This window comes from Leiobunum rupestre, chromosome 9 (genome assembly GCF_980474605.1).
Source record: "Leiobunum rupestre chromosome 9, qqLeiRupe1.1.hap1, whole genome shotgun sequence".
In the NCBI taxonomy this organism is placed as follows: domain Eukaryota; kingdom Metazoa; phylum Arthropoda; class Arachnida; order Opiliones; family Sclerosomatidae; genus Leiobunum; species Leiobunum rupestre.
Window position 1 is genome coordinate 35,562,557 of NC_143392.1, and position 143,479 is coordinate 35,706,035.

Genomic DNA, 143,479 nt, shown 5'->3' on the forward strand with positions numbered 1-143,479 from the left:
TGGCGCGCCAAATGGCCCCCGATAATTCCAACTTTGTTATCGAAGCGATTTCTGACGCGACTAGAGACCCAAACTCTTACGTATTGATCGACCTTCAGAAAGATTGTCCGGACGAACATCGGATCAGAACTAATATTTTCCCCGGCGAACAAGTCTCGGTATACATTCCGAAATAATACTTTTCCGAGGGTGGTTAGTTACCACACACACCCGCCGCGAGTCGAATTCATTCGATGTACAATGTCTCGACGAGTCAGGTCGCAAAAACATCTGCTCGAATCGATCGGCAAATTAAAGGGCGTTAAGAGACGTAATATTTTAATTAACGCCAATAAAGAGTTGATCGAAGCAATATCTGATTGCGTGTATAATACTCTTATTGGGAATATACGTCTAACCACGCGGCAAAAACTACGATTAAAAATACACCGTAAAACGTTACGCAAAATTGCCCAGAAAAAATTGGGCTGGCAAACTAAAAAACGAATATTATTAAATCAAAAAGGTGCCGGATTTTTCTCGTTTCTTCTGCCTATTGTGTCGTCGCTCGTGGGAGCCCTAACAGGTTGAACATAAAAAATGTTAAGGTACTCGAAAAAAATGACTTTAGCGCCGATTACGCCACCCCATCAACAACTCAAACCGGATATTGACATGGAAATGGCTGATATTTTAAAAAGCGAAGCGCTCGATGACCGGACCAAGTGGAAGATATACGAAGAGATGCTACTAAAAAAGCACGCTCGAAATAAACCGATTGAAAATAACGATACGCCCAGTTACGAAACATTAGTCAATCTGTTCCCGCTAGGATACAGAGCGAGCGCCCGAGAGATATTTAATCATTTGATTTCGGACAGCGGTCGACTGAGGTGGGACAGCCAAGGGCAGATTTTATTAGACGGTGAAATACAAACGGATTCTGATATTGTTGATTTAGTATATTATCTAATAAGTCCCCACGCGCCGAGACCCCAGAGTTGGTCAAAATTTAATAACCTGGTGGGTAAACTACGGAAAATCACCCCTCAAGCCCTCCCCACCACCACCCCATTACCGTCTACTTCGTTCATAACAGCTTCCGCCCCCCCGGGCCCTCATCTTTCGCTCGCATCCTCCAAACGAAAGAAAACTTTGTCGTCAGCGGTCGGGCCTAATTCTTTCGCGACACCTCGACAGTCACCGAAACTTTGGTCGCCTACTATTAAGAACCGTTTACGTAAAAAAAAAACGCCGAGTGCCAAAATTTTGAAATGGGAGAGTTACCGATAAACGTAACGACTAGACTCGAAAAAATATATTTCGATTCTCGTAATCCAGCTAGCTACGGGGGTGTTGAAAAATTATACGATTCTGTCAAAGAGCTCGGAATATCTAGGGAGAATGTTGAAACGTTTTTGCAAACTCACGACGCCTATACGTTACATAGACCAGTTATTCGAAAATTCCAACGACGAAAGATTCGTGTGGGAAACAGACTAGACCTCTATCAGACTGATTTGGCAGATATGCGCTCTTTAGCGAGCGACAATTCCGGATACACATTTATTCTTACTTGTATAGATTGCTTTTCGAGAGTGGCATTTGCCGTCCCCCTAAAACGTAAGACCGGCGCGGAGGTTGCCCGCGCCCTGAAAATAATTTTTAAAGAGCGGGGCAAGCCCCGCGCTATACAGTTCGACCGTGGGTTGGAGTACGTTAATTCGACTGTTTTAAAACTCCTAAAAGAGGAGGGCATTAGACATTACCATTCCGAAAATAGCGACGTTAAAGCCGCGATGGTAGAGCGTTTTAATAGGACCCTGAAACAGCGCATGTATCGTTTTTTTACTCATAAAAACACGCGACGCTATCTCGACGAGCTGCCCAATTTAATTCATTCGTATAACGCCAGTTATCATACGGCAATTAAAATGGCTCCCTTCGATGTAAACGACAAAAATATTCTTCAAGTTTATCGAAATATTTACAAACCAGGGCAGTCTCAGCCAGCCGCCCTCAAGCCCCGAAAATGCCGTATCAAAGTCGGCGATTACGTAAGGATTACCCGAACTGCCAGACCGTTTTTAAAAGGATACAGCGATCAAAATTGGAGCGCCGAAATATTTAAAGTTGTTTTCAAGAATACTAAAAGACCTCTTCAATTTAAGCTCGTTGATTTGGCTGACGAACCCATCACGGGATATTTTTATTTCAAAGAAATTCAACGAGTTATAAAACCGGAAGAATATACAATTGACAAAGTATTAAAGAAGCGACGCTCAAAGGGTAAAGTCGAATATTTCGTTTCCTGGTTAGGGTATCCGGCTACATTCAATTCTTGGGTTTCTGCTAAAGATGTCCGAAGCCTTTTACCTAACGATACCCAGTAATTCAAATCTCGAGATATTTCCGAATAATACGGTAGCCTGTTTCACGATAAAATTACCCGAACCTATCGAATTAAAGGGGGGGTGGGAAGTTGCGTTGGTGGAAATATTGTATCCCTTTTCGTTTTACAACGTGTTGCCCTATGACAATTACGTCTATTTCCGCGTTAATCCCGCCCAGCATGGGGGACAGTCTGACCCTAAAATGGTCGGGACAATGCGTGAAATCCCTCCGGGGCATTACTTGAGTATAGACCATTTACTTAAAGTAGTAAACGACACAGCGCTATGCACCGCCGCTAATGTGTGTCTTACCCACGATCCGCTGAACGGACACGTTGCGCTGGTTGGAAAAAATATTACCCCCTATGGCGTATTTATGAGTGACGGACTGAGCAACACGCTAGGATTTGAAAGAACTAAAACTATCGCGGGTAGAAGCGAGAACCCGGCTCGCTTAAATTTCCACATTCCGCCCCAAATCTTCGTTTATTCCGATATCGTCGCTGATCAAGTGGTGGGCTCGTCACTCGTCAAATTGTTAAGAATAATAGCGGTTGACGAATCAGCCCGATTTGGTACTCATATCGAGAAAACGTACATTTCGCCGCATTACGTGCCCATTGAGAAGAAATACTTTGATACTATCCAAATAGATCTACGCGATGTTTATGGGAAACCAGCTCCTTTTGAGTTTGGCAATCTAACAGTAAAACTTCATTTGCGTCCAAGATGCCCTTAAGACACGTTCTTGAAAAAAGACGCTGCGTAGCGTGCCCGTACGCTCAATATTATGCCACTCAGGCGGGTGGCGCTATTCCCGACGTATACGTGGGATCGCCGTATCAGCGGGGGCACGGGCAATTCGGAAGCGGGTTTGGGAGTTTCTTCTCAGGCTTGTACAAGCTAGCGAAACCGTTTCTTTTACGGGGGGCGAAATTTTTGGGGGGCCAAGCCCTCTCCACGGGAAAACAAGTTTTGGCTGATGTCTCGACGGGGTCATCCATACGTGAAGCTACCAAACGGAGGCTTACAGAAAAGTACGATGATCTCAAACAACAATACGGGACTGGGAAACGTAAACGCAAAACTAAAACAATTAAGAAAAGACCAAAACGCGGTGGAAAAAAATCTCTAGTAGGCAGGAAACGAGCTAGAAAGGTCGTTGATATTTTCTCCTAAAATCATGGGTCATTGCGAAGCGTTGAAAAGTGAACTTGATATTTTCCAAACCGCGCCTATCCAAACGTCAATTGAGGGAGGAAAATGGACCACCTTCAAACCCATCTCGTCGCTGAGGGGCGATACCATCGAGTTTAATATTCCTGGAAGCGGGCACGAGTACATTGATTTACCGCTTACGTACCTACTTGTTAAAGCTAAAATCGTCGCCGATGACGCGGGCAAAAGTTTATTACCGTCGGATGTTGTAGGGGGGTGTAACAATTTTTTGCACACGCTATTTAATCACGCGGAAGTTTACCTTAACGGAACCTTACTGTCTCCGTCAGCTTGTTCGTACGCTTATCGGGCGTACATTGAAACTTTGTTAAATTTTGACAAGGGTGCCAAAGCGTCCCATTTAACAGGCGCGCTGTGGTACAAGGATACCCCCGGCGAAATGAATTCGGTCACGGCCAACGAGGGTTTTAAACAGCGGAAAGGATTCACGGATCAGTCGAAAGAAATAGATTTAATTGGTCCGCTGTTTCTTGACGCGCTCAATGTCGAAAAATATTTAATTAATGGCGTAGATTTACGTATTAAACTATCGCGAAGTAAAGCGAGTTTTGCGTTAATGGGTACGCCGAAGCCCGGGGTTGACTATAAAATTATCATTACGGACGCGAGCTTGTTGGTACGTCGAATACAAATTGCACCCAAAATACTTATCGCTCACGAAAACGCCTTGTCACGAGCAGCAGCAAAGTACGCTTTTACACGCACCGAAACTAAGATATTCACCATCAACTCGAATATCCGAAACACAGTTATTCCCAACGTATATTTGGGTACCCTCCCGGTTCGCTTGATTGTCGCGCTGGTGGATCACGAAGCCTACAATGGAACCTTGGCAAAAAACCCGTACGCTTTCGAACATCAAGATTTATCGAGTTTAGCTCTTTACGTGGATTCTGACGGTGTGGATTCGAAACCTATTACGCCAAACTACGACGCGGGACAATATATTCAAGCCTATCATACTTTATTCACGGGTAGCGGAATTCATTATAGAAACACCGGGATCGATATTTCCCGGGGAGATTATGCCGGGGGCTACGCTTTTTACGTCTTCGACATTTCAAACGACCATAGCGCGGGTGAGAGTCATTATTGGAACCCCTCCAGACAGGGACAGATGCGTTTGGAGCTTTCGTTCGCTAAACCAGTCCCGCAAACGTTAAGCTGCGTAGTTTTCGCCGAATTTCAAGCCAGCTTTAGCGTAGACAAAGATCGTAACGTTTCTATTGAAAACGTGTAATTATGCGCGGATCCGAGATTTTAAACATTTTGAGACGTACGCGCAATTTTATGGGCGTATTCGCTTCGGATTGTCTACCCGATAAGATTAATAGTTTTCCAGCGTCACTGGTTGTAAATCTGGACCACCACGATGAACCTGGCAGCCATTGGGTCGCGATTTACCTTGATAAATTAAAACGGGCTTGGTATTTTGACTCTTTGGCGCTACGGCCCATTTTGCCAGCCATTAAACTTTTTTTAAAACAAAATTCGAGAAAAATCACGCCCACCAAGCGGCGACTTCAATCGACAACGAGCGTCATTTGCGGACATTATTGCGTGATTTATATACGTCACCGATCAAAACGTAGAAGTCACCAAAGCTTCTTTAAGGGTTTTTCACGAAGAGACGTCAACAATGATATAATGGCCACTAGAAAATTTAACAACCTGTTACGTCATCATAAACGGAGTATAAATGCCCGTCGCGCGACTATACCCCGTTTTATTCTTAACTAAACCCTCAGTATCGTGTCGGTGGTATGGCGAGAATGGCCTTTGTCGACTTTGACTCCCCCCCTCCCCCCACCAGTGAATTGGCTATTCCAACATCACACTCTAAACACCCGACAACCGTGTTCTTTGGAACGAAGTCTACTTTTCGCCGAATGGATTACCCAGAACCGCGCTGAAATAGACAGTCAATTACGATGTCCATTTTAATTTTTTTTGTATCACACTATAATATTTTTTTGACTCGTAAAAGAAAAATAATTTTTGTAATATATCATCTTATAAAATAAATATTTTTTATTATCTTATAAATCCGACTCATTATTTCTCATTGCTCGCGTCATTTTTTAGATTACGTAATTAATAGTTCATTGCGTCCATTCATTCGCCCACGTTGGAAAAATATTATAAACGTATTTTAAAAATATTAAGTGTCAATTTATCAATGTAAAATTTACTTTATACGGTCACCTTTAAAAATAACAATGTATTCAATATAAAAACGTTTATTCACATTTTCTTTACAGCGGTTTTAATATTACGAATTTGATTAGTTTTACAATATTCTTGAAAATAAATCAGAGCAGCCATTTCCTTTTCAGTCGGCATTTTTAATTCGGCTGGCTGGTTAGATGTAGTTGGTTCGGTTGATTCCATTGTGGCACCGCGCTTTTTACATGCCACAATAAGTTCGTTAAGATAATCGATAATTTTATCATCTGACATTTCCTCGGCCTCCGTGTAATGGAGCGATTCACTCGCATCACAATCACACGCCAGATCCGAATCTTCTTTCATTGTATTACACGATAAATGTGTCATTAAATGTTGTTTGAAACCTCTCACGGACCGGTATATTTCCGAGCATATCCCGCATTTCTTGGGTACCCTAAGCGGAGACATCTTCCTCTTTCCCATAGCGGCTGGCTTATGAAAACCACAACGCATCTACGTAATCTTTACGCTTCATGGTGTAGATTACGTCATCTTTAGTGAGTCATTTTTAAATTACGTCATTTTTATAGATTACGTCATTTTGGGGGTTAGACCCAGAAATATTATTCCGTAGCTCAAAGAGAATCGGGATGGCTAGTCACGAGGATCTCCGCACCGTAACCGGTCGGCTAGAAACGTTCAAGCAATGGGACAACGTACACGTGAACAAGGAAGACTTGGCCCACGCAGGACTTTTCGCCGTAGACTCGGACGGCATAGTCGAATGCTACCTCTGCCACGGACAGTTAGGCAGTTGGGAATCCGGCGACGTACCCCAAACGGAACACGACAAATTTTATCCCAACTGTCCGTCACCCGCCGCTTTGGAGGGCCAAGATATCCCGCCATCCGAAAAATACATCTCCGGCGGAACCACAACCACCCCCGAGGGACCCGGCGACAACGTAACTCTTACCATCAAACGCCTCGAGGTAGAACATTTAATGAAAATGCTCGTAAAAACGCTAATTTCAGATGGTTCGTTTCAACCCTTTGAGTGAACTTTGGTATATACCCTACGAAGATCGACGTAATTACCATGATATAATTAAAAATACATTTCCAAAGACGTATTTTCAATGTAAATCGTATTATACAGCCTGTACTCGAAAAATATCTTAATAAAACCTTATAATTTGTATACACTCTGCTCTTTTTTTCCCAAAACACTTTTACCGATAACCGCCCGCTATTTTACGCTACCCTTAGGGGGCCGAAAGTGTTTGTCGGCGAAAACCAACTCGATTGTGCCCGACATTAACTATGACGGGTAGGCTGTTTGCATAACATCGTGTCACCGCCATAGGGGCAGATAACCTATTGACCTAAAATGGGTTAACACCTGGGTTTTATAACATCGTAAATCAACCTCGTAAATCAGCTAACCTTTTGACCTAAAATGGGGTGCCTCCAGCTATTAACTATGACGGGCAGGCTGTTTACATAACATCGTGTCACCACCATAGATAACCTATTGACCTAACATCGTAAATCAACCTCGTAAATCAGCTAACCTATTGACCTGCCGAATATTGCCGCAAATGGGGGCCCTACAGGGGCCTGTTTCACCCTTATTTAACGGCTGTTTGCATCGTGTCCATAGGGGCAGATAACCTATTGACCCAGGGTTAGGTTTTATGAGGGTAACATCGTAAATCAGCTAACCTTTTGACCTAACCTTTTGACCCGCCGGAAATGTACGCAAAATGGGGCCCCTACAGGGGCCCGTTTCACCACCGTTTCCCCCGCCCGCAGGTGCCCCCTTATCGGTATACAAACCCCCTTATCTCTTAGAGCCATAGAGCCCACTGTGGGCAGCCGATATAACCGCTGAAACGTCTTTGCGATCTATTACGGATATTAACAGCTTAGAAAGTGAGACAGATGCATCTAGGAATATGAATTTCCATCCCCATAGAATGCATCAACTCAATATAGTTATTATTTAATTAGCAAATTTAAAACGAAAAATAAGTGTGTAGCATATAATTTCGATACAAAATTGGCAAATAATAACCAAAAAACAAGGGGTTAGTCACTCCGCGAACTCGGTGTACACTGTCGTACCTCTGACTGTACTAATAACAAAATCCTTACCTTTAACAGTACTAAGTACGCGAACTCGGTGTACAGGTCTTCCGAGAATGACTTACCCCTCGCCAAAAAACGGCAAAGAATACTAAGCCTTCACCAAGTTTTAAATCGGTTTCTTAAGCCGGAAAAAAACGATTCAAAGGCTAAAAAATTCACCAATGTTGACATCAAATCGAAGAGTTAATCCACCCTTACAGAATCAGTGGAAGTTGTGACATTAGTTTGTGATATTTCAAAGATTATCAATTCTAATTATCATGTTGAAGTAAGTAAATTTGTATTTAGGAATTTCGGCATTAAAGATAAATAATAATTGTATAGAATATTGAAGCAAATGTTTTAAATAACGCAGTTCTTGACTGAACAAATAAACTTACATCTTTTTTTAAACATATTAGTAACTTAGGTAAATAGGTGCCATCCCAGTCCCACCCTTTCATGTCTAACAACACTTAATATCTAAGCTTTGTAAAACGTACGATATAGCAGACGATATTTTCATTTCATTAGCATACGTTAGATGGCGGTATCGTTACCCAGCGTCCCTCGAGAATCTTCTCTCCTTTTGAGGGGGTGGAATTTTCAACGAGAAAAAAACTTACCCCCCACGCTTTTGTAAGGCATTTGCGTTTCCAGAATTTCAGGCTCTGTAGTAACTTCTCTTAATCTAATAGACCATTCTATGAAATACTACTTATGTGGTTATTTACTTTTGTGTATAGAGAGTCAGACGATTTGGCCCGATTTTTCATGAACCAGGGCGGCTCAAACCTGCCAAACTGGTTGTCTGGATAAATAGTGGATTTTTGATCCAAATCCTACTCATTTAACGGTTATAGTTTTATACAAACCATTATACATAGTTAATTAGATATATCTCATTGATTTTGTAAATAGTTCAGTTATGGACTTACTATATTTTGAAATATACTATCTTCAAATAGTATATTTCAAAATATAGCTAAGGTAGCCTATCTTCAAATATATTTTGAAATATACTATCCTCAACAAAGACTATATAGGCCTATACGCTTTGAAGCGTTAACCTTTGAAATATAGCTACGGTAGCCTACTTGAAGATAGTATTTAAGTAACAAGTTGCCAAGCTTAAAAATATACCTCTCCTCGGAAGAATTGTCCCTAGTGTTATAAATTTCTCGAGATGACCCTTAAAGATATCTCCGCAATTCAGAGTTATTCACTAAAAACGTAATCCCGGTTCAATCCCGCCCGGTATAAAATTTTAATTTTAATTAAAATAATTGAGACGAAACAAGCGAGTTTAATTTATTCAGAATAATATAAATTAAGTAACTACAACAGCGAGTTAGACGTACTAAAACAATGCACAATTGAATTTAACCCTATTTACAGAACAAGTTTATCATTTAAATATAATACGAAGCAAATTTTAATGAAAGAAATATCTACAGAGGGTATTTGTATTTTTCTCGCTTACGACATACTTGCCGCATCTTTAACGCTCATTTTATTTCAACACTCGCCCTTGATGAAGATACCGTAGAATAGCTATATTCGACATCTGGTAGTGGACGACTCGTAGACTTCCTGTTGACGTTGTTACACATGACACATGAAAAAGACCAATACCGTCCAATTTCCAATATCATATAATTACTCGCACACCCAGGAAATCAATGACTGCGTTAGGAATCGTCGATGTCCAAATATCCACACCAATAAAAAATGAATTAACAAGAAGCGAAAAACTTACCATTCACAAAGCACAGAAAGCCCTTTGACAGCTCGTATATCAATAAATGACCGTAGACGGAATAGTTAGGGCTCTTTATAAATAAAACAAACGAACCAAATTGATGAACTGCATTAAACATTTTAATCAGTCGAGAAAACGTTTAAAATAAATTACGAAGTAATGACGACCCAGTAAACAACTCGATATTTTCTTCATAAATGAACTATTACCCTTGAAAATTAATACGCTAAACACACACGCAATAGATAAAAAAAGACTGAAAAAACTAAGTTAATTACAAAAAACTAACTGGTTCTACCCTTTAACCATTTTATCTGCTGACTGCGCTAAAACAAGATTTGACCTTTAAATTTTCATACGTAAAATATTTAGACTTTAACAAAAATTAAAAAACAAAGTTCAATAAACAATATATACAGATATTATATTCACCCGTTTAGTAAAAAAAAACCCGCCTTATCATAATGGTTCCTTTACTTTAATATTTTCCCTAAGGAAGTCAATGGCTCGGCGGTGAACTATCCGCATTGTAAAAATGCGACCTGAGTTCAATTCCTGATCACGACCAAATTTTACATTAAAGTACTAAAATATTTATTTAAATATAAAATTAATATAATTTATAAATATTTAATTAAATATAAGATTAATATAATTTATACGCTATGGTTACGCTTTGCTCCGAAAATGCGAACACGTTCGCAGGACAGACACACAGACAGACAGATGCGGTGATTGTATAACCCCTCCTAGGTTACATAGTACCTCGGAGAGGTAATAAAATGGTATAGGATTAAGTGACGTTAATAACTTTATAACAGCGGAAAGGACTTTTGTCAAGGCTGTTTTCTAAAAACAGCGGTTATATACAAGCATCGGTGGCTCTTTGGTAGAGCACTCACCTGCCATGCAGGAGGGTCCGGGTTCAAAACCCGTCCGATGCGATCGCAATTTGATAATAGGACGTATACCTTGAACATTTGGTGGACACCCTGCCTTATGGACGTTGAGACGTTTATCGTAACCCTCAGCATACGGTCCGTCCGAAAAGTCAATACATAGACGTTGGAGAGTAGATCGCAAACGAAACACAACCAACACAAAAACACAACACGTCACAAGTGCACAATACACATCCCCATTACAATCGCAACATCTCGAAAAAGACTACCAAGTCACAACCTTCGTGACAGTAAGCGTTGACGAACAAAACACCAAAAAACCCCAATTATCCGTTAACGCTCACCATCTCGGCAGTTTGGCCACAATTTAGAATCAAAGAAACTGCGTACGCAGTGATTACGCATTACGCTTTGCCCCGAAACTGCGAAAGCGTTCGCAGGACACACAGACAGACACACACACACAGACACGGTGATTGTATAACCCCTCCTAGGTTACATAGTACCCTCGGAGAGGTAAAAACTTTAATACCAAAAAATAACTTCGCAAGTCCTATTGAAGTAACTCTATGTTGTCTTAGTGAAAACGTTTGACCTTTTTAGCTGGGAATTTATAAAAAGGTCTATTCAGGTCAAATGGTATTCTTTGGCTTTTTCCGTTTAGCTTGAACGGTTTCTTTTTGCATTAAACAGCAATGCTCAATATTAGTCTCTCCATAATGCTCAATATTTTTTTTTATTTAATTTACAAAATTTTTTTGCACGAATTTAGTACATATTGTGGTAGATTTATAGCCATCCACATAAGTATTCTTGTGCGTGGATGGCTATGTTATACAAATTAAACACGTGGCCTCATTTTACAAAAATATATTGATTTATAATTTCAATAAGTAGTTTGGTTTAAAGTATTGACAAGAAATAATTTAAAGGCATAGTCACACAAAAATTGTATTCATATCTTGACTTAAGATCCAATTTTTTACACATTTTTTAAATACGTTAAAATTTGTTATTAGTTTCATTTCATGGTTTAACTTGTTATAGATTTTAGGACCGGTATACATCGCATGTCTCTGTCCGAAACCAGTGAACATAAGTGGTACAGGTATATTACCATCGTTTTGAAACCTAGTATTTAAATATTGTTGAGGTTCGTTATTTTTAGATTTAAAGCTATTTAACAAAATTGTATTTACATAGAGTTGCTGAATTGTAAAAACATTGAATTCATTATATAATAGAGTAGAGGTATATCGATAAGGTTTCCGCAAACAGGTTCGAAGTATTCGATTTTGTAGTACAATTATCGGGTTAAGAACATTATTGTAGGCATTTCCCCATGCCATTATACCATAACATAACAATGATTACACTAAAGCAAAGTATACTACCCTGAGCATCTTGACAGAAAGGAATTTACTCAGTTTATAAATATTATATGAGATGTATCTTATAGTTTTAGTTAGATTGGTAATATGGACATCCCATTTTAAGTGCGAGTCAACGATTAGTCCTAGATACTTAATTGAATGTACTTTATCAATTTTAATACAATTACAGTCTTGACTAAAAGAATTACACGTGTGGATTTTTAAATAATTTTCTTTTGGTTGTTGTTTTTTAGATAGTGTAAATGTTATAAATTTAGTTTTTGTGGAATTTAAGCTCAGAAGGTTTTGATCTAAAAATTGTTTAGCTCTAGCCAAACCAACATTTGCTTCTGCATATACCTCTTCCCATGTATTTGCGTAGTATAGTAAAACAGTATCATCAGCGAATGAAGTTAGCGAATTTGCTACCTCTGATTCACAAAAGTCGTTTATATAAATTAGAAATAGTATCGGTCCAAGGATGGTGCCTTGCGGAATACCATAATTAACAATTTGAGGCTCACTAAAACTATTATTTACACGAACAATTGTTTTTCTGTTTTTTAAAAAACTCTCAAACCAGCTAAGAGCGCAACCCCTAATACCAATTTTTTCCAGTTTAGTTATTAGAATGTTATGAGAAATGGTATCGAAGGCCTTGGCCAGATCCAAAAAAATGTCCCTTATCTAAATTAGTAGTTAGCGCTTCAGTAAAAGTATAAATAGCATCACTGGTAGTCTGTGGTATATTTGTTTTTTTGAAAACCAAATTGATTTTTTGAAAGAATATTATTTTTATCTAGAAAAGCTATTAAACGATATTTTTGACATTTTCCAAATATTTTAGAAATATGAGTTAGAACTGAAATAGGTTTGTAATTATTTAGGTTACATCGCTTTCCAGATTTAAATATTGGGTTAATTATTGCAATTTTACACAAATCAGGGAACGTTCCCTCGGCAATACTAAGGTTTATAATATATTTAAGCGGTTTAGTAATTAGATCTCCAATAACTTTAATTAACTTCACATTTATGTTATCATGACCTGAAGCTGAGTAGTTTTTAAGTTGGCTTATAAAAAGTTTTATTTCCTTTTCGCATACCGGTGATAGATATATAGAGTTTAGATTTCTTTGAAAGTCTGGATTTAAAGTTTGATTTTGCATTGGTAGATTTTCTTCCAGAAGATTGGCTATATTTTTGCCCACATTCGCAAAGTATTTGTTGAAAACGTTTGCACAAAAGACTGGATTTTATATTGCATCGATTTCATCATCATCAGTAGTTATTTTCGTTATTTTGTTTTGTGTAATAGGTTTTGAGATGGCCTCGTTAATTACAGTCCTAATTTTGCGGCTATCATTGTTAGTAGCCTCAATTTTTAATTTAAAATAGTAATTTTTGGCTTTATTGCGGAGTAGCTCGATTGGGGTTTGATGGGAGAGCGGTTTGTTTTTAGTTTTTTTAAATTAAGTCGACCGACTGAAAAATCGCTTAACTAATATTTGAATTTGTTGAGGTTAAGTTAAAGCTACGAATTCAATTTCTATTCGCGAACTGTGAATTATTGTAACCTTACAAGAAAAAGTCATGAGTTTGGGTTTTTTTTAAAGTTTTATTTTTAGCGACTAAATATTTGGCTCCTTTCCTTTGGACGCCAATTGAAAAAATACCCGATGGAGGTCAGAATTCTTCGTTCCTCCGTTGTTACAAGGGGGCGAAAATGTTTCGAAATATACTGGTGCAGTATTGAAAGGAAAGGAAATTTTCCAGTGACGCGCGGGTTTTCTCCGCTCATCACTGTGTCTTTCCTTTTACAATCGAGGTTTTTACAAAGATCGAGAACGAAAATATTTACAAAGGAGTATACAGGAAACGTTTTTCGGAATTAACAGATATATTTTTAAATTTACACAATTTTAAGATTCAAATAGTTTTACACAATTTTATATTTATTTTAGGTTTAATTTTATTTTATTTTAGGTTTAATTTTATTTTATTTTAGGTTTAATTTTATTTTATTTTAGGTTTAATTTTATTTAATTTTATTTTATTTCAATCAAATTCTTAACAGGCTTCTCTAATCAAATCATTTAGTTTGTTACGATAATTAGACAATTGATTTTTTAGTATGTGATTGAATGGTTCCTTTAAGAATCTTCTATGGAGTTTATCCCGTTTTTTAATTGATCCATGGTTTTAATAATTTAATTTTTTTGTTTGAGTATTTACAGTAGTTTTACATTGGTTTATATAAAAGTTTAAGACATCCATAAAATATTCAAAAGAAATATTCACATCCGTTTTTCCATATAAATTTAGCCAATTTTCATTCGCTATCAGTGATTTTAATTTTTCATAATCTATCACAACTCTGTTTACTTGGCGTTCAAAATTCATAGGGGGAATATTTGTATTATTTTCATCTAGTTTAAAACTCAGAATTATCGTGTAATGGTCAGTAATATATGTTTCTAGTATTACAGCTGTGGGTTCAATGTTACAATTTGTTTTTAAAAAGCAGTGATCAATACATGTTTGACTATCTCTTTTTTTTCTTGTATAATTTTTTATAAGCGGCAAAAAACCATGTATAGATAAAATGTCCATATATTCAGATACCCAAAGTTCTGCCGGGTTTGATAAAATGTCTATATTTATGTCGCCAACTAAAACAATATTTTGTATATTATTTTTTTCGAATTCTCCTAGCTTCTCGTTTAGTCCATTTATAAAGTTTATTACATTACTATTTGGCGAACGGTATATACACAATACTCTAAAGATATTATTTTTTAACTGCATATCTAACATAAGACAATTTGAATCACCAATGGTTATCTCATTTGTTATTACATTAATGTATTCTTTAACAAAAACCACTATTCCATCATTTTGATTCGCATAATTATTCGTATGATATTGTACGTAACCATTTATAGAATTATTTGTTGGGTTTGCTGTTTTTAACCAACATTCGGTTAATATTATGAAATCAAAATTTAAATTAATCTCATTCAATAATATACAGGTTTCATCAAAGTTTTTAGATATACTTCGAATATTTATATGAAATATTCTTAAAAAATTATTATTATAGAAATGGTTTCCAATTAATTGACAACATTGTTGCTTTGAGTAAATTTGAGGGTAAAAATCTCGAATATCAAGCTTGGTATGTTGAACACGTCGTGGTTATTCATTTTTTATTTCAATAAAGATAAATAGGTAAAGAAAAAAGTCAAATTATATTAACGTTAGTTTTTTAAGGTGATCTATTTTATAAATTTTTGTGCCATCATCTTTTCGTAATAAAATTTTTCCATTGTTGACCCAGACGTATTTGAAACCTTTATCTTTTGCATAAATTTTAGTTTCGTATAGGATTTTTTTAGTTTGCGGTGGGAGTACTTCGTTAATAAAAAATCTATCTTGTGGAAAGTTCTTATAAAGGTTTCGGCATATCAAATTGTTTCGATTTTTTTTGGCTTCTTCCAAAAAAGTTTCTTTAAGGGCCTGATCTTTAAACTTAACAAATATCGGGCGTGGACGATTTTTTGCTTGCTATGATGAAGCTTGAAAAATATATTTTCGATACAATTTTGCTTAATCATCTATTTTAATAGAAACACCAACTATTTTTATCACGGCTAATATAATTATTTCTAGGTTTTCGTTTGGCGTTTCAATTATACCCGATATTTCTATAGTATCATTGTTTTGAAAATATTCCAAATCCAGCACTTTTGATTCAAGAATACTTTATCCTCAAGAATCTTATTTTTGTCTATCAATACATTTTGTTCCTTCTTAATGTCCAAAATCGCCGAATTTATGTTACTCATTTTGTTACCAAAATCATCTATTTTGCCAGAGCAGTATTGGACGGCATTTTCAAAGTCATACATCTTTGCTTCGATTACATCTAATTTGTCTAGCTTACTTGACATTTTTTGCATCATCTCCATTATTATAGCTGTTGCCGGTTCTAAAGCTGTGTCTGACTTGTTGAACTCGCTTTCTTCGTTGGCTTTATTTTCCACGGTTTTACATTTGTCGCATTTCCATGTTGATCTTCTTGAGCCAAGTTTCCTCAGGTTTACTTCGTTATTGACGCTAGAGCACGTTACGTGGAAAAAACCAGAGCACTCGCCCGTACATTGAAGGATGTCTTTTACATTTGATGGGTTTAATTCGGTCCGACAGAAGCCACAGTGATTATTCATTTTTTCATTAAAAAATATCAAATCTCGGGGAGAAAAAAGTTGCGACCGCTCATGAGGCGGTCTAATATAGTTTGCTATTATTTATAACATATTAACGACCCGATTTAGCGATATCAATTTAATGTCTTTGCCGTTATATATGATAAGCTGTTTTGGTCGTAGCTCGTTTTCACGCGGAAGTTATTATCATTAAGTGAATTTGTTCTCCAACACAGCGTTTCCGAATGTGTCACTTTAATAAATCTAACAACGATTTAATTTCCCTACACTAACTAAATCTCTGCGAAACGAACAAAGGTTTCATTCAGTCGCTTTAATAATGTTGTTAGGAATATTTATTTGTGTTTAATAATTAATATTTTTCGTATATCTTTAGTTTTGGTTAGAATTGTGGGTGTTACAGTGGCGTCGCTAGTGTGTTTTAGGCGGCGCTTGAGCCACCTGCAAAATTTCTGAAGTGCCACCTAAAATTTCCGAAAAGCGCCTCCTAAAATTCCCAATTTTTCCAATTCACTTGTCGAAAAGTTTCTTCGAACTTAAAAATGGGCGTCAAAAATTTAATTTTTCCTAGTCGGCCTCAATGTTTCGACTTTACAAACCTTTTTGGGAGCTCCCCCCCCCTCCCCCATATCACTTACTAGGACGCCCTGACCAGTGCTTATGGCTTAAGCGCCCCCAGTTTTGAAATCCTGGTGACGCCACTGGGGTGTTATGTCCGGTTATGTCTTCGAAAGTATAAAGTTTCTTTAATTTATAGAATTTAATGTTTCAGCTTTTTACAGCCAGATGAAAATTTGGGTTCCTGACGTGGTAATGCCAGCAAAGAGGCGAAAGTCCAAAGTCGAGTAAAATAAAACTGAATTAGATATAATAAAGTAGAATTAGATTAATAAGCATGTCAGGTATTTGGAATTAGGCGCGTTTAGTTGGAAATCAGGCCCTGAACATTGAGTTAAAATTTCAAAGCTCTAGAGCTAACTGTTCTCGACTCTCGAGTTTTTAGGAACATGACATACATACAAATAAATAAAGAAATAAATAAAAGGACAAACTTTAAGACTTATGGTTATAGATTTTTTTTAGACTAACTAAATAATATTATGATGGTAGAAAAGTGGTTTTTACACAAATAATTATTATACATGGACATCTAGGTGTACACAACTGTCTATCGGCAATAGTAATCGTAAAAAATATGTAATTGTTGAATATTTAAGCCTTCTTTACGAGCAATCAGTCTATTTAATATATTTTTTATTAAGATACCCATTATTAATTTTATTTCCATTATAATTTCTACTTATTTTGACTCGACATTGTTTTAAGATAAACCTAATTTTATTAGGAGGTACCCGGTATTTCCCGTGGAAATATGGCTATTTGTTTAACCTAGGAAAAAGCGAGGGTCTTTTGTTAAAATCGCCAGTGTTGAAACTCCGAATTTGGGAACTGAGTCTTTCGATTTAGATCAAAATGTAATATCTAGAATATGGCGGTTATGCCAGATTATTAAATTAATTCCATTTATTAAACTTAATCAGCCGCGTAGTTGGAGAACTCGGTATGGTTTCTTATATAACAAAGAACAGAGCACGAGTGATTAGACCATACATTCTAGATTAAAATAGAACGCTCTGATAAGTGTCTCCACGCATGGCACCGTACCCAATATAACCATCTGGTTAATTACAATATTAACCAATTATACGTTGATTACATAATAATTTACCTATTATTATACGGCCTAGTGTCTATAGAAGAAGGCTTTTAAAAACCATTGCAATAATTTAAGCTTTTTTCGTGTGTATGCCTAAATAATTAAGAAACTTTGTCTTTTGGCTAAGACCAAAGTGTAGTATCTTGTATATAGCGGATATACCTAATTATTAAATTAATTCAATTAATTAAAGTTTTTTTGCCGACCGTAACCGTCGAAAACCACAGTCCGGGTACCATGAGATAGTATACCAAATGTGGTCGACCTAAGTTGAAAACTGTAGATTCCTATAGCTTGATAGCCATATACTTGCCTGATATAGCGCTCTATTTGTATGTTGAAGTAGAGCGTCTTGTGAAGGAGGAAGACTTGGCATTACTTTTCCCATTTTTCCTTTTGTGAAAAGCTCTTGCCTAATATCGTTAGTTTTACTGCAAGATGTAGTTTTGCTGTACAGGAGGCATGTATATTGTTCTATAAGCGCAAACTCTTTACTCTCAATTACAAATGGTGAAAATGGTTGATGCCAAGAATATGAAAATACTTCAGTTGCAGCGGGAAACGCTGTCCAAGCTTTCCAAGCAGATTTCTTTCCCTTTCCAGCAAACTGGGATGATGTGTCGGATCCGGTGAATGCGTGGAAAAATGGCAGACTCCTCGCAACATACAGAATTTATGTGGTAGTATCTGAAGAATTTTCCCTTCCCAAAAGAAAGCCACAAGTCAATATCTGGAAAATCGTGTTTTAAACGGTAGAACTGGCCAACCAGGATGACAAAAACATCAGTATCGACGGAGCTTATCATAATAGTCTTTGAACCGCTCAGAGCAGCGTGTATTATGTGAAGGATCATCCTCGAAATCGCTTGTTCGTGATTCGAGTTGGACATATTGTTATCTGAAGAATTGCATATAACAGTTTCATCATGCGTAATATAAACTGTTTTTCCACTTTCAATTTGTACGCTTTTAACCGATTCTGCTAAAAGCCCGAATAGTTCTTCTTTATTTTTTTAATTTCTCAAAAAAAGAAGTCTCGTGTCATTTGCCACTTTCTTTCTCACGCCTTCGCCTCTTTTTTCTCTTGTTGATTCCTTTAGGCTCTCGTCTCTGTAGGTGTCCAAAACTTTATCAATTCGGCTGCAGCCTAATAGCTCTCGTTGTAGCCAAGGCAAAAATACAGCAAAACAGTAATCCTTAAAAGTAATCGCTTCTCCTGTTGACAGTCCGTGAATGACTGTAGCCCCGTCATATATTTTAGTGTGAAAACAGAGAACGTCCCCTTCCGCGCTTTCGAAGAGTTCCAAAAGCTGTGCTTTGCGTGCAGGTAGTCTAATTTTATCATGTTCGGAAAGAGATGGTGGCCAGGCATGGTTTTCGTGAGAAAAAAATTCAGTTGAGTCTCCTTGGCGTAGTTGACAAGCTACGTAAAGTTGACTAAAAAGAACCGTATCACATTTTAAGTCATTTATCTTTTGCTTAGATTTTGGTTCGAACCTTATTGGAGGTCTTTTGAACAGTGGAAAATTGTTCCGTTTAATTGCGTCGTTTATAGATTTGATACCACAAGTAAGCACGTTGGAAACGAATGATTGGTATTGCTCTTTACCTACATGCTCAATGACACTCATAGCTTTACTTAAAAGGGGATCTGCAATGTCACGAGTCGTTAAGTTTGCTAGTTCTTCATGATCAGTAAAAGGGTTACCAAAAGAGGAGATAGTTTGTATTAGTTTTTTTACGTGTGTCTTGAAGGTTTCTTGAGTGGCGAGACCTTGTTCATGATGTTCTAGATTATTATCTACAACACCGAAGCTCACGGGAAATTATTCTGCTAGTCTAGAGAGCTCGGGACCTGAAATCATCCATCGTTTAAATGCCGATGGATTTTCCGTTTGCCCAACAGCTCCACCTGCTGTCTTAACTTTCTTGTTGTTCTGTTCGTGAGCCTGGTCTAAAGGTATCGACGAAAAGGATCTAGACGTCTTGGCAAAGGACCAATTCTTCATAAATTCGTCTCTTAATGGGCCTGGAATTGATTTCAAGTCTTGAATGTGCACGGGAAGCCAGCGGGCATAATTAGGATGATTTAAAGCAAAAAACCACGGAGTAAGAGTTTCTAAAACTTCGATATAGAGTTGATAGTTTCGCTGCCTGTGATACCGTACTAATACGTAGTAAATAATTTTCAGAATCATATTAAAAAACTGAAACATTGGGCTGCAAGTTAGTTTTTGCTCGTGCCACTGCTTGAAAATAACATTATTATAAACTCCGCCATTTTCTTTTGAGCACGCGTCTCTTTGCAAAAATTGTAAAGCCCCGGCTGTTACTTCATAAAAATGGCGTGCCTTCTTTAGATGAGTTACTTTAATTAAAGATTCTGCGGTTCCTGTGGAAACAATACTTGATTCAGCTAATACTGCAGTCCACCCCGAATCTTCAACTAGATTCCCTAAGGCCCTCCATATTGCCATTTCAATGTGAAGTCCACCAAGTATTACTTGGTAAGTCTTCTCACCAAATGCATCAGGCCATTGCCATTGTATTTGTTTCGCTAATGCAAAAATTGGTTGATCTCCAACAAAAACCGGAATTTGTCCTGGATTGCAATACTCGACAACGCTCTTTACGATTGACAATCCATGTTTTACCATGGCTAGTGTCGCCATTTTTTCAGAAAAGAGAGGCAAAAGCACGCTTATTCCAGCTTGAGTTTGTACCTCCGCGCGTGATGCGTGGTAAGCAGCCCAACATATCTGATTGGCCTTATTCAGTTTATCTTTCGCTATAATAAGAGTGATTTCCGTAATCCACTTCTTTTTAGCTTCCACTGCTTGCTGCAACCGAGCACCGTTGATGGTCACTACTTGCGAATGAACTTTTATATTTTGCTTGGAAAATTGAAGAATTGGGGTAATCAGGAGGTAATTTTCGGGAAGTGACGTTTTCTTTTGATTGTCCACACGGTTAATACAAAGTGACTCTCGCTGTATACCAGGATTTGCTTGCGAACGGAACTAGAATATGCTTATACTAGTTCCGTGAAATGATCCCTCAGCTGTAGATGAGGAAGGGTTGTAATCGATGTTAACGAACGCGCCGACTGTAAACAACTGTTTTTTTAACTGGGGTGGACAGACTAAATTATCGTGCCTGTAACGTTGACAGGCGGCAGCTGTAATCTGATCTTCAACTTGAAGTACACGAGAATAGGAAACACTTATACCAAGGTCACTCATTTGCTTAATAATTTTCTTGTTTCGTGTTAAAGCGTGAATGTTCAGACCAACAAAAAGAGGAAGTGGGGGCTCGTGATACTGGCTGTGTCTTCATGAACTTGCAGATTTTTTCTTAGACTTGAAGTTGTACAAAATTAGCTGGCATATAGTCAAGCAGGCTTGCGTATCCGTCATATATTTCCCTTTCAGGTCAGAGCCAAACAGAAGAGACGAAAGACTTTAAACTGTTGGGAACGCTATGCCGCTGGCAGTCTTCAGAAAATGAGCCGGAAAACTGGGGGACTCCATTTTTTGCACATCGTCTCGAAGCAATTTAGTTGTACTTGTTATGGCCAGGGCTTCGTTTTGGTAATTTCTGAACTGTTCTGCATCTTTTAGAATCGTTTTAAAGCCATCTCCGAACACTAGGATGGTATTTTTACCATCAGAACGCTCATCGCACACATCCGAAAAAATATTCCGTAATTTTGGATTTAAGTCGCCATTTATTAATGCATTTCTCATATCCTAAAATTTTTAGACGCTCTTCGTATAACGTGTGCCATTCTACGAGTTTGAAAACAAATTTCCCCTCAGTTACACAGTTTTCAATATGATATATTAATTCAGAAAGAACATTGGCCTCGGTAGCCTTCTTATCGGACTCGTCTATCCCTAAATTTTTATTTTAAAACGCCCGATATTTGTTTTTGTATGATGTTAGACAACCAAATCTCCTCCACTAATTCGAGCGAGAAGCTCCGAGTCTTCTTGCGCCGTAGCCATTTCTTTTAAATTTTGATCCAATTGCATTGTAGACAAGCGACGCAGGGTTCCCATTGATGATTTACAGAAAATGCAGCTTTCGTCAAGCACTTGTGTGTGAGTTTCTGAGAGATAACGTTTCGATCTTCGGACACTATCGTCACTACCAATATCTTTTCGTTTATTTAAAAGGCGTTCTTTGGTTCTTTCTAGTTTTGAGGTAGTTAATTTTAATTTGCAAGCTTTATGCCACTTAGCGTTTAATTCAGATAGTAGTTCTGGGTTTGCTAAAGCTTCACTCTTACTCCTGGAACGACATATCACACAAATACCAGGATCCATTTACTTGAGATATGTAAAATCTACAATGTTTATTTTTATATTAACTCTAATTAACCTACTTGAATTAAAGTAAAACCACCATTATCCAGATTCGCCACTTTTAAATAGAATCATGAAAGCCTATTGTAAGGGCCGTCAGGTTGTTGAATTTGTGTTTTTTTCCAGTGTAGTTATTGTTCTTTAAATGTGCATTTTTGAAAAATGGAAATATAAACTTTTGCGTTTTATGTCATTTTAAATAAAACATTATTATATTAATCCTTTAAATGTTTCTTTTACTCAATGAATCGCATTTCAATCTTTAATTTAAAAAAGAAAGCATGCAAATCTAGCATATAGAACGCGAGATATGTCGGTTTTTGTGACCGGCCCCGTAAAAATCCAAGATGGCATCGTAATTCAAGATGGCGGACGCTCAGCTCGGGCACCCTATTTTTAAAATAGTATATTTATAGTGTACATTCACTGTACCAAGTTTGGTACTTTAATCATTTCTGTAATGATCCGGCAAAATTTCGGCGCTAAGGAACTTCACTAAAACATATATACAGACACTCATCTTTATACATTAGATTGAAATGCATATTTTTAAAAAGGCAGTTGCAGTAATGTAAAGATATCTTTAAACAACAAGTACCTACAACTTCCCCCTATTGCTAACTGCGTGCTATTTTCATTTCTTTTACAGGCAAGCTATGTTGATTTTATTTATTGATACTAATTTATTGTAATTAGCATCTCAATTTTACAGTAATTTAAAATTATCTTCGTGAACTATGTAAAACATTTTGCATAGCAATTTTACTTAAATTGAAACCAATGATAAATGAATCACTTAAATATACCTTTATTTATTATTGTAAATTTCACTAAGAATAAACGTTACATTTTACTAAGGATAATCATTCAATTTCACTAAGAATAAACGTCAATTTCACTAAGAATAAACTTTAAATTTCACTAAGAATAAACTTTAAATTTCACTAAGAATAAACGGTAAATTTGACTAAGAATAAACGTTCAATTTCAGTAACAATAAACGTTCAATTTCATTGAGAAGAAACGTTCAATTTCACAGAGAAGAAACGTTCAATTTCACAGAGAAGAAACGTTCAATTTCACAGAGAAGAAAAGTTCAATTTCACAGAGAAGAAACGTTCAATACTTCAATTTCACAGAGAAGAAACGTTCAATTTCACAGAGAAAACACTTCTGAATAAAGTCTGTTAGTATACTGTTTAAGCCTATTTTGCTATCTTTCACCTCAGCCTCAATAAAACTACCCTATTTGAAAGCTGAAATTCGAAAAAAACACAAGAATGCGAAGAAGTAAAAATACGAAATTAGAAGTCAAGGAAATACAATTGATTACCCTCTGGGGTCATGGGATCTATTACGCGCTTTATTATTGCACACCATGACCCCCGCAAAAAGAAAGATAAACATTATTCCTAATTTCCTATACGAATAAGAGAAAATATCCAATTAGGAAATGGCGTTAGAAATATTTATTTTATGTCCGAAGATGTTAACCGTTTAAAATCTACGTAGAAGGGCCATATGTTTTCCTAGATTAACGTTTTCTAAATTAACAGGTACATGTAACCGGCTAACGCCTACTCAGTATATCACTGTCAATGCCCTACAAATCTCGGTATTGTAAACCATAAGTAACATAATAACAATAAGTATGACAATTAACGAGATTTGCAACTAAACTGATTTTCATAGTTATTGAGTAATCAAGAGGTTTTCTCAGCACAGAGCCCTCTAGTGTCTAAAATACGCGAGACTTCCGCTAAGCCGAAATATCTGGTTTCCGATAGATAGGCGGAATATTAGGCTAAAATGATAAAAATTAAAAAAGTTTTTCTCGGCGCTACGAGCTCATGTTTTTTTTATCACGCGTGATTCGCACGCGGGCTTCTAAACAAAGCTAAAGCCCCTCGCGACTCCAGAACGTGCTCTCCGATATTAGGCTTACATTTTTATCAAAACGTAGTCATCCAAAACGGTAAGTCGCGAATCCTGGGGGCCTATTCTGTAAATATTCGAAATCCAATTTTCGATCGAAAAATACATTTCGAAGTTCGAGATCTCGACGAATGGTATTCGGTAAAGATTTCGAATAAGCATAAATCAATGCAAATTGTCGAAGTCGATCTCGAAATGGTATAGGGTATCGAGATCGAATTCCCATTCGATTTTTTACAGAATCGCCCCCTTGGGTCACAGCTTGAAGAGAGTATCAGTGCCGAAAAAATGTTCGGTTAGAAAATTAGCATTAAAGCAATAGGAAGTGTCATACTTATTGTTATTATGTTACTAATGGTAAACTAATAAGTTAAAAACTTGCGAAATACTTAATGCACGAGGAAAAACAATACTAATATTAATATAGATACATTTTCACAAAAATAATTAAAATACAAATGATTAAAATAATAGTATATGAGAGCCCGAGTATTTAACATCAACAGATTGAAGTCCCTAGATAATAGATATGGCCCCTTTAGATATGGTGTTAAAATAATATCTATCTGTCTTTAAAGGGGTTCCACAAAGCAGTGTTTGCCTCTAAAATTCCTTTCCCGCTTCAGAGTCTTAGTAGAGCTGATAGACTTTCTGCCCTTAAATGGACCCTGCCATTATATACCCAAATACTAGTTGCTAATCTACCATTATAGACCCTAATACTAGATACTAATCTGCCATTATAGACCGAAATACTAGATGCTAATCAGAGATAAGTGGGTGTGTATACCGATATGAGGTCCCGCGGGCGGGGGAAACGGGGGTGAAACAGGCCCCCGTGGGGGTAAGCATTCCCCCCCTTTCCCCCCTTTCCCCCCCATTTTGCGTACATTTTCGGCGGGGTCAAAAGGTTAGCTGATTTACGAGGTTGGATCAATAGGTTAGATGATTTACGATGTTATACCCCCTGATAAAACCTAGGTGGTAAGCCCCCCCATTTTCGGCAGGTCAATAGGTTAGATGATTTATCTGTCCCTATTCGGCAGGTGGTGTGGAATCAGCTGACATGATATTATGCAAACAGCTATAAACCGTTAAATAGGTCCGTCAAAACCTATTCGTCATAGTGAATGCCCCCCCCCCTAAGGCACCTGTCTTTCGAGTTGGTAATTAATAGTTCAATGGGTTTTCGCCGACAAACACTTTCCGCCTCCAAACACTTTTCCGCCGCCAAACACTTTCCCCCATTATTTTCAAACACTTTCGCTGCCTTAGGGCCCCTAAGGGGTGTAAAAGGGTAGCGTAAAATAGCCACAGCGGGGGTGTCCTCGCTAAAAGTGTTTTGGAAAAAAAAGAGAGCCGAGTGTATACAAATTATAAGGTTTTATTTATATATTTGGGGTGGGTAAGCAATCCCCCCGTTGGTTACACCGACAGCCCCCCATTTTTGAAGATTTTCGGTAGGTCAATAGGGTCAAATGATTTATCGATAGTTGGAGGATCTCACTTTTAGCGTCCCTATTAGGTAGGGGTGGTGGAATCATCTGACATGATGTTATGCAAACAGCCAGTAGCTATAAACCCGAGTAATTAGCCTATTTACCTATAGGTCAATGGGTCCCTCATTATTTCTCAATCACTTGTCAAAACCTATCCGTCTTAGTGATTGTCCCCCTACGGCATCTGTCAAACACTTTTCTCAACGGTTTGAGTGGTGTTATATAATAAATCCAAATAGTTCAATAGGTCGAGGCTTTTGTGTTTTCGCCGACAAACACTTTCCCCGTGTAACATTATTTTCAAACACTTTCACGACGTGGTAAGCCATCCGTCTTACGGAATATCGCCCTAAGGGGGTAAAGGGTAGCTAGTGAATTGCCCCTGACCTCCGCGCGTAAAATAGACACAGCGGGTGTCCCCCCTCGCTAGCTAAAAGTGTCGTTTTGAAAAAAAAAAGAGCCGAGTGTATTTTAAAAACGGTTTATTTTTCTACGACATTCTATGGTTTGTAGAGACCATGGTGAATAAATTGAAAAAGTGGCCCCCAACTTTTTACATCATGTGGGGATTCTTCGCGCTAAAATGGTTATAACAAACGATTGTTCCCGCCAAAAATGTTTTTTAGCGCGTAGAATTTTATGGATGTGTGGGGGCCCCCATAAACTAGGGGGCATAGAACCTCTTAACTATTTCAGTTAAAACTACGAGGGATTCTCATAGGTTTTTCTTTTACAACCAAATGCCCCCGTACGTATGGGGGGGGGCAAAGTGTATATGGAGGTCCTTTTGGTTATAAAAACCCCAGGGACTTGGTCCCTAAGACATCACAACTCTGTTCTTTTTTTGTATCCAACCAAGTCCACTAGAATTCCATCTCCGCTGTTCTCGGATGAGGATGTAGCCATGTAAGTTTTTATCAATTTTTATATTTTTAGCTTGGTGATCTATTCGAAAATTAAATGGTAACCCTGTATGCGTAACAATTTCAATATGCAAGATACTCGAGAATGGTAAAATAGTCTATATTTAAATTTAAAGTGCGAAAACTATATTTGTATAGTCGAAATGTATTTTAACATATTAAAAGCAGAATTCATCTTTCTGACAAGAGTCTTACCCATCATACATACACCATCTAATCTGGAATCTATGTTTAACAATTGGATGAATTCATGTTTACGAAAGGTTCTTTTTAAACGTAACTTAGTACATTAATTGAGTATTTTGAAATATTTGAATATCGGAATTTTTTTGATGTATTAAAAGTAGAGTTAAGATGTTTTTATAGTATTTTCTAAGTATTTGCATATCTGAACTTGCGGTTCAATTTTGGGTATATGGACCACTTACACGCTAATGATATTAAAATGAAGTTTAAAAATATTTCCATTTGAACGAGTCCCTCTTTTTATATCCGCAAAGTACTGAACGATTCTATCTTATGGATTAAAATAGTTCTAACAATCATATCTATTAGTACAATTACAACATTTGAGAAAGACACTTTTCCCATTGTGAAAGTGGAATCCAAAATAAGAATCACTTCAATTTAAAACGCACTTTAAATTTAAATATAGACTATTTTACCATTCTCGAGTAACTCTTTTTTTCTTTAAAAGCTGAAGAAATATTAGAAACGACATCAGTGATCAATTAATTGTTTCCGAGTATGACAGACGATTTTTGATATTAAAGAGTCATTTTTCAAAAGTAAGATTGTTTTCGGTTATTTTTTTAAAGCTACCTTAGAAATAACATTATTTTTATATATAATTATTTAGTTGTAATGTTAATTCTTAATTACTGGTAGCCTTCACTAGAAACTATTATAAGAATTATATATGAATTTATAACCAAGCGTGTATTTACCACTAGTGAATGCAATATCTGTCGAAGAATTGAAGATAGACGGTATCACGTCCATATTAAGAACTGGTGACTACTTCTGTATATATTGTGACGGTTCGGTTTTTCATGTTCCAACTGTCGGGGGACTAGCATGGTACTGTGACGGATACTCAATCTGTTCGAAGTACCGTAAAGCTATTTATTTCCAATCTAAAAGAATTCTAAGTATAAGAATTCCACCAGGTGTATTAAAAGCGTTACCACGCATATATTTGTGTTTAAATTGTGATATGTTAGGGACTAAGAGAGCAGCCAATTTGTCATATTGCGAAGTAACTGGTGGATGTTGTGTATTTCCAAAAAATAAAAAATAATAATAGTATGTGTGTTTTCTATTATTTTTCCACCTATATTTGCCGTATTGAAAGCTATTTTAACGTATTGAACGTAGAGTCAGGGGTTTTTATAGTATTTTACTACCTATATTTACATTTTGGAAAGCTATTTAAACGTATTGAACGTAAAGAGTATTTTGCAATATTTATGGTAATAAAGGGTAATTATTGTAGAAAATAAAAGATATTTTAATTAAAACATTTCGGTTATCTATTCCAAAATTAAATGGTAACCCCGTACGCGTAACAATTTCAATATGAAAGATACTCGAGAATGGTAAAATAGTATATATTTAAATTTAAAATGCGAAAACTATATTTGTAGTGTTCAATTTAAAAGAAAATTACTTCAGCTTTTAAATAAGATTTTTTTTGTATCTACCCTACATCATTTACATATCATTTACACATCATTTTTTTATTCTAATTTAACCCTCACTTTAAAAACTTTGCAAGTCTGAATAGCTGTGTAGAGTACTATTAACAGAGATAAATATTTCTGGGTTCAGTTAATGTGATGATTCGAGTGAAAAATTTGTATATGTTAAAGTTATTGGATTGAAGGAAACTTCAGTGTTTTCAGGGTGATAATTAAGGGAAGTTGCCTTACAATATAGTTGAAAATTATCTTTTTATTTATTTACTTATTTATTTATTTATATAATTGCTCAATAAGCCTCAGGTGGGCTTTTGTTTGAGCATCGCTACAGAAAGACGCAAAACCAAAAAAAATTTAAAAAACAAAAATTAAATAAAGGGAGAGACGAAAACAAATGAGTAAATTTGGAAATATTGGTTAAAAATCAAGTAACGCGAGAGGTATCTTTAAAATGAAAAAAGGCAGAGACATGGCGGCGAAACGTGTGGCGATTGGGGATAGAAACAATCTCTTGGGGAAGGGAATTCCAATCATTAATCACACTACAGGAAAAATGATTTAGACGCTGAGCGGTACGAACTCGGGGCTTGGAGAGTTTGAGTGAGTGACCCCGAGTTTGGGAGGAACTAAGAGAGAAGAAATCGTCAAAATTTAGATTTAAGTTATTATAAAAAAAATCGTGAAGCAAACAGAGATCATTAACACGGTGTCGAAGATGTACCGGGTCGATGCGAAGGTACTGCAAGCGAGAGGCGGCAGGGAGAGACGAAATTTTGTGGGGAAGCTTAGCGAAGGCATTTTGAGCTTTTTGGAGAGCAAGGATATCCGATTGGAGACGAGGGCGCCAGATTGGGGAACAGAAATCCAAGTGGGGGAGAATTAGGGAATTATATAGGGTACGAATTAGCCTAGGAGAGCGGAAGAAAATATTGCGACGGACAACACCAGTAATAGAGCGAATTTTCTTAGAAATTTTATTAGTGTGACTCGAGAATTTCAGAGAAGGATCCATAATAATGCCTAAATCGCGTTCAGAGAGAGTGGTGTTAATTGGGGCATCCCTAATAAAATATGTGTGATTCGGGTTATTCCTTCCTAAGTGTAAGACGGAGCATTTGTCGGTGTTAAAAGATAACCCCTTAGAGTCGGCCCAGAGAACAACAGCGTTAAGGTTAGATTGAAGACACAGACAATCAGGAGAGGATTTTATACAATGAAATAATTTAGTGTCATCCGCAAAGAGCTCAATGAACGCATCACGGACAACATCAGGGAGGGAGTTAATTAAGACGTTAAACAGAAGGGGACCAAGGACAGAACCCTGGGGGACACCACAATGGACATCAGCCCAATCAGAGACTTCACCGTGAATCACAACACGCTGTTTACGAGAAGAAAGGTAATCCGCGAGCCAAGCAAGCGCATCACCACAAACACCGGCGTCTTGAAGGGCGGAAAGAATAGCGGCGTGGGGGAGGGAGTCGAACGCCTTTCTAAAATCCAGAAGAATTACGTCGACGGTGAAGCCCTGATCAAGCCAACTTGACCAACGATTAGAAGCAGACAGGAGGTTAGAGAGACAGGATCGTTTAGGTAGAAAGCCATGCTGCGCATTACTGAAAAATTTTGAGGAAGAGAGGAAGCTAAGCAGCTGTTCAAAAGCCAAGGTTTCAGACAATTTAGGAACCTGGTTTAAAACGCAAATGGGGCGAAAATTAGATGGAAGATCGCGGGGACCCTTTTTGTGAATTGGAGTAACATTTGCCTCCTTCCAAGAAGGAGGCAACGAACAATTCGAGAAGGAGAATGAAATAAGAAGGTAAAGGGGAAAAACAAGGGAAGCGGCACAATTGCGTAATAAGAGTGGATGAATACCGTCGGAGCCCGGAGACTTGTCAATTTTTAGTTTCCCAAGTAGACGACTAATATCAGCTGGCGTACAGGTAAATTTGTCAAAAGTAGAGAGAGGGGCAGCGCAAGAAGGAGACGGGACATAGGGCAGAGGTTGAATAGCAGAGGCAAAATACTGATTAAAAACATTGGCGGCCTCCAAGGAAGAAGTCGTAGAGGAGCCATCAGATTTTTTAATTTCAATTATTTTATGGCGAGTAACGCGAAATCGATTGACGTGAGAATAGAAAGCTTTAGGGTTGACCTTTACGAGACTGGAAAGAGCTGCCTCAGATTTTCTCCTCAAATTACGCGAGTGATTAGTGTGGCCGTTGCGAGCCTTACGATAAGAGGCAACATGTCCAGAGATAATTGACTGGGAAGCGTGTCGTTTTTTAGATTGATTTAGGCGACACCAGGCAATAGATTTAGCTTTTCTGCTTAAGGCAGAGCGGCGGTTAGAGTTATTATTACGCTGCTTCGGCTTACTAAATGGGATAAAGGACGAAATACCGGCAGTTAAGAGGGAACTAAAGGCAACCCAAGAGTCAGCGAGGGAATCACGGGAAAGCGTCAGAGACCAATCAATACGTGAAAGAAAGTCATTAAAAGCATCATAGTTCCCTTTGTAAAATAATAATACCGTGGTCACTAGTACCCAAAGGAGGAAAAAGAGAAGTGTTCGAGTCCAGACCGGGGTCAGAGGAAAAAATTAAATCAAGAGTGTTGTCGCGACACAGTGCACCGCCAGATCTAGTTGGGAAATTAACAAACTGGGAGAGGGAGGAATCAGTTATACAATCAAAAAAGAGTTTCGTTTGGGCACAGGCACCTACACGCGGAATATTATTAAGCCAGTCTATAGAGGGATAATTAAAGTCTCCTAAGAGTAATAAACTATAACGCTTCGCGACACAATGAGAACAAAGAGCAGAGATTAAAGAAATAACATACGCGTGGTTGTGATAATGAGCATAATTCGAACGATATATAACGCAAATATCAATAGTTAGATCGGAGGTTACGACCTGGACTTCGACAGATTCGACACCATAGAGATCAGTGCCCATTGAACAGTCAATAGCAACATCATGAAAGTTAAAAGGCCGAACCAATAGAGACTCTTGGATAAACAGCGCAACACCTCCATGAGGGCGACGAACACCCCCAATAGGGTCTTTAACACGATCGTGGCGAAACAGCGAGAAACCTGGTATGTTTAGTTCAGCGCGAGAAATGTCTTTGTTCCACCAAGTTTCGGTAATAGCGACAAGAGTTATTCCAAATTTTAGGATCAGCGAGTTCAGTTCATCAATTTTATAACCCGATAAACCACCAGCATTACAAAAGAGAGCATTAGAGACTCTAGGGGAAGTATCAGGGGGCAAACCTAAAACAGCGTCGGAGGTCCGATGGTATAAAGTGGACAGTTGGTCCGTTAAACATTTAACGTAGGTGGGTCGAGAAGGACGAAAGGCAACTAGGGGATAGTTCAAAGTTGAGTTGTCTGGAGTTCCGGGAGCAACGAGAGTTGGGGAACATCATGCACTGTATGAAGAGGCACCGTAGTAAGGAAATGATCCTGGCGAGTTCTGGAGTGGTGGTGGCTGAAAACGTTGGAAAGGTGCCGGCTGCAGAGTAGGGAACGTGAAATTCTGGGAGCTAACACGAAGAGGCGACGAAATTCCATGAGAGTGCGGTGGATGATGAGAAAATGACGCCTTTGGGACCGCACCGTTGGCAAGACTGGAAAGCGGGCGCAAGGGAAGCGAGGGTTGGTTCCACTTTACAACATTGAAGTTACGAATAGTCCAGCCCTGCTCGCCGGCGTTGATCTTCGCGTTCAGTTCGTCTTTGGCCTTGATGAAACGTCGACGCTGATTTGGGGTAAAATCAGAGCGGGCAGCGAAGGGATACGAGTTGTCAGCCATGTGCTGCTGGCGGACGAAGGAAAAAACTTTCTCCTTGTGGTGAGGGAGCTCCAATACCACCTTGATGGGGCGTGGCCGAGAAGTAATTGGTGGAATCGTGCGACCAAGTCGGTATAGCCGGACGAAGCTATTAATACCACACTGAGAGAGAAAGCTAGCGACGTCAGCATGATCACCAGCGGAAGAGGATTCCGGGAATCCGAAGAGAAGTACGTTGTGCCAGCGCGAAACGGCTGAGGCAGATTCACTGCAGGCAGTGTCAATGGCGGCAGAAATCGTGGATGAAGACTTGGAAATCATTTCAGCCACTTTGGTCTCGGAGCAAAATGTTGATTCCAGTTTTTTAAAAGAGTCTGAATCCCGTTGAGTTAGAACAGGAGTTAATTTGCTTAAAACATCGTCAGCGATAGACGAGGCTTGTTGGTGAAGTAATGTAGTCAACGCTGCGTGGCGAGAGTCCAATTCATTCCTAACACTTGAGGTTTCGGCAGAGATCAAGACTGATAGGTTATTGATTTCAGTCTTGTTGGAAATTTCAAATGCAGTAAATTTAGATTGGAGATCAACCACCGAGGAGTTACATCGGGAGATTTCATCACTAGTGCCGCGCAAAGTAGTTTCTAGTGCGAGGAGCCTGTTATTAGCAGATTGTTCGGAGTGGCGCAAGGATGCGTTATCCGATTTCAGGAGATCGAATTCTTTCTGGAGCGTAGATTGAGTATGCTCGATGGTACAATACTTACAGGTAAAAGGAGTTGAGTCGTTTATATCCTCGAGCTTGATTTGGTTGAATAGCGGCGTATTCTCGAAGAGTACCCATCGACGACAAGCTTTACAACTAACCCAGTCAATACTACTGTCGATAACATCACGTTTAATGTATGGAGTTTGGAAGCTCTTGGAAGCAGAGTCCGCCTGGACTCTACTGTTTATCTCCTTGTCCTTGTCCTTGACCATGGCGAAGATCACCAAAAGAAGTCTTCCAAAAGATTTTATTTAACTTGTGTATCACTTTTGCAAAGCGAATGGAGTTCCCACCAATTCATAGAAGTATCACAAACAAAATACCCTAACCCTAACTTTAATTAAAGAAATATACTTGTAAATAAATATGCTAGGCCTAACATATATAGATTAGCTAAGCCTAACTCTTAAAAAAAAGAGAAATTCAAAACCAAATTTGAAAAACGGCGCGAGAAAAAAAATCATACGACTGCGCGTGTCAAAACATTTCTATGAAATTTTTTCACTTCCTGACATATTCAATAGGTGAACACAGACTTAATAAGATAATTTTCAACTATATTTAACGGCAACTTCCCTTAAATTTCACGCAATCCAATAACTTTGACTTTTGAAAAATTTTCACTCAGAGTGAGCCACTCTGTAACGTAAAATTAAAAACTCAAGCAATTTTTTTCCCAAATTCATTTTAAACTTATCTTAAAACACGCTTCCCTAAGTCTGACTAGCTCTGTATGTTAATAATAAAATAGCTAAATATTTTTTGGGAGTCAATAATTTTGATTCTGAGTTGGGACGACGGACAGGAAGACTACAACAGCCTAGGAGCCATCGCAAATTATATAAAAGAACAAGGGTTCACGTTTTTTTGTAAAGGTTTAGTAAAGGCCAAAGTTTTATCGGATTTCATAGGAGTTAACGTCAAGAACGTCGAGTATTTAGACTGTCCTAAATTATCTACCATTATTTGTATAAGTGCTCCTAAACATTGTCATTTTCACCGTGACCCTAATAATTGCGCCGTTGTGAAATCTCACAAAATCGCTGTGTGGTACCGAAAAATCGTGTGTAAGAAAATGTAAGTCGTTTTAATATTATTTTTGCTACTTTTTCATCACATTGGTTTTACGTTATTTCTGTTTTCTAAAATTACGTTTCTTAAATATCGTAACGTATTAAAGTTGAATAAAGAGTTTTTCATTTAATTTTAATTTTAGTGTTTTTATAATATCTTTCTGACTATATTTGTATTGTTTAACTTCTGTCATTTTTAAAAATGTAATTGCTTGATTTAAATAAAGCGTGAAAATTATTAGTTTCGAAATGATATTTACAAATCTTATCCAATCTAAAGTCCATCGTTCGGGTATTAGTAAGTATTTCATACAAACTAACTTAATTAAGTATTTTTAGAAGTGAAGAGAAACACATTGTGAAAAACCAAATGAAAAGAGACTTTATACGGTTTTAAAATTCTTAATATATCTATTTAAATAATCCAACGTTTCGGAGGAACTGTTCCTCCTTCTTTCATCCCAGCATGTATCCCCTTTTATCCTGGTTTATCTCCAAAAAATAGCCAAAAATCTTAAATCAGTAGGTCTCGATCCTATTTATCACCCACCGCCCAAATTGTCAGCTTTATTATGCAATAACAAAGAACCAACTGCCCTCCTCGACAAGGCCATCATTTATAAAATCTCCTGTGATTGTGGTGATTATTACATTGGGCAATGCCGTCGCCCATTTCATCAAGGGCTTAAAGAGCACAAAAATATAAACAACCCGTACAATAATTCTCCCCTTAGCGAACACCTTCGTGTTTTTGGGCCATAATGCTAGGTGGGACTCAATAGACCAGAGGTGGGCAAAAATTGTGAGCAAATTCTGAAATGAACGCTCAGACCTTTTTAATTTGAGTGATCAAGTAAGCTAGTGCTCAATACTGACGATGCTATTTTCTCTCTCTTAAACTGAACCAGCTCAGGCTGAGCGCCGTGAAATTCTCCCAGTCACTGATCGTTCACGGTGCGTTGAGCGAAATCGGCTGATCGACACGCTAGCCTGCTCAATTTGAAGCGCCACGTCCTCCAGCGGCGGGATAATTCGTTCACTAGAAAGCGCTGACGGCGGGCTGAGTGAGATCGCCCCGAGAGAAGCGCTAGTTTTTTAACATTGGAATTTCTCAACGCACTGAGCGACGAGATAGTCTTTTTTCCGGAATTCGCTCATAGCGCGGTGAGAAAAAAATATACAAATAATATTTTATTGTAGATTTTTTTATTCAATGCACTTTTTTTTGAAATAATTTATAAGAAATGAAACTTTTTTCTCACAGCGCTCTGAGCGAATTCCGGAAAACAGTCAACCCCGTCGTTCAGTGGGATGATAAATTCCAATGTTAAAAAACTAGCTTTTCTCTCGGCGCGATCTCACTCAGCCCGTCGTCAGCGCTTTCTAGTGAACGAATTATCCCGCCGCTGGAGGACGTGGCGCTTAAAATTGAGCAGGCTAGCTCGTCGATCGGCCGATCTCGCTCACCACGCCGTGAAAAATCACTGACTGAGCGAACTAATCGGCGATCCCCCTGAGCTGGCTCAATTTCTCTTTCTCGCTTAACAAGACCAACCGACCTTCGTATTTGAAGTGCTCACTCGTTTCGAGAGGATTTTCAAAAATGAACGCTCACAATGTTTGCCCACCTCTGCAATAGACATACTAGCTCAACTCAAAATTACATAAAACTCATTTTAATGTACGCGAATCCATCGAAATTTTAAAAAAATGAATCTGCGCAATGTTTAAACCGTGACGATGGTCCCTTTAACTTATACACGTTTTCTCCACTTTTTAAACGTGTTTATGGGGCTCACCCTCTCACACACAACAAACCAATTCCTCCTCTCGCAGAATCCCCCCATTCCGACAATAGTAGCCTCGCGCGCGAACGAAGATATCGAGCCCGTTGCTCATATAACACTTCGACGGGGTCGACTCGCCTTCGAGAAAAAACGCTCGCGGCTAAAGAACAGTAGCCTCCACTATATGTATAAAGCGCATAAATATTTTTTCGTCCCAAAGTTTTACCATTGTACTGTCAGACTTGTAAAAATCCCTGAAGAAGGAGGAACAGTTCCTCCGAAACGTTGGATTTTTTAAATAAATATATTGTTAATTTTAAAAACGGTTAAAGTCTCTTTTCATTAAGTATTTTTAAATATTTGAATATCGGAATTGTATTTTGATGCGTTAAAAGTAGAGTTTAGATGTATAGTCGTTTTAAGAAATACTCGTGATATAGGTTCAAGTGCCCAGTATATTTAAGTACTACAATGATATTAAAATAAAGTTTAAAAATATTTCCATTCTACGTTACTTTAACAACGAATATTCTATGACGTCAAAACACTCAAATCCATGTTTCAAATTCAAATTAACCGCGCAAAACACTTAAATCTATGTTTTCATTTGATTTTTAAATTAACCGCGACGCGCCCCCAGACCGCGTCCCCCCGAGAAATCCGCGCCCCAGACCGCGTCCCCCCAGGGGAAATCAGCGCACGCGCGCCGCCTTGAAGTTACGTTAACTGTGGGAGTTGAAACATCTGTATAGAAACTTCAGATTTTATGTTATTTTAACAATTTTAACAGTTGAAAATGGTAAAGTTTGTTATAAGCTTGTTGAGATAGCTATAGTCGACTGATATGTGTTCAGCATGTCTTATGGGAAACCAAAGTCATTTTAAAATTTGTTTCAGCTTCAATTTTAAATATATATAATTAAACAAAATAAAAGAAAGAAATAAAAAATATAAAAAACATAGTTTGAAATTATGGTCATTGTCGGAATTCGCGAACATATAGGGTCTTCTATCTAAAGCGATACCACCTTTTAGGTCGGGGATGGTTAACTTTTATTCAATAGATAAAGCTCTCAAAATTATTCGTAAAACGTTTTGATCAAGTAATTTATATTTCTGTATTATCCGATTACGCGCACCGCTCAGGTTATGACTTTTTACGCGTTATATCTGTTTGTATTTGGATTTTTTCGCCATTTCTATCTGGGTTGAAAAGGAACGAGTGGGCTCGAAAAGGCTTCCCCAATATTCTTTTTAATAAAAGTTTATTTTAAACCATGAAGTATCTGTCTCTATAGTATATTACTTACTATTTACTAGTTTAAATTAACCATGGTTAAATTTTGCGTTTAGTCATTACTTACTATTATCATTAAACTACGTTAGTCATAACATACTATTAGCGTTTAGCTACTTTAGTCATTACCTATTATTATCTTAAACCTCCACGAGTTATTATCGAAAGGGGAAACCGATGAGCTCGGGGAATAGAAGTATTTGCGTCGACTGTCGCCGTTATGTCCTTTTTGCCCTAGTGGAAACCAACCTTTAAGAGCTTTAACAATTTAACGGTATACGTTTTCGACAATACGACAAGTTCGCATTAACTTGCGATGGACGACGTTACCTTTTTTTGGTATGAACGAATCTTTTCTCTCTCACACAGGAAAAATAAATTCCGTTTTAATACTTTATTGAAACAGGTCTGCTCGTAACTTCAAACAAAACTAACTCGGTTTGGAATTATTCACAAAAACGGGATACTAAAATATTCAGTGGATTAATTAGCGATACAATCTAGCTAATCTGAAGTTTCAAGTAATGAAAGTGCAATATGTGTAATTACAAATGTGTATATGACGGTTAGATTTAATATTTATTTAGTTATTTATTTAAGAGACATACCTACGAAGCCGGAACGACTTACATGTAGGCATCACGATATGTGCTTTAGCTGATTGATTGAATGATTAGCGCGATATTTTGCAGAGATGTTAATGTAACTGCAATGCGTTAACCGACGCCTTGTGAAATACCTTGATTCTATACATTATACAGAGATGCTAATATATTAATGGTAAGTTGCGAAAATCACAGTGCGCGTAAAACTCAGACATTATATAGTGACTAGTAAAACCATATAGCATAGTGAACAAGTTGGCCTGAACACAATATGTTGATATACGAAGCCCTCCCCACCTCGCCGTAACTTCAAGGCAGCGCGCGTGCGCTGATTTCCCCTGGGGGGACGCGGTCTGGGGCGCGGATTTCTCGGGGGGACGCGGTCTGGGGGCGCGTCGCGGTTAATTTAAAAATCAAATGAAAACATAGATTTAAGTGTTTTGCGCGGTTAATTTGAATTTGAAACATGGATTTGAGTGTTTTGACGTCATAGAATATTCGTTGTTAAAGTAACGTAGAATGGAAATCTTTTTAAACTTGAACCTATATCACGAGTATTTCTTAAAACGACTATACATCTAAACTCTACTTTTAACGCATCAAAATACAATTCCGATATTTAAATATTTAAAAATACTTAATGAAAAGAGACTTTAACCGTTTTTAAAATTCACAATATATTTATTTAAAAAATCCAACGTTTCGGAGGAACTGTTCCTCCTTCTTCAGGGATTTTTACAAGTCTGACAGTACAATGGTAAAACTTTGGGACGAAAAAATATTTATGCGCTTTATACATATAGTGGAGGCTACTGTTCTTTAGCCGCGAGCGTTTTTTCTCGAAGGCGAGTCGACCCCGTCGAAGTGTTATATGAGCAACGGGCTCGATATCTTCGTTCGCGCGCGAGGCTACTATTGTCGGAATGGGGGGATGCTGCGAGAGGAGGAATTGGTTTGTTGTGTGTGAGAGGGTGAGGCCCATAAACACGTTTAAAAAGTGGAGAAAACGTGTATAAGTTAAAGGGACCATCGTCACGGTTTAAACATTGCGCAGATTTATTTTTTTAAATTTCGATGGATTCGCGTACATTAAAATGAGTTTTATGTAATTTTGGGTTGAGCTCGTATGTCTATTGAGTCCCACCTAGCATTATGGCCCAAAAACACGAAGGTGTTCGCTAAGGGGAGAATTATTGTACGGGTTGTTTATATTTTTGTGCTCTTTAAGCCCTTGATGAAATGGGCGACGGCATTGCCCAATGTAATAATCACCACAATCACAGGAGATTTTATAAATGATGGCCTTGTCGAGGAGGGCAGTTGGTTCTTTGTTATTACATAATAAAGCTGACAATTTGGGCGGTGGGTGATAAATAGGATCGAGACCTACTGATTTAAGATTTTTGGCTATTTTTTGGAGATAAACCAGGATAAAAGGGGATACATGCTGGGATGAAAGAAGGAGGAACAGTTCCTCCGAAACGTTGGATTTTTTAAATAGATATATTAAGAATTTTAAAACCGTTTAAAGTCTCTTTTCATTTGGTTTTTCACAATGTGTTTCTCTTCACTTCTAAAAATACTTAATTAAGTTAGTTTGTATGAAATACTTACTAATACCCGAAAGATGGACTTTAGATTGGATAAGATTGGTAAATATCATTTCGAAACTAATAATTTTCACGCTTTATTTAAATCAAGCAATTACATTTTTAAAAATGAAAGAAGTTAAACAATACAAATATAGTCAGAAAGATATTATCAAAACACTAAAATTAAAATAAATGAAAAACTCTTTATTCAACTTTAATACGTTACGATATTTAAGAAACGTAATTTTAGAAAACAGAAATAACGTAAAACCAATGTGATGAAAAAGTAGCAAAAATAATATTAAAACGACTTATATTTTCTTACACACGATTTTTCGGTACCACACAGCGATTTTGTGAGATTTCACAACGGCGCAATTATTAGGGTCACGGTGAAAATGACAATGTTTAGGAGCACTTATACAAAGAATGGTAGATAATTTAGGACAGTCTAAATACTCGACGTTCTTGACGTTAACTCCTATGAAATCCGATAAAACTTTGGCCTTTACTAAACCTTTACAAAAAAAACGTGAACCCTTGTTCTTTTATATAATTTGCGATGGCTCCTAGGCTGTTGTAGTCTTCCTGTCCGTCGTCCCAACGGAGATCGCAAATGTTCCAATACAACCAGCTCCACTGCCATTTATCTTCTTCCGTAAGACTGCAATATGGATATGGTGGTTTAAAGGTCCAGACGTTATGCTTCTCCGTTTCCGTATCGTAAATAGCTAACTCTTTAATTATCATTTCTCCATTCACCCGGAAAAAGTTTGCCTCGATAAAACATGTCCTTTTCATTTCTAGAAATAAACTTGTTTAAAAAAACTTAGAATATGCAATTAAGACTTCGCTCTGAAAACACTGAAGCTTCCATCAGTCCAGTAACTTTACCATATGAAAATTTTTCATCAGGTCAATTGAACCCAAAAACATTTTCTACGTTATTAGTACTTTGCACAGCTATTCTGACTTGAACCGGGTTTTTTAATGCTTGTTGAATTGAATGGATAAATTACTTCAGCTTTTATATAAAGGGTATCGGTTGGATAGAAAAAAATCTTATTCAAAAGCTGAAGTATATTTTATTATTTAACACCATCACTTAAAAACCACTTTGCCCAAGTCTGATAAGCTGAGTTGGATAATTTTTCGATTCAATTATTGTAATTCTGGGAAAAAAATTGCATGTAATTAAGTTATCAGGAAGTGAAAAAATTTAATTTAGCAAGCTTTTATTAAATTTTATTTTGAAATTTTGGTATCCCCCTTGTATCATATATTTAAAAGCTCAAGCTTTTTTTTTCAACTTAATTTTAAACTTATCTTAAAACAAGCTTCCCTACATATAACTGAACCAAGAAATATTTAGCTACGTTATTAGTACGCTACGCAACTATTCTGACTTGCCCCCAAGGTTTTTAAAGTGATGGTTAATTAGAATAAAAAAAAATAATAATTTCCGGTTTTATATAACTGATATAGGGTGGATCCAAAAAAAGTAATTTTTTTTAAATTGAACACCATCTCTTCTGAATACCTGTGTTGGGTAATTCTAAGGTGGTTACATATTTTTTTCGATTCAATAATTGTAATTCTGGGGGGAAAAATTGCATGTAATAAAGTTATCGCATTGAAAGAAGCTTCAGTGTTTTCATAGTGAAATGTAAGGAAAGTTATTCTATGTTCACCCTTTGAGAATGGTAGCAGGTGAAAAAATAATTAGCCAGCCTAATACTGTAATATATGCAAAATTTTCACTAAGAAGCACAATTATTAAACCCAAAAAATATTTAGCTATTTTATTATTACCTTACAAAGCTAGTCAGACTTAGTGAAGCTTGTTTTAAGATATGTTTAAAATTAACTTGATAAAAACAATGCTTGAGCTTTTAAATGATACAGTGTGGATACCAAAATTTAAGAAAAGCTTGCTAAATGAAATTTTTCCACTTCCTAACCTATTCAATGGGTGAACACAGACTTAAAAAGATAATTTTCAACTATATTGTCAGGCAACTTCCCTTAATTGTCACCCTGAAAACACTGAAGTTTCCTTCAATCCAATAACTTTAACATATACAAATTTTTCACTCGAATCATCACATTAACTGAACCCAGAAATATTTATCCCTGTTAATAGTACTCTACACAGCTATTCAGACTTGCAAAGTTTATAAGAATAGATCACCAAGCTAAAAATATAAAAATTGATAAAAACTTACATGGCTACATCCTCATCCGAGAACAGCGGAGATGGAATTCTAGTGGACTTGGTTGGATACAAAAAAAAGAACAGAGTTGTGATGTCTTAGGGACCAAGTCCCTGGGGTTTTTATACCCAAAAGGACCTCCATATACACTTTGCCCCCCCCCCCATACGTAGGGGGGCATTTGGTTGTAAAAGAAAAACCTATGAGAATCCCTCGTAGTTTAAACTGAAATAGTTAAGAGGTTCTATGCCCCCTAGTTTATGGGGGCCCCCACACATCCATAAAATTCTACGCGCTAAAAAACATTTTTGGCGGGAACAATCGTTTGTTATAACCATTTTAGCGCGAAGAATCCCCACATGATGTAAAAAGTTGGGGGCCACTTTTTCAATTTATTCACCATGGTCTCTACAAACCATAGAATGTCGTAGAAAAATAAACCGTTTTTAAAATACACTCGGCTCTTTTTTTTCCAAAACGACACTTTTAGCTAGCGAGGGGGGACACCCGCTGTGTCTATTTTACGCGCGTAGGTCAGGGGCAATTCACTAGCTACCCTTTACCCCCTTAGGGCGATATTCCGTAAGACGGATAGCTTTGCACGTCGTGAAAGTGTTTGAAAATAATGTTACACGGGGAAAGTGTTTGTCGGCGAAAACACAAAAGCTTCGACCTATTGAACTATTTGGATTTATTATATAACACCACTCGCCCCGTTGAGAAAAGTGTTTGACAGATGCCGTAGGGGGACAATCACTAAGACGGATAGGTTTTGACAAGTGATTGAGAAATAATGAGGGAACCATTGACCTATAGGTAAATAGGCTAATTACTCGGGTTTATAGCTACTGGCTGTTTGCATAACATCATGTCAGATGATTCCACCACCCCTACCTAATAGGAACGCTAAAAGGGAGATCCTCCAACTATCGATAAATCATTTGACCCTATTGACCTACCGAAAATCTTCAAAAATGGGGGGCTGTCGGTGTAACCAAAGGGGGACTGCTTACCCCCGTTTCACCCGCCCGCGGGATCTCATATCGGTATACACACCCACTTATCTCTTTAATCTTCATAATTTTGGTTTTTTCATAGAAAAATGGAACTAAGGAGGAATAATAACATTTACTTTTTTTTCACGTATACTAGTAATACCACTAGCCTGATATTTAAAAGGTTAACATTTACTTTTTTCATGTATACTAGTAATTTTTCATAATTATATCCACTATCCTGATATTTAAAAAGTTAAGTTAAGATAATTTCAACTGTAAACTAAAACTATGCAACTCATTTTCATATTCCACAACCAGGCTTGGAAATAAACGGTGGTCACTGGTTCAAAGACCAGTTTATTAACTGCTCTGACCAGTTTTTATATTCAAAAGCTAGGGGTTCACTGGCCCAGTGTACAGTTTATTAATTGAAAATTATCTACCGTATTATTAACCAACTGGTCTACGTAACCACTTAAATAATTCAAGAGTTGGGAGTCACTGGCCAAAAAGACCAGTTTAGAAATAAACCTTATTTCCAAGCCTGTCCACAACCCCTTTGTTTTGAAACGAATTTCCTTCAAGAATGACATTTTATTGCGCCAACTAGTCGACAGTAAATTTGTAGATAATGAACTATTTGAACCACCCCTTGGTAGAATTTTTAGTTGTATTTCAGATATTTTATGTCCCAAAATTTATACTAAAAAGTTAGAGTTAGAGAAATGAGGAGTTGGTGTTATGAGCTGCTAAGAACTCTCTGATACAACTGTTTGCAGACGATATCAAACTTGGTAATCGTATCCGTTCTAGGGCCGACTGTCTGTCAGGATCTGCAAAACGATCTCTGCTGTGGGCCAAGGAAAATTGCCTGAGCTTTAACGCAGGCAAATCCACTATCTTGCACCAAACAGCCTTTTTCAAGGCTAGCTAACTATTAGTAGATATATATTTTGAAAGTATTTCTCGAATTATAAGTAGTTTAGTCTTTTCTGTTCTAATATTTTAGCAAGAGCGGACTTCTACCTCCTCGAGGTTTAAAGAAGCCCTAATGCGCTTGTTTAAAATATAAACACTTAGCTAAATGACTAGTTGATAGTTTAATTTTATTTCAAATTATTTCAACAGCCTTTTAAAGGCTAATTAACTATTAATAGTTAATTTTTCCAAAAAGCATTTTTCAGGGCTAGCTAACTATTAGTAGATATATATTTTCCAAACCGCCTTTGTCAAGGCAAATTACTATTATTAGTTATTTTTCTAATATCTTAGAAACGTAGTCTTATTATTTACTAAGATAAATATTCCTCGAGAATTAGAAGGATTTTAGAGATACATTTTAGATAATTATATCCGGTAAATTTAACTATTTAAGTATTGACAAATTAAAAAAAATTGTAGAAATGAGTGGGAGAAAATTTCCGTCCGGAAGCCAAAGTCGCAAAAAGCGAAAAGCCAGTCAAGAATTTTTAAATTCTCAAAAAGGGGCTCTAAATAAGTACTTCAAAACATCAATTCCAGTCTTAGAACAAACTCAATTAAATGCAATTGCGAACAAACTTGACTTACCAACCACTACTGAATCTTTAAAAAATAAACTTTCCCACAACGAAAACAAATCGCTAGAATCCGAAACAAAACAAAATAGTACTGACAATAAAATAAGCTTATTGAAGGACGCTATAGGGGTTCATGTTGAAAGTAATCTTTCAACTAATAAATGGAACGATGTTATAAATAAACATTCTATGTTGCAAACGAGTCAAAATGTTTTTGATAAAGTTGTAGAAGGCATTGAAGAATCAGTTATTGATAATATCTTAATAGGAGCTCCTAGTGAAAGTGAATCAAACAATTCAAATGACATTGCACTTTCATTTGTCGCTTCCAGGAATTCCCGAGAACTCCATGAGAATAGCAGTATCGTGCACCATTTAACTCCTGCTCTATCTGATTTAAATGCAACTCAAATTATTCCTGACATTAGTATCGACATGGATTCTCCACTCGCTCAACCAAGGCTCTTATCATTTCCCCAAACGATTATTAGGGGTCAAAAACGAAGTTTCAATAGTATTTATTATGTAAAATATCCCTTTTTGGAATATTCTGTAGAAAATGACATGGTATACTGTTTTTGCTGCCGTCATTTTCCAAGGAGTGGTAAAAAAACATATTTCACAACTGGTTTTAAAAATTGGAAAAATATGAATGAGAAATTTCACGAACATTTTACTTCCGAGAAATCGACCCACCAATTAGCGGAAACGAAGTACATACATTTTTTACAGTCTAAGAAACGAGGAGCTATAACTTCACAGATAAATAAGCAACACCGTTTAGATACTATTCGAAACAGAGAAGTTTTATCCGCCCATGTGCAAATTGTTTTAACATGCGCTCAACAGGATATCGCGTTAAGAGGGCATCGAGAGAACGACGATCAGCAAAATCGTGGAAATTTCATTGAAATCCTAGAATTGTTAAAGCGCATTTCACCTGACTTAAAGAAAAAAGTAGATAGCATGCCCAATGTAGCAAAATATACCCACGGATCAATACAAAACGAGCTTATTAACACTAGTGGTGCACTTGTTCAAAGAATGATTATTCAGGATATTAATGATTCGGGTGGTTTTTACGCAATAATTGCTGACGAAACTAGGGACAAAGGCGGTGTAGAACAACTAAGTGTTTGTGTTCGATTTACCACCACTAAGGGAAAGGTTCTTGAAAGGTTTTTGTCTTTTGTTGATTTACATAAATTTGACGCTGAATCTTTATCTTCCGCGATTATTAATATTCTTTTATCAAATGGGTTAAAAATATCAAACTGTGTAGCGCAAACATATGACGGAGCGAGTGTAATGAGTGGAAGTAAGTCGGGAGTGAACATTAGGATTAAGGATGCTGTGGGTGGGATGTGTCCATATGTGCACTGTTACGTTCATCGCCTAAATTTAGTTTTGGTGGATACCTGTAAGAATGTACCAATAATTCGTGAAACACTTGGTTTGTTACAGGCAATTTATACATCTCAAAGTAATTCGTCACTTCGAAGTGAGTATTTTCAAGAGGCCCAAAAAGAGCTTGAATACGATGTAATATTAAAATTACCCCAGAGTTGTGACACTAGATGGTCCAGTAAAAAACAATTTATACATTTTTTTAGAACTAGATATAATGCTGTAGTTTTAGCTTTAGAAAACTTAATTGAAAGTGGCAAATCTGAGGAAGCAGCCGAATGTAGAGGGTACCATTCCCAGCTTCAAAATTTCAGCATTTTATTAATGGTCGTAGCATTAGATGAGATTTTAGGCGTAACAAATGTGTTGTCTGAATATTTGCCGTAGCAATTTGCGGTGCCACAATAAAAAAGTTAGAAACAGACCGAAATTCTGAAAGATTCGATCAAATTTGGGATGTTGCGAAACAATTAGCTCTCTCAGCCTCAATTCCAGTACCAGAAAAGAATAGTTCCGTCAAAGTACCCATGAAAAGAAAAATTATTCAAAACAAAAGGCAGGGCTGCCAGTTGGGCGGTTTTCCAGCCCAATTGGGCTACTTTCGACAGTCATTCACGAGAAATTTATCGTTGGGCTATTGGGCGATTTTTTGGGCTAGTCGATAGACTCCTCACTTTGACCTTCGGGATAGAATTTATTTTTAGCAATTGATGGAACTTATTCTTCTTTATTATTTCTTTCTGAAAAACTATCGTCTGCAATTATGTTTTTACTCTAGCTAGACGGCTCTCCATGGGGTCTATACATATAATACATTTTTTATAGTGCCATTTTTCTGTGCAGGTGCGTGTTTAGTTTTACCCTTAACTGCCTTCCTTATTGCTTATTTCTACATACAAAGACCCTAATATAGTTATATAGCCTAGGGTGCTGGTAAATAGGGGAGGGGATAAAGAAAGACCCGAATACGGTTTTAGGTCATTTTCATATTTGCGATTGGAACTTAAGAGTCATCATCTCTTCGGTATTCGACTTACCTCGTTTTTATTTTTAGTTTAGGAATTAGAAAGCATTTTATACGTCGGGTTTGGATTATCAAGACTTGTTATAAAAAATTCGCAATTTATCCCTCCACCAAGTCTATTAAAATTTAATAGTTCCATTTACGAATGATGAATCTGGTATTTTCGTCCATCAATAACAGGGTTGCCCCGAAATTTTTAGATTCGTATTCCCTGACCATTTTAAGAGATTTTTCCTGACTTTTTAAGGCAAAAATTTTTCAGTGAAAAGGTTATTACAATGTTTAAAAATTAGCCAAACTTTCAAGAAAATAAATGATAATCATAAAATTTGTCATAGATCTAGAGTAAAATTACTTTAAAAAATGCCAAGATAAAATTGAATTCCCTGATTTTTCCTCGATTTTTTATAAATTCTTAAAATTCCGTGACTTTTCTCTGATTTCTCTAACGTGTGGCAAACCTGAATAAACAAAACTCCCTAAAATAGTTACTTCGTAATTGAACGAAGCTCTCACTGTGGATGGAGAGTTACGTTTGGCCGACCACAAAATACACGTTACGCCGACTGTCCATTTGGCCGACTGCACATTTGTCCGACTGAGAAGTAGGACAAATGGACAGTGCATTAGACCGACTGCTCAATTTTCCGACTACTCATTTTGCTGACTTCTCATTTGGCCAACCTCTCATTTGGCCGACTGCTCATTTGGCATTTGGACAATACTAGGTGCGTTTGGCTAGGTACTGTGCTCTAGGTCGCGTTTTAGAAGGCCCAGATTGGTTATGAAGAACGGGGCTGGGGGGCGCCGGTCCCCCCCCCCCAGCGCTCGAGCGAAGTAAGTGCGTGGCGCCGTCAGGCGCCAATACTTAGAATACATTGCTCATTCTATAAGTCAACCTAACACTAAAGACATATATAATGACAGGCTAGAGTATAAGAGTCGTTGAAATGAGCAGTCGGCCAAACGAGTAGTTGGTCAAATGGGCTGCTCATTTGGCCGACCAGAATTTCGGCTAAAAGAATAGTCGGCCATATGGTCTGCTCATTTGGCCGACCGAAAACTCAACCAAATGAGTTGTTGGCCATATGGGCATTCGGACATATGAGCAGTCGGCCAAATGAAAAGTCGGTCAAATGAGGAGTCGGCCAAATGCACCCCACCCACTGTGGAAACTTGCCAGGAAAGTTACTGTTGGCTGTCCGTCGCGCATTGGGGGAAAGGAAAAAGGGAGCTTCGGAAAGCGACTCTAAGAGAAAATATTGCTGTCCGTCGGAAGCCAAAGGAGTTGGGGGAAAAGGGGAGCTTGCCCTTGGAATGACGTATGTGGCCGTGTCACGAGTTAAATCATTAGATGGTATAATATTTGACCCGGGTTTAAATATTGCGCGCCTTTTAAAAATTAACAATAAGAGTGGATTATCTGCTAAAAAACAGAACTTAAAAGGCTTAAGATCCATTGCGGTATTACCACATAGGGCAAGTTTCAAAAAAGATAAGCATTAGCTGTATATTTTATCTTTACCAAATAAACAGTAATCTTTGGTAAACTAAATTATTTATCTCGCTTTTCTTTCTCTACTTGGGTATAATTAATCTAAGCCTAATTAACCACTGGATTTGTAGCTCGCTCTGCTCAAGTCTTTGTTGAAAATGAATGTTTTATAATATTTTCTATTAAATCTAAATATTCATTAAATTTTAAACGAAAATTTTAAACTTTAGCTTTTTCTTAAAATATTTACGTTTTTGGGCGGTAAATTGGGCTACTTCCCAAAATTATTTGGGCTGAATTTTGGGCTAGTTTGAAACTCGTTGTTTTATAGTTGGGCTAGAAATTGGGCGATTTTTTGAACAATTTGGGCGTCATACCAAAAAGATTTTCTGGCAGCCCTGACAAAAGGTTAAAAGGTACCATAATAACGGGTACTATAGGAAGTCGGGAAACGGAGTTCAAAACTATTGGCGACCAACTTAAAGCAACTTATTTTGAAATTTTAGATAGATTCGTATTAGAAATGAAAAAAAGATTGTTAGAAAATTGTTCTATTTATGAAGAACTTTGCGCATCAGACCCAAATTCGAGCGAGTTTTTGAACGTTGAAAAAATTACTGCGTTTTGTCAAAACTACAAAAGATTTAATTTTGAAATGGAGTCTCTGAAAAATCAGGTCAACGTTGCTAAAATGTTATTTAGTACCAAAAGCGGTGAAAACATAAACACATAAAGTTTGCAAACGCAGCTTGAAACCAATGAATATCTTAAACCTCAAAATTTGCAAAATGTTTCCGATTGCTATAAATATTTATTGACATACGAGCAGGCATTCCCAGATCTCGTAAAATATTTCCAAATTGTATTATGCATACCTGTTGCTAATACTATTTCAGAGCGTAGTTTTAGTACACTTAATAGACTCGAATCATTTTTAAGAACAACAATGTCTGAAAATCGATTAACAAATTTAGCCTTGCTCTCTATAAATAGAGATTTATCTAATAGGTTAAGAGACAATCCTTTGTTGGTTGTTGACGAGTTTAGTAAAAAAAAAAAGAGAAGAGTGCAATTTATACTTTGAGTTAAATTTTCAAATTTTTAAATATGTAGAAGCTATAAGAGACATATTGGAGGGCAAGCCACAGCTGCCACCAAATTATAAGGGGTAACTAAAATGATAAGGGCCACAAAATTCTTAGGGGCCACAAAATATTTAGCCCACCCGTGAAAAAACCTTAGCGCCGCTACTGAGAACGAGTTCAACGGAAAGCCACTAAAATGGTTCCACGTACGTATTCGCGGGTTTTCATATGCAGTCAGGGCCGTACTTAGAGGTCTCGCGGCCCCGGACGAAATGCATGGGCGAAATTGAGTGTAGCGGCCCTCCGGTACATATACATCCCTATGGTAAAATTTTACTGTCGCAAAAGCCATTTGTTGGTCAGTATTTTTTTCAAGTGATATATCCAGGTAGGTTACTATTATTAATCCAAGCTCCGTCGGTGCTTTCAACCAGCCTTGGAAATAACGGTGGTCAGGTGGTCAAAGACCAGTTAATTAATTGTTCAGACCAGTTTATTTATTCAAAATTTGGGGGGTCACTGGTCAACGTGTCCAGTTTATTAATTCGAAATAATAACAAAAAAACAGAAGGTGACCAGTTTAATAATTCCAAATAATAGGAGATGACCTATTAATTAAAGGTTTATATCAATTTGGATTTCCCTATTCACTGGATTTCTATGTACAGCGACTCCTCTTACTACCGCATGTTGAGGTTTTATGTAGAGTCCCTTCACTCGCATCCCTTGAACGAGTCAAACTGTCTAACCCCCATCTGGCCTCAAACCCTCAATTCTCTAGTCTCGCTTTCCCCCGAGTACGGTAGGCTACCTGGCTACGTGGTAACGGACCGGGAACTCTGGAGTTACGGGGCCTAGATAAAGAGATGTAATACGGTAAATTACGAGGGTCTTCTAGGCTCTGGTAGTAGTCTTAGGTGAGATAGTACTATATTGTACTATTCTTGTGGTACTCGTAAAATAAAGTTAACTATTTTGAATACGTGTAAAGTTAATGTTACCAACATAATCTAACTTCTAAACATGTAGTATATGTTTTTAAGGCATATAAATGACATTAGCACATTTTATATAAGACCAGATTAATAATTCAAATGCTAGGGGGTCACTGGTCATAAGGACCAGTTTTTTAAAAAAACCTTATTTCCAAGGCTGCTTTCAACAACAAATTAGACAAACATATGGGCTGGGATTGAACTTAAACGGTGTACTTCTTTCAATGTACCTCATTGTAACCATAGGGACTTGGCAGCATGACGTATATAATACGTTACCCATGCCTTTTCCAATTGAAAAAAAAAAGATTACCAGCATTGCGGCCATAGCCAAAGGTACGGCGTGACGTCATGCTGCCAAGTCCCTATTGCTTTAACTGTATTTCTTTGTCGCTGATGCTGGCCCAAGAAGCTTAAACCTTAGCTTCCACGCTTGTATATATTCCAGTTCAATAAATTATATTCTATTGGTGTAATGAACAGTTGGAGAAATGAACAATTGGAGAAATGATACTTTCGCGTTCAAATCGTGATCGCCGGTTTTGTTTTTATTTAATAGACAAGCCGCAACATTTCAATTTCTTCTACGCAATAAATTAAATCGAACATGAAATCTCGTTATATTTAAATAAGAACCAAAACATAAAACACTATTAATATACGCAAGAATGTATTTATTTATACTCAGGGAGAATGAATATGTCGAGACTATCGACGGACACGTTGAGGCCCTAACTAGAGAGCTGCAATGGAGCGAAAATTATTCCGTTTCCGCGGACTCCGTTCCGTTCCGCGGCGCTGGAACGGAATCGGAGCTAATTTTTAAGAAAGTAGCGGAACGGAATGGAATCGGAGCAAATTTATGAAAATTTGTTGTAACGGAACGGGATCGGAGCAAATTTCCGAAAAATCGTTGTAACGGAACGGGATCGGAGCAAATTTCCGAAAAATCTTTGTAACGGAACGGGATCGGAGCAAATTTCCGAAAAACCGTTGTAACGGAACGGGATCGGTGTAAAATTTTCCAAAACCTTTGTAATGCAACGGTATCGGAGCAAATATCCGAAAAAAACTTCGTATATTGAAGCATGGACACTGTTTTCATTTTTCTCTTGGCTGCTGATTGGGTCTCCCACTTTTCCAGACAGTGAGATCATAATCCCCCTTTTGTCCATCCCCCTTCTTCACCGGCTCGTGGGAATTTGGGAAACATAACTGCAACTGTAGCCTTTTTCTCTACGACTACGTTGCGTACATCAATGCGCAGAATCGCAAAAGGTACAAAGGCCGTTTTGCGAAAAGGGGGAATATATTAACGGGGTGACCCGGCTTGCGGCCAAGTTTTAGTTTTACATTCAATTCAATATAAATAATAATTGTTTCTGTAAATTTCTGTATTCGGGAAAATAAAATAATTTTTCCTCATTTTTCAAGACTATAGACTCTTAAAAGCGCCTTCCCAATCGACCGCCATTACCATACAGTCTACGGGGAGGATGATGAGAAAACCGGTTATGGGGGGATGAAATTTCTGCGGTAGAGGGCTGGCTCGTTGGTTGTCTGTAAGATAAGGGGGGGAAGGAGGTGGTCCTATTTTTTGCGTCCTCGCAGCAGCTGCGTTAATCGCGTCGAAAAACGTAATTTTTAAGAACCAATGAGATTGCAGTATTATTTGATTTTATTAAAGTGGGGGAGCATACCGGGGGGCCCAACGGGTGGAATTGGAGAAACGCTAATAGTAAAATCGACATATTCATTCTCCCTAGCTGAGTATAAATAAATACATTCTTGATATACGCTTTTGCTTAAACTGAATTTATAATTTTCAGTGGGCCTGGGTTCAAATCCTACCCGATGCAAATTGATAATAAGACGTATACCGTTAACATTTGTTGGAAACCCTGCCATTTAGATGCTAAGACTTTTACGTAACCTTTAGCGCTCGGTCCGTCCCAAAATTCAATGATTATATAGTAGAAGATGGAGAGTACATTCGAAACACCACAACACACGCCTAAACACAGTACAATCATTCTAATCAACATCACCACGCAAGTGACGCAACAAACACAAACACTCCAACATACGTCAAGTACCACAATCACAATACGCAAAGACAAAAACATACTACACGGTTACACCCAATGACAAAAAGACAGTGGCGTAGCTGATGGTCCGCAGGCTCCGCGGTGCGGGGGGGCCTCGAGCTTCAAGGGGGGTCTCGAGCTTCGGGGGGGGGGGCCGCTAACCATAAAAAAAATTAAATAGGGGGGCCTCATAGAGATTTTTGCGGGGTGGGCCTCTGTGTTATTAGCTACGCCACTGCAAAAAGAACGGTTTGTTACCTCTCCGAATCACCGTGTCTTTCTGTGTGTCTGTGTCTTTCCTGTGAACGCGTTCGCATTTTCCGTGCAAAGGTTAATCATAGCGTGCGCAGTTGCTAGGACTGTCGAAGGGTTGGCAAAACCACCGTGCGTCGGTAAGCGTTAACGGATTAATTTGTGTTTTTCGATAACGATCACCGTGACAGTTTAAATTCAGTTTGATTGGATATTTCGTTATTGTAATGTTTATGTGTAGGGTGTGAATGTTGAGTTTGTGTTATGACAGTTGTGGGTGTTGAGTCTATGGTGTTTGTGTTTGTTGAGTCTGTTGTGTTTGTGTTTGTTGAGTCTGTTGTGTTTGTTGAGTCTGTTGTGTTTGTGGTGTGTATACGGGCGTTTTCTCTTCAAATTCTTCTTATTGACTTTTGGGACGGACCGAGTGCTGAGTGTAATGCAACCTCTCAACGTCCAATGGCAGGGTTTCCACCAATTGTACACGGTATTCATTTTAGTATCAATTTACGATTTATATTAATCTTATAAATTTAATTTAATATTTATAAATTATATTAATCTTATATTTAATTAAATATTTATACATTATATTAATCTTATATTTAATTAAATATTTATACATTATATTAATCTTATATTTAATTAAATATTTATAAATTATATTAATCTTATAAATTTAATTAAATATTTATAAATTATATTAATCTTATAAATTTAATTTAATATTTATAAATTATATTAATCTTATATTTAATTAAATATTTATACATTATATTAATCTTATATTTAATTAAATATTTATAAATTATACTAATCTTATATTTAATTAAATATTTATAAATTATATTAATCTTATATTTAATTAAATATTTATAAATTATATTAATCTTATATTTAATAAAATATTTATAAATTCTATTAATCTTATATTTAATAAAATATTTATAAATTCTATTAATCTTATATTTAATTAAATATTTATAAATTCTATTAATCTTATATTTAATTAAATATTTATAAATTCTATTAATCTTATATTTAATTAAATATTTATAAATTCTATTAATCTTATATTTAATAAAATATTTATAAATTCTATTAATCTTATATTTAATTAAATATTTATAAATTATATTAATCTTATATTTAATTAAATATTTATAAATTAAATTAATCTTATATTTAATTAAATATTTATACATTATATTAATCTTATATTTAATTAAATATTTATAAATTATATTAATCTTATATTTAATTAAATATTTATAAATTATATTAATCTTATATTTAATTAAATATTTATAAATTATATTAATCTTATATTTAATTAAATATTTATAAATTATATTAATCTTATATTTAATTAAATATTTATAAATTATATTAATCTTATATTTAATTAAATATTTATAAATTATATTAATCTTATATTTAATTAAATATTTATACATTATATTAATCTTATATTTAATTAAATATTTATAAATTATATTAATCTTATATTTAATTAAATATTTATAAATTATACTAATCTTATATTTAATTAAATATTTATAAATTATATTAATCTTATATTTAATTAAATATTTATAAATTATATTAATCTTATATTTAATTAAATATTTATAAATTATATTAATCTTATATTTAATTAAATATTTATAAATTATATTAATCTTATATTTAATTAAATATTTATAAATTATATTAATCTTATATTTAATTAAATATTTATAAATTATATTAATCTTATATTTAATTAAATATTTATAAATTATATTAATCTTATATTTAATTAAATATTTATAAATTATATTAATCTTATATTTAATTAAATATTTATACATTATATTAATCTTATATTTAATTAAATATTTATAAATTCTATTAATCTTATATTTAATAAAATATTTATAAATTCTATTAATCTTATATTTAATTAAATATTTATAAATTATATTAATCTTATATTTAATTAAATATTTATAAATTCTATTAATCTTATATTTAATAAAATATTTATAAATTCTATTAATCTTATATTTAATAAAATATTTATAAATTATATTAATCTTATATTTAATTAAATATTTATAAATTAAATTAATCTTATATTTAATTAAATATTTATACATTATATTAATCTTATATTTAATTAAATATTTATACATTATATTAATCTTATATTTAATTAAATATTTATAAATTATATTAATCTTATATTTAATTAAATATTTATACATTATATTAATCTTATATTTAATTAAATATTTATACATTATATTAATCTTATATTTAATTAAATATTTATAAATTCTATTAATCTTATATTTAATTAAATATTTATAAATTATATTAATCTTATATTTAATTAAATATTTATAAATTAAATTAATCTTATATTTATTTAAATATTTATACATTATATTAATCTTATATTTAATTAAATATTTATACATTATATTAATCTTATATTTAATTAAATATTTATACATTATATTAATCTTATATTTAATTAAATATTTATAAATTATACTAATCTTATATTTAATTAAATATTTATAAATTATATTAATCTTATATATAATTAAATATTTATAAATTATATTAATCTTATATTTAATTAAATATTTATAAATTCTATTAATCTTATATTTAATTAAATATTTATAAATTCTATTAATCTTATATTTAATTAAATATTTATAAATTATATTAATCTTATATTTAATTAAATATTTATAAATTATACTAATCTTATATTTAATTAAATATTTATAAATTATATTAATCTTATATTTAATTAAATATTTATAAATTATATTAATCTTATATTTAATAAAATATTTATAAATTCTATTAATCTTATATTTAATAAAATATTTATAAATTCTATTAATCTTATATTTAATTAAATATTTATAAATTCTATTAATCTTATATTTAATTAAATATTTATAAATTCTATTAATCTTATATTTAATTAAATATTTATAAATTCTATTAATCTTATATTTAATAAAATATTTATAAATTCTATTAATCTTATATTTAATTAAATATTTATAAATTATATTAATCTTATATTTAATTAAATATTTATAAATTAAATTAATCTTATATTTAATTAAATATTTATACATTATATTAATCTTATATTTAATTAAATATTTATACATTATATTAATCTTATATTTAATTAAATATTTATAAATTATATTAATCTTATATTTAATTAAATATTTATAAATTATATTAATCTTATATTTAATTAAATATTTATACATTATATTAATCTTATATTTAATTAAATATTTATAAATTATATTAATCTTATATTTAATTAAATATTTATAAATTCTATTAATCTTATATTTAATTAAATATTTATAAATTATATTAATCTTATATTTAATTAAATATTTATAAATTAAATTAATCTTATATTTAATTAAATATTTATACATTATATTAATCTTATATTTAATTAAATATTTATACATTATATTAATCTTATATTTAATTAAATATTTATACATTATATTAATCTTATATTTAATTAAATATTTATACATTATATTAATCTTATATTTAATTAAATATTTATACATTATATTAATCTTATATTTAATTAAATATTTATACATTATATTAATCTTATATTTAATTAAATATTTATAAATTATATTAATCTTATATTTAATTAAATATTTATAAATTAAATTAATCTTATATTTAATTAAATATTTATACATTATATTAATCTTATATTTAATTAAATATTTATACATTATATTAATCTTATATTTAATTAAATATTTATACATTATATTAATCTTATATTTAATTAAATATTTATACATTATATTAATCTTATATTTAATTAAATATTTATACATTATATTAATCTTATATTTAATTAAATATTTATACATTATATTAATCTTATATTTAATTAAATATTTTAGTATTTTAATGTAAAATTTGATCGTGATCAGGAATTGATCTCGGGCCACATTGTTACAATAGTTCACCGCCGAGCCATTGACTTCCTTACAGAATGTATTTAAGTAAAGGAACCATTATGATAAGGCGGTTTTTTTACTAAACGGATGAATACAATATCTGTATATATTATTTATTGAACTTTGTTTTTTAATTTTTGTGAACTTGTTAAAGTCTAAATATTTTGCGTATGAAAATTTAAAGGTCAAATCTTGTTTTAGCGCAGTCAGCAGATAAAATGGTTAAAGGTAGAACCCGTTAGTTTTTTGTAATTTATTTCTTTTTTTTTTCCAGTCGTTTTTTTATCTATTGTGTGTTTAGCGTATTAGTATTCAAGGGCAATAGTTCATTTATGAAGAAAATATCGAGTTGTTTACATAGTGGTCGGGGTTTTTAACTGTGTCGTCATTACTTCGTAATTTATTTTAAACGTTTTCTCGACTGATTAAGATGTTTAATGCAGTTCATCAATTGGGTTCGTTTGTTTTATTTATAAAGAGCCCTAACTATTCCGTCTACTGTCATTTATTGGTATACGAGCTGTCGTTTAGTCAAGGGGCTTTTTGTGCTTTGTGAATGGTAAGTTTTTCGCTTCTTGTTAATTTATTTTTTATTAGTGTGGATATTTGGACATCTACAATTCCTAATGCAGTCATTGAGTTCCTGGGTGTGCGAGTCATTATATGATATTGGAAATTGGACGGTATTGGGCTTTTTCATACGGTATGTGTCACAACGTCAACAGGAAGTCTACGAGTCGTCCACTACCAGATGTCTAATATAGCTATTCTACGGTATCTTCATCAAGGGCGAGTGTTGAAATAAAATGAGCGTTAAAGATGCGGCAAGTATGCCGTAAGCGAGAAAAATACAAATACCCTCTGTAGATATTTCTTTCATTAAAATTGCTTCGTAACCCGTCAATGGCACTTTTCCGTCCGTACAATTACCTTATGGAATAAATTACCCAGCGATGTACTCCACTGCACCTCACGCCCGATGGCTCGACGCAACATTAGACTCTCAGTAACTCCGCCCTGTTCCCATTTATCCCCTGTTTGTACTATTGCCTTCACATTTTGTTTCTCATGTTTAACGTATTTTTTATTGTTTTTGTTGTTTTATTATTCTTCTATATCATATTATTGTCATATCTCCATAAGCCACAACCTGTAAGATTGCACAAAAGCTTACTGTAGCTTAGCAGTCTATTATGTATTTAAATAAATAAATAAAATAAATAAGGTTTATCTACTAGGTTGAGAGACAATCCTTTGTTGGTTCTTGACGAGTTTAGTAAAAAAAGAGAACAGTGCAAATTTGAGCTTCCCTTCCCAAATGTCTCTTATCAGTGGCGTAGCTGATGGTCCACAGGGCCCGCGGTGCGGGGGGAGGCTCGAGCTACAGAGAGGGGCCCCGCTAACCATAAAAAAAATTAAAAAGGGGGCCTCATAGAGATTTTTGCGGGCGGGCCTCTTAGTTCTCAGCTACGCCACTGTCTCTTATAACATGGAAACGCGTTAGTTTGTTCCATGCTTGTAATCAAGGTTGTAACGTATAATAAGCCCATGGGCTGCCCCCCCCCCCCCCAAAATAGTTGATATTTACGATGAGTATCATTTTAATATACGTATAAGAAATCAATACAGCTTACTGTTTACATGCCATCAAGGTCTTTTACATGCAAGAGATACTGCAGCTACAGAAGAGCTACGTAACGTAACTATACCAGTCCTGCGGAGATAAATTTGCCAGAGCTTTAACAGCGGAAATTCGGCCGCCAACTATATGCTAAAGCTCTTGCAGCTGCAGGCCGAGTCACTGACTCACTTATGGAAAATCGAGACCCGTATTCGGAGATAAATTTCAAGGCCGCGGCAGCTGCAGCGCTTAACGGCGAGGCGTTGACGGCCGTTTCCATGCCTTCTTCTAGAGGAGGCAAGGGCGCGAGCCAGGCCAATTGAAAATGTACGATACATTGTGTTTTTTTATTGAACTTCAGGAAATGTTATTGTTATTTATAATTACAATTTATAACTACACAAAAACCTCGTTTTTGGCGCTGCTTCAACTTGTTTTTGGTGCACGTATGCCGCTATGCGATTATGGTAAGTCACAAGTATCTTAGTGATAAAATTATTTTAGTGAACCTATTTATGAAATTACGGTTGTAGTGCAACCGTTCAACGATGGCGTCGTAATTTTCGTCGAAACTAAAACTAGTAGGCCTATATATAAGGGACAAACAATAGGTTTTATGGGAACTTTAGAATATCAAATGCAAGTGCTTTCTTATAAAAATATTCTAAAAATTTCTAAAAAGCTTTATAGAGTTTTATGGTTTTATAGAATGCCTATGGCGCACTAATACCTACAGTGCCATGGGTGGACTCTCTTGACCTAAATCAAGGCCCAGTATTCCTCTTTCCCCTACACCACTTTTCTAATACTGTAACATGACTGTAAGTAGTATTACGGGGCATGGGTATACAAATCCACAAGTGTCTGTTTTCTATGTCTGGTAAAAAATCTACGACGGTGCCCCCCCCCCCAAATATTTGTCTGGAGCCGCCCCTGAATAAGCCACGAAATTATAAGGGGTCACTAAAGTTGTAAGGGCCACAAAATAATTAGCCCACCTGTGAAAAAACCTTAGCACTGCTACTGACTTTGCCCCGAAACTGCGAACGCGTTCGCAGCCCACTAGACAGACAGACAGACAAAGTAAACACACACACACCCACACACGCAAACACAGACACGGTGATTGTAATACCTATCCTATAGGGAACAAAGTTCACTCAGAGAGCTAAAATGTTTACGTCAGTACTGTTCTAGAAGGAATGTTTGATTTTAAAAATAAAATAGAGAAACTCGCCATGAAATCTAGTTTCAATTGCTCGAGTGAACGTAGTTTTTTTGTGTTTTACTGCAATCAGAAATTCAATTATTTTCAATTTTTGGACGTTCGAGAAAAATTTGTTTCATATTATTTAAACATTTATTTTAACAAAAGCAAAAATTAACTTATATGGCATCAGGCTTATTATTTGTTATTGATTGTTCCCAATTTTGACCGTCAAACTCTCGCACTTCAAAATTATCAATCGTTCCTGGTTCAACGCAGAAAAAATTTATGGCTGAGAAAAATATAAGTAATTAGATGAAATTTTCAGCTTGTTTTCAAGCAAAATTATAAATACACTAACAAACTCCATCTGGGTTTGACCTCGGCTTGTAAAAACTTTGCACACCACACGTTTTGCAAAACAAGTGTTTAGCTTTGTGAGTGTTAAAAGTGTACTCAGTTAAGTTTTCTGACCCCGATAGAAGTGTGAAGTTTTCATTTTTAATAATTATCATTCTTCTCAGTTGTTTCATTGAACAAATAGAACAGCTGTGGAAGAAACGAAATTGTATTTCCCAAATTAATTATTCGTTTGACACACTAACTTGCATTTTGAAACAGTTACGTTTTTCGGTGTTGAAAACTGAAACTTAACTGCACCACAATGACACCCTCCCTTATGTACAACCATGGCCATGATAACTCTGAGAAGCTTTCCGCAAGCAGTGTTATGTTACTTTTGTTTTATCACCTGATTTTAGCCTAGGTGACCTTGGTCTATGGATTGTTCAAAGGTTTTTTTCAGAATTATGTAATAAGACTATACTGTTAAAATGCAGTGTAGGGGTCGAATAGAAATTAGTTAAGCGTATGAACCTGTTTAATAACATACAGTATGATTGTTTTGCGTAAAAATGTCCTTATGTAAGATGGTAAGATAAAACAAATTAAAGATTTCGTATGTGGGTTTGATTGGTTGAAGTAAAATAGTTAGCCAATCAGCAGTACCAGTTGGTGCTTGTTTTTACTTAGAATTCATGGCCGTTGGTGGTTCGACTAGTCAGTGTTATTTCTATGAACCGTATTGTTTAAATTAAAAATCACATAATTATTTTGGAAATGATAGCATAGAAGGTTATTAAACCAATGTATACAGTCTCATCTTAATTCTTGAGTAAGTTCGATATTTCTAGTTTTGGTGGATAGTTGATAAAAAGAGGAAAAAATCTGGGCCAAGGCTTATGTAATTCGTTTCATTACTACAGTATCACTTACATAATTGTTTTGTTTTATTTTGATTGGTTTGGTATTATTTTCAGGTGTATCATTTATATTGTTGTTAGCCCTTGCCAGTTTAATGAAGTAATTAAGAGATTGTTATTTGTTAAAGTGTTATATGTTTCTAAATAACTTAAACATATAGTTCTGGCTCCGATGGACCAGCTGCAGAAGCAGCTCAAGGTGGTGGTAGCGCGCAAGGGAATGATGAAAAAAATGCTCAAGAGGGAAGTTTTGAGTGTAATATCTGCTTAGATACAGCTAAAGATGCAGTTGTTAGTTACTGTGGTCATTTATTCTGGTATGTTAAATATAGTTACTTGTTGGGTATCTGTTTTTATTTTCTATTAGAAAGCACCGACGATTGGTCAATTAGTCAGTATTATTTCTATAAACCGTATTTTTTTAAATAAAATTCAGAAAGTGATAGTGCAAATGAATAGCTTAAAAAGTTATTAAACCATTTTATATAGTATATTCTTAATTATTGTCAAAGTTTGAGATTTCTTTTTTTGGTGAGTTTTTGATTGATAAAAAGAAAAAATCTTACCGAGGCTTACGTAGCGTCTTTCATTATCGCAGTATATAATGATTTATTTTGAACCATTCTCACTTATGTAGCTGGCCGTGCCTTCATCAATGGCTAGAAACTAGACCGAACAAACAAACCTGTCCAGTCTGTAAAGCTGCAATTTCAAAAGAGAAAGTTATTCCTTTATATGGTAGAGGAGGTGATAAAAAAGATCCAAGAGAAAAACTGCCACCCAGACCTCCGGGCCAAAGAACTGAACCGGAAAATAATGGAAATGTAAGAATAGATTTGTTCACAAAATTAATTTCAAATTTTATTTAAACTGTTAATGGTTACAGCAATCTTTTCCTGGATTTGGATTTGGTGATGGGGGTTTTCACATGTCATTCGGCATTGGTGCCTTTCCCTTTGGATTCTTCGCTTCCACCTTCAATTTTGGAGATGGCAGAGCTGCTCCGTGTAAGAATTTAATCTCAAACTTTTTTAAACTTTTTTTCAATGTTTCTCTTTTTTCACAGTTCACCAGGGTAATATTGATTCGGCTGAAGATCAGTTTCTATCCAAAGTCTTTCTCTGGGTGGCCATTCTTTTTATTATATGGCTACTTATAGCGTAATTCGTATATTATCTCATGTACAGTTCAGGTGTGTTTTTGATGGGAGGCCTAATGTATTTAGAAATTTAGGCCCAAAGATTTAGCATTTACTACCATTCATTAAGACAAGTATCAAAATGATGCTTTATTAGTTTTTTAAGACTCCAAGGTAGTAAATGCATGGTCAAAATGTCTCTGCTATTTTAATATTGTACGTATACTATCGCTTTTCCAATATTATAGGGGAAAAAAAATTTAAAAATGTTTATTTGTAATATTTGTTATATATTAATGTACTTAAGGTAAGTTTTAGATCTTTTTGTGAAAAAGGTTGTTAACTTTTGAGTCTTAGAGAAGTTGCTGTTTAGGAAGTAGTCATATTCTCCCTTTTCTTAAGATATCCCCCAAGACCTGAAATTTTAATTGGTCAGGCCCTTAAATTTTTATTCGGACTTTACTCTCTGGAAAAACTTCACAGAAAATTACTGTAGTGTTCATTGTAAGTGACTGACTGGTGGGATATAGCCAGTTTGAATATTGAATTTGCGCAATCTCCTGTGCTTGTATTTTGCATTTGTTAACTTGCGTTTATTTGCAAATACATTATTTCAACTGAAATTTCAGATTGAAAAGGGGATTGTTGTAAATAACAGGTAACTTCACAAGAAATAAATTATTTTTATAGTAAAATCGTTTTTTTTTAATTTTAAATAACATATTTATAAGGTAGTTAATGCTTTAACTCATCCAAAAAAATTACCAGAAGTGAATTCTAGAAGGCCAAAAGCATCCATTCCCTTTACTGTTAACCTCATTTATTTATTTATTTATTAAGAAAAATACAAGTTACAAAGCTAGAATAGCTTATATATAACCCACAGGTGGAAACATAGTAAAGAAGGAAATAGTAAAAAGAAAGTATATCGCGCTTTCAAACGTCAAGGTAGATTTAAGTGTTCTTGGAAGATCACAAACTTTTTCTAATGTTGTTCAAATGATGTGTATTTCAGGAATGCCAGCTACGGCCAATCGCGTGGTTGATGAAGTGGGAGTTTTAGTACGACCCTAGTTGGAAGAATTGGCGCACGTGGTTTTTATGATTTCTAAATCTATCTTAATTTAAAATTTATTTTGAAAAGTTATAATTTATGTTTGATTAAATACAGTTATGGGTAAGCTAAAGAAAAAATATAATTGGAAAGCAAGGCAAAATGATGTCAGTGCCGAAAATTCAAAGAATGGCAAAGAACCCTTCAACGTGAGATATGCCTTTGCTAACGCGAACGGTAACTAAAGTTACAGCATGGATTTTAATTATTTTTGTTGGCTATGTAGGTGGATTTGGACTTGAACATTCAGAATGATAAATATGACACCAGCAACCCACTCGCACTTCCATCAAAATTAAAGAAAAATAAAGAATTTAAAAAGCAGCCTATTAAACAACAGAAACCATTAACAAAGAAAGAGAAACGCAAATTGAAACAAATTATAGAGTCTAGGAAAAAGAAAGCTAATGTGAGAAGAATTTCATTCTTAAGTATTGCCTATGTATAATGTAGCATATTAATATTTTTACAGAGGGCTGATATTTTAAAAAAACTTCAAGAAGTACAAGCCTCTCAGGAACAGTTGAAACTCATGACATCTTTCTCTGACATTCAGACTAAAGGGTTAAAGAGGTAAAGTATTGTGTTATTCTTTTATTGGCCAATGTTAATTTTTTTTCCATTTCAGGCATTTTTTAGAAAAAATGACCAACAAACCCATTAGTAGCATTAAAAGAAGCCGATTAAAAAACCTAAGTGTGCAAAGAATGATGGTGAAAGATGAAAGTGTAGTTGGCTTTTCGCAAAGTAGTTCGGAGTCGTCAGATGATTCAGCAATAGAAGATGTTTCTGAAGTAGAAGACCAAATAACAAAGGAACCTAACATAGCAATTGTGAAAGAAACTCTTGAACCTTCTGAAGATAAAATAGAAGAAAAGCCCAACGAAATGAAGAATCCTGCTCTTGAGGAACCTGAAAAGAAAAAACCAGCGTTGCCTAAACCGGTGGTTTTTGTTAGCGTTAACCGGGACCCTGAACTTCAAAATATGAGACTTAAACTTCCAATACTGGCTGAAGAACAAACCATAATGGAAGCCATTAGCGAAAATGATGTTGTGGTGATTTGTGGTGAGACTGGGTCAGGGAAAACCACTCAAGTTCCGCAATTTCTTTATGAAGCTGGATTTGCGAGTAAAGGACAATTGATTGGCATCACTGAACCGCGACGAATTGCAGCGACTTCTATGTCCCATCGCGTTGGCAAAGAGTTAAACCTCAATACAAAGGAAGTCTCTTATCAAATTCGTTACGAAGGAAACGTGTCAAATCAAACTAAAATAAAGTTCATGACTGATGGTGTTCTATTGAAGGAGCTTCAAAAAGATTTCTTGTTGCTAAAATACTCTGTGATAATAATTGATGAGGCTCATGAACGTAGCGTTTTTTCTGATATCTTAATTGGCCTATTATCAAGAATAGTTCCACTTCGTAAAAAGGTAAATATATTTTTGCAAAAGGCAATAAAAGAAAGAATTTTATATTTTTATATTTTGTTTCTAACAGCAAAACAAGCCTTTAAAGTTGATAATCATGTCAGCCACACTAAGAGTGGAAGATTTCACTGAAAATAAGCAGCTATTTAAAGTACCACCACCTATTCTGAAAGTTGACGCCAGACAGTACCCAGTCACGGTTCACTTTAACAAAAGAACTGCCGAAGACTACGTAAATGAAGCTTTTAGAAAAGTATGCAAAATTCACCGCCAACTACCAACCGGTGGAATTTTGGTATTTGTGACTGGTCAACAAGAAGTTAATTCTTTGTGTCGGAAACTTAGAAGAACTTTTCCATTTGACAAAAACCAATTGGTTACTCCTCAAAATGTTACGAACAACTCGGTAAACGAAGATGATATCTTGGATGACGTTAAGGAGTTTAAAAAGAGCCGGAAAAGTAGCAAAAAGGCCAATCCAGCTAATGTTTTACCAAGGATAAATCTTGATGAGTTAGTATAATAGTATAATTTTTGATAAATTCAAAGTTTTATAATTTAAAACTAATCATTTATTATCTTTTAAAAGTTATTCCATTGATCCATTGGATGAAGAATTGTTCCAAGAAGCTTCAAACAAAGATGACGATGACTTAGACAGTAGCGATGATGATGAGGAATCTAACTCTAACTTGCAATCAACTGAACCTTTGTTTGTTTTACCTTTATATTCATTGCTTTCCCCTGAAAAGCAAGCCAAAGTTTTTAATGCACCTCCCTCTGGCTCCCGACTTTGTGTGATAGCCACTAATGTGGCAGAAACATCTCTCACCATTCCAAATATTACTTACATTGTTGATACTGGGAAAGTATGTATTTTCTATTTCACAAAGTTCTTTCCCTTGTAACCGATTTACAGCCTTAATTTTACTTAATTTCCTTACCACTTTTTAGATTAAAACTAGGCTTTATGATCGAGTTACGGGTGTTTCCGCATTCAGCATTGTCTGGACATCACAAGCATCAGCCAATCAAAGAGCAGGTCGTGCTGGAAGAACTGGTCCTGGTCATTGTTATAGACTGTATTCATCCGCAGTTTTTATGGATGAATTTTCAAAGTTCTCTGAGCCAGAAATTACCAGGAAACCAGTTGATGATTTGATGCTGCAAATGAAATCATTGGGAATTGATAAAGTTATTAATTTTCCCTTCCCATCACCTCCGGATGTAAAAGCTTTGAAAGTAAGAGTGATTTAATTAAAAAGATGTCTTCTGAAAGTTTTCAACTGTTAAATCAACCATTTTTGGTAGGGTGCCGAAAGAAGACTTATTTTGCTTGGTGCATTAGAGAAACCCAATAAACCATTACGTTTGAAAGAGGCTAAAAAATGTACCTTTTTATTTTTTTACTTGGGTTTGGAATGTGTTCTAAAACGTTTTCTTTATTTTATAGTAGATTGGAGTGCCAAAGTAACTCCATTGGGTCACGCAATGGCCAGTTTTCCTCTGAGCCCTCGTTACGCAAAAATGTTGGCTTTATCTCATCAACACAATTTACTGCCCTACACCATAGCCATTGTATCAGCTTTCACGGTACAAGAAATCTTTCTAGATCCTCAGTTATCAGGGACCTTAAATAATGAAGAAGTGAGAAATTAAACCTTGATTATCATACTTTCTTCATGTTAATGCTTTTAAATTTATGAAGGGTGAAATTATTCACGAAAAGCAAATTAAATGGAAGGAAATCATGAAAATGTGGGCTGGACAGGTACGCTTAAATTTTTAAGTATATATTGTGCGTGTATGTTTAATTTTTAAATATTTCACAGGGTCAATCTTTAGAATTAGGCGATGCAATGATTCTATTAAAAGCGGTTGGAGCTTGTGAATATTCTGGCTGTACTAGACAATTTTGCGACGTTCATGGTTTGAGATATAAAGCTATGGTTGAAATAAGAAAGCTGAGAGTGCAGTTGACGAATGAAGGTAATTTTATTTACTTCCATCAATATAAAAGTTATAATGACAAAAGAAACGTTATATTTTATAAATAGTGAACATTGCCATTCCAAATATTAACCTTATGGTTGATCCTAAAATGCCACCTCCATCTGCGGACCAGTGCAAACTTCTGAGGCAACTGATTTTGACAGGAATGGTTGATCACGTTGCTCGGAGAATCCCAGATGATGAAATATCAGAATCTGAAAAGAAAGAGAAGAAAAATGCGTATTTGGTATTTAATAATTTTTGAAATTGCGTTTTTTAATAGAAAATTAGTGATTGTACAGGTAACATTTGAGTTTTTTTGGAATTTTAATTTTAAAGTGTAAATGTTTAAGTAAATCCAAAAACTAAATCAAAACAACAGCGAACTAGAGACGAGCCTGATTAGTGTGACGCTACCTTTGTACCTATGAGCGAGAAAAGTCACCGAGAGAATAGGCTGGCTTGTCCCTCCTTCCCCATTTTGGTTGTAGCTAAGCGCTCGCCTGGGAGTTTTTTGGATTTTTGGGGATTTGGAATACCCGATTAAAGAAAAACCCCAACCAAAAAATTTTACAACCCGGCCGAGTCGGGTCGGGGTTGAGAACCCGAGGATCCCCGACTTACCGGGTTGGGGTCAGGGCCCCATGCAATCACCATAGCAAATTTTAATTTATAATTTGACATTTTATTCAGTGCTTAGAATTGGATTCTCCAGTTTTCATTCACCCCAAGTCAGTTCATCACAAAGAAAATCCACCTTTTGTAATTTATCAAGAAATCTTTGAAACCTCAAAATTATTCATGCGCGGCATCACGTCAATTGAGGCAGAATGGTTGCCTCTGTATGCTCCCGCTTTGTGTTCATTCTCAAAGCCATTGGAAGAACCACCTCCCTCTTACGACGATGACACTGACAGAGTTCTTTGTCACATGACTGCCACTTTCGGTAATATGGTGTTGAGTTTTATTTTGCGTTTGATTTTTGACATGTTAATATGTGTAGGTCGTTTATCGTGGCCATTGCCCAATTGTGAACTAGAATATCCAGAAGGTTTAGACAAATTTCGTTGGTTTGCCAAGTTTTGGCTTGAAGGTCAAGTTTCAAAAGGACTTCAGAAATATCGGGTAGTTTATTTGTCGCCTCCTGCCACTATGGTGAAATCTTGGTCAAAGTAAGTATAACGATAAATTTTTTTTTGACTTATGAATATTTTATTTATACCCAAGGCTATATGATATTGGTAGTTTTTAATGATGGGCCGAAACTGATATAATATTGTTTTTGGTGATGCGTTGTGACGCCATTTCCTGTTTCCTAAATTTGAAGGCGCCCTAAATAATAATAAAACTTAAGACATAAGTTAATTTTAATTCTTTGTGTCATTGGCAGACTTCAACCTAGAACCGAAACTCTTCTGCAAGCTTTGGTGAATGAAAATGTTACATCAAGGAGTCAACTTGATAAAGTTTGGGAGAGAAATCCGAAATGTAAGTGCTATATTATTAGTTAGAACATTTATTGGAGTTGCGAAAGAATGCCAAATCCCTCGCTGTTAGTGTAAGATAAATCTTAGACTATGCACAATGGTGTTAGAAATTTTGTTGATGTAATTTTTAGGGCTGTGCGAGTACTCGAGTCCGATACTTGAACTCGAGACTCTAAAATCGCTTTTCTATGACTCGATTGGGTACCCGGGTACTTTGCCAAGGCTAAAAAATTACTCTTAAGTGGACTAGTTTATAAATAAAATGAAGACTCAAAATTAGTATTGCAAAATGGGATTCGAAGACTCGAATGAGTATTGCAAAATTTGACTACTTGTAAATTTAATTTTCCAAGACTCTGGACTCAACTCAAAACCTAAAAAACAGGACTCGCACACCCCTAGTAATTTTAATTTCCTAATATTTGTATCGTGTTATGTAATTATGAATATGGGCTTTTAAATGCTTAAATCAACTTGAATTTTGACAAAAAATAAAAATGGTCTTAAATTTTGTTTTAGACCTGCTGAGAGAATTCTGGGAATGGATTCCACAATCTATGCACTTCGAAGTGGAAATGTGCTGGCCCCCCAAATAGGCTGTAAAATTAGCTGTATATTTTTTTAAATTGAGAGATTTATTTATTCGATTATGTATTAAAATGAGAACAAAAAATACAAATGACTACGATTCCGTTTAAATAAGTTTGAGATGGCTGTGTGGTAAAGAAGCTAGCAAAACAATCCCTAGGCTTTTATTTTGTGACCACCAATTACTATTTAGTTCTCTTTCTTCTGTTCTTGGGCAACAACAGCAGGAACTTCCTGTTTTTTGCTCTTTTTAATAGGGTTTTGTTTGCAATCTTCGTAGAGATTATTCAAATTAAATGCAGTGATCATGTTTTCCTGAAAATATTTTAGCATAATTAAATTAAAAAGTAGCCACGTTTAACAAGAAGCATATAATGCATATATACAAGTGAAGTATCCAACTATATAAAATGTAAGATATACCTTGACATGCTGTTAGTGATGGGTGTAAATTTCTAGACTGATGATCAAAAATGTGGAAATTATAATTTACAAAGATCTAATAATTTTATAAAGTCATATTTCTCTATCTAATAATTTTATAAAGTTATTATAATGTTGAATTTCTTTGAAAAATGCAAAGGTACATATTTGAAGGGAATAACATGAGCCATATAGAAATATGGATACTTCTAAAGATATGTGTTATGTACTTCTGGTGTTACTAACCTTAGAGAAGAAAAATTTTACAACTTTTGCTTTTTGGTCAACAACAGGCCTACGCCCTATTTCTTTCCCACCGCGGAAAAGAACAACTGTTGGTAATTGTTGACTAAATGGGGATGTGCTAATGCAATGCCTGAAATAGATTAAAAAGTTGTTTTATATTTTAAATTAAAAATATCATTATTTGATTTACTTTTCGGCTATTTCTGGAAAACTCCCCACATCAACTTTTCCAAACCTCAAGTTTTCTAATTGGTACCTTATAGACAATACAAAACTTATAGTTATCAAGTTAATAGGTATTTAATCTCAAAATAGTTTTACTTGGCTGAAAGCTCTGCAAATGTGGGTGCGAGGTTAACACAGACTGGGTTCCAAGCCGCATAAAACGTTATCAACCAACTAATTCTCTTATCCTTTTCTAATTCTTCCTATGATTTAATAATAAATATTTAGGTTTTAGTAATAGTAAACTGTTAAATAAAATGGAGACTTGCATCTAAAGTTGATCCCCTAAAATATACAACGTAATCTGGACCACCATAAGAGGGTTCTGGTATCAGAACTGCTTGAACTGAAAATGTTCACATTTTGAAATTTAACTGTAATATTTTTTTTTGGAAAGGAATTAACTTAGGCATATCACTGAATATACGATCCCCAATCTAGGATCCGCGTAGAAAAAAAGCAAAATATTCGCAATTTTTGCATACATGCAGGCTGAAGAAATGTAGGGCACAAGACTTGTGTTCCCTACAAACAAAATCATTATTAGGTTAAATAAGTCTTAGGTATTATTTTGATTTTTTTATTCGAACCATATTTTCGTGTTCTGAATACGATGACAATTATAAGGAACGTTAATATTTCAGTTTCTCTCTGTTGATAGAGAAAAAAATATCAATTTCAAATCAGTTTAACAGTAGGCCTTTGCTTATAATGAATGTTTGCTGCTCCTTTTCGGAGTTACTACTTACAAAATCGAGTTCACATTCTGTGGCTGGATGCAAAAGTAAGCAAACGGGGTTTATGTATTTTGTAAGCAGATAGGCGAGAGCCAAGAAAACGTTAATTATAAAATATGGATGGAGAAGTTTTTTTAGTTCTTCCCACGCGACGAGAGACATGTTGGGAAAAGACCGATCCAATCGGTAAAGCAATTGGATTTATAACCTAAAGGTCAAAAACCTTACTTTGCCCGCGATTTTTAAATGTACTAATTATCATTTACATTAAAGACAGCTCCGAACACATTTTACAAATACTTGAATAACCTAAGTTATTACTTCTATGCGTTCTTGGCAATACCTATAAATCTGTTGTATGATCTAGGCCCCCTGTTTTCGTCTAACCCTAGCAGGGAAGGTTATTATTCTGTTATTAATCACTCGTGGCGCTACATTCTATAAGGTAATAAAAAATCCTGCTGCGGGGATATATCTCCCAACGACATTTTTATACACTTCGCAGCAGGATAGGAAAATGTTATTTTATCCAACGTTGTAGGTGTTGCCGCACTAGTAAGTAGTGACGAAAGCTGGATATTCTTTGTTAGGGTTATACTCCCTTTAAGGGGATCCTTGATTTCCTCTAATAAAGCAATGGCTGCCGCTGATTTAGAGACCCGTACGGTCTATGCTACTTGGTACTGTCACAGTCTCCTCGCAAATAGGCCTCGAGCTTAGAAAAAATAGCGCCATCATTTTTAATACCTGTGAACTAAATGTGCTAGGTAATAGCTACGAACGAAGACAATAGAATAGTTGAGAGCTTTGTGAGTATTCTGATAATGAATTAGTAGTTGTCTAGAACTACGAGTACGACCATCATATTAAAATTACTTAATACATTTTGATTCTTAGTTATACAAAATACAAAAATTTCTCATTTTCGTGGTAGCTTGATCTGCGTTTAGTAACTGTCCTGGGCTGCGTTCAACAACTCTAAAATAGCTCAGCGCTGAGCTCAACGGTCAGCGGTTTTTTGACTTCCGGTTTTGACGTCACGTTGATCATCGGAGACTCAGCGGAAACATCGGCTGGGCGAGATTTTTTTTCCGTTGCTCATCGGTGTCGTGACGTCATTCGACAAAGTTAAAGGAGGGGTAGCAGACGATATTTTGTTCGTTAAGTCAGCGAACTATATTAATCGTACAACAACATACTTTAGATTTTTGTGACGTAGCGTTGATTAAAAGAACTCAACGATAACTCAACGGTTTTTCTCCGTTGATAGTTGTTGAACGCAGCCCTGACTACATCTACCTTAGATGCTCGGACCAAAAGTGTACTATTTTTAACCTAAAACGTTTTATTCGACATAAACTATTCGCTTGTTCCGAAATATTAGGGCTATTCTTTTTATTCCTTTGGAAAAGGAGGTGTAAGGGTGGTTTCTTTTCGCTTGTTCGCGATTTCGGAGTAGGGTAAGAATTTGACGTCATTTTACTCCGATTTTGTGGTGGCGAATAGTTTGAGTCGGAGTAAAAACGTTTTTCCAAAATGGCTGCCTATGGCCTTTTTAGCAGATAAATTATGGCTAGCAGACGACAAAATCCGATTTACTCCTTTACACCTCCTTTTCAGGAGGAGTAAAAAGAGTAGCCCTAATACTTAGAATTAGTGTTGTCACTGATTTTAAGAGCTATATTTTTAGGTACGGTTTCTTTAACTTTTGTTTAACCTTATTTAAGACACCAACATGAACCTGAGTATAAATTATCTTAAACTTAGTTTTGGGTACCCTTAACGTTTTCCGAGTAGCTAAGCTGAAAAATAAGGTCTTTCTAACCTATATTAGAATATTTTATAAAACGAAGATTTCCGACTTAAATGTTCTAATGATATGTAAGTTTTATTACACCAGAATTACACAACCTTTTTATATCTATAAAATTATTGACAAGGGTGGTCCTACACGCCCTAAATAATGGAGTCAGGTACAAATATTTTCATGACCCCCAAACTATATCTCTGGTGAATATCGTTCAATTTAGTTTTTTGGCCACATTCTCGGGGTCCGACGTTATCGAAACACCCTTTTTTGGCCCATAAAGCTTTTTCCCGATTGGTATCTTTGTAAATGGAATATAAGATTTGCCAGCAAACGACGCAACGCTGTTCCATGGCTACTGCCAGTTCCATACGTTGAGCGGCCAACGAACGCAAATGTAAACTAACCAACCATCGCGCTTCGTATTCGAGAACCGACACGTCTTTAGCTACCAACTTTTGCGTAACTTGGCGTAGCTCTTCTGTCGCTCTTTTAGATTTTATCCTCTTGAAAACGGTCGTGTTTCCAACCCGAAACGTCGTTCGATATCCCACATGAGGAAACTTACGATTTCGCGTCAAAATGGCGTAATTGTAATGCGGGCTCTCTATGACGTACTTTAGCACCAAGAGACCGTTCTCTTCCGCGAAAAAATTAGTCACGTCGTCGAATGAATGTACCGAGATGGAGTGTTTGCTTCCAATGGTAAACGTAGAATCCGTGTCCGTTAGGTTTCGCGCCGATTGTAGTTTCCATTCACGAAAGTCGTTGAACGTTTTGGCCAGCAAAGGAACTTTCTTGTGGATGCCAGTAAATCCCGATATTCTATGTATGGAAAAATCTAAAACCAGTCCCGACACGTCCTTTTGCCTCTCCACAAAGTCCAAACAAGCGGAGACTTCGCTGGATTCCCAAAAGTCAACGGGCACTAAGACCTCGTCTCTTATAATCCTGTTTTTCGCCGAAGGATAACCCGCGGAACTGCGTACCACAAACATCAAGGCTTCCGCGTAGATGAACAACTTCAGAGCCACGACCAGTTTCTCTTGATTTTCTTCCAGCAAAAGTGTTCTCGCGAAACGGAACAAGATGAAAACCGAAGCGGCCGCCGAACAAGCCAATAACGCTAACGCGTCGTGCAAATAGCGGACATCCTTATGGGGGAAGTAAGACAGGACTGACATCGAGAGTAAAGCGGCGGTGAGAAGGGTCAACGAATAGTTGGTCGTCTTTTGACAACCCGGTAACCGTTCGCCGAAGTTTGTCGTTTTGAAAAAGACGAAAAATATTACGGAGAAGATAGAGCAAATGGCTTGCGTTAGAATGATTGGCGTGTTGAGAATGTAATTGAAGTAGTAGTCGTTACTGGAGCTACCAAATACTTGATGAGAATGAAAACGGAATTTCCACCATCGGACCGGGGACGAAAACCAGTGTCCGTAGGATCGGTATTCTTCCCACGAACAAAACATGACGGATAAGGCTAATCCTAAAAATATTGTCGCCGGTTGAAATCTGAAAGTAGCCCGCGGAAGAAGACATATCGTGGAACAAATAATTGTGATAATGCTGTCTGGTTTGGCGTATATCGAGACCCCTAGTAGGAAACCAGCCAAAATTAGCTTCCCTTTAACTAGACCTTCTTCCGCGCTGTTATCCAACTTGTTAAAGTTATTGTCTCTTCTCGTGGCGTTTCTACTCGCGAGAATGTAAGCCAAAGAGAAGAAGATTATGGGAGACACTAGGCTTTCTAAGAAAGTATGGGTTCCTAATATCACGAAATAGTCGGTGAAAGCGACGATTATGGCGGCTATCGACGCAACGTCATTCGGAAACGACGTTTCGGTGTTACGAACGAACTTAAAAATGGCCAGTGGTAAAAGCCCAGCTACGCTGATGTGAACCGTCTTGGTCAACTATGGTTAGAAATCGTAATTAGTCGGAGCTGTTGGAAAGTTTCGTAGTTGAACTTACTTGGAAAGGACTTGTGGGGATACCCAGAGATTCTTTGGCACTCAAGAAGAAAGCGTAAAATCTGACTGGAAGCCACGATTTGGTTCCCAGCATTCCCACGCGTCTATGGAGTTTGTATCGCGAATCCGTTTCGTTATCAACATCCGGAAAGAACTCGAAGGAACGGAAACCATATCCGTACACTTCAGAATGCGCCACTGCGACAGACATTAGTTTAATTTAAATGATTTTTAAATTGTTTAGACGTCCTACCTTCGATAGCTTGATACGATTCATCGGGATGGACAAACCACCAGGATGTCTTATCGCTGGCAACTCCGAGGCGCGTAATCAAGACGAGAAAGACAATTAGATGGATGCTGTAGCCGTGAAACAGATGGCCGGACGCCCACGTTGCCACGCCGGCCTCCGACGGGGAAGCATTATTCTCATCCTTGACGCCGTTCACGGGCTTCGATTTCGGCGATTTCTTATTGTGGTTATTGTTGTTAATTTCGTCTTCCGAAGAACCTTTATTTCTGGCCTTGTATCGCTTCTTTTGGGGCGCCATGACGGCGCTGAGACGAAGACGTGGTTTCCCCTTTTACACTTTCATCATTCGGGAAAAAGTTTTTCGCCGGGAATAGTTCACTATATTTTCAGCCGCTACGAAACATCCAAGGACAACAGGTAGTAAGGCGCGCGTTAAATCATGGGGAACAGGTGAGTTTCACTTCTCTCGCGAGTTCCCCGTTGTCTTCCCCTTCGTTTTTTGGATAAGTTAGCCGCCCTCGTTGCCTCAGCATCGTGACGGTTCCACCCCCGTCAATGACCCCCTGAAACATTCTCAACGCTCGGGGGTCTCCGCTAGATGATAGCCCTCACTTTTTCCCCCGCTAATCATATTCTCCGAAGTCTGGAGAACTTTTCCCTCTCGACGTTTTCTTTCCGCTGTGTTTAGGATTAATGTAGAAGAAGGATCCATTGAGGTGCCGCGGTAACGAACTTTAAACGGTTGGCAAAAAGCCAAAGATGTAATTTTCTTCGATGGGGAAAAATTCTAGGACATCCTCCATTGGCTTTCATTGCACTTTGACAACCGAGAAGAACGGTGACCGAAGAAGTGGGGGAGGGGATAGGGACCAAAGTCGCGATGTTGATTATAAATCTTGGGGAAAAAAAATCCTTTCCCAGTTTATCTATAAATTTAGAAGATTTATTCGTTTCGTTACAATATGTGATATCTGTATGGAAGACCGTGAATATATTGAATTTATATTTTTTTAAACAAGTATCTGGAGTATGAGTTGTTGACACGAAAAAGATAAATGAATGAATGGAATTTTAGAAACTTCTATGGATATTTTTGTTCCGACACGTATTTAAATTTTAAATTAGTTTTCCGCGAGTCTGACGGTGTACTCGTTCGAGTTGTCTTCAGCATCTTTTTGGTTCGGATGGAATAAGTTGTTGGATGGAGGACTTTGAAGGTATGGTGGGGGGTCAAAGTGCATTCCTCCTGGTACGGCTACTGGAGCTTCCATCTGTTTAAGCTGAGAGGTTGGGTCGTAGCGCGTCCACATTGGATAGATAGGTCCGACTGCGTACTCGCTCGAATTGTCTATAGCCTCGGTTTGGTTCGGATGGAACGTGTTGGGGAATAGAGGACTTTGAAGGTATTGTGGAGGGTCAAGGTACATTCCTTCTTGTACGGGTACTGGAGCTTCCATCTGTCTCGGCTGTTCCGGAAACCACGGGCTCGTTTGAGTAGGACCCGTCGCTCGCTGAAAGGTTGGGTCGTAGTGAGTCCCAATTGGATAAACAGGTCGCTCGTCGGTCATCACTGGCACGGCAAAACAGGGCTGTTGGGTGAAGATCGGTGGATAGAGTACCGGGTATAGGAATGGGCCGTTGTTGAAAAAGCCTGGCGCTCTGATGAGGAGAAACCGTGGTTGCGTGGCTTGGGGCCAATGATTTGGTTCGGAATATTGTGTCGTACTAGTTTCTGAAGGAACCTATTTCGGAAACGTTCGATTATATTTACGTTCTTCATTACACTTAACACCTTTTCATATACCCGAGTTGGTTGTGCCCATATTCTCGACGTTTCGATAGAATTCTCATGATCAGCTTCCATTTTCGTAAGCCTAATATTGAAATTAATTCAATCTTTACCCAGTGTTTGAAAATGAAATCGCGCGCCTTTTCATTGTTGAACGTGAGTTAAGACACGTGACATTTGTATCTTTGACACGTGTAACAACGGTTCCCAATTTTCATTGGTAAAAAAACGTTTTAAAACGATTTCGAAAGATGTAATTGTAATATTTTGGTGTCGAAGATATGCCTATTAATACAGTTGACACCGAAAATGTTTAATTTGGTCTTTCGAAACCGTTTCTAAAGTTTCTAGTGTGAACGCGGCTTATGAATACCTAGGATCAACAAACACAAGGAGAACGCAGCTAGCCTTTAAACACGCTAACGCAGTGTTGTGTACAAATTTAATTGGACGAACCTTTTCGCTGCACGTTTTACGGGTGGGGGGGGGGGAGACAATTTCCGATTTTTCTCCTTCCGACGGCAGCAGGTGCTAAAGCAACCAATGAAAAATATACGCAAGAAAATAGACATCTTTTGATGGGTTGCGTTCTCCTTGTGTGGGATGCTGTGTTTGTTGCTCCTAGATGAATAACTTAGCCTTTAACTAAACCTAACCTAAATGAATTAACACAGCACAAAAACTATCAATTCGCGAATTTCAGAGACACGGGAAAAGAAACAAGATGACGTAATAAGTAGCCAATGAAATTGTTCAGTTTTGTTTCTTCTTTTAATTATCAAATAATAATAATCAGCTAGGCTAATACCCAATGCACCACCTTAGGCCCAATTCATCTAGCAACTTAAAGTGTTGGTAGCACGAAATTTTAGCTATGGCTAATTAATGATTCATTGGAAAGAGCAAACATTTTATAGCAAGTACAGAAAATTTCATCAAAATCGGTTAACTGATCTTTGAATTATTATAAAAAGAAGTCGAAATGGTGGAAATCGAGTTTTTCGGCGAATTTCCAGACTTCTAAAATTCTTCTCGGCACCCATGACGTCAGAAAATGCGAAGCGTATCATTTCTTTACATCTGGGATTAAAAGCGGGTTGATTTAACACCCAGGAAAAAGTCTTACGCGGTAGTAATTGAAATAGGCATACACAAGCCAACGTAGTAGAAAAATGATATGAAACCGAAGGCTCCTTGTAAATTCTTCTTAAAACGTCGGGTCGCGCGCGCGTAAAAAAATATTTTTTATTTCGATAATAAGCCTAATATTATGATTAAAAGCCTCTGGTTTGAAAACTTCTACAGGTAAACAGAATCCCTCCACTTCAGTTCCTTCTATTTTAGGAATAAAACTACAGCTTCGATTTGCCCCAAATTGCTCGTGCTACGGAGGAGATAAATTCGCCGAAAATTTCAGAATTTTGGGGAGTGAAAAAGGTCAGTTTCGGACTCAAAGTTAATACACTTAGGCTTGGAAATTTGTTTCATCAACGACATTTGTGGAACTAGAACGTACTGGGCTTCAAAACAAGCCCGCATTCATTCGTTTTTATTCCTATCGATTTTTCGTGCAACCAACACTTCAAGGTTTTTAAACAGGTGGCAGGGTTATAAAGCGTAAGAGGGTGGTTGCAAGCCCTTCAGGCTACGCATTCCAACAGCTCCCTACACTAACTATTACCGTTAACCTCAACTAGTTTTAATGCAAGTGGAAACTGAAAAACTTGGGGAAAACCTTTTAACCAGTTGGGAGAGAACTTGCAAACTCAACGCTGAAGGAGTAGTTTCGAGTTTTCACCCAGTGCCACAAGCTGGGATCGAACCCGGCTTCTCCTGCTGCGTGGCGAAAGTGCTAACCACTCCGCCACCCCACCTCTACATTTGTAAGGTTGCCAGATCAAAACTTCTTTAAAATAAATTACAAGAAAGAACTTTATTCGTAACAAAGTCGATACAAAAAACGAAATCAGGAAACTGGGTCTCCTCTAAAATGTACAAACACGGAATCCCATCCCACTACAGACGAACAAACGCGTTACTATTATTGCACACGGAACGATCCTCATAGCTAGCGACAGTTACGCATTTTTTTGCCGATAGAGGGATGGAAATAAACGTGTTTGCGTTTATTAGGGAATGAAGCGTCTCCGTAACGAGTCCAAAGTGGGCGAGTATCACAAAGGGCACGTGACTTCCTCGGGATGGCAATTGTCGTATTCCCGAAGATGCGGATGGGCCGTGTCGCCTCTTCCTTTTCCCAGGTTCGCTTCCGGTTCCGCCTTGAGGCCCAAGCCCTCCGTTGGAGAACCGTAATTCTTGACGCAAACGCACCTTCGTTTAGGGCGGAGGGGAAGAAAGCGAAAAACAATTCATTAGCGTGTAATAGAATGGGTACTCCCACGTTTAAAATACCTGGAACTCTCCTGACCCGGCTTGTAGAGCTTCCGCGGTACGCCGGTCCATTCGCGCTCGATACCGCCGCTCTGCTGACTGCACCACACTTTGCCGCCATCTTGGTGGCTCCATTCGGAGTTGCAGGGCGGGAATATTTTGCGTTCTTCGGCCGCTTCTTGGGCTGTACCCCGGGCCTCTTCTAAAGCCGATTCCACCTTGTGGAAATAATCCGTTGGCTCTCCTTTGTCATCGTAAAAGCGGCCCACCAATTTTCCTAAACGTATAATACAATGTATTTATGAAAATGAACGAAAGTTAGTTCTTTAGAAATCTCAATTCAGAGAAAATGCAATTAAACTTCATTATTAATTAATAATTCAATTGAATGAAGATTAATTTTTAAACTAAAGTTTACATTATCGCTGCAGTCAAATTATTTATCAATTGGTCAAGAAAAACCGGCATAAACCTTACAACCCGGGTTTTACATAATGTTTTAAGTTATCAATGCCTCTCTTACTCAATGTTTAAAATTTAATGTTTGAAATTTATAGGCGGTCACAAAATTTTAAATAAGCCAAAATCGAGGGGCTGACCACTATCCGTAATCGGTCTACAAGCTTTGACTGTACTAAATTGATTACGTAATCGATTACAGATTTAGCACTACTCGCTGTAATCGGTGTACAGAATTTGAGGAAGTGGTTAGCCCCTCGGCCAAAACCTATGGGAGTGAACCTTTCTAAATTTCATCAAATACTAAAATGTATTACAAGCAGTGGCGGCGGAAGCTAATTTTTAGGGGGGGGGGGGGGGTACAAACAAGCAAACGCGTCTAACTTGGTAACGGGGGGGGGACAAAAGACAGTTATGTAGATGGGCCATCTGTAGTAATAGTTCTTTTTATAAAATAACCTTGGCCATCTTGTTGAAATGTTGCCTCCCCGCTTCAGCTGTGGATCCGTTTTCTCTCCCACTAAAGAGTTTATGATCTCATTCTTAGGCATTGGCTGAACTATTCCAGGGCAACATTTCAACAAGTTGGGCAAGCGTAAAGACATTTTATAAAATCAACTATTGGTTGTATTACTGTGCTGGAATTTGGGGGGGTACAAATACATACATTGTACCCCCTAGTGAAATCTGGGGGGGTATAATGTACCCCTGTACTCCCCTATTCCGCCGCCACTGATTACAAGGAGCATAGTAATTTAAAATCGGTCAAAATTAAAAATAGGGGACTCCCTCTTATACTTGCCCTACCTAACCCAAAAATCTATATAGCAACGTCTAAAGGCCAATATACGTCACTATATTTACCTTTTCCAACACTACGAGCACGCGCTCGAATCACGAGGAGCTTATTATTTTCTAAGGCTCGCGCAAATCGCGCGTGCTCAGATAATTCTACCAAAGCCAAGTCTTGTCACGTAAGAGCAACATGTTATACTTCTACTTTTAAAAAGTTGGATAAGAGTAAATAAATTATAGAAAGAACTATAGTTGATTTTGTAAAATAAAAAGGTTAAAATGTTGCTCTTACGTCATTCTCCGCACGAGCGATTTAAACACGCGCTAGAAAAAGCTATATTCCTCTGGCGACTGTAGCGCCGGTTCGTAGACTTGTAAAAGTAGGAGACTGTGACATAAGAGCCACATTTTTCGGTTAGGTGACCGATTTTGGGTGCACAATTTGTACATTTGATATTTAGCTATTCCGTGACGTCACTGACGAGGGAACTTTAAAACATTTAACTAATAATAATTATCAGCTAGGCTAATACCCAAGGCACCACCTTAGGCCCAAGTCATCAAGCGACTTTTAAAGCCATTAATTCAGGTGGCCGGGTTACAATGCGTAGGAGGGTGGTGGCGAGTCCTTCATGCCACGCGAGCCAACAGCTCCCTACACTAACTATTACCGTTAACCTCGACAAGTTTATACAACTCTTCAAAATAAATAAATTTCATAAAGGAAACATTATAGCAGACGACAATACCGTAAATCGTTAGACCTCGTGTGAATAATTGTCGTGCTATGGCGTCCCACAGAAATTTGTTTGGTGGAAACGTGACCAATTAATTTGTGGCTAATTTGACAATAAAATTGCATTGTCTGAAAGGCACTTTAGACTATTTGTCTAAGCATATGTAACATAATCACTCATAAGTATGCCATAAAAGCATTTTCGTGAATGAAACCTTGTTCACGGGATATGACGTAAATTACATCACTTACAACTCCGTGACGAAATACGCGTCATCAACTTTAATGGTGGGAAACGGAAGTTAGAGAATTCCTCGCGCATTTCTGGCTTGGCCCATGTCAAGTTTAGTTCGTGCCTCGCGATCACATGATTTCATTTCCATGGTAACCTTTTCAATAGCGCAAGGATTATAAGCATTTTTGCGTCCGCTCAATGTATGTTTCGCGTGAAACAAGGTCTCATTGAAATTTTTTCAATGGAAATAGTAGGTGGTTTTTTTTCGCTTGTCCGGGGACAAAAAGTGTAAACTTTTTACCCTAAAACGTTTTATTCGCCTGTTCTCGGGGTAAGATTTACCCTGTCCCGAATCTTGTTCGTTTGTACCAGAGCTCGAAGGTTACACTTTTTGCTCCTCCTCGAAAGGAGGTGTAGAGGGAGTAATCAAGCTTTGTCGTCTGCTTAAGCGAAAACATGACTCGTTTAGACCTCTTCACATGAGGCAACCTTTTTGTAAATAACCTTTAACCTTTAACTACTCCATTCTTACTCCAACTCGTTTTTTTCGTCAAGATAGAATTGGAGTAAAATGACGTCATAGGGCTACACTTTTTAAGCTGCTCAAAAAACCACCTATTATACAGAGGCATACTTATGAGTAATTATGTTACATATGGTTTAAGTAAAAGTGGTAGCCATTTTAAGATACGACTTCAATCCACACAGGTAGAGCATAGCGGCGCGAAGGGGGCAAAAATTGTCCCCCTTTTGAAAATTAGGAAAAAACAGATGATTTAAAAAAAATTTAAAAGATAAAATAAAAACAAATATTTATATCGGCGGCGCACCGATAAGTAAATAGCTCTACACAGCTATCACCTATCAGTAAATATTTCGATTAACTGACAAACTTGCATAATATAATTAAAGATTTATGACTATATCCCATTAAAATCGGACACCTGCTTAATCGAAATTAACTGACAACGAATACGATGGCAGGTGCGACGGCAGCGTGTCGTACATTGGGGTTATTATTAGACTAAATGAACGAAATTCATACCGACGTAATCGTAGTCCTTCTCGTAAAATGACGTCCATTCTTCAATACCCAGTAACTGATCGGGTTTTAAATCGAGGACGTCGTCACTTAAGCCATCCTCGGTGAAATCTCCGGTAACGTAAGCGCGAGACGCATCCTTACCTAAAAAATAACGCGTCTCATTAAAAGCATTTTGGTAATATAAAATGTACGTGAAGAAATATTTTGAATCTACCGGTGAAAAATGCGTATCCAGCTCCGGGTTTATAATGAGCCGCCCCTTTCGTGACGTCATACACCTTCCCCAACACTGCCAAGTACAGACCGGGACTGTCTGGCCCTCCGTCGTACTTGGCTAACTCAGCCTTGGTTAGCAGACGATCTTTGTCGTTTTCTTCGATTAGATCGTCCTCGGCCCGACGCTTTGTCGTTTCGTTGGGCTTTTCCACGAATTTCTTGGCAAATTCTCTGCCAAACCCGACCGCTCTTTTAACCAACACGACCAATTTCTGTTTCGCTTCCTCCGTTAGTTTCGGCCTGTATACGTTAATCGCGATACCCGCCAAGATAACCACGATAGTTAGGCCCGAGATAACTTTCACCACCGCCATCAAAAACTACGCGCTCACGTACACCGCGACCTCTCAAGGAATAACGAGAAACCAAACACACCTACGGACCGTACCTCTTTTTACGAGGAACTGAAAATTATCGTCGTTTCCTTTAGTATAATAATAAATTTACTTCCGATAATTCAGCCAATAGCAAATGGCCACAAGCGCTTACTTTTGATAGACATTTTTTTGATCTATTTATCTCCGTAAGTTAAAAAAAAACACTTAGTAAAGGTATATACCAGTACTATACGCGCTACACTCTTAGGTTGATAAGCCTTATAGTCGTTCCATATCGAAATTCCAGGGACACTTTTTAGCATGGAATGAAATATATTGTAGCTTCGATTCTTAGTATAAAGAAACAATGGATATGAAGTCGTTATTAATGGCTACTTGCCATTTTGACACCTGTCACGCTGATAAAAAATACTATGAAAAACGGACATTCGTCACCTGTTTCTCGTTAGTTTTTCAAAGAACCCATGAGAAATTTAACGGAACCTATGGAAAATTTAATAGAACAAATGAAATATTTTATAGAATCCATGAAAATAGTCATTTAACCCAAGAATCTATTAAAATTAATTGAACCCATGAAACAGTTTAATAAAACCCATGAAACGAATTAATAGAACCCATGAAACAAATTAATAGAACCCATGAAACAAATTAATAGAACCCAGGAAAACATTAGAATGAATATAACCCATGAAAAAATTAATAGAACCTATTAAAATTAATAGAACCCATGAATTTAAATTTGAAAATTTTATGGAGGTAGTTTTACTATAATTAATTATTTAAATCGTTAAAAGTTCTAGTAATTTTGTTAAACGTTGCAATAAAAAGGTTTTTTGTTTAAAAAATCTTTATCTAAGTTGAAGTAAATTTATTAACTTTTAATAAAATGTTAAAAATATCTAATGTTGGTCTTCAAGGAAAACAGGGAAATTTTAATTTTAAAATATTGTGGCAACATATGAAAAAAATTGAAAGAATCTACGAAAGGAATATATGATTAGTTAAACATTTTATATTTTATTTTTTTAATTAAACTACGAAAATCTAATGCTTAAGTATTTAAATATCACATGAATACGAGAGCGTATGTTAAAAAATAATCGAGGATTTAGTTTGATGGTTGGAAATGTTAGAAAAAATATAATCTTTTCGACAATACAACCAAAGAAAAGGCTGCAATTTTAATAAAAATTTAAACGTAAAAATAAATAGTAGTCCCGTAAGATTATGATATCACCTATAGAACAAATTAGTAAAGATTTTTTATTTTTTTGACCATATTGATTTCAGGGTGCTTTTTGACGTGGTGAGTTGTCCCGCGTAGTCCCACCGTGACTACTGCCGCCATCTTGGAAAATGGCGGCCCAAATCCATACAGACCGCTATATCTTTTTTCGTATTAAAAATACGATCTCCGGAGTTGTTACATTCGATTTCTAAGGCTATTTTACATTAGATCATAGTTTGTGAAAATAATAATTTATGTATCAGGGACATAAATAATTTGCAACCTCAAGGCGAAAGTTCCGAAATATGTTTCTATTCATATTATGTTATTTAAAGTTTACTATTAATTATTTACGTAAATCATATTAAATTGAATTTAATTTTACAATATTAATACAGGTAAGGATTTTCATAGTTCTGGGTCTGAATCTGTTTCTCTGAGGACATCAGTGCTCTCATTGGAGCAAGACAAACCTTTGCATCTGTTACACAAAGAAGAGCAGACCAAACCAGTCTTTCTACATTCACATTTCTTGCATTTGCAGGCTATCATGTTGAGGACTTCATCTGGCGCAGGTTCAGTTCGTTTGGAACCAATTTCCGCCCCCCCGTCTGTAGGAACCAACTGATTTCCAAGCCAATTTTATATTTGGAAATACACTCTATACATGTGTTGGTTAGCGGCGGCCTTTGTTGGGGGAAGGGTAGCTAGCTCAAATTTTTAAGAAATTGGAGAACGCGCGGTAACTTTGGTATAAGTTTTACATTTTTCGTAATTAGTTTCTAATCAGAATTTTCAGCAAGATACTCGCTCGCTGATTTAAATGTTCTAATCAGAATTTCCAGCAAGATACTCGCTCACTGATTTAAAGGCTTCTAATCAGAATCTCCAGCAAGATACTAGCTCACGGATTTAAATGCTTCTAATCAGAATTTCCAGCAAGATACTCGCTCACTGATTTAAAGGCTTCTAATCAGAATTTACAGCAAGATACTCGCTCGCTGATTTAAAGGCTTCTAATCAGAATTTCCAGCAAGATACTCGCTCGCTGATTTAAAGGCTTCTAATCAGAATCTCCAGCAAGATACTCGCTCACGGATTTAAATGCTTCTAATCAGAATTTCCAGCAATATACTCGCTCACTGATTTAAATGCTTCTAATCAGAATTTCCAGCAAGATACTCGCTCACTGATTTAAAGGCTTCTATTCAGAATTTCCAGCAAGATACTCGCTCGCTGATTTAAAGGCTTCTAATCAGAATTTCCAGCAAGATATTCGCTCGCTGATTTAAAGGCTTCTAATCAGAATCTCCAGCAAGATACTAGCTCACGGATTTAAATGCTTCTAATCAGAATTTCCAGCAAGATACTCGCTCGCTGATTTAAATGCTTCTAATCAGAATTTACAGCAAGATATTCGCTCGCTGATTTAAATTCTTCTAATCAGAATTTCCAGCAAGATACTAGCTCACTGATTTAAAGGCTTCTAATCAGAATTTCCAGCAATATACTCGCTCACTGATTTAAATGCTTCTAATCAGAATTTCCAGCAAGATAATCGCCCAGTGATTTAAATGTTCTAATCAGAATCTCCAGCAAGATACTCGCTCACGGATTTAAATGCTTCTAATCAGAATTCCAGCAAGATACTCGCTCGCTGATTTAAATGCTTCTAATCAGAATTTACAGCAAGATACTCGCATAGTGCTTTAAATTCTTCTAATCAGAATTTCCAGCAAGATAATCGCCCAGTGATTTAAATTTTCTAATCAGAATTTCCAGCAAGATACTCGCTCACTGATTTAAAGGCTTCTAATCAGAATTTCCAGCAATATACTCGCTCACTGATTTAAATGCTTCTAATCAGAATTTCCAGCAAGATACTCGCTCACTGATTTAAGGCTTCTATTCAGAATTTCCAGCAAGATACTCGCTCGCTGATTTAAAGGCTTCTAATCAGAATCTCCAGCAAGATACTCGCTCACGGATTTAAATGCTTCTAACCAGAATTTACAGCAAGATACTCGCATAGTGCTTTAAATTCTTCTAATCAGAATTTCCAGGAAGATAATCGCCCAGTGATTTAAATGTTCTAATCAGAATCTCCAGCAAGATACTCGCTCACGGATTTAAATGCTTCTAATCAGAATTTCCAGCAAGATACTCGCTCGCTGATTTAAATGCTTCTAATCAGAATTTACAGCAAGATACTCGCATAGTGCTTTAAATTCTTCTAATCAGAATTTCCAGCAAGATAATCGCCCAGTGATTTAAATGTTCTAACCAGAATCTCCAGCAAGATACTCGCTCGCTGATTTAAATGCTTCTAATCAGAAATTACAGCAAGATATTCGCTCGCTGATTTAAATTCTTCTAATCAGAATTTCCAGCAAGATACTCGCTCACTGATTTAAATGCTCTAATCAGAATTTCCAGCAAGATACTCGCTCGCTGATTTAAATGCTTCTAATCAGAATTTACAGCAAGATACTCGCATAGTGCTTTAAATTCTTCTAATCAGAATTTCCAGCAAGATAATCGCCCAGTGATTTAAATGTTCTAATCAGAATTTCCAGCAAGATACTCGCTCACGGATTTAAATGCTTCTAATCAGAATTTCCAGCAAGATACTCGCTCGCTGATTTAAATGCTTCTAATCAGAATTTACAGCAAGATACTCGCATTGTGCTTTAAATTCTTCTAATCAGAATTTCCAGCAAGATAATCGCCCAGTGATTTAAATGTTCTAATCAGAATCTCCAGCAAGATACTCGCTCACGGATTTAAATGCTTCTAATCAGAATTCCAGCAAGATACTCGCTCGCTGATTTAAATGCTTCTAATCAGAATTTACAGCAAGATACTCGCATAGTGCTTTAAATTCTTCTAATCAGAATTTCCAGCAAGATAATCGCCCAGTGATTTAAATGTTCTAATCAGAATCTCCAGCAAGATACTCGCTCACGGATTTAAATGCTTCTAATCAGAATTCCAGCAAGATACTCGCTCGCTGATTTAAATGCTTCTAATCAGAATTTACAGCAAGATACTCGCATAGTGCTTTAAATTCTTCTAATCAGAATTTCCAGCAAGATAATCGCCCAGTGATTTAAATTTTCTAATCAGAATCTCCAGCAAGATACTCGCTCACGGATTTAAATGCTTCTAATCAGAATTTCCAGCAAGATACTCGCTCGCTGATTTAAATGCTTCTAATCAGAATTTACAGCAAGATACTCGCATAGTGCTTTAAATTCTTCTAATCAGAATTTCCAGCAAGATAATCACCCAGTGATTTAAATGTTCTAATCAGAATTTCCAGCAAGATACTAGCTCACGGATTTAAATGCTTCTAATCATAATTTACAGCAAGATATTCGCTCGCTGATTTAAATTCTTCTAATCAGAATTTCCAGCAAGATACTCGCTCACTGATTTAAATGTTCTAATCAGAATTTCCAGCAAGATACTCGCTCGCTGATTTAAATGCTTCTAATCAGAATTTACAGCAAGATACTCGCATAGTGCTTTAAATTCTTCTAATCAGAATTTCCAGCAAGATAATCGCCCAGTGATTTAAATGTTCTAATCAGAATCTCCAGCAAGATACTCGCTCACGGATTTAAATGCTTCTAATCAGAATTCCAGCAAGATACTCGCTCGCTGATTTAAATGCTTCTAATCAGAATTTACAGCAAGATACTCGCATAGTGATTTAAATTCTTCTAATCAGAATTTCCAGCAAGATAATCGCCCAGTGATTTAAATGTTCTAATCAGAATTTCCAGCAAGATACTCGCTCACGGATTTAAATGCTTCTAATCAGAATTTCCAGCAAGATACTCGCTCGCTGATTTAAATGCTTCTAATCAGAATTTACAGCAAGATACTCGCATAGTGCTTTAAATTCTTCTAATCAGAATTTCCAGCAAGATAATCGCCCAGTGATTTAAATTTTCTAATCAGAATCTCCAGCAAGATACTCGCTCACGGATTTAAATGCTTCTAATCAGAATTTCCAGCAAGATACTCGCTCGCTGATTTAAATGCTTCTAATCAGAATTTACAGCAAGATACTCGCATAGTGCTTTAAATTCTTCTAATCAGAATTTCCAGCAAGATAATCACCCAGTGATTTAAATGTTCTAATCAGAATTTCCAGCAAGATACTAGATCACGGATTTAAATGCTTCTAATCAGAATTTACAGCAAGATATTCGCTCGCTGATTTAAATTCTTCTAATCAGAATTTCCAGCAAGATACTCGCTCGCTGATTTAAATGCTTCTAATCAGAATTTACAGCAAGATACTCGCATAGTGCTTTAAATTCTTCTAATCAGAATTTCCAGCAAGATAATCGCCCAGTGATTTAAATGTTCTAATCAGAATTTCCAGCAAGATACTCGCTCACGGATTTAAATGCTTCTAATCGGAATTTCCAGCAAGATACTCGCTCGCTGATTTAAATGCTTCTAATCAGAATTTACAGCAAGATACTCGCATAGTGCTTTAAATTCTTCTAATCAGAATTTCCAGCAAGATAATCGCCCAGTGATTTAAATGTTCTAATCAGAATCTCCAGCAAGATACTCGCTCACGGATTTAAATGCTTCTAATCAGAATTTCCAGCAAGATACTCGCTCGCTGATTTAAATGCTTCTAATCAGAATTTACAGCAAGATACTCGCATAGTGCTTTAAATTCTTCTAATCAGAATTTCCAGCAAGATAATCGCCCAGTGATTTAAATGATCTAATCAGAATCTCCAGCAAGATACTCGCTCACGGATTTAAATGCTTCTAATCAGAATTTTCAGCAAGATACTCGCTCGCTGATTTAAATGCTTCTAATCAGAATTTACAGCAAGATACTCGCATAGTGCTTTAAATTCTTCTAATCAGAATTTCCAGCAAGATAATCGCCCAGTGATTTAAATGTTCTAATCAGAATCTCCAGCAAGATACTCGCTCACGGATTTAAATGCTTCTAATCAGAATTTCCAGCAAGATACTCGCTCGCTGATTTAAATGCTTCTAATCAGAATTTACAGCAAGATACTCGCATAGTGCTTTAAATTCTTCTAATCAGAATTTCCAGCAAGATAATCGCCCAGTGATTTAAATGTTCTAATCAGAATTTCCAGCAAGATACTCGCGCAGTGATTTAAATGCTTCTAATCTTTCGTAGTCTGTGGGTCGACCACTAGAAGTTCTAGAACCTTCCTATAGATGTGGATTTAAAGTATTTTAAGTAACACAAGGTCGAATGAACTATCTAGTCGAAACTTTACATTGCGCGAAAATTCGTCATTCGGTAACGGTGATTGTTTTTCAACAATTTCTTTAAATTGCGTTATATGTACTTTTATTGCTTCCTTACTAACAGAAACACCGTGTTTTTTTAAGTCAAAATTTAGAATTACGGACCGTAGGAATAGTTCTTTAACTGTATTAAACTATGGCTTGAAAAGGAGCTCGGTTTGAAAGTTTGCCTTAAGGGGCAATCGTCTACTTTCGCGCTATTTCAAGCTGAACTCATTGAATTTTGTATTTTAACTTATAAAATTAATATTTATGTTTAGAACAGTCTGTTGTTTAGTGAATAAAATAATTTCGACAATTTTAAAGTTAAAAGTAATTAAGTTATTACGTTTCAATTCGGACCCCCGGAGCTAAACAAGTTGGTCAAGCGCCCAAACTACCATTTAGTTAGGACCTCTAATCTCGTTAACTATTAATATTAGAATTATCAAAATTATTTTAAGCACTAGAGGAAGGTTCAGCCTAATAAGAAAAATATAATTCAATTATGTAATTTTTAAAACAGAAACGTTCAGCTTGAGCGAAAAAAAGGCTTTGACGGTATTCTTCCCCCTTAAGTAAATATCTTTTTATTAAAAACAATTTAATCAGGAAAAGGAAATTTGACACTGCCTATTCTTTGGTGGCATTATATTTCAGTCAAAACGCGTTTAAATCTCAAATTTTAATGTAAGTGCCGTCAGAAACAAAAATAATGCATATAATACGTAATTATATGCATTATTTTTGTTTCGACGGAACTTACATTCGAATTTGAGAGCTAAACGCGTTTTGGCTGTTGTATAATGCCACTACAGAATAGGCGACAGTGTTTCCATTTCCAAATTATCTGATTCCGCTGCTTACCGAACTACTTTGCGACAAACTGTCATTCACCGATGTCTTTCAGTGTCATACCATTAGCCTATCATAAGGTCCTCATAAGCAAAGGTCTACCATAGGGGTCCTTGTTAACGGCGTTGTCCTGGAGATAAGAAAATTAACGTACGACGATAGGGCAGTAGCGCCATCTTTGTTTTCAAAATTTCCTCATCTAAAATATTATCTTACTTAGTTGAGCAGCCACGCTCGGGTTGATAAAAGCCACACAAAACGCGTCTAAATCTTAAATTTGAAAAATAAAACCGTTCAGAAACAAGTTATCCTATTTCTAAAACCCAGTTTTAGGTTCTGATGAATCATTTTGCAACGATAAGTGTTAATATTAAGTTTGAAAGTGTAAAATTGCGAATAAGCCTTGGCTACGGTGCTAAGGGCTGGTGGCGGAGATTTCTCCCGCCTGGTTCTAAGTTTAACAAGATGTCACGGACATTTAAGTACACACAATCCCACTGATGTATTAACTTAATAAACCCAAGAGGAATGTTATCGGAAAAGAATTATTCGAGTTACCTGGTTTTGAAAATAAGGTGGCGAAACGCGAACACTTTAATGTAAATTTATTTTTAAAAAAACCAAGTTTTTCGAGTTACCTGGTTTTGGGAATAAGGTAGCGCACAAGTTTTTCGAGTTACCTGGTTTTGGAAATAAGGTAGCGAAACGCGAACGAGTTAGATGGCACCGGTATCAATTGGCACGAAATTCAAATATGACAATCGACCAAAAACACTAAAGTGGGCAAGTGCCCCACTTCTCGGGCTCCGACCCCAAAAATTACGAAAATCCCGTCGAGGCTATAATAGTGCCTACCGATTGAGATATCAATCGCCTTTGTACCACTAACGTACCGCGAGCAATCGTGTGTACGGCAGCTGGTCAAAAAATATTTAGTAGCACACTTATGCTTAACTTCTGGGCATAACAAATATTTAGGGTCACACTTATTTTTTACGCGCCTGTTCATACGTTATTCTTATTGCAGGCAGGCTTTCAATGGAATGCGAATATAGCTTCAGCGCGTAAAGAATTCAGGTATGATGCGAAATGGCTAATTAACTCACTTAAAATTAACTTTTTCCAACGCGGCTGCAACCTAAGCTGGAATTGGCCTAGAAGTAACAAAACTGGTGATTTTTGATCAAATCTTACTTACCTACTTCCTGTCGTACGACGTGCGTAAAAAGGGCGTTAAACGTGCGTAAAAAGGGCGTTAAACGTGCGTAAAAAGGGCGTTAAACGTGCGTAAAACGTTGGGGGTCACACTTATTGTTACTTCTGGGAACACGTTGAAAGCTCGGCGCGAACGGCCTTGAAAAATGCGAGAGGGAAACTGGCGTTTAGAACTCTATAGACACGCGGATTTACCATGTCGGAAGTTGCGGGGGTCCGTATACGCTGTCCAAAAAACCTCACTTAGAATTAAAATTAAGCAACGTAATTGCAAATCTAGGTTTAAGGGAAACCACAGCTATTCAAAAATATAACTCTCATGAAAATCGGACTTAAATTAAAGAACGTTATGTAGACTTTTAGGCGAAAATATAAAACCGCGAAAATTGGGGTCCCGTAAATTAACCAGGAAACTATACTTAAATTTAATATTTACTGATATAACTGAAGTTGTATATCCGCTGAATCCTAACCTAACCAAAAATATTTTTTTTAACGTTATCGGACTTAATTTTAAATAAAATATCAACCACACAAAGCGAAACCACAAAAAATAGTAAATTGGGCATTTGCCCAACTTCTCGGGCTCCGATCCCAAAATTACGAAAATCACGTCGAGGCTATAATAGTGCCTATCGATTGATATATCAATCGCCTTTGTACCACTAACATACCGCGAGCAATCGTGTGTACGGCGGTGGCGGCGGCGGCGGCGGCTACACAGTAGGTGATCGTAATACACACAAATCCCTAAGGATTGTGTGTAAAAACGATCACGCACACCTTCTGCGCATTCATCATGCAACGCGCGAAATTCATTTGGGGAAATGTCTAGTTGAGAAAATAACCACTAGGAGGGGCAAATACTGCTAAAACGTTACTATAATTTACGTTAACGCCACATTCACCAAAAGCTAAGCAGTAACGAGGGCACCTGATTTTATTTGCGAATTGTAGCTTGAGTAACTTTTTTCCAAAGCAATAGTTCTTTTTACCTCTCCGAGGGTACTTTGTACCCTGGAGGGGTATTACAATCACCATGTCTGTCTGTGGGTCTGTCTGTCAGGCCTGCGAACGCGTTCGCATTTTCGGGGCAAAGGGTAATCACTGCGTACGCAGTTTCTTAGAATCAGGGAAAAGGTTTTTTTAGAACCAATGAGATTGCAGTATTATTTGATTTTATTAAAGCGGAGCAGCATACTGGGGGGCCCAACGGGTGGAATTGGAGAAACGCTAAAAATAATCTCGACATATTAATTATCCCTGAGTATAAATAAATACATTCTTGGTGTAGTATAATTTTTTAATCGGCCGGGATTCGAACCCGAGCCCTCTTGCACGACAGGTAAGCGTTCTACCGCAGAACCACGGATACAGTTACTCTTTACTGAAAATTAAAAACTCTTCCGAGGAGAGGTATATTTTGGCTTGCCAACTTGTTATATAATAACCTTGGCCATATTGTTGAAATGTTGCCTCCCCGCTTCAGCTGTGGATCCGTTTTCTCTCCCACTAAAGAGTTTATGAACTCATTCTAAGGCATTGGCTGAACTATTCCAGGGCAACATTTCAACAAGTTGGGCAATTGTAAAGACATTTTATAAAATCAACAATTAGTGCGTTTAGCAATTTTAGACGGCTTCAATTTTGCAATTTTCAAAAAAAGCCAATAATTCAAGTGTAGTATCTCCACAACTAAATTTTTGTTCTATTTTCGGTTTTGTCCGACACTTTTTTACCTAATACAAGTCATCACTAATAATATACTATTTACAGTTTGGAATAGACCTTCCTATAAAATAAGCTACGCTTGCAGAACTTGTTTTTATGTAGCTCATTCGTCACGAAATAAGTAGAACAGGGTTGCCACACGGTAGTGAAAACAGAGAAATCAGGGGAAAGTCGGGGAATTTAAAAAGGAGCCTTAAAAGTCAGGGAAAGGTCAAGGAATTTTAAGAATTTGTAAAAAGTCAGGGAAAGGTCAAGGAATTTTAAGAATTTGTAAAAAGTCAGGGAAAGGTCAAGGAATTTTAAGAATTTGTAAAAAGTCAGGGAAAGGTCAAGGAATTCAATATTATTTTGACACTTTATTTATTTCCTTGGAAGTTTGGCTAATTTTTTCAACATTGCTTTAACCTTTTTACTGAAATAGAAGTCCCCATAAATTTATTAACTTCTAATAAAAATAAAATATAAAATAACAATATTGGCCCTAAAAAGTCAGGGAAAATCTCTTAAAATGGTCCGGGAAAACCGGGAATAGTCAGGGAATTGGAATCTGAAAATTTTGTGGCAGCCCTGTAGAAGTCTAATGTTGGTCTTGAAAAGTCGACGGAAATCTCTAGAAATGGTGAAGGAAAACAGGGAAATGTTATTTTAAAATATTGTGTCAACACTGTCACCTATATAAAATGGAAAGAATCTACGAAAAAATTAAAAACAAAACCAATTTTATTGTACGCTTAAATACTGCTCGAACAGGCCCGTTTTTTTTAGGAATATATAATTGTTAAACATTTTATATTTTTATTTTTTTTTAAATAAACAACGAAAATATAGTGCTTAAGTATTTAAATAACCAAAAAACACATTCAAACATTTAAATTTAAATATAGGAATACGATGGATGTCTTTGTGAATGATAGTAATTTGGGTAAAATATCTAAACATTTATGGTAGGCGCGAAACTGTGCCGCAAATTATTCTAAGGAAAAACGAAAAAAGATGATTGCATAAATTGTCCTTTTTTGTTTGTTGAATATCACATGAATACGAGAGCGTATGTTCAAAAAAAATCGTGGATTTAGTTTGATGGTTGGAAATGTTAGAAAAAATATAATCTTTTCGACAATACAACCAAAGAAAAAGCTGCAATTTTAATAAAAGTTTAAACGTAAAAAATAAATATTGCGTCATGGAACCAGAAATAGAGCCTACGCGGGGGAAAGAATTCTGGACGGGGCAAAAATGCAAAATTTCCGAATTTTGTTTTGAATTTTTTTTGTATTATTTTGCTTATTAGGAAGAGTATTATTTTTGCTTGGTTTTCGAAAGTAGGCTACATTGCAGTGTGAACCGTATGGGACGCCGGTCTCAGCAATTGGTCTTGCCGTAATTGGGATATTTCTTTCTAATACGAGCGACGGAACGTTGGAAAACCACGTTGTTTTTGCGCATGAATGGTCCCCTGCGCTTCTCGTCGGAAATGTTGATGGTTTTAATGCCGGGCGCGTGCACCAAGAAGGCGTTATCCAGGATGTACAGGGTGTAGTTCATGAGACACATCTCGTACATCTGGAAGCAAGCATTATCATGACGTCTTAATGAGATCAGAATAGCCACGGTCACACTAGAGCTTAAAACCCAGTGTAGGTCAGTTTGAATGCCAGTTTTGACCACCGGCTTGTTTATTCATTTAAAAAAAACCGTTAAAATATAGGAAAATAGGTGAAAATAAAGGAATTTATAGGACGGCATTAAAAATATAGGAACATATTGGAAGTCTGGTCACCCTGCAATCAGGGCCGTGCAGATTGGGTAGCGGGGGCATAATTATCAGGGCCCAGAAGCGAGCTTTTTAGGGGCCCATCACCAATGCCCCTTTGAAAATTACAGCTAAAAGGTCCCACGCCAGGGTTGGCACAATTTTGCAAAGGGTGGAAACGCGATTTTTTAATTTTTCCGCGGTTTTTTCCACCTATTGTTTTCCTGTTAGAAACCGTGTGGAAAATCGTACTTCCACGGTTTTTTCGACCTCTAGTGGCAAAATTCAATAAAAATAAATAATAAAAGCAGTATATTCTTCTATTCTATTCACTCTTCTTCTGGCCTTTTTCATATCTCCTATTTGCAATGACCAATTTAGTCACTTAATAGATATATCAATGATTAATTTAGCACGAAAAGAGTTTTTTCCATTTCCCCCGGTTTTTACCAGTTTTTCCCACATAATCAGCTAATAATCAGCTAGGGTAATACCCAAGGCACCACCTTAGGCCTAAGTCATCGAGCGACCTTTGAAGCCTTTAATTCAGGTGGCCGGGTTACAATGCGTAGGAGGGTGGTGGAAAGCCCTTCATGCCACGCGAGCCAACAGCTCCCTACACTAACTATTACCGTTAACCCCAACAAGTTTTTATGGAAGGGGAAACCGAAGAGCTCGGGGGAAAACCCCTTAAACCAGGGGGGGGGGAAACCCCTTAAACCAGTGGGGAAAAACTTGCAAACTCAACGCAGAAGGAGTTGTTCCGAGTTTTCACCCAGTGCCACAAGCTGGGATTGTACCCGGCTCCTCTTGCTGCGAGGTGAAAGTGCTAACCACTCCGTCACCCCACTGGCAAAACCACTGGCAAAAACAGTTTTTTTTTGGCAACCCTGTCCCAAGCTGACATAAATTACACCGGGAGCCCCGAAATTTGTCTGCACGACCCTGGTTTCAATGCCTAGATAGATACTTTCACGGTAAAATGGATAATAGACTTCTGATAACGAGAAATTACGAAATTAAATGGCTGTCTCTTATACCTGACTCATCTTGTCTCGTTTGCCCTCCCACGTCAGTTCTTCCTCGTAGAGAGGATCCTTGTTGGTGCCGATGTAGATGGGCTCCCAGCTGTTTCGGGTCCGGTCCCGTTTGCTCTTCTGGTGAATGCCCAAGTCGTTTTCGTTGGGGATGACGTTGGGCCAGGTGGGTCGACCCGGGAAGTTTTGGCAGGAGTCGCACGTCCACTTGTGGAAATAAATAGCTTTCTTTTCGAGCAAAAGTTTGACCAGAGTGGTTTTGTTTTCGGGGGGGCTTTCTGAGGCGGCCACTTCGAAAATGGGAAAGACGTACACGCGCGGGCCCCCGACGTCTCTCTTCTCGTCTTCCGACTCGGCCGCCGCCATCTTGAGGAACCTGGGGATGATGTTCGAACTGGGGTACAGCTCGATGTCCGACGCCAAGACGTACTTGGTCGTGGCCATCGTCCGCGCCACGTTGCGAGCCACGTTGATCGGGTACCCGCGACCGAGCTTGCGCGGAGCTTCGCGAGTCGCGTTCTTAAAGTTGAGGGTGGCGTTTTCCATGGCGGTGCAGTTGTACGTCGGCTCCAGGTCCGCCCAGGCCGGGATCTTGACGCCCGGCTTCAGCGGTCGCCTCTCGAAGGAAGCGTTCTTGGGCACGTGCCAGACGCCGTCCGCCTCGAAGACCAGGTGCCAAGAGACGTTCCGGCGCACGCACTCGTGGCAGCGCCTCAAATGGCCCACTATCTTCAAGGCCCTGGTCAGTTCCCGGCCGCCGGACCCCACGTACACGGATAAGGAGACGGGACCTCCCCAACGACGACACAGTACCACGGAGTGTTTCAAGAAATTGGACGTTCCTTGCGTAGTTAGCGTGACGCTCTCTTCGCCCACGTACGTCCGGTTGGCCCGGATGTAATTAGCCAGGACGTAGTACTGTCCGCGACGAGTTACTTCCAAGTCCGCTTTGGGCATCTCGGTGCTGGAATTGAGGTTGACCGCTGTCCCGCCGTTTTTCATCTTCGCGACTAGTTCGGAATCGAGAGTTGAAGTATTAGGAACCTCGACGTAAGCGGCCTGATTCTGGTCCCCGGAGTTGACCACCAGGACGCAGGGGGCCATCGGGGATCGCGTTTCGCCGGCGATTCGAAAGCTGAGGAAATTGTACACGGCCAACGACACGTTGAAGACCACGAACAGTCGCATGAAGGTCTTGGTATCGACCTTCCAAAAGGGCGCCATGACCTCTATATCACCTCGAAGATTTACTTCGTATCTATATCCTCGGCTTCATCTCTGTACAAAGAAAACAAAACGTAGAAAATTATAACATGTGGTTTCTTTTCGCTTGTTCCTGGATTTTGGAGTAGAGTAAGAAGAGTAAGGCTATGACGTCATTTTACTCCGATTCTGTGAAGGCGAATAGTTCGAGTCGGAGTAAAAACGTTTTTCCAAAATGGCTGCCTGTGGCCTTTTTAGCAGATACATTCTGGCTAGCAGACGACAAAATCCTTTTCAGGAGTAAAAAGAGTAGCACTTTTTAGCAAATAAATTATAAATAGAAAGAGTAGACCTAAAATCGTGGAACAGACGAATAGTTCGTTTTAGGGTTAAAAGAGTAACCGAGGGGCAGGTCACTTAAATTTTGGGTGCGTCTTAATCATAGTAAAATGATTAAATCGGGGTAATCGTGATTAAATCAGGGCAATCAAGATTAAAAAATCTAATCAAGATTAGAAAATCTAATCACGATTTAAACGAGATTTAATCATTATAATCCTGGTCTAATCTTTTTAATCAGGATTTAATCATTTAAACAGATTTAATCATTTTAATTAGATTTAATCATTTTAATCACGATTTAATCAATATAATCGGTTGAATCGAGAATTTATCATTAAAATCAAAACTAAAGTACGATTTAATCATACTAATCACGATATAATTTTTTTAATCAGGATTTAATAATTTTAAACAGATTTTAATCAATTTAATCGTGATTAAATTGAATTTAATCAAAATAATCACGATTAAATTGAATTTAATCAAAATAATCACGATTAAATTGAATTTAATCAAAATAATCACGATTAAATTGAATTTAATCAAAATAATCACGATTAAATCGGATTTAATCAAAATAATCACAATTAAATCGGATTTAATCAAAATAATCACGATTAAATCGGATTTAATCAAAATAATCACGATTAAATCGGATTTAATCAAAATAATCACAATTAAATTGAATTTAATCAAAATAATCACGATTAAATCGGATTTAATCAAAATAATCACGATTAAATTGAATTTAATCAAAATAATCACGATTAAATTGAATTTAATCAAAATAATCACGATTAAATCGGATTTAATCGTTTGAGGGGTGCGTCGTTAATCAAGGAAGTGATCTGCCCCTCGAGAGTAACCTTTAGTCCGATATCAAGCGAAAAGAAACCACCTAATAACAGCTCAATTGCGATAACGCCAGTCTCTCTCGACGAAATCATTGCGAGATAAATATAAAAACGAAGAACTACAGGGACCTATAAAGAGTGCCTTTTACATTATTACAATGGAATTCGTAACCCAATTTTATTCCACAAGAGAAGTGTGACGCCGTCAATTTTTATGGAACGCGAAAAATTTACGTCTATACTTGGATTTTTTTTATATATTTTTTTCTTAACTGAATTTTATCGATTTCGATGGACGGTGGTTGGTAAAAACGACGTCGCGTTCAAAGCGAATGGGCTAAATCCATTACGACTTTCGCTATTTTCTATTTACTCAGTTGCTGAAATTATTAATCGTTAAAAATAAATGACCAAATTCGCTAAAAAGATTCGTCATCGCTAAGAAATACCTCGAAAAATGAGCGCATAAAGGTACCTCGTACAATAAAAAATATATAGTCAAGATATGTTTAAAATTCAACGAAGGTAAAATGAAAAATACCGCGTTTTACCTGATGCCATCTTATCACGTGACGCGCGTAATATATTACCTAAATATTCCTCCTTAAGAAAAGATAAATCACTATCCACTGGCTGCGTTCACCAACATTCTGATTCATTCCTAATTATATATCAGAAAAACCGTAACAGTTGTTAACCATTTTTGCTTCTACCGATTGTGACGTCACGATAGCTAACGGAAAGCTATCAAAGTACAGCCAACTTCAATAGTTTTGACACGCGCTTTTATTTTATCGCCATTGGCCAGGATGGTACTTTTGCGTTAGACTAATATTAATAACGTGTTGCCTTATTCCAGGATTGCCAAACGTCAGGGAATTTAAAAATGGGCCTAGAAAGTCAGGGAAATTAGGAATTTGTAAAAAGCGTTTAATCTCGACACATTTTTAAGTTAATTTTACTCTAGATCTATGGCCAATTCTGCTATTATTATTTAGATCCTTGAAAGGTTTTTTAACGTTGAAATAACTTTTGTACTGAAATATAAGTTAATAATATTTTTTAACTTCTGATAAATGTAAAAGTTAAAAACTGTCTAATTTTGGCCTTAAAAAGTCAGGGAAAATAACTTAAAATGGTCAGTGAAAACAGGGAATAGTCAGGGAATTTGAATCTGAGAATATTGTGGCAACCCTGTATTCATTCGAGTATTTAGTGCGAAATTTTTACGAGCAGGTTTTTCTGATATATGTTTTAAAAGTCACTCGCACGTGGAAAATTTATGTTAGCCGCCATTTTTGATTAATTGATTTTAAGCGGATTTTGAGCGTTTTGGGCGTTCGACAAGCATTTACGCCACGATAAGCAATCGGACCAAACGGTAACGCAATCAGAAAAATCAGATAATTTGTCGATTTTAGGTGGTGAACGCGGACATGATTATAAAGACGTTTGGGGGTGGGTTCGGGAGGCGAAGTGTTTCAGAAGTAAGGGTCACGCGGTAATGCCATCCTCGTTACTGGTTTCTCCAGTTAGCCTCAGGGTCCTCTCTTAATAGAACGCTGCTCATGAGGCAAGAGAGTCACTTTCGCTGCTTCCGCCCCCTTCGAATCAAGGCCGGGACAGCGAGCACTCAAAATATAGTAATTGTTGCCTTCACAAATCTCACTAATACCAGAAATAAATGAAGTCTCTTACGTGAGAAGTTTCCATCTAGGTTGTAAATAATGGAACATGTACCTTAGCAGGCTCGAAACAGTTTTTAATGGTAGCTGAAGATGAAAAGTGTGGAAATTACTGCGCGTTTGACTATAGAGTGCTAGCAGTTGATGTGTTTTTAAAAGTTAGTGACGTCACAGCCGTAGCTTCCGTAATGGTTGTCATGAAAACTCGCGTTTTTTCTCAATAGACGTTTAACATTGGTGACGTCGCAGGGTTTCAAGCTGCTGGCACTCTTATCTTCTCGACGTAGTATTTTTATTAAGTTACTACGTGATGTATTTCGCTTCGCACTATTTTTTTTTACAAAACGTATTTTGAAAATAAGCTGGAACTTGCGAAGGTACGTGTTTCAAACGCTTAGCATTAGCAGGATAGAGAAAGAGATATTTAATTTACTTCTGATAATACAATATAGCGGAAGATTTACCTTACTATTAATATTTGAACCCAATAGCATTTTTACCGATGCCAGGAGAGAAAACGAGGTACTGGGACTCTTCAAAAGGTTCGTCTTTAGTCGCTCCATTGACGCGTGTTTAAGACAAATGAAGAAAAAAAGTAAACACAGTCACGTGTGTTTGTCTTATACAAATCGATAACCATAACCTTACCTTCGCTTTCCCCTCTAGCCGGATTTTACGATGCGATATAGCTATAATTTACGCGTCTAATTAGCGAATTTAACCCTAAGCCGGCTATTTATCATATAGTTAGGCCTAATTGCAACGGAGAATTGGAGATGATAAACTGGGGAGGGCGACCTCCGCAAAACGCTTCCCCTTTTATTAACGGTTCAAAAAACGCGCCTTCCAAACCCCGTGGAAAGAACAATATAGTTTGAAACTTTACCTTTCTAAAATTCTCGGTGGGCTTTTCTTAAAATTCTCAACGTCACTTTTTTCGTCCTAAATGCGAGGCTGGGAATCAGCCAAAATGAGAAGCTCTTACCACACCATTCTTTCCCCATAGCAGCCTTTCTCCCAAGTCTTTTTCGATAAGACGAGACGCGAACTTTTATCGACCGTCGCGGAGGACGCGCCTGCGCAGTCGGAATCCCGTATCGCGCACTTCCCCCCCAATTATTCAATCCCCTCATTCTTAGCTAAAAAACAAGCTGGCGCGTTCGATTTTTCTCGTTATTTCATAGGGAAAATTACTTGCAAAGTTACACCCAAATTACTTCAATTTTGGTCATAAATTAAGCGATTCTAATTTAGGCTTAGAAATTATGAAATATAAAATGTAGCGAAGAAATAACTACGAGGTTTGTTTTTTAAGAAATATGTTTAAACTTTACTCAAAAATGGCAAAAAATTCAAGAGAAAAACATGACAATCACGAAAGAAATTCGTTAAACGGAAAATATACATGTACCAATTAAATTAGTTCCTATACATCTTCTTGACTTCTCCGCACACACCTTGCCACTTTCCTTTTGAACTCTGTATAACTTTCGCGCCATTCTTTCTGCAATTTCAAACGTTACGTTTTAATAAAATTTGTTGATTTACCAGATTTAGCTCAAAAATAAGCCTTACTGCTGCATCCACATTTGCTGGTGATTCATCATTAGGATCGGCGAGCATTGATATTACGGATATGAGAATAGTTTCAACAGTATGTACAGGAAGCCACCGCTCTGACGCTTTCTCGTAACCGAATTTGTCATCACCCGGTTCGTGTAGGATAGAAATGCAAACATCTCCAGTCCTGTCTATGTTAGGATGCCATATTTCCGTAATGAATTTCATTTTGGGCGGCCGCAGAGGGTATTCTTTCGGGAAATATAGATGTGCCTTGAAGAAACCTCCCTCACTGAGCAAAATAAGTCAGTAATTATTTAATTAAAAATGTTGAAAACTGATAATAATTAATGGCAAATTCTTACTAGAGGGTGTCAGGAGGGCCAATAATTAGAACTTCCCATTTGTATATGTCATTGTCATCAATCAGCCCGGCCGAAAACCCTTCCACAGGATTTTTCTTGAGCTCTAAAGCCATGTGGTAAACAATTAATTGCTATTAGTTAAAATTCTAATAAACTAAAGGTGAAAATGTTTAGTTCACTATATTATGTAAGTAAAAGTAAGAATTAATAGTGCAAAATACCCTATTAAAGTGATTGTTAATTTAAGGCCATCACATTGATATAAGACCTTGAAAATTTTAATACAATGACCTTACTGCATGATTTTGCAACTAAATTTTATTTGGGATAAGTTGTAAGATATTAACTATTTTAGCCCTCATTCCATTCATTCTTAACGAAAAAAGGATAATTTTCTTTGTGACGAAATAACAAAAGGCATGTCATTTTCTAGGAAAAACCTTTGCATCATTAATTTGGCCCTAAGCCTTAGACTCGAAAGAAAGAATCGAGTCAATCAATATCAAAATATTTAATATTCTCGTAGCAAATTCCACCCTAAACTTTGCGTCTACCGTTAAGGGGGTGTTTGATTCCTATCGTAATTTTAAATAATGTAATCAAATTATATTAATTGTTGTTGGTATGCAGTTATTTGTTGGGCCTTTTGTACAAATCAATGATAGCCCTAAAAACTGCACGCTTGGGAGCCCTTCCGAACGAGGTTCTTTACGTGAAAAAAACAACTACGCAGAAAGGAAATCGAAATTTTAAATTTAATTTCCATAATATAATTAAGACGTTATTATCGGGAATAGTGCTGTAAGTTAATTTTAATTATTAAATTGATCATACCATTTAATTGTTTTCGAAGCAATAGAGCAGATTGTTGTTCTGCCATTCGGGATTTAAGGTAATGAACTGTCTTTCTGTGAAAAACTCGTGCGAGCCAATACACAGGCAAAATTGACCAATCAGATCGTGTTTATCGGGAAGCCTGGGTTGCGCGCCATCTTCCGAATGTAATTTCGTAAATCAATAACACGTAATTTTCGACATTAAAATTAATTAATCTTTCAATTTAAAGAGTAAAGTTTTGAAAATGGCTTTGTTAGTAAAAACTTTAGAACGCAGGTCCATGTTTTTTAATGAATAAAACACTTTCAATGTAGAGGTCACTCTCCGCTATTAGCTATTTGTATGTCACTTGTTTTCGGCCAAGACGATGATTTTTTTTTATAGAATCGAAAAACCTCTTAAGGCAGAAGTAAGTGGTTTTGTGTTTCTGGGAAAAAATAAGAGATGGCGCTGAAACACGTCTCTTATTGGTGTTGTCAGAAAAATATTTTTATTTCAATTTCACGTGATTTTGTTAAACTCATTGTACTGTTAAAGTTGAGAGCAGCGCGCGAACATTTAAAAACGTACTCGCGCTGAAATATTAGCTCGCGGTATAAAACGATGCTTTAGCGCGTTACATTTGAATTTTGCTATTTTTTAATGAAGTCGTTCACCAAGACCTTAGCGACTTCGCGCGTCAGTTAGGCTAACTACTCAAAAATACGGTTTAAATTGAATATAAAATTAGTTCCTTGTGCTAGCGGTGTAATTTTCAATCGTAAACTAGATTTATGTCAAACCTATGGAGAGCAGTTTTAATTTTAAAAATCGGTCCACTAGTTAAGAATTTTTCAAGGCCGCCCGTTTCCAAAACTATAGTTTTTAAAATTTTTTAAATAAAATATTAAATAGAAAATTCAAATATAAATCTTCAATCATTGACTAGTTAAGGTTTCTAAAAAAATTATACAAAAAACCAAGGTTTATTATCTTAATTATTGTTGAATTAGGGAGTGTCGTAAGAAGGTCTTATTTCTAGAGTTATTGCTGATTTCCCCTTAACCACTCTATTAATGTTCGATCTTATTCTTATTGATCAATTAGCTTGCATTGGTAACTATTTTTTATTGGTAAATAAATATTTTATCGGGCACAAAGATGTTCTAAGTTCCTAACAGTCCTATAACTGCAGGGATCTCGTATCATATTTAAATTATTATTTTTATCTGGTTTTTCTCTTGTTTTGTTTTTTTGCGGTAATTTTGCACTTCACTGGGAGCTCGCAGTGTCATTCTTCCGCAAAATTTATATTTTCTTCATGTCATATCATAGAAGGTTAGTCATGTTTCTTAAACTTTTTATAATAAAATAGTTAAGAATATTCTAAGTAAAGCAAAGTAGTTTGTAGTACGTTTTATTTTAGCTTAACGTCTAATTTGTTCTTTAGTGTAATATTTTGCCACAGATGGCAATAGTGCCTTGGCGAAGCACATTTTGGCGGGTTTATGGAAGACGATGCTTGTTCTAGAACCTAAACTATAGACGCTAAAAGAAATTATTCGCTCCAAAATAAAAACCGTCAAAAGGAAGGGTTTTTAAATTAAAAACGCGTGAATCTCGATGATATCGCCCATTTTTTCGTCGCACGTGTAATTATTTATTCAGATAATAAAATAGAATCACGTGGGCTTAGCAATATTTATCTGCATTTGTCTTAGCCAATAAGATTATCCCTTCCGAGCAAGCACGCGCCAATTTACACAATGAACCGATGAAGATTTTCAAATCAATTTCTTTTAAGATCTATTGGGTAAATACAGCGGGGATTTGGGATACGCTTACAATTCCTCCTCGAAAGCAAAATTAGACATCTGATCAGTTATCGGATTTAGCCCTATGTTAAGTGTTTGTCGTCTGCTTAGAACGAGTTTGTAGCTGAACTATTCTAATGCCAGGATAATAATATGAATAGTTTAAATTTTGCCTCGTAAATAGGATTTGAAAAGTCCAAAACTATGATTCTCCAAATATTTGGTCACGAGGTACGTAAAAGGAGGGGCTACTTACAACGAATTAAAGGCTTTAAAAGTCGCTCGATGACTTAGGCCGAAGGTGGTGCCTTGGGTATTAGCCTATTATTATTATTAATAGTAAAAAGTAACTAAGAACTATGAAAATGTTAAATTCTGGCACCATGAAGTTAAACTTCTCAAACACAGGGAATTGATTGGCGCCCTCTAGTGTCTACATTTTCATATAGTTGTTGGAAATTAAGACTATAAATTATAATTCATTATTATTATTTATAGTGATTATATCATTATTTTATAACTATAAATTACAATACTTAGCGAAGGCAAATTAAAAACTTATCTCATAATGTTTGAGTCTTCAATCAGAGCGGGGAGGGGGAATATTACATTTTTCATTATCCAGATGGCGCTAGAATCATATTGTTAGGGCGTTTTCATTCTGGGAAGTATAAGATCATCAAGGTTTTTAAAAATCGTGCATGACTCCATCATTTTGAGCAGCTGTGAATCGAGTTCATATGCATTTTAAAACATCGAAAAGTTGTCAAAAAGAAGTAAATGCAATAATGCACGATTTTAGTGGCGTTGGGGAAGGGGCGGGCTAACTGACTAGAAAAACCTCGAAAAAAGAGTAATTTTCATGAGGAGGATCAATGCGCCTGCTCTATTGGACAATGGCACTGTGACGTCATACGACTTCACCCGTACTGTTGTCCTATAGGTTAAAAACTACTATTTATTTACTTAGGTAAGTGATAAGCGCGCTTCTCTCATTTTGGGCTGTTTTTGTTATTTTAAACCAAATTGAGCCGTAAAATTTCTTTTTTCGAAAATGAGAGGAGCGCGATTTTTGGGGCTCTGAGAAGAGCGAGATTTTTTATGCTCACAAAGAAGCGAAATGAGAGAAGCGCGATTTTTGACGCTCACAAAAGAGCGAAATGAGAAGAGAGCGATTTTCGACGGTCACAAGGGAGTGTAATGAGAGAAGCGCGATTTTTGACGCTCACAAAAGAGCGAAATGAGAAGAGAGCGATTTTCGACGGTCACAAGGGAGTGTAATGAGAGAAGCGCGATTTTTGACGCTCACAAAAGAGCGAAATGAGAAGAGAGCGATTTTCGACGGTCACAAGGGAGTGTAATGAGAGAAGCGCGATTTTTGACGCTCACAAAAGAGCGAAATGAGAAGAGAGCGATTTTCGACGGTCACAAGGGAGTGTAATGAGAGAAGCGCGATTTTTGACGCTCACAAAAGAGCGAAATGAGAAGAGAGCGATTTTCGACGGTCACAAAGGAGCGAAATGAGAAGAGAGCGATTTTTCGTCGCTCACAAAAGAGTGAAATGAGGGGTGCGGAAATTTTGCTTTTTAGAACGGCTGTTTAACAAAAATGCCCCTAACTGGACTAAGCTCCTTCCTAAAAAATTAAATCAGTTCTGTCTCTCATTGGTTCCCTAAGACTGACGTCTTCCAGAGCGCACCCTGGTGACGTTTTTTCTTCCCTCCCCCTCTAAGTTAAAATAAATTAATTCTTGATAATAGTAAATGGAACTTCCTTTATCAAATATTTAATTGGATACTAATCCTTTCGGAAGGGTTTGTATTAAGAACTTATGGTTAAATTTAATTCGCATTTCATTTATTATTCGTTTAAAACCATGCCTTGGCAACTTGAAAGCGCTATCAAAGCCCGATACAATTAGCAATTTATTCAATTAAAGATTAATAACGTTTCTGAACTAAGATTCCAGGTAAGTCTTTTAATTTGTGTTTTTTTTTTCCGGAGAATTTTCATATTTACACTTTTCCGACTCCATCTGATTTAATAATGAAAACCAATTAATTTGAGCTTTTGATCTAGATTCTCCAGTAAAGAAAGGCGTTGTAACACGCGTGTCGTAAAAGATATTTACTTAGCGGGGAAGTTCGAACCCCGGCATACTTTCAGTTGTAAAAACGGAGCAAACAAACCCCTGTTCCCCGCGAAGGTTTGCCTAAGATCTCCGTCAAAAAGTCCATTAATATAGGCGTAGAGTTAGGCCTAGCCGTTCCCAACAACTACATCATAACTCGGACCCCGCGAGCATCGTACAACAAAGAGCCCACCGATCCTATTATTTTCCCCATAAACTCGCCATCCCATCCCATCCGGTGATATCATCCCGATCCTCCCCAACACTCTGTTTCGGCAATCATCCTACCCGGGGCGCCACCATCGGCCTGTGTGTACCTATATCCATTAGCTATGGCCTTCAGGTATGATTCGACGCTTATTTTATAGTATGAAAAAGTGGAGGGAAAAAAGAGTCCAGAATGACTGAGATCAAAGGCATGTCACTCTCATCCGGACTTCGTAACTTCCCTCCTGGACCTACCACAATCTCGGCTCTCTGTCTCTCAAAACTCCCCGCATCACCTCTCTCTCCCTTTTCATCACTGGCGCCATCCAACGGACGACTGTTGCATCGTCGCGTTTATTCCAGCCGCTTTTCCCCCCAAGATCGCTCGCGTTTAACGGTCAGCTCCGTCTCAAAAGTGTTTTTCGAACCGTTCTCGTTGCTCATTTGTTTCCATATTCTGGCAATTGGTATGATTTTCAATTACTTTGCATTCTTTGCCATCTCTGACGTCAATTTTGCACTTTTAATTAATTACGCGCGAAGGGACTTTTTAACTGTTTTGTGGGCTATTTTGTTTGTAGGGATATTTGGCTAAAAATGATGGAGTTGACGCGTTTTCATTGATGGTTAACTTCAGACCAAATCCACGTCCGTTTTTGACGGTTTAGACGTATGATACCGCTGGTAAGTTTTTGATTTACATTTCTGACGTTTCTTTGAATTTTATTATTGTTTAGTTGACATTTTTGGTCGCGAAATTATTTCGGGATGTTGACAACTCACTTTCTTTCGCTATTGCGTGTTGTAGCTTTATTTTGGTGTACCGCTTGTTTTTACCGTTAGGAGCGCCACTGACGTCGTTAGTGAATTCCATTTGTCGGCCAGACAGCCCGGATAACGCTCAGCCGTTATAAGTCTCCTCAAGTTTTCAATTTGAAATTTATAATAAAATAATTTTTAATTTAATTCTTTTAAATATATTAAAATATTTCAGTTCTGCTACATTTTAAATAAATTAATAACGCCTTTGGAAAATCCGGTATTGTGTAAATATTTACCTTTTTTTGCCAGACGTGAATAATATACACTTTATTATTTTCGGTTATTAAGGTTAACTTGGCTGCCGCTAAATACAGCTACGAGTTATGGTTAAAGTTAGCAGCTACTGTAGCCTGCATTTGTTTTCCTTTTGGAAAATATACGACCTTTTTTGACCCGAACTTACTTTTTCATTTATCGAACGCTGGTCTACACTTAATCACCTATTTTAAGGACATTTAATTTTAATATCAAGGCTCCATCCAGGTACATAGAATTCCTTAAAATCTCCATTTTTCTACAAAGGTTTCTAAACCCTAAAAATCCAGATTTGGTTCCTTAAGTACTCCGTTTTAATTAAATTCGCCTTTAGCTCAAATTATATTTATTTCTGCTCAACGATATAATAGTTGCAACTTAGTAAGTTTTTGGGGTAACTAAACGGTCTTGAAAAGCCATAACATGGGTTTCTTTTTCGTTTAATAATAATAAAATCTCGATTTTAGTTTTTTTTTGTTTAATAATAATAATAAAGTAACAATTTTCGTTTTTAGGTTAGTAATAAAAAAACAATTTTTGTTTTTCGGTTAATAATAAAATCTTAATTTTCGTTTTTCGGTTAATAATAAAATCTCAATTTTCGTTTTGTCGGTTAATAATAAAATCACAGTGTTCGTTTTTCGGTTAGTAATAATAAAATTTTCATCTTTCGGTTAGTAATAACATAATTTTCATTTTTCGGTTAGTAATAATATAATTTTCATTTTTCGGTTAGTAATAATATAATTTTCGTTTTTCGGTTAGTAATAATATAATTTTCATTTTTTTGTTATAATAACATAATTTTCGTTTTTCGGTTAGTAATAATATAATTTTCGTTTTTCGGTTAGTAATAATATAATTTTCGTTTTTCAGTTAGTAATAATATAATTTTCGTTTTTCGGTTAGTAATAATATAATTTTCGATTTTGGTTATTAATAAAATCGCAACTTTCGTTTTTGGGTTAATAATAATAAAAAAATTATAAAATCAAAGTTTTCGATTTTTGGTTAATAATAATAAAATAACAAAATTTTTGATTTTTGTTTAATAATAATAAACTCTTGGGGTAATTTTGCTCAAATTAAAATTCCATTTTGTTTCTACGCTCCGTGGGGTAAATTTCTAGAAATTTAAAAGTAAACCCTGAAAGGTTTTTCCTAATTTTCGTGTTTTTGGAGCTACTTGATAGGGGACTTAACAAACTTTTGAACTTTTAGTCTTTACGTTATTTTTATCTTGAAAAATCATTTGTCTCCTAATTATTTTTCAGATTTTGGTGGAATAAATTGAATAGGCAGTTTTTTCCGCTCAGAAGCGAGACACGATGAAATTGAGTGTGGCGACCTACCGGGCAAGCACCGAACGCTTGACCAACAGCATGAGGCAGGCTCGTTACGGGGCCATCAGCGGAATGTCCGAAGGGCGGAGGGGCAGCAGTCTGGACAGCGGCAGCGAAAGGCTTCTGATGAGTGGTCAACTACTGGGCTTCAACGACGAACAGAACCTGCAACACCTACGCGGAGTGACCTACTCGGACCCTCTTCGAGTGCACGCTTTGGACCTTAGCTTCCGGAGGGACCATGCCTCCTTCAGAGCGAGAGGACCCTTTGATCCTAACCATTCTCGGAGACCGGTGAGTTCCACACCTTTTCTTTGATTTCCATTACGGTTGGCGTCTGACCTCGGTGACCCTTAAGTGCAAGTTTGACTGATGGAAATAAAATGGTTTATAAATCGTGGAGTAAATTAACAGATTGAAATAAAATGGTTTATAAATCATGGAGTAAATTAACTGATTTAAATAAAATGTTTTATAAATCGTGGAGTAAAATAACTGATTTAAATAAAATGGTTTATAAATCCTTGAGTAAATTAACTGATTTAAATAAAATGTTTTATAAATCGTGGAGTAAATTAACTGATTTAAATAAAATGTTTTATAAATCGTGGAGTAAAATAACTGATTTAAATAAAATGTTTTATAATTCGTGGAGTAAATTAACTGATTTAAATAAAATGTTTTATAAATCGTCGAGTAAATTAACTGATTTAAATAAAATGTTTTATAAATCGTGCAGTAAATTAACTGATTTAAATAAAATGTTTTATAAATCGTGCAGTAAATTAACTGATTTAAATAAAATGTTTTATAAATCCTTGAGTGAATTAACTGATTTAAATGAAATGTTTTATAAATCGTGGAGTAAATTAACTGATTTAAATAAAATGTTTTATAAATCGTGGAGTAAAATAACTGATTTAAATAAAATGTTTTATAAATCGTGGAGTAAATTAACTGATTTAAATAAAATGTTTTATAATTCGTGGAGTAAATTAACTGATTTAAATAAAATGTTTTATAAATCGTGGAGTAAAATAACTGATTTAAATAAAATGTTTTATAAATCGTGGAGTAAAATAACTGATTTAAATAAAATGTTTTATAAATCGTGCAGTAAATTAACTGATTTAAATAAAATGTTTTATAAATCGTGGAGTAAATTAACTGATTTAAATAAAATGTTTTATAAATCGTGCAGTAAAATAACTGATTTAAATAAAATGTTTTATAAATCGTGGAGTAAAATAACTGATTTAAATAAAATGTTTTATAAATCGTGGAGTAAAATAACTGATTTAAATAAAATGTTTTATAAATCGTGCAGTAAATTAACTGATTTAAATAAAATGTTTTATAAATCGTTGAGTAAAATAACTGATTTAAATAAAATGTTTTATAAATCGTGGAGTAAAATAACTGATTTAAATAAAATGGTTTATAAATCCTTCAGTAAATTAACTGATTTAAATAAAATGTTTTATAAATCGTGGAGAAAATTAACTGATTTAAATAAAATGTTTTATAAATCGTGGAGTAAAATAACTGATTTAAATAAAATGTTTTATAAATCGTGGAGTAAAATAACTGATTTAAATAAAATGTTTTATAAATCGTGGAGTAAAATAACTGATTTAAATAAAATGGTTTATAAATCCTTGAGAAAACTAACTGATTTAAATAAAATGTTTTATAAATCGTGGAGTAAAATAACTGATTTAAATAAAATGGTTTATAAATCGTGCAGTAAATTAACTGATTTAAATAAAATGTTTTATAAATCGTGGAGTAAATTAACTGATTTAAATAAAATGTTTTATAAATCGTGGAGAAAATTAACTGATTTAAATAAAATGTTTTATAAATCGTGGAGTAAAATAACTGATTTAAATAAAATGGTTTATAAATCCTTGAGAAAATTAACTGATTTAAATAAAATGTTTTATAAATCGTGGAGTAAAATAACTGATTTAAATAAAATGGTTTATAAATCGTGCAGTAAATTAACTGATTTAAATAAAATGTTTTATAAATCGTCGAGTAAATTAACTGATTTAAATAAAATGTTTTATAAATCGTGGAGTAAAATAACTGATTTAAATAAAATGGTTTATAAATCCTTGAGTAAATTAACTGATTTAAATAAAATGTTTTATAAATCGTGGAGTAAATTAACTGATTTAAATAAAATGTTTTATAAATCGTGGAGTAAAATAACTGATTTAAATAAAATGTTTTATAAATCGTGGAGTAAATTAACTGATTTAAATAAAATGTTTTATAAATCGTGGAGTAAATTAACTGATTTAAATAAAATGTTTTATAAATCGTGGAGTAAATTAACTGATTTAAATAAAATGTTTTATAAATCGTGGAGTAAAATAACTGATTTAAATAAAATGGTTTATAAATCGTGCAGTAAATTAACTGATTTAAATAAAATGTTTTATAAATCGTCGAGTAAATTAACTGATTTAAATAAAAAGTTTTATAAATCGTGGAGTAAAATAACTGATTTAAATAAAATGGTTTATAAATCCTTGAGTAAATTAACTGATTGAAATAAAATGTTTTATAAATCGTGGAGTAAAATAACTGATTTAAATAAAATGTTTTATAAATCGTGGAGTAAAATAACTGATTTAAATAAAATGTTTTATAAATCGTGGAGTAAATTGACTGATTTAAATAAAATAAAGATTAATCGGTATAAAAATTTATTTTTAAATCCCGTCGTTTGTCACGTGTTTTAATTAGCTTCATTTGTAATTATTCGAAAAAGCACGGTTTAAAAATTGTTAACGCTATATACAATGATATCCAAGTTATAATTTGAACAATTTGAAAATCGATTTCAATTTGAACTGAACGAATATGTATCGTATAGATCTATCCAGTTTTATTCGTGAAATATGCTTATCAGCTGACGCAAAAGATTTTAACCAAAAGATGAATAAGCTTTTTACTGAATTTCAAAATAAATATTGTTAGTATTGTCATCTACGTAATTGATGCAAAAGATGATACACTTTAGTCTTAGCCAAACGATGAAAAAGCTTATTATTTTAATAAAAAACCTTTTTACTTGGTCATCTATTGCGTTAAAGAGAAAGATGCTACACTTAAGCTTTTTCATCGTTTGTCTAAGACCTATTATTATTTATTAAACTTGTTTTAGGTCATGCATTTTGTATAAAATCAGATTTTAGTGGGTTTAGAAAATTTTATGTACAGTCAATATTATCGGAACCACTTGTCCGATTTTGAAATCGGACCCGGTTTTGGAAAGGAAACAATTCCGTGCGTCGATCGGTGTTCGTCACGTGCAAAAGTGTCACGAATTTCTATTGGTTGAAAAGGCGATGTTTCGGTTTATTAGGCCTCGGTCGAATACTTATTCAATATTTAAAAATTTAAAATAGCAGAATGTTTCTCCGTTTTTTAAACTTTTCAAAAAGGTATTAATCGACTTTCTACTTTGAACGGTTTTTGAAACATTTGAAAAACAAAGTGTCCAGAAACTTTTGTCCGGGACTGTACGTACAGAATTGCACCAAAATCTATACAATAACCTAAGGTATATCAATTGATATAATGCTAAAATTGGATAAATATAGTGTCTTGATAAAACACGAAAAAATGTTCGATTGAGTTTTCGGTAGTTTTCTGAGTGAACTCGTTCGGAAAGGTTGGGGGGTTATTTTAGTAGCGGGATCTTGTAATTCCCCGATGGCCAAAAGTGGCGCTATAGTGTACTTTGTAAAACGTGGAGTTCCCGGTTTGTATTAGCAAAACCACGACTTTTGTTGTTGCGTTTTTACGCGATACACCTGCCGGGGTTTTGAAAGGGACTTACCTTTTGTTCGTCTTCGCACAAAGCCTACCTTTTAAAACCACCGAGTCAACAAAGATATTTCTTAGCCCCTCATCCACGGAACCGTCCTAAGGGATTTCAACCGAAATCAGGCTCTCCCTCTCTCTCTTTGATGCGATATTTGGTGGCTATTGTTGAAAGGTCCAAATGATTGTATTTCATTACCTTGGTTCCAAAATGTGGCGCGACAATATATTAAATTTTGGAGAAATTGGTTTCGTGAAATTGTGAGTCTAGGGATCTGTTGGCTACGCGTTGTAACCCGGCCATAGACCAGGGTTGGCCAAGGATGGAAAAAACTAGATTTTTCCGCGGTTTTTTCCGTCTATTGTTTTCCTGTTAAAAACCGTGTGGAAAATCGTACTTCCATGGTTTTTTCCACGTCTAGTGGCAAAATTCAATAAAAAATAAATAATAAAAGCAGTATATTCTATTCACTCTTTTTTTCATATCTCCTATTTGCAATGACCAAATTAGTCACTTAATAGATATATCAATGATTAATTTAGCATGAAAAGCGTTTTTCCCACATGTCCCGGCAAAAACCTGTTTTTGCCAACCCTGCCATATACGTTTAAAAATAATTCAGCTACTGGGGACAATGCATTTATTTATACTAAGGGATAATGTTGCTCCAATCTCACTGAAAAAATCAGCCCGAATCTCATTGGTTTCTTAAATTGAAGATAATATAGATCTCGTACCCTAGAATCGAAATCACGGCCTTGCCTGTAATCTAGCGTTAACACACTTCCTACTGGAACTCTGAAACATTTACCTTCATAGTTACCATAGTTAGCAATTAACGATAATCACGCGTTTGTAGTACCAATTAAAACTTTGTTTCATAACATTTTCTTTCTTAAATTATTTATAAATATCTTTTGATTCCTATCAAGCTTTACCAAAAGTGTGACAATACTTGAACTTTCGTATACTAAAGGTTTAATGAATGCTCGACTCATAATCGACCACATAAAAGACTATTTATTGTCGCCTTTCTGGATCTTTTTTAAGTCTATGGTATTATATCGTAGCATCTCCACAAAACGACGAAAAATCAAAAAATACACTAACTTTGACCAGTGCTACTTAGTTCCTCCGTTCCTCACTACGAGGCGTTATTTGTTGGTATTAACTCCCTTCCCTCCCCAAGGCATACTTTCCCTTCTCCCCTCCCAACTTGTATTTCGCTCGTAACATTCATTCAGAAATAGGTCCGATTGACACAGTTTTGGTAATTATGTCACTTTTGGCTTAACACATTTCGCTAATATTAAAGATTGGCTAACCCCGACCGACCCAGGGGTTACAACAGGGTTTGTACGGAACCTGGATAAGTCGGGGATTCCCAAATTGAGGAAAAATGTCAGGGATTTAAGTAATATCGTAAAAAGTGAGGGATTTATTAGTCAACAAACTTTGCATCACAGAGGAAAATGAAGTAATTTCTCTTGGGCGCTCATGCCTGGCACCTTTTCCCAAGAGACGCTCTCAGTATGCTGTTATGAAATACAGGGTGTTTAAAAATTTATGCAAAAATTTGAAGGAGTTGTAGGTTGTGAGTTGAGAAGTATGTCTGTTTTTGTCCCATTTTCCTACGACGAGTTAAAAGAGTGCCAGAGAGTTTCAAAGTGTGGGCTTCTAGCCCCTGGAACTAGGCTGCAACAAGCGCAAAACCAAGCAGCAGGGACATACGAACATTAAGGTTTGGGCTCGTGTGATAGGTGAAAAAGGACTTTGTAAACAAATCGAGGTAACCAGCGTAAAAAAGTAAATTTAAACAGCATTTAAAGTCCCTGCTGCTTGGTTTTGCGCTTGTTGAAGCCTACTTCCAGGGGCTAGTAGGCCACACTTTGAAGCTCTCTGGGGCTCTTTTAACTCATCGTAGAAAAATGGGACAAAAACAGGCATACTTCTCAACTCACCCCTTACAACTCCTTAAACTTTTTGCATAACCTTTTGAAACACCCTGTATAATTGAGTTTGTGATATTTAAAAAAATATGGTTTCACTTCGTAGTTTTACCCATGAAAACCTGAAAATTATCAGGAATATTACCGAAAATTGGTTATTCATCCAAGATAACAGCTACGCTGATGGCGATAATATTAACCGGGGAAAACACGTTTTTGATGTCAAATTTTGGAAATAAGTACCTTTAGAAACGAAGCGAATATTTATTATAATCAATTTCATGTTCCAATTCAATAATTTGCCATTATTTTGCTAAAGTAAGCGTTATTTTTTTCATTTAGAACCGTTTCAATTTTCAATAGGCCTTTCCTTGGCCTAAAGCGACAATTAGCTGGGGAACGAAAATGATTTCTTATAATTGTTACCTGGAAGTTCTACAGAGCGCAATGATAGTCCAATTTTAGCGAAATGTTTACACAGAAAAAGCGAAACTGAATCAGTTACTTCACTATTTATTACTTTATGGTTTAATCTTCGAAAGGTTAATTTTTCCTAAAATAAAACGCCACTAGTAGTCGACGCAAAAAAAATTGTGCTTAATTAGTAGTTTTTGCGTCTTGACGGATTTGTCCTAGTGAAAACTAGCCTGAAAGCAAAAATTAGGCCTAACTGTCCTAATGATGACCATTTGCGTATCGACTGATGTTCCATAGTGAAACCATCCTTAAATATAAAATGATGCGATTGAGAATGTCGACGCAAAAAAAATGTAATAGACCTAACGATGAGTTTTTGCGTCTTGGTGAACTTAGCAGTGAAAACTAGCCTTAAATCCAACGATTGAGAATGGCGACGCAAAAAAAATTGTGCTTAATTAGTAGTTTTTGCGTCTTTACGGATTTGTCTTAGTGAAAACTAGCCTCAAATTAAAAATGCCACGACTGAGAATGTCGACGCAAAAAAAAATGTCTTAGGCCTAACGATGAGTTTTTGCGTAGCGGCGGTTTTGGCTATAGTGAAAACTAGCCTTAAAGGCCTAGGTTTAAATTAACTTAGGGGAGCACAAATACCCTGGTGGTAGGCCAACCGCTGAACATGTTGGCCTAATTTAAAGGGGGACAGGCAGAAGAAAACATAGGCCTTTAAATCCAAAATGCCACCTTGGATTAAAAACGTGTTACTGGATATTGCACTCTACCTTCGGCAATGCATTCTCGGGCGCCTTACGAATGGCCCCAAAAGAAACGGGCGGGGTGTGGTTGTCATGGAAACGGTGATACAAGTAAATCTCGGCGCATGCGCGTAACGTACAGTGATTTGAAAAAGTTACTGGTTTTTTCGCCATTAAGATCCTTCTTGTTATGATTATTTTGTGGTAAATATAGAAATTACTAGAGATTTATAATATTTGCGTTAACTTCTAATTAAGCAAATACTATTGAAATTGAATATTATGGGAAGAACTAAGCACTGTGCTTATCCCAAATGTAACAGCGACTTCAGGTATGATAGGAAACCACATATGTTAGGGGTATCCTTTTTCGCTTTCCCATTGAAACTCATACCTAAAATTATTAAGACTATATAAAATCTTACAGTGCGTTATAAATACAAAAGAATAGAAGTTTGATTACGTTTTAACGTACCTGAAAACTGATATAACGTTTTTGATCCAAGCTGTGTATAATTCCCGACTCATCCCGAGGGGCAGCTCACTCCAATGATTAAATCATGATTAGATTAGATTAAAATTAAATCTGTAGCTTTGGCTGTACAAAGATTAAAAATGATGAAATCATGACTAACTTTTTAATCATGATTTTTAGGACACCTTGTATCAAAGTGATCTGCCCCTCGGTAATTCCTTTAACCTAAAACGCCGTCTTGTTTGTATCACCAAAACGCGAAAATTCAATAGATGGCGCGAGCGGTATCTCAGACTTTTGAAAATCGACGAAAAAAAAAAAATTATTAGGCCTAACGATGAGTTTTTGCGTCTTGAGGGACTTGGCTATAGTGAAAACTATCCTCAAATTAAAAATGCCACGACTGAGAATGTCAACGCCAAAAAATGTATTAGGCTTAACGATGACCTTTTCGTCTCGACTGATGTACTCTAGTGTAAACCCCCCTTAAATTAAAAATGCCACGATGGCGAGTGTCAACGAAAAAAATTATATTCTTCCTTAATCTAACGATGGTTTTTTGCGTTAAAACCAACCTTCATACCGAAATCTCTTTTTACTGCAGATGGTGAAATTTAATCAGTAGAAACTTAAGAAACTATCGGTATGTAGGTCGGGATGAATAGCGGCACCAAAATTAATCTAAAATCCGAAAGTCAAGTTCGCCCTCGGGCTGATTGAAGAATACCTTGCTTAAAAAGGCGTTTTTGATAATTAACTCACGACCAACATGTTGGAATCGTTCTCCGTTAAGTTTCACCATGGTTAACATATTCACAGGCCTGACAAGAGAGGGGGAAGCCGGTACAAATTACCGGCCCGGTGAATCCTTTGAGGGCCCGCGTTCAACCCCTTATATTATGCTTCTCTCGTCAAAAAGGTATTTCTAAATTTAAGGTGTCTTTTTGGGGCCCCGAAAGTAAGGTTCTACCGGGGCCCGGGCCCCCTCTCGGCGGCCCTGCATATTAACTCATAAGTATGCCGTAAAAGCATTTTCATTAATGAAACCTTGTCTCAGGGGGTTATGATGTAAATTACGTCTCTTTCAACTCGGTGAAGAATGACGCGTCATCATGTTTACAGATAGGAAACCGAAGTTAGTCAAGCGGATTTTGAAAACGCGCAAAAGTCCTCGCACATTTCTAAACTTTAAAGCCAAGCTTTTCCAAATATCGCCTTATTTGCATATCAAAAGATCAACAAGACGTTCAATATACTTACACGTACCTTATTTTGTCTTGAAAAAATAGTTTTTGCCTTAAAAGTTGAAACGCAAAATAAAGCAAGTATTGGGGTTTGAATTTTCGCCGCCATCTTAAGGTGTATCACCAGCGCCAGCAGCACCTTAGTGAGCGATTTGCGAACTATCCTAAATTTTAAAATCACGCCATTTAGACTTAGGTCTCGTATAACTGGAACGCGCCGCGAGTGCAAAGCAAATCTTTCGCGTCTTCAGCAGCGCGCGCTTTTACGTTGTTTTTCTGTCTCGCCGATTTCTCACTAGGTGTCGCGGCGGACGCGCTTTTCAATTTCCCGAAATTTCTTTATTTTATAAAAATTTAACCACTTAATATTTTTTATGCGGCTTTCGCGATAAATTTTAGTTTTTTAACGGGCTATACGGCTATCTAACTGGTTAAAGCTTGACCGTTCCCCTTAACAATCTATAGTTTAGTTCGTGCATCGCGATTTCGTTTCCATAGTAACCTTCTCAGTAATTCAAGGATTATAATAATTTTCCGTTTTTGGGTCGACTTATTGTATGTCCCATGTGAATTAGGTCTATAGAAATGTTACAGAGAGGCACACTTAGGAGTAATTATGTTACGTATGCTATTGGAATATCTGGCTGAAAATTTGACTTTGGTGCTCAAAACACATTTTAGAAATGCCTATATATACACCTGAATTTCTAATCATAAAATGATACTTTTTTTTGAGAGCAAACTTATGGGGTCGGCCAAAGACCTTAGACACCAAAATTAATAGAAATGAGGCTAGAACCACTGCGCTTTCCGCCAATACCCAAAGGAAACGGGCAAGGTAGAAGGCTGCCATTAGAGTGGAATTGGGCTATCCGCGCATTAAACATTGTCGCCATGGTAACGTCGGCAATTTTGAAGTCGGCGAGCCACTGCGCATCGCGTCGTGCGCGGTGGCGGTACTTTTGTGTTTGAGTTTTTCGCGTCTATAAGCAAAACCGCGAAAAATTAAAAATGGTAAAAAATTGTTTCTTTGTACTTACCGATTTCATAAGAATGTAATATTATAGAAATTATTTTTTTAGTGTTTTTCATTTTCAGCGAACTTCAAGACCATTTGTTTGAAGTTGAGTTGGAGATAGGCCATCATCGCGATAGTTTCATTTAGTGTTGTAAGTCGGGAAATTTCCCGCTCGGAAAATATTCCATATTTTTCCGAAAAAAATAAAAAAAAGTTTTCATTCCATGATTAGTCTAATATATTGTTTGCAAATTGAAATAAAGCGGTATTTTCGCATTTTTTCGAATATGAAAGTAAAACTAAACCTCTAGACTAGTTTAAACTGATTAACAATGTAACGCTATTAATGTTTTGTAGTATGTTTACTGATATTAGACATTTTATATCGATAAAATGTTAAAAAAAACCCTTAAAAGGTAATTTATGTTTCAAATTTTTATTTTTCCGATTTGCGGAAAATTTTCCGGAAACTTTTCTGGAAAATTTTCCGCATTTTATTTTTCCGGAAAATTAACAACACTAGTTTCATTAGAAAACGAATTATTTTATATGCCAAAGTTCGCCTGATCAAAATTTCCAGATAAGTTAAGTTAGAAGAAACCACCTATGGACTGTGAGAAGGATGATAAAATACGCGTATTTTATCAAAATTTCCAGAGACAAGAACTTGGAAATGAAAGGGAAAGCAATTAGACAAAAGCTTTCTAAGCTTATTTTATTTCAAGGCCAGTAAATTTAAAACGTTTAAAAACTGTAACTTACGGTAATGATTTTATATAAGTTATTTAAACAACTATGAAAATCATTAGGTTGAAATAATAAATCTGTCTTTTTTTCAACTCTACAATGTCGAAAACCGATCGAAGAACATAAACAAACCAGACGACGTTGCTTACGACGTTATGCCACGTGATCATATTTAGTTTCATTTTTTTTAATAGATGGCGTTGATATGCGGGGTTCCACTCTAATGGCGGCCTTCTAGCTGGTATATCTCCCCCAATCCGATCGTGGTTCTAGTCTCATTTCTATTTCTATGGTTTTAATAAAGTTTTTCAAAAATTACTTTACAGAATTACACTAAAACCTTTACAGTTAATAAAGATAAATCCATTGACGCACTGCTAAAATCTCAAACCATTAAGGATAAATCCGAGGGGCAGGTCACTTCCATTTTGGGTGCGTCTTAATCATAGTATAATGATTAAATCAGGGTAATCAAGATTAGAAAATCTAATAAAGATTAGAAAATCTAATCACGATTTAAACGAGATTTAATCATTCTAATCATGATCTAATCTTTTTAATCAGGATTTAATCATTTAAACGAGATTTAATCATTCTAATCATGATTTAATCATTTTAATTAGATTTAATCATTTTAATCGGTCGAATCGAGAATTTATCATTAAAATCAAAACTAAAGTACGATTTAATCATACAAATCACGATATAATTTTTTTAATCAGGATTTAATCATTTTAAACATTTAATATTTTAATCAGATTTAATCATGATTAAATCAGATTTAAACATTCTAATCATGATTAAACTTGATTTAATCAGCTTAATCGTGATTAAATTGAATTTAATCAATTTAATCGTGATTAAATTGAATTTAATCAAAATAATCACGACTAAATCGGATTTAATATTTTGAGGGGTGCGTCGTTAATCAAGGAAGTGACCTGCCACTCGGATAAATCTAACGTAAGTTATCACGTCGCTCGCCCGATATCTCTTTGAAGACGCGCAAAATTTATCGCTTATTTCTAACATTATAAATATATAGTTTAGCTCGTGCCTCGCGATCACGTGATTTCGTTTTCGTGGTAACCTCATAGATATATGAAATAGCATAGATACCTTACGCTGCATACGGGCCCATGGGACGAACACGGAAGAGCTAGCTAGCAGAAGACCCTTATTTTCTGGATGCGCTACGTAATAGTGCCATCTATCGGTGTTCAAAATTGCTATTTGGAAAAAAGAACGCGGTAGATTAGGCCTAATAATATTGATAGCCCTAGAGTAACGTGGAGTTGAAATCATGTGTAATTTGTATTGCTTTTGGTGGAAAGATGGCGCTGTAACGTAGCGCATCCAGAAAGTACGCTTTGTCTGCTAGCTGTCATTTCCCTCGTAGAATTGTGGATCTATACTATTTCATACTGGGTGTTTCAAAAGATTATGCAAAAATTTTAAGGAGTTGTAGGGGGTGAGTTGAGAAGTATGCCTGTTTTTCCCCATTTTCCTACAATGAGTTGAAAGAGCGCCAGAGAGCTTCAAAGTGTGGTCAAGCAGCAGGGAAATGCGAACATTAAGGTTTGGGTTCGTGTGATAGGTAAAAAAGGACTTTGTAAACAAATCGAGGTAACCAGCGTAAAAAAGTAAACTTAAACAGTATTTAAAGTCCCTGGCGCTCTTTTCACTCATCGTAGGAAAATGGGGAAAGAAACAGGCATACTTCTCAACTCACCCCCTACAACTCCTTCAAATTCTTGCATAACCTTTTGAAACACCCTGTATATCTATGGGTAACCTTTTCAATAGCACAAGGGTTATAAGAATTTTCCTACTCATTGAAATTTTGTATGGAAAGTCACACTTATGAGAAATTATGTTACACATGGGTTCACGCTAAGTTTATAGCGTAAATTTGCCTGACACTTCCGCGATTATCACTGAATAATTTAATTTCGCATTACACTATCCCGAATAGGAATAGCGTATCCTCGCTTACGCCCAGATAACCTCGTCTTCGTTGCCTAGCAACGTACCTCTTACCTGATATAGTTGGTAGGAAAATTCCGGAGGGAATATTTTTAATGACGATCCTTAATATTTATGCGGAGGCACACATTCGAGTATGAAGAAGAGTCTCGAAAGCCGCCCTCTGCCGGGAAAAGTCGACCAATTAAGTACGAATTAATTATATATGTATAGCCCATTATTTTAATTTCAATAACACGTGAAATTTTTGAGATTGGTTTTAAATATTTTAGTTATTTAAGATGAAGTAGGCATTTTAAAAGCAAACTTTTAACAATGAATAAATCGTCGCCGTTAAAACAAAACCACGTATCTTTTCGGTGGCCTTTTTGAGAAAAATGAATTTTTAATTTTGCAGGGACTTGTGAAATCGCGTGTTAGGTTTTTACACCCGAGTTAATTTTATAGTTAAATAATTTCGTTTCACTATTGAATTTATGAAGGTTTTAATTTTAAAATATTTTGCTAAAGGGGAATTTTTAGAGATACGTGGTTTCGCGTCATACAGTGAAATAGGAGCTGAAAATAAGCGAGATACGTGCTTTTGCGTTGTGAATATCAAGATACGTTTAAATGTTTTCTCGATTTAAAAAAAGATTTTCAATTGCAACCTATTTAATGTTTTTAATGTTATATACGTAAATTGAGGTGTATAATCGGTTGTATACTATTGGACCGAATCCCGTTTGACCGAATCCCATTGAACCGAAAAGTATTTTCGTTTATAGCCCAACATGGCGGGATTCAGTTGAATGGGAAATTTAAATCTGGTTAGTTTTCACTTCGGGTAGGTTAGTTCAGGTTGGGTTAGGTTAGGTTAGGTTAGGTTAGTTCGGGTTGGGTTGGGTTAGGTTGGGTTGGGTTGGGTTGGGTTAGGTTGGGTTGGGTTGGGTTGGGTTAGGTTAGGTTAGGTTAGGTTAGGTTGGGTTGGGTTAGGTTGGGTTAGGTTAGATATGGTAGGCAACTATTTCACGTCTGGTCTTATCAAGGTTATTTTCCAAAATGAAACCCGGAAAATATCAAATTTCAAAGGAAAAAGGTCTAAAAATACACGTCGGTACGAAATAATAAATATTTAAGACATAGTTTAGTCCAAATTAGATATACTATCGTCAAGTAACCTACGATATATAAATAAGTATCACTAACGGTATATTGAATGAAAACAGTGCAAAACGCGGTTTTCGGTCGATTGGAATTCGGTTGAATGGTACATTCGGACGAATGGGATTTCGGTCCAATGGTCTACAATCGTATAATCTAAATATGTCAATTTTGACAAAACCACGTATCTCAAGTTCCTGCGTAATAATAAAAAAAAACAATTCTCAAAATATAGGCCATCTTTGACCTCCAAGTTATTGTTAAAATTGCCTCCTCGTTAAGAAAGACGTCCCTACTTTCATCCCTTTTAAAACGTCCGTTTAGGTTAGCGGTAGGTTTCCTTCGAGGCCATCTCTGTTGGTTATCTTTATGGATTTTCCTTTTCATGGAACTTGCAAGTTGTTAGTCCCGAACAATTAGTGCTTACGTCGCTTCCACTATCTCGAAAGGGTACCCGGATTTATGTAATATTTTTAAACCCGGAGGTATTTGACCCGAGTTCCTCATTTGAATATATATCCCTCTCTTGTTGCATCCTGAAGTATTATACTTTAACGAGGTATGTACTCGTGTGTTCTTTCCTAATTAAAATTCGTGGTTCAAATTAGACAGTGGTATCGAAGATAATTTATTACATCTGGTAATGATCTGTTTTCTGCTACTGTAGGCAAAGATTTAATCTACCTTTAGTCGTATATTTTAATGATACGCATACTTTCTTGATTTAAAGTTTTCCAATTTCTTGACATATAATAGTGAAAAGTTTGTATGGTCGTTATATTTTGCATCATAAGTAACATTATGCCGCTAAGTATGACCATAAGCCTATCATAAGGTCCCCATAAGTAAAGGTCTACCATAGGGGCCCATGGTAACGGCATTGTCCATGCGAGAAGAAAATTAACGTACGACGATAGGGCAGTAATCAGCTAGGCTTGGCACCACCTTAGGCCTAAGTCATCGAGCGACTTTTAAAGCCATTAATTCAGGTACCCGTAGGAGGGTGGTGGCAAGCCCTTCAAGCCACGCGAGCCAACGACTCCCTACACTAACTATTACCGTTAACCCGAACAAGTTTTTATGGGGAAACCGAAGAGCTCGGGGGAAAACCCCTTTAACCAATGGGGAGAGAACTTGCAAACTCTACGCAGAAGGAGTGGTTCCGAGCTTTAAACCAGTGCCACAAGCTGGGATCGAACCCGGGTCCTCTGGCTGCGAGGCGAAAGTGCTAACCACTTCGCCACCCCACAGCGACATCTTTTTAAAAATTTCTACATCTTAAATATGGTCTTACTTGCTCAAACGCGTCTAAATCTCAAATTTGAAAAACAAATATCTTCAGAAATACAAATGTTATTTATAATAGCCAGTTTTAGGTTCTGATGAATCATTTTGCAAAGATAAGTGTTAATTTTAAGTTTTAAAGTGATGATATTGCGAATAAGCCTTGGCGGAGATTTCTTTCGCATGGTTCTGAGTCTAAAAACGTTCGCGCACGGCTTGTGCGCATTCATAATGCATTTCGCGAAACTTATTGCAGAAATGCATAGTTGAGGACGTAGCCACTAGTAGGTGCAGATTTGGAATACGTACCTCTTAATAACGGGTATGTGATAGTCAAAAATTTGGCCCAGACCATTGCTTATGGGGACCTTATGATAGGCTTATGGTATGACATTAGGGATTTTTTTACTACATCCCTTCTTCACAGTGACGACAAAAAACTTTTCTAAATAAGGCCACTCAGTAGCGGCGCCATGAACTAATCGCACCCAACTTCCGTTAACGTGATATTAAGGGTATTTGGCGAAAGATTTTGAATACGGCCATTTTTAGGCCTAATGCTTATTTAGCCGCATTATGGTTACGCAACAGACGAAATTTTTTGGAGTACTATATGCTTGACTGAATTTGTCTCTGACTCCGTATGATGACCAATATAAAGATTCAAATCACAAAGAATGAGGTTAAATCTTCCGGGTTACAGCTAGGGGCAACAAACACAAGGAGAACGCAGCTCGCTAAGGCAAAGTTGTGTACAATTTTCATTGGACGAGCCTTTACGCTGAACGTTTTACGGGGGGGGGGGAGATAATTTCCGAATCTTCCCCTTCCGACGGCATCAGGCGCTAAAGCGTCTAACCAATGAAAACTGTACGCAAGAAAATGCACGACTTTTGACGGGTTGCGTTCTCCTTGTGTGGAATGCTGTTCTTTGTTGCTCCTAGGTGGCAGCGTTGTTAGTCGTTTTACTGATTTATCTTTGGTGAAGAAAGGATGTAGTAAGAAACAAGTTGGCAAGCCAAAATATACCTCTCCTCGGAAGAGTTTTTATTTTTCAATGAAGCGTAACTGTATCCGTGGTTCTGCGGTAAAATGCTCACCTATCGTGCCAGAGGGCTCGGGTTCGAATCCCAGCCGTTTAAAAAATTATACTACACCCAATGACAAAAAGAGGTCGCTTTTGGAAAAACCTTTTCCCTGATTCTAAGAAACTGCGTACGCGTTCGCAGGCCTGACAGACAGACCCACAGACAGACGCGGTGGTTGTATAACCCCTCCTAGGGTACAAAGTCCCCTTATGGTTGCATTAAGACTGTATTCGGGTGAACGTGATTAATGGACGATAAACCATGCCTCTTTCTCCGTGTAGTCGGGTAATATCTTTGGGGTGTCATGAAAACCGAGGCAAGCATCTGTCCCAAAAGTCCTTATTTTTCTTCAAGGTCCCTAATCTAGCCTACAATCGGGATTTGGTCCTTAAAGTATCCTATTTTCGTGAAACTCAGTTAAACTATCGTTGGCTTAAAATATTTTATATTCATCTGCTCAAGGACGGTTTAGAAAATAGTCAAATCTGAGGATGAAAAGTAGTTCGAACATAGCACATAAGATAGCGCCACAAGATTGGTCACATTATTATGTTGTGGCTCAGAGCCTTCCTGTTAGGTCGTAATATTTTAAAATAATATAAATACCAAGTCAGTTTTTAAATTCAGTTGAAATAAAGATCTAATTTTGTTTTAAATTCGTCCCTATTTGGTTCAAAATTTGAAAATATTAGTTCCTATTTTACCCTATTTTTATTGCAAAAAGTACCTATTTTTTTAACGATTTTGGTGGAAGCCCTGAGCTTCTTATTCTAGGTTAATCTGAATTTATCCTTGGTTGCGTATATCTTTTTCTATTTTTTCTATAAGTTTTGGTATTCCGCTAGTTTTAATTAATTCTACCCTATCATCTTTCCTGAATGTTTTATGCTAATTTTAATTTTGGATACAGTGTAAACATAATTTTCTTCGGGATGTTTTCCTAAAAAATGCTTCACTATTCAGTACAAAACTATACATATTACCAGACTTTCATATTACATCTTTTTCAAGAAGTTTTGATTTTCTTACCCTGCTAATTTATTTTGTTTGTACGCGTAACTTCGTAGACTATTGGTGATTTTTCGGTAGACAAAATACATGCACTTTCTGAAACCATTACGGGCTGAAGATAGGTTTATACATAATTAAATATTTCTATGCAGTCTGACATTTACATTTTACATATAGGCGGAGTAATTTTTGCCGTGATACATCCCTTTTTAGATTCAAATTGATTTCATTCGACTTTCATCAATAGCCAGCTGAGAAATTACTGAAAATAATTGCTTGGATCAGTCACCATGTCGTCAAGATTTTTTATTACCCGTTAAGCCTAACTTATGACCTCTTCTTGTTTTTGGTGTTTATTTTCTTGGCTTCCTATTGGTCAATTTACATTGGCTCAGAGTCACTTGGACATAAAAGGTGATGGCGCCCACCTTTTTTAATTGCAACCGAGCCTCTAATGAACTTGAGGACATAGTTCTAGGTCATTGAGTTTTGTATCCAATGACGCCTGCACGTGCAATGCGATTTGAAAATATCAAATTCTTAGCAATAATAGCTTTTCAATTATTAACTTTGGCTCATTTTGGTTTTACCTATCCTAGATTCGTATCTTAGGATGAATATACTTCTGATATTATTTAAATCTATCTTTTCCGTGGATAAAAAGGTTTTTACCGAAAATTCTGAGTTTTATTATTCTATAGAAAAACATTATTCGTGTTAAACAAGAACTACATAGAACCACCTAGTGTCTAACGCGATAAGCTCAATTAAGTCTTGGGTTTAAAATTGCAAATAGTCTGCTTAGCAGACGAAAATCAAGCACAAGTACTTAAAGGCCGACTTCATAAATCTTCGGTTTACTCTGTCTTTCACTGGAAGTAGGCTTACTGCAATACATGATAAAATACGCGAAAAAGTACATTAGTCCATAATTAAAAGGGATAATATAGCTAAATCCTAAACAAATTTGAAGAAATTAAAAAAAACTTACTAATAACTCGTACCAATAGGTCTTCGAGCAAAAAACGCGAAACTCGGATCAAATAGATCTTCGAGTAATAAACTAAATTAAAAAATAAAATAGCCAGAAATTCCAACGGTAGACCGGTTTCGTTCTATTTGGAACTCATCAGTACCGTGCGGGAAATCTGGCTGGCGACTGTCAAATCTAAAGGAGAAACTAAGCCTAAACATTAAAAATTTCAAAACGCGTTGCAATACACATGTGCCACGCAGTCAGCCTACTTCCAGTGAAAGACAGAGTAAACCGAAGATTTATGTAGTCGACCTTTAACTGGGTTAATTCAGAATTATTTTTTTGGGTGTAAAATTAATATTCTACTCGCTGGCTTTGTAACACAATATAATCTACTGTTTCATATTATTTGATGGTCTTAAGTGCTGCAGCTAAAATATTTGAATTCAACGTAATTAATTGTCTTTACACTAGAGATTACAAATGAAGCAAACTCCGTTGGAAATTTCGGCTCCTTCAAATTAATTTAGCTGAGCTACCCCCTTTTTTGGGACCATTTCTCATTCTCACTTGTTTACTGGCAACGCCATCTCGTGGTGCTCACTATCGGCGGGGGGAAGAATGTATTGCTTAACCCCTTTGTACCTTCATTCATTCGCGTTTATGCTCTAAGTTAATCTCACAGATAAAAGCTTTTCTTAATCCGGTTAAAGGTAGAACTAGTGTTGTTAAGATTCCGGAGAAATGAAATGCGGAAAAATTTCCAGAAAATTTTACGCAAATCGGAAAAATAAAAAATTTAAGCATAATTTACTTTTAAAGGGTATTAATTTTTTTAAACTTTTTATCGATATAAAATGTCTAATAACAGAAAACATACTACAAATTAGTAATAGTGTTACATTTTTAATCAGTTTAAAGCCAATCTAGAGGTTTAGTTTTACTTTATATTCGAAAAAATGAGGCGAAAATACCGCTTTATTTAAATTTGCAAACAATATATTAGACTAATCATGGAATGAAAACATTTTTTAATTATTTTTCGGAAAAATACGGAAAATTTTCCGGAAAAAAAGGCTCGGTCTTTTTCCGCTTAAAATTTTCCGACACACAACACTAGGTAGAACAAACACGACTTCAATTTGTAATTTTCATATCTTGCAGGGGTCTTTCCAGGTCCTAGAATACACTAAAATGCAGTTTTTCGTTCTTAATATGTAGCCTGTTTTCGGTAATTATTGGTTGAAAAGCTTAGTCGGTTCAGAACATGGGCATACGGTGCAATGTGCACTTTCGAGTGCTATGAATGGGCTATTATATACAGGGTGTCCACTAAAAAACAAAAATATGATAAATAACTGAAACACATTTTTTAATTCCAAATTTCTATGGAACATTCCTCGTGCAGGGGGACATCTACTAGTGTAAAATGTAATGACCTTGAACCATGTCTTCAAGGTCATTCAAAACCTCTCGAGAACCGTTGGGTTTACGGATTTGGTTCCTATTAGCAAGTTGTTACTCGCCATATTATTAGTTCGAATAACTTTGTTTTGACCAAATGTGACCAATCAGAAGCCGATAAATTAAAGTTTTGCCAGTAAGAATAATTATTGCCTTCCGTGATATTTCAATTGAAATGTTGAACAACACTATGAACTCCGTCGTTAAACGAGCTCAAGCATGTGTATAGTAGCTGGCGGTGGCATAATTGAACCCATTGTTAACTATTCAGTATTTATTTGATTTAGTCACATTAAATTTATCAAATTATTTTATTACAAAACACTGAATTCGTTAACCTTCATTTTTTCGGCTTCTGATTGGTCAAATTTGGTCAACTCAAAGTTATTTTAACTAATAATATGGCGAGGAACAACTTTTTAATTGGATCCGTAAATCCAATGGTTCTTGAGATAGTTTTTTAATGACCTTGAAGACATGGTTCAAGGTCATTCAATTTCACACTAGTAAATGCCCCCCTGCCCGAGAAATAATCCATAGAAATTTGAAAGTTTTCAGTTATTTAACATTTTTCTGTATATGGAGATCGCCCCCCCCCCATCTCCATGGCTCATAATATTTTTATTTCTGTTCAAGGGCAGTTCAATGAATGGGCCAATTTGACGCACATACGGGTTAACAGATAATATGTGGCTGCAACCTAGGAGCAACAAACGCAAGGAGAACGCAGCTAGCCTTTAAACACGCTAAGTAGCTAACGCAGTGTTGTGTACAAATTTTATTTGACGAGCCTTTACGCTGAACGTCTTACGGAAAGGGGGAAGATAATTTCCATATTTTCCCCTAAAGCGTCTAGCCAATCAAAAATGTACGCAAGAAAATGCACGACTTTTGACGGGTTGTGTTCTCCTTGTGTGGGGTGCTGTGTTTGTTGCTCCTAGCTGCAACTATAGCGTCTGTTTGCATTATACCGGGTGAAAAAATCGGAACAACTTCTTCCGCGTTGAGTTTGTAAGTCTGTAAAAGGGGTTCTTTGGTTTCCTCTCATTTTCAAAACTTGCGAATTTTTTAAGGCCTTAGTAATTGTAGGGACGCTAGTGGTTATCTGTAGAAGGGCTAGTCACAACCATCCCACGTGGTTCAAATTAATAATCAGCTAGGCTAATACCCTTGGCACCACCCTAGGCCTAAGTCATCGAGCGACTTTTAAAGCCATTAATTCAGGTGGCTGGGTTACAATGCGTAGGAGGGTGGTGGCAAGCCCTGCATGCCTCGCGAGCCAACAGCTCCCTACACTAACTATTACCGTTAACCTCTACAAGCAGTGTTGCCAATGTTTGAGGAGCGAAACTCCCACAGTCCAGTTACAAAATTTTCAGACAAACCCCGAAAACGGTTTTAGCCACGCCCCCTCCCAAAACTCAGCGGAAAACATGCCAAATATTTTCTAGTTTCGTAGACTAGCGCCAGGGGAAAAATTAATTTCAAAAAACCATTAAAAAATACAATTTTTTTTATTCAATTTGATTCACAAAAAGATAAGCTAGATAATGTTTTCGGGAATAGTGGTTTTTCAAAAAAAATAAGAAAAACTTTTAAGGTCTAAAATCCCACAAAATCAATGATTTTCGCTTAAAAATCCATTTATCCCACACAACCAAAAAAATCGCGAAAAATCCCACACACTGTCTACAAGTTTTTATGGAAAGGGGTAACCGAAGAGCTCGGGGGAAAACCCCTTAAACCAGCGGGGAGAGAACTTGCAAACTCAACGCGGAAAGAGTTGTTTCGAGTTTTCACAACTTTTTATCCTGTATCGCTGTTAAAAGGACCTCAGGAGTATTGCAATGCAGGTTATAAACATAGTCTTAATGAGACATATAATGATGACAGTACAAACTTTTGATTATCCAGAAATTGGATTAAAGGTAGACTAAATCTTTGTTTACACCAACAGAAAACAGGTCATTTCCAGATGTATTTAATGAATTATCTTTGATAAAAGGGTTCCACTATCTAATTTAAACTTCGAATTTTAATTTAGTACACAAACTCAGTTTTGGGATTAAAAAATAAATACCGTAATAAATTTTTAGGTTGAGAAAGGCAAAATATGTAGTATATATTCGGCGGCGATAATCTCGAATTTCGCCAATTTTCTGTTGAATTCCTAAATTCTCCTACGCGTGTTATATTAATCCATTTTAGAAATGCCTATTGCGTAAATTTCAAAGTGATCAATAAATATATAATGTTGATAATTATATTTAAGCTTCATTATAGCGTAATTTTAGTACTATGCTCCTAAACAATCATCAAACTGTACGTCAACGTGGTAATATCGACAATACTCGTTCTATACTTACCCTGGATTCGCCAAACGCAATTTTTTTAAGTATGCCTCACTTGTAGTACCAAAAATAAATAAGTACAACTATTTTCAAATCTAGTCTTTGTTAATTAAGTATCACTTTGAAATATTACGCGATAGACGGAATTTTCCTAAATTATGTAACGCGGGTATGCATTGAAATTCAACCGTAAACAGGCCAAATTCGAAATTCCCGCCGCCGATTTACAGGAAGTTCGTGCTAGTATCTTTCCGCCAAATGTACTAGATATTTGGCCTTTCTTAAAGGCCGACTACATGAATTTTCGGTTTACTCTGTCTTTGACAGGAAGTAGGCTGACTGCAAGACACATGTGCTATGCAGTCAGCCTACTCCCAGTTAAAGTTTGAGTAAACCGAAAATTAATGTAGTCGGCCTTTAACTGAATATAGAAGAAAATTTTAATTTACATTAATTCGTATTTGGTTCCTATTTAAAAACTAACGATTCTTAGTTTGCCTTTTTTTTCTTGGAAATTTATATAAATTATTATAATTAATTAATCTATTATAAAAACTTTTTTTGGACACTTTGAGCTTAGAAATCGCATTCGAAAATTTTATCTAAGTCTGGGATGAAAATTGTCAAAAATGTGTTATTCAAATTAGAAACTTCGTCTTAAATCGGTCTCAGATTTTCCAAATCCGTATGGCATCCCAAATCTTGAAAATGTGAAATTTTTGGTGAGGCGCTAGAGTTAAACGTAAAATTACCTTTCAATTGTCCAAACCAGTTTCCGCTATAAACCAATCTTCATAATTTCAAGGCAGACGTTTATTTTGCAGCTAGTTTGATAAGTCCAATATCAATAGAGGCGCTAGTGGAAATCGCGTATTAACCGGCGTTTGTTTGTTTTGCGACGAAATTGATGTTGGGAGCGGATTCTAAGCGTATTTACCTGGATATAATTCCATCATGAAGGCCAATTCGACCATAGGCATCTGGCTGTTTCCTGGACAAAAGTGGCGCGAAGCCCGATGGGAAAAATGATTTGTTTGCCCTAATTTGGCACGTCAGGAGGATTTACAGGTTTATTTTTAAGGTGTACAGTTGATGGAGAAGGGGAAACCGAGGAGCCCATGCACCTTAAGTCGCTATCTCTCCAGGGAGAGTTTTAATTAGACAGACAGGCATCCTTCGAACTGGTAAACACAAACTTCCCCAGCGCCTAAATGATGGCTTGCCCCCCGTAGCGCTCTTTAAGTTCGACCCTGGGGCTAATCCATTATATAGTCTTTGGGCGAATCTGTCAATTGGTTAGAAAAGGAAGGTAGACGCGCGTAAATAGAGTGTACCTCGTCGGCGCTTTCGATAAGAGTGTCTAGTTGAGACTGACCTACACCGTTGATATATGGCCAAAGAGTTTCGTATCGAGACGGCCGAGACCACTTTCCCAAATTACGATTAATTTGACCATCATTCAAAATTACCTCTTTCTACCCCCAACCCACTTAAGCATCGCTATTGCTAACCCTTGTCAACTGACGCTAGCTTTAATTCTGGTCTTGTTAACTTCGGCGATTATGACTACGTTCCTACGCCTAGATAACCTAATTGTTGATTTTATAAAATGTCTTTACGCTTGCCCAACTTGTTGAAATGTTGCCCTGGAATAGTTCAGCCAACGCCTAAGAATGAGTTCATAAACTCTTTAGTGGGAGAGAAAACGGATCCATAGCTGAAGCGGGGAGGCAACATTTCAACAATATGGCCAAGGTTATTTTATAAAAAGAACTATTGTCCGAATCAGTAGCGGCGCCAGGATTTTTGTGGAGGTAGGCCAACCATTTGGAGGCCCCCAAAATTATGGAGGCCCATCCAACTCAATTTTTTCAAATCCGTCCACGTGGATTATTTTTTTTTAAGCAAGTGGTGCAATTTTTGGGTAAAATGGGTACGTCAAAGAAAAGTGACTCGTACCTTTGGAAGGAATAAAAATAGCAGGGTCGTTAAGCAAATCACTCGCGTTGAAAATTAATAAATTAATTATTTCGCAAACAGATTACAGAATTTTCTGATATTAAAATATTTGGAGGCCCATATATTAAATGTCGGAGGCCCCTCAAGACGATTTTTGGAGGCCCCTACCAAAATTTCAAGTAGGCCCAGTCCTACCACGGCCTGTTGCTGGCAACACGCGTTGAGAAATTCGACAGTGACAAATGAAATCGATAGTTGCGAGTGTTATCAATAACATCAGTTTTGTTTTGAAATAATTATCCTTACTTGGAAAATACTTGGCGTTTGAATTTAGAGGCACTACGGAATAACGTAAATAAGCGGATTCTACCTGCATTTTTGACCAGGTCCCTAAAATACCTAAAAGTCCCTGTTTTTCTACAAGGTTCCTAATATACCATACAATCGAGATTTGGTTCCTAAAGTACCCTATTTTCATGAAATCCAGGGACTCCAACATAATCTTAAAATATGTTAAACACAAAATAATCAAAGAGGCTCTGAAGATTAACAATAAAATAGTTCTAACTTAGTACACAAGGTGGCGCCACAAATTTGGAATCAATATTAAATCCAAGGACAGAGATTGGAATTTAGTTCTTAGTGTTTTTTTAAATAGAAAAATTACACATTGAGTTAAAAAACATCAAATGAAAAAGTATAGTTTTACAAGGCACGAGCTGGAAAGCTCCTGTTTTTAAGCATTAATTAAAACTATTTTTAGTTTATTTGAACTAAATAGGCGCTTAAATAAATCCTCCTCCCAGGAAATCGCCAAGAAGTAATATTTCCGAGAGTCAGGACCCGCAAGGTATTGTTTATGTAGTGCTTGTTGTCTAATAATGGAAACGTTTCACCTGTAAACAGAACGTAGTGTTTTTGCCAAGCCTCAATATGTCAAAACAAGGAAACAAAAATAAATTTTTGTAATATGAATCGTGTACCCGTGTGTAGGTGCTTGTTTCCTCAGATAGTTAATTTTAGTAGTTATTTTAGTTTAAAGAGTGTAATTTCATATTTTTAACAATATTTTTGGAAATACTACTGAAATTGAATACTATTATAAATAATTAAAAGTGAAAAATACAGCAATTCCAAAATTCTTAGTTATTTGTTTTTTAACGAGATGGCGTTGGGAGCCCAAAATGAATTAATATGACAAGATAATGAATTCGAGGAATTTAAGTAATATTATTCGAGGAATTTAAATAATATAAATTATTCGATATAAAATATTTGATATAAAAAGCAGATAAAATGTTCTAACTGAAAGTAAAATTAATATGAAAAAAATTAATAATAGAAAAATGCGGAAGCGAGTTTCAAACTCACGCCCGGTAGCTTCAAGGCATGCGTCTCTAACCATTACACCGGATGAATATATAGATTAAAAAGGAAAATACGTATATACAGGGTGTTAACTAAAAAACGATACAGAGCCAATTACTCAAAATGTGTTTTAGGTAAGAATTTGAAATTTGCAGGTTACATAGAGGATGCAGGGGGACAAATGGCAATGAAAATTTCAATGACCTTGAACCAGCTCTTCAAGGTCATTCAAATTTTATCTCGAGAACCATTAGAATTAGAAGAATGGTTCCAATTGGAAATGTGTTCTACGTTTAATTTTAAGTCTAAACAGATTTGACATGATCTAATTTGACCAATGGGAAGCCGAGAAATGTTAGACCAAAAACCATAAGGTCGTGTGTGGTATTCTAATCAAGACACGACATTTAACGGCTTATAAATCGAAAACTACCAGAACTAATGGATCAAAATTGTCGTGACACTCTAAACTGAGTGCGGGAGTTGGAAATTTGTAACTTATGATGACCTTGAAACATTAGTTCAAGGTCATTCAAAATTTATCTCGAGAACCATTAGGATTAGGAGAATGGTTCCAATTATAAAAATGCCCACCAAGGTTTTTTAAGTCAAATTACCTTTCACCTGAGGTAAATAAATCAATAAGACTCCAAAATAAACATTAATTAATTGTTTTAAGACTTACCAAGTATTTTTATTAACTTTTTGAGTTTAAATTTTTTAAACACAAAAGAAACGAAACAAGTAATTGAAATAAATAAGCAACTAATAAACGTAAGAATTATTTACAAATAATTTAAATAAATAAATTAATAATGAAAAAACTGAAGATTAAATTTCCCAATTCTGCCTGAGCTTCTCTGGTACTACGGTGGGGATTTGCATTAAAATACGCTAAGACATCGACGTCTAAGTTGCCTACTTAGTTTTGTAGTCCTTTACTTTTAAAAATACTTGGTACGTCTTAAATTAATTAATTAACGTTTATTTTGGAGTTTTATTGGTTTATTTACCTCGGGTAAAAGGTAATTTGACTTAAAAAACCATTTTCCTAATTGGAACCATTCTCCTAATCCTAATGGTTCTCGAAATAAATTTTGAATGACCTTGAACTAATGTTTCAAGGTCATCATAAGTTACAAATTTCGAACAACCCCACTCAGTTTAGAGTGTCACGACAATTTTGATCCGTTAGATCTGATAGTTTTCGATTTATAAGCCGTTAAATGTCGTGTTTTGAGTAGAATACCACACACCACTTTATGGTTTTTGGTCTAACATTTCTCGGCTTCCCATTGGTCATATTAGATCGGGTCAGAGCTGTTTTGACTGAAAATTAAACGTAGAACACATTTCCAATTGGAACCATTCTTCTAATTCTAATGGTTCTAGAGATAAAATTTGAATGACCTTGAAGACCTGGTTCAAGGTCATTGAAATTTTCATTGTCATTTGTCCCCCTGCACCCTCTATGTAACCTGCAAATTTCAAAATCATACCTAAAACACATTTTGAGTAATTGGCTCTGTATCGTTTTTTTGTTAACACCCTGTATATAAAAGCATCCAAGTCTTAAGGATGAATTGAGAACGAAATAGCCAGAAATAACAAAATAACAATTACATACAGGTCAAATCGCTAATTATTTTATTGCACAAACTCAATTTGAAACTAGATTTTGTATTATTTATGAATTATCTTTAAATTTGACTAGAAATTAAACCCGTTTTGCCTGAATGATCGTATTTTCTCGACGTCGTTCGGCCAAATTTTTTATATTTAATTTCTAGCCTGGAATTCAACCTGTAACGCTTTTTGCTGCTGTGAAGGTGAAAATTTCCATTATTTTAACAAGCACTATATAAACAATACCCTGCGGGTCCTGGCTCTCGGAAATATTACTTCTTGGCGATTTCTTGGGAGGATGATTTATTGAAGCGTCTATACAAAAAATAAATTGGTCCCTATTTTACCCTATTTTATCGCGAAAATTTCCTTTTTATTTCGTGCCCCCCCCCCCCCCCCCCGGGCAAGAAATATTGAAAAAGGGATTGGGACGCTGCCAGATGGGTGGTTTCCCGCCAAAATTGGGCTACTTTGGAACGCTGTTGCGGGGAAAAAAGCGTTGGGCAATGTACGACGATGTAAAATTTATGGTTCGTAATAAGTTATTATGTACGACGATAAATATTCTTACTGCTATAAGTAAGAATTATCGTTCAAAAGGCTATATGCCAGTACCAAAGGCTAAAGTGCCTTTGTAGTTCATTGCTTTAATCATAAGGTAACAGTGTTGAAGTAAACAATGAAGATATATTGTTTTCATAACATATGCGTTATCTTATCTAATATGTTTAGTTTGTTTTTTAACAAGATAAGGCATTACTATAAAACGTCACCGCAGTAATAGTCAGAGGGTCATTCAGCTTCTGCATTTTCAATAGTAATGTCGCTCACTTATTAACTTAATTATATTGTAAATAATTTTGTACATAATGTTTTTAACTTCGTTAATAAATTACTAGTTGGAATTGTAATTACGTCGTCAGTTTATTCACTCTTCAGGGGCTCTGCTCAGTGTGCGTTGACACAAAACTCAACAAACAGCGATTTCCTTGGACTGGAATTCGGCTGTATGTTTGGGCGAGTTTTGGGGCTAGTTTCCGAATTTCAAGTGTTTTTGAGTGTGCTGGGTGCTTAAAATTAATCTGGCAACTCCGCCCACCTCCCCCCGCTGGAATCCGGGGGCCGTTCACGGGTTTGAGAACTAAAACCTCGTATCCGAGGGGTAAGACAGTCTCAGATAATCTGTACACAGAGTTCGTACATTTAGCACTGTTAAAGGTACATATTTTCAAGAGTTCGCGAGTTCCATTTAGTACTGTCAAAGGTACGGCAATGTACACCGAGTTCGCAGAGTGTCTTACCCCTCGCTCGTAACGTAACTCGTGTAGCTAGTTTGTATGTTTGAGAGCTAATTATCGAAGACGTGTATGGCTAGGAGTAATAAATAAGTTTGTCAAGCTAAAACCACGTAACTCGTGTAGTTCGGTTGACGCGTAATCGAAGCCGTGTATGGCCAGAAGTAATAAATAAGTGTGACGAAGTAATAAATAAGTGCACGGGTGGATTATATTTCGATTTTTATTACTTTTAATCCAAACTATCCTAAATAAGTGTGACGAAGTAATAATATGTCAACTGCACAAGCCGTGTATGGCCAGAAGTAACAAATAAGGGCATGAGAAAAGGGGGAATTATATTTCTGATTTTTATTATCGCATTAATTAATAGCCCGTTTTTGGCGGGGCGAAATTCCACTTTCGTTTAGCGTTGGAAATCGTGTTATTATTATCGTACAGTTCGATAAACCTTTAATTTCAATCGCCTACTATATAGTACGCTTTTTGCGATGATTTAAATATATTTCCGATATTTGGGCGATAATTAAAGAAGTTTTAGAACGTACCTTTTTGTTAACTTAAGAATGTACATAGGGGGTTATAATATATAAATTTAAAATAGACGCATTCACATAATGCCTACAGGGAAATATGCAAAAAGGGGTGAAATCCTTCCTATTTAATAATGTTTGAGGTAGATGGCGACACTATAAAGTTTATGAAAAATAAACTTTTTTAAAAAGTTATTAATTAATTACTAAATTATAGTACTTTAAATTCTTATTAAAAATATTTAATTTTGTAATTTAAATTAACAATTAATTTTAACAGTAGTTAACACTCTCCGCCATAGATGGCCCTATAATACGATTTTAAACTATCCAATCAGGGAAGATAATTTTGTATTTTTCAACAGATGACTAAAAAATGTTTTAGGATTAGTTTGATTATGGGTGTAACGGCGACTTTGAATAAAGGGTTAATTTTCCCTATTAATAATTATGAAAAATCCATCAAAAACGTGCCAAAATTAGGGATGGATCAAATAGAAAATTTTTACTATGGATATTTTATTACTAATATATATTAGAGTAGCTCTGAACCCACGAAAAGTACTGTAATTGCTTAAAAATACGTAAATTTCAAAGAAAATTTAAGCCAATTTTAAATCTCGACAAAACCGTTCTCCACTAAAAACTGAAAACTTTCAACCAATCGTTGAAAATCAAAACTATGACGTCATGTTGCCATCAGAGTGCCATCTACTAACAAATAACGACATCACCACGTTACCTCGGATGAATTTTACTCCTTTAAAGTCGTCTTTGCCCGTTAAATATTGTAAATCGATCTATTGGCGCCAAAATAAATGTGAGTCACGGCTAACTATGGCCAAATGCTACCACACTATAGCGAGTAATCAAAGTTGCCGTACTTATGTACTATAACATAAATTCATTTTTGTGGCCTGGCAACGCTGAGTTACTTTCTTTATTCAGAACGCTCAGCTTCACCAAATATTATGACTACGGTTACACGGAGCTCGGAGCGTCGACGTAAGGAAACGTTGACGTTTATTTTTCTCATGTAACCGCACGAACGTCGAAGTTCGGAGAGATACGTCGACTTAACAAAAACTACCTCGAACCATCGATTTAACGCATTACGTCGATGTTTGGCGCTGCATGTAACCTCTTTACGACGACGTTTCCTTGGCCAGTAGGGTTTTCTCCTACTATCCGACAATTTTATATCAGTTTTGATTTAAAAAGTTTTTTTTATTTATTATACGAATTTCACTAATATTATTCTTGTCACTATTAATTACTATTATTACTGTTTTCACAGTTATTTAACTAATACATTTTTTTTAATTATAACGGTGCATTAAAGTTTAACTTTTCTACTATTTTACAATATATCGGTTTTGCAGTCACCAAATAGTTTCATTTCGGAATAGTTTTGCTTTTGAAGCGTCAGTTACAATTTAGAATAAGTTTGCATCGCCGGTTTGTTAATATTCGAAAGTAATAAATAAGCGTGACTTATCGAAGCCGTGTATGGCCAGAAGAAATAAATAAGTGTGGCACGTACTTATTGAAGCCGTGTGTGATAAGAAGGAATATTTCACTCAAATTTAAGGTTTATTACTAATTCATGATTTTATGCTACCTGCTTAAATACGGGCACGAAATAATATTATAGCCTTCTTGGCGAACTTGTTTCACAATATTTTACCCAGATTTTGGTGCGAGCCCTGTGTAGACTTTTGAATGTGGCCTTCTTGTTTTAATGTTTCTTTGACGTCACTGGTCTCTCACTATTACGAGTGTATGAGGAATATACGTTTGTCTAGCGTGCGTGCAAATCGCCCGTGTGAAAAATATACTAATAAAGCTGTGTCTCGTGACGTAAGACCATCTTTTTTTAAACTATTTATTCATCTTGGCTACGTTCAGCAGCAGTCAACGGAAAAAAAACCCGATGGATTTGATATTTTCCACCGATGAGGTTTTTCGTCATAATGACGTCGTAAGTTGCTGAACGCTTTTATTCAGTCATCGGTGTTTTTTAAAATGCCGTAGCTTTTATAGTAGTTTTACGTCAGAAATGACGTCAGTCATCGGAAAAACCGACTCTTCCAGCCGATGACTTCGGTGAGTAACCGATGACTATCGTGACGTCAAAACCGGAAACGCGACAAAGCGTACAGTAGGAAACCGATGTCACCGATTAGTAATCGGTGAGTCCGATGAGCTCTGCTTGCTTTGCTTTGCTCAGTAATTTTCGTTCGCGCGTTGACTGACACAGAAAATTACTCGTAATTTAGTTCTTTTCAATGAAATTGAGCCATTTAACCGGCGAAGAAAACGACTCATGATTATTATTATTTGATAATTATAAATAAGGAAATTTATAATTAATTTTCTTACCTATTTTTGTTCAATCAAACAGATGTGTATTAAAATTTTAGAAACTAAATTTGGCGCTAAGCCTTGGCACTGAAAGCTAGTCATGTTTAAAAACGTTGCCCTTCGAAGGCTTCGATACCATTTTCGAGCGGCGGCGCGTGACCGACGTCATGATAACTAAGTCCCTCCCATCCTAGCGACTGAGGCTAGACTCCCTAAATGCAGTTAGATATATTCATGGTCGAAATGAATACATTTAAATATTAGGTGCTAAGCCTCGGTCAAAAAAACCTGGCCAACAAAAGCGTTTGTCACTTTTGTGTGACTCAATTCCCACGCAGACACTTGGTTTGCGGACTGGTGTTGACATGAATATATCTAGCTATGAATATCCAACCCTACGATATAGCCCTTCTATCATGTCGATGTGATTTGGGTGGCAACTTACGAGACCAGTGACGCGTTTTCAGCCAATCAGGAGACTGAAGGAAATGACCCAAATTTCAGCGGGAGGTTAGAGAGGCTATTGCTATTGTATATTCATAGCTAGATATATTCATGGTGTCGACCAATAAAATTTTACCGAAAATGTTGGCCTAACTTCTGTCGAACTCTGTTGCAACAGCGTACCCTAGTTATTAAAAAAAATTCGGCTTACAATATTATAACGATGGGGCCAGAAAGGGTTTCCGTGAAAGCGATTTTAATCGCCTTATATTAAACCTAATAATTGCTATCGGTTTGACCAGAGAATTCTTTCAAGGAAAATTCAATTTTAATATTCATTTTCGAAGCCTCGAACCTTTCACGGGTTATAAATAGCTCATAGCGAACGTGTTGAAAGGCTACCCCATTTTTCATACTATATAGCACCGGATATTGAGTTACCTGGGACCGCCAACCTACGTATATTAGATACGCGATTCCTTCGATAATGGTTCGAAGTAACGCGTTGTTCCGATATCCGTGTTACTCGGGATATTTTCGGCCATATAGATAAGGCATTTATTTATTCCTACGTGGCGAAACTGGCGACTCTGTAACGCCTGTATCTGGTAACGTATTAATAGCGGGGTGGCGGGTGAAGTCGATTGCTATTCGACGGTTCGAAGTTGCGACGGACGCTAAATAAGGCATTGACGGATAGGTTACGAAGTTGCCAAATTCTCATATTTCATCTGATTATTATTAGAGCATAAGCAAACACCCGTGTACTTATAGAACTTTTGAAGTTTTAACGGTAACGCCAAAATAGCCCTGCCAAGATAACTTGACAGAATGTCTACAAAGCACGGTGGACCGCCTAGAGCTGGCCGATTTAAATCGAATTGATTTAAGTCACGTAATACAGGGCTCGTACCGAACCTTGGTATCCTGGAACACCTGGATAGGTCAGGAATTTTATTAATTGCATAAAAAGTCGGGAATAAATCAGGGATTTAAATAATTGCATAAAAAGTCGGGAATAAGTCAGGGATTTAAATAATTGCATAAAAAGTCGAGAATAAATCAGCGATTTAAATAATTGCATAAAAAGTCGGGAATAAATCAGGGATTTAAATAATTGCATAAAAAGTCGGGAATAAGTCAGGGATTTAAATAATTGCATAAAAAGTCGAGAATAAATCAGGGATTTAAATAATTGCATAAAAAGTCGGGAATAAGTCAGCGATTTAAATAATTGCATAAAAAGTCAGGAATAAGTCAGTGATTTAAATAATTGCATAAAAAGTCGGGAATAAATCAGCGATTTAAATAATTGCATAAAAAGTCGGGAATAAGTCAGCGATTTAAATAATTGCATAAAAAGTCGGGAATAAGTCAGTGATTTAAATAATTGCATAAAAAGTCGGGAATAAGTCAGCGATTTAAATAATTGCATAAAAAGTCGGGAATAAGTCAGCGATTTAAATAATTGCATAAAAAGTCGAGAATAAATCAGGGATTTAAATAATTGCATAAAAAGTCGAGAATAAATCAGCGATTTAAATAATTGCATAAAAAGTCGGGAATAAGTCAGCGATTTAAATAATTGCATAAAAAGTCGGGAATAAGTCAGGGATTTAAATAATTGCATAAAAAGTCGGGAATAAGTCAGTGATTTAAATAATTGCATAAAAAGTCGGGAATAAGTCAGCGATTTAAATAATTGCATAAAAAGTCGGGAATAAGTTAGGGATTTAAATAATTGCATAAAAAGTCGGGAATAAGTCGGATTTAAATAATTGCATAAAAAGTCGGGAATAAGTCAGGGATTTAAATAATTGCATAAAAAGTCGAGAATAAATCAGCGATTTAAATAATTGCATAAAAAGTCGGGAATAAATCAGGGATTTAAATAATTGCATAAAAAGTCGAGAATAAATCAGGGATTTAAATAATTGCATAAAAGTTGGGAATAAGTCAGGGATTTAAATAATTGCATAAAAAGTCGGGAATAAATCAGCGATTTAAATAATTGCATAAAAAGTCGGGAATAAGTCAGGGATTTAAATAATTGCATAAAAAGTCGGGAATAAATCAGCGATTTAAATAATTGCATAAAAAGTCGGGAATAAATCAGCGATTTAAATAATTGCATAAAAAGTCGGGAATAAGTCAGCGATTTAAATAATTGCATAAAAAGTCGGGAATAAATCAGTGATTTAAATAATTGCATAAAAAGTCGGGAATAAGTCAGCGATTTAAATAATTGCATAAAAAGTCGGGAATAAGTCAGCGATTTAAATAATTGCATAAAAAGTCGAGAATAAATCAGGGATTTAAATAATTGCATAAAAAGTCGGGAATAAATCAGCGATTTAAATAATTGCATAAAAAGTCGAGAATAAATCAGGGATTTAAATAATTGCACAAAAAGTCGGGAATAAGTCAGTGATTTAAATAATTGCATTAAAAGTCGGGAATAAGTCAGCGATTTAAATAATTGCATAAAAAGTCGGGAATAAGTCAGTGATTTAAATAATTGCATAAAAAGTCGAGAATAAATCAGCGATTTAAATTATTGCATAAAAAGTCGGGAATAAGTCAGCGATTTAAATAATTGCATAAAAAGTCGGGAATAAATCAGGGATTTAAATAATTGCATAAAAAGCCGGGAATAAATCAGCGATTTAAATTATTGCATAAAAAGTCGGGAATAAGTCAGCGATTTAAATAATTGCATAAAAAGTCGGGAATAAGTCAGCGATTTAAATAATTGCATAAAAAGTCGAGAATAAATCAGCGATTTAAATAATTGCATAAAAAGTCGGGAATAAGTCAGTGATTTAAATAATTGCATAAAAAGTCGGGAATAAGTCAGGGATTTAAATAATTGCATAAAAAGTCGAGAATAAATCAGCGATTTAAATAATTGCATAAAAAGTCGGGAATAAATCAGGGATTTAAATAATTGCATAAAAAGTCGAGAATAAATCAGGGATTTAAATAATTGCATAAAAGTTGGGAATAAGTCAGGGATTTAAATAATTGCATAAAAAGTCGAGAATAAATCAGGGATTTAAATAATTGCATAAAAAGTCGGGAATAAGTCAGCGATTTAAATAATTGCATAAAAAGTCTGGAATAAGTCAGTGATTTAAATAATTGCATAAAAAGTCGGGAATAAATCAGCGATTTAAATAATTGCATAAAAAGTCGGGAATAAGTCAGCGATTTAAATAATTGCATAAAAAGTCGGGAATAAGTCAGCGATTTAAATAATTGCATAAAAAGTCGGGAATAAGTCAGCGATTTAAATAATTGCATAAAAAGTCGAGAATAAATCAGGGATTTAAATAATTGCATAAAAAGTCGAGAATAAATCAGCGATTTAAATAATTGCATAAAAAGTCGGGAATAAGTCAGCGATTTAAATAATTGCATAAAAAGTCGGGAATAAGTCAGGGATTTAAATAATTGCATAAAAAGTCGGGAATAAGTCAGTGATTTAAATAATTGCATAAAAAGTCGGGAATAAGTCAGCGATTTAAATAATTGCATAAAAAGTCGGGAATAAGTTAGGGATTTAAATAATTGCATAAAAAGTCGGGAATAAGTCGGATTTAAATAATTGCATAAAAAGTCGGGAATAAGTCAGGGATTTAAATAATTGCATAAAAAGTCGAGAATAAATC

The 143,479-nt window shown here is 36.0% G+C and overlaps 10 protein-coding genes across 20 annotated transcripts; 3 read left to right on the forward strand and 7 right to left on the reverse strand.

Annotated features, from left to right (window-relative positions):
- Positions 1-59,355: 59,355 nt before the first annotated feature.
- On the reverse strand, positions 59,356-60,111 carry LOC149927288 (centromere protein V-like). Of its 2 annotated transcripts, XM_090159129.1 has the most exons (4): positions 60,085-60,102; positions 59,814-59,985; positions 59,570-59,757; positions 59,356-59,500 (listed from the first exon to the last, which is right to left on the reverse strand). In XM_090159129.1, the coding sequence occupies exons 2-4, from the start codon at positions 59,903-59,905 to the stop codon at positions 59,388-59,390; spliced, it is 393 nt and encodes a 130-aa protein (XP_090015255.1). In that variant the 5' UTR covers positions 59,906-59,985; positions 60,085-60,102; the 3' UTR covers positions 59,356-59,387. The 2 variants fall into 2 exon arrangements, with proteins under 2 accessions (XP_090015255.1, XP_090015254.1); XM_090159128.1 differs by having other exon boundaries at positions 59,814-60,111.
- On the forward strand, positions 59,624-62,303 carry LOC149927289 (E3 ubiquitin-protein ligase RNF185-like). Of its 3 annotated transcripts, none has more exons than XM_090158127.1 (6): positions 59,624-59,645; positions 60,528-60,570; positions 60,632-60,787; positions 61,108-61,294; positions 61,357-61,477; positions 61,537-62,303. In XM_090158127.1, the coding sequence occupies exons 2-6, from the start codon at positions 60,566-60,568 to the stop codon at positions 61,632-61,634; spliced, it is 567 nt and encodes a 188-aa protein (XP_090014253.1). In that variant the 5' UTR covers positions 59,624-59,645; positions 60,528-60,565; the 3' UTR covers positions 61,635-62,303. The 3 variants fall into 3 exon arrangements, with proteins under 3 accessions (XP_090014253.1, XP_090014252.1, XP_090014251.1); XM_090158126.1 differs by lacking the exon at positions 59,624-59,645 and adding an exon at positions 60,036-60,140; XM_090158125.1 differs by lacking the exon at positions 59,624-59,645 and adding an exon at positions 60,196-60,382.
- A 333-nt stretch (positions 62,304-62,636) lies between these two features.
- Positions 62,637-68,296, forward strand: kz (putative ATP-dependent RNA helicase kurz). 3 transcript variants are annotated; one of them, XM_090157643.1, is made up of 16 exons: positions 62,637-62,871; positions 62,949-63,131; positions 63,195-63,295; positions 63,351-64,158; positions 64,226-64,668; positions 64,745-65,024; positions 65,110-65,397; positions 65,467-65,545; positions 65,609-65,802; positions 65,864-65,926; positions 65,988-66,144; positions 66,213-66,394; positions 66,841-67,093; positions 67,151-67,319; positions 67,538-67,635; positions 68,154-68,296. In XM_090157643.1, exons 1-16 carry the CDS (start codon positions 62,782-62,784, stop codon positions 68,228-68,230), a joined length of 3,465 nt encoding a protein of 1,154 aa, XP_090013769.1. In that variant the 5' UTR covers positions 62,637-62,781; the 3' UTR covers positions 68,231-68,296. The 3 variants fall into 3 exon arrangements, with proteins under 3 accessions (XP_090013769.1, XP_090013770.1, XP_090013771.1); XM_090157644.1 differs by having other exon boundaries at positions 65,612-65,802; XM_090157645.1 differs by lacking the exons at positions 62,637-62,871; positions 62,949-63,131 and having other exon boundaries at positions 63,242-63,307; positions 63,362-64,158.
- On the reverse strand, positions 68,251-70,231 carry LOC149927291 (thioredoxin-related transmembrane protein 2 homolog). 2 transcript variants are annotated; one of them, XM_090157646.1, is made up of 8 exons: positions 69,866-70,231; positions 69,707-69,767; positions 69,522-69,641; positions 69,386-69,462; positions 69,213-69,319; positions 69,082-69,147; positions 68,892-69,021; positions 68,251-68,537 (listed from the first exon to the last, which is right to left on the reverse strand). In XM_090157646.1, exons 1-8 carry the CDS (start codon positions 70,013-70,015, stop codon positions 68,412-68,414), a joined length of 837 nt encoding a protein of 278 aa, XP_090013772.1. In that variant the 5' UTR covers positions 70,016-70,231; the 3' UTR covers positions 68,251-68,411. The 2 variants fall into 2 exon arrangements, with proteins under 2 accessions (XP_090013772.1, XP_090013773.1); XM_090157647.1 differs by having other exon boundaries at positions 69,213-69,315; positions 69,382-69,462.
- Positions 70,232-71,715: 1,484 nt separating this feature from the next.
- LOC149927292 (uncharacterized) lies at positions 71,716-74,575 on the reverse strand. Its single transcript, XM_090158384.1, has 3 exons — positions 73,887-74,575; positions 73,635-73,831; positions 71,716-73,576 (listed from the first exon to the last, which is right to left on the reverse strand). The coding sequence occupies exons 1-3, from the start codon at positions 74,182-74,184 to the stop codon at positions 71,810-71,812; spliced, it is 2,262 nt and encodes a 753-aa protein (XP_090014510.1). The 5' UTR covers positions 74,185-74,575; the 3' UTR covers positions 71,716-71,809.
- A 232-nt stretch (positions 74,576-74,807) lies between these two features.
- Positions 74,808-75,847, reverse strand: LOC149927293 (uncharacterized). The gene is made up of 2 exons (XM_090158845.1): positions 75,691-75,847; positions 74,808-75,628 (listed from the first exon to the last, which is right to left on the reverse strand). The coding sequence occupies exons 1-2, from the start codon at positions 75,748-75,750 to the stop codon at positions 75,008-75,010; spliced, it is 681 nt and encodes a 226-aa protein (XP_090014971.1). The 5' UTR covers positions 75,751-75,847; the 3' UTR covers positions 74,808-75,007.
- A 1,742-nt stretch (positions 75,848-77,589) lies between these two features.
- LOC149927294 (neuferricin) lies at positions 77,590-82,016 on the reverse strand. The gene is made up of 4 exons (XM_090159148.1): positions 81,551-82,016; positions 81,337-81,477; positions 78,088-78,343; positions 77,590-78,006 (listed from the first exon to the last, which is right to left on the reverse strand). Exons 1-4 carry the CDS (start codon positions 81,924-81,926, stop codon positions 77,850-77,852), a joined length of 930 nt encoding a protein of 309 aa, XP_090015274.1. The 5' UTR covers positions 81,927-82,016; the 3' UTR covers positions 77,590-77,849.
- Positions 82,017-93,017: 11,001 nt separating this feature from the next.
- Positions 93,018-100,198, reverse strand: LOC149927295 (beta-1,4-glucuronyltransferase 1-like). Of its 5 annotated transcripts, none has more exons than XM_090158807.1 (3): positions 100,044-100,198; positions 95,077-96,351; positions 93,018-93,846 (listed from the first exon to the last, which is right to left on the reverse strand). In XM_090158807.1, the coding sequence occupies exons 2-3, from the start codon at positions 96,295-96,297 to the stop codon at positions 93,646-93,648; spliced, it is 1,422 nt and encodes a 473-aa protein (XP_090014933.1). In that variant the 5' UTR covers positions 96,298-96,351; positions 100,044-100,198; the 3' UTR covers positions 93,018-93,645. The 5 variants fall into 5 exon arrangements, with proteins under 5 accessions (XP_090014933.1, XP_090014934.1, XP_090014937.1 ...); XM_090158808.1 differs by lacking the exon at positions 100,044-100,198 and adding an exon at positions 98,024-98,123; XM_090158811.1 differs by lacking the exon at positions 100,044-100,198 and adding an exon at positions 97,602-97,738.
- A 261-nt stretch (positions 100,199-100,459) lies between these two features.
- Positions 100,460-102,070, reverse strand: Ube2g1 (ubiquitin-conjugating enzyme E2G 1). Its single transcript, XM_090158130.1, has 4 exons — positions 101,917-102,070; positions 101,083-101,185; positions 100,733-101,009; positions 100,460-100,661 (listed from the first exon to the last, which is right to left on the reverse strand). Exons 1-4 carry the CDS (start codon positions 101,960-101,962, stop codon positions 100,584-100,586), a joined length of 504 nt encoding a protein of 167 aa, XP_090014256.1. The 5' UTR covers positions 101,963-102,070; the 3' UTR covers positions 100,460-100,583.
- Positions 102,071-106,672: 4,602 nt separating this feature from the next.
- Positions 106,673-108,831, forward strand: LOC149927297 (uncharacterized). The gene is made up of 2 exons (XM_090159488.1): positions 106,673-106,734; positions 108,402-108,831. The coding sequence occupies exon 2, from the start codon at positions 108,456-108,458 to the stop codon at positions 108,786-108,788; it is 333 nt and encodes a 110-aa protein (XP_090015614.1). The 5' UTR covers positions 106,673-106,734; positions 108,402-108,455; the 3' UTR covers positions 108,789-108,831.
- The last annotated feature ends 34,648 nt before the right edge of the window (positions 108,832-143,479 follow it).

What these genes read in the sequence shown, in the direction of transcription:
- LOC149927288 (XM_090159128.1), bottom strand. Translation starts at nt 59,905, where the DNA reads ATGGCCATGGTTGTACATAAGGGAGGGTGTCATTGTGGTGCAGTTAAG. An exon ending in GTAACTGTTTCAAAATGCAA is followed by an intron (nt 59,758 to 59,813) that starts GTTAGTGTGTCA and finishes TTTCTTCCACAG; the next exon opens with CTGTTCTATTTGTTCAATGA. An exon ending in GTCAAACCCAGATGGAGTTT is followed by an intron (nt 59,501 to 59,569) that starts GTTAGTGTATTT and finishes TATTTTTCTCAG; the next exon opens with CCATAAATTTTTTCTGCGTT.
- LOC149927289 (XM_090158127.1), top strand. An exon ending in TACTGTGGTCATTTATTCTG is followed by an intron (nt 60,788 to 61,107) that starts GTATGTTAAATA and finishes TCACTTATGTAG; the next exon opens with CTGGCCGTGCCTTCATCAAT. An exon ending in AGATGGCAGAGCTGCTCCGT is followed by an intron (nt 61,478 to 61,536) that starts GTAAGAATTTAA and finishes CTTTTTTCACAG; the next exon opens with TTCACCAGGGTAATATTGAT.
- kz (XM_090157643.1), top strand. Translation starts at nt 62,782, where the DNA reads ATGGGTAAGCTAAAGAAAAAATATAATTGGAAAGCAAGGCAAAATGAT. An exon ending in TTTGAAAGAGGCTAAAAAAT is followed by an intron (nt 65,546 to 65,608) that starts GTACCTTTTTAT and finishes TTTATTTTATAG; the next exon opens with TAGATTGGAGTGCCAAAGTA. An exon ending in TGAAAATGTGGGCTGGACAG is followed by an intron (nt 65,927 to 65,987) that starts GTACGCTTAAAT and finishes AATATTTCACAG; the next exon opens with GGTCAATCTTTAGAATTAGG.
- LOC149927291 (XM_090157646.1), bottom strand. Translation starts at nt 70,015, where the DNA reads ATGTCTCTCGTCGCGTGGGAAGAACTAAAAAAACTTCTCCATCCATAT. An exon ending in CAGAATGTGAACTCGATTTT is followed by an intron (nt 69,768 to 69,865) that starts GTAAGTAGTAAC and finishes CTCTATCAACAG; the next exon opens with AGAGAAACTGAAATATTAAC. An exon ending in TTAGGGGATCAACTTTAGAT is followed by an intron (nt 69,320 to 69,385) that starts GCAAGTCTCCAT and finishes ATTAAATCATAG; the next exon opens with GAAGAATTAGAAAAGGATAA.
- LOC149927292 (XM_090158384.1), bottom strand. Translation starts at nt 74,184, where the DNA reads ATGGCGCCCCAAAAGAAGCGATACAAGGCCAGAAATAAAGGTTCTTCG. An exon ending in ATCGTATCAAGCTATCGAAG is followed by an intron (nt 73,832 to 73,886) that starts GTAGGACGTCTA and finishes TGTCTGTCGCAG; the next exon opens with TGGCGCATTCTGAAGTGTAC. An exon ending in TCCCCACAAGTCCTTTCCAA is followed by an intron (nt 73,577 to 73,634) that starts GTAAGTTCAACT and finishes TTCTAACCATAG; the next exon opens with TTGACCAAGACGGTTCACAT.
- LOC149927293 (XM_090158845.1), bottom strand. Translation starts at nt 75,750, where the DNA reads ATGGAAGCTGATCATGAGAATTCTATCGAAACGTCGAGAATATGGGCA. An exon ending in TATGGGCACAACCAACTCGG is followed by an intron (nt 75,629 to 75,690) that starts GTATATGAAAAG and finishes TTTCCGAAATAG; the next exon opens with GTTCCTTCAGAAACTAGTAC.
- LOC149927294 (XM_090159148.1), bottom strand. Translation starts at nt 81,926, where the DNA reads ATGGCGGTGGTGAAAGTTATCTCGGGCCTAACTATCGTGGTTATCTTG. An exon ending in TGGATACGCATTTTTCACCG is followed by an intron (nt 81,478 to 81,550) that starts GTAGATTCAAAA and finishes GTTATTTTTTAG; the next exon opens with GTAAGGATGCGTCTCGCGCT. An exon ending in CCGGGTCAGGAGAGTTCCAG is followed by an intron (nt 78,007 to 78,087) that starts GTATTTTAAACG and finishes CCCTAAACGAAG; the next exon opens with GTGCGTTTGCGTCAAGAATT.
- LOC149927295 (XM_090158807.1), bottom strand. Translation starts at nt 96,297, where the DNA reads ATGGCGCCCTTTTGGAAGGTCGATACCAAGACCTTCATGCGACTGTTC. An exon ending in AACGAGACAAGATGAGTCAG is followed by an intron (nt 93,847 to 95,076) that starts GTATAAGAGACA and finishes GCTTGCTTCCAG; the next exon opens with ATGTACGAGATGTGTCTCAT.
- Ube2g1 (XM_090158130.1), bottom strand. Translation starts at nt 101,962, where the DNA reads ATGGCAGAACAACAATCTGCTCTATTGCTTCGAAAACAATTAAATG. An exon ending in GCTTCGAAAACAATTAAATG is followed by an intron (nt 101,186 to 101,916) that starts GTATGATCAATT and finishes ACATGGCTTTAG; the next exon opens with AGCTCAAGAAAAATCCTGTG. An exon ending in CAGCAAATGTGGATGCAGCA is followed by an intron (nt 100,662 to 100,732) that starts GTAAGGCTTATT and finishes TTGAAATTGCAG; the next exon opens with AAAGAATGGCGCGAAAGTTA.
- LOC149927297 (XM_090159488.1), top strand. Translation starts at nt 108,456, where the DNA reads ATGAAATTGAGTGTGGCGACCTACCGGGCAAGCACCGAACGCTTGACC.